The sequence below is a fragment of the Mustela putorius genome, unplaced genomic scaffold (genome assembly GCF_011764305.1).
Source record: "Mustela putorius furo isolate JIRA1106 unplaced genomic scaffold, ASM1176430v1.1 tig00000242_pilon_pilon_pilon, whole genome shotgun sequence".
NCBI lineage: Eukaryota > Metazoa > Chordata > Mammalia > Carnivora > Mustelidae > Mustela > Mustela putorius.
In genome coordinates this window covers 16,473,562-16,617,740 of record NW_025421325.1, presented here as the reverse complement: position 1 = coordinate 16,617,740, position 144,179 = coordinate 16,473,562, and the positions used below count along the sequence as shown (strand labels likewise).

The following is a 144,179-nucleotide window of genomic DNA, read 5'->3' as shown; positions in this document are numbered from 1 at the left end:
AACCAGAGCATTTATGTGAGCCAAATGAAGTAGTGAGGGAACTGCAGAGATTTCCTGCAGAGGAGACTAGCAGGATCTAGCCTTTGGCAAGACTCCCATGACTGCAAGGACCGTGTTAGCTTGCAGTTAGTTCCCCACATACCAACCTGCATTCTCACCTATAGTGAATGAGAGTCCCTGTTGCTCTACATCTTCGCCAGCATTCAATATTGTCATTACTCTGGATTTGGTTATTCTGATATATGTGTAGTGGTATCTTATTGTTCTTATTTATTTATTTTTAAGTAATCTCTACACCCAGTGTGGGGCTTGAACTTGCAACGTCAAGCACAAAAGTCACATGCTCCACCAACTGAGTCATCCAGACACTCCTCATTGTTTTTTTTTTTTTTAATTTATAATTCCTGAATGTCTTACGATGTTGAGTATCTTTCTACATACTTATTTTCCATTTGTATATCTTCTTTGATGAGGTGTCTGTTCAGATCTCATTTCGTATTCCTAATTGGGTTCTTGGTTTTCTTATTGTTGATTTTTAGTTTTTTTGATTATTTGGTATATTTTGGGTAAAAGTCCTTTATCAGATATCTTTTTAAAAATTAAAGTGTAGGGGTGCCTGCGTGGCTCAGTGGGTTAAGCCTCTGCCTTCTGCTCAGGTCATGATCTCAGGGTCCTGGGATCAAGCCCTGCATTGGGCTCTCTGCTTAGGAGGAAGCCCGCTTCCTTCTCTCTCTCTGCCTGCCTCTCTGCCTACTTGTGATCTCTGTCAAATAAATACATAGAATCTTAAAAAAAAATTGAAGTGTAATCAACATTCAATACCCTATTGGTTTCAGATGTAAACCATAGTAATTTGATATGTTTATACATTAGGAAATGATATTCATGACAAGTCTGGTTACCATCTGTCACCATAAAAAGTTGTTATATTATTTTCTATATTCTCCATGCTGTACAATTACATTTCCATAACTTATAAGTGCTAGTTTGTATTTCTTAATCCCCTTCACCTATTTTGATCATCTGTCTACCTCCCCCAACTCTGGTAACTAGCAGTTCATTTCTTGTATCTTTGAGATTGTTTCTGTTTTGCTTTTTTGTTTGTTTTGGTTTTTTAGTTTCCACATTTAAGTGCAATCATATGATATTTGTCTATGTCTGATTTCTTATTCATACCCTCTAGGTCCTTGAGGGTATTTGTTGTCCTAAATGGCAAGATTCCTTTTCGTTATGGCTGAATAATTTTCCATTGTTGGTGTGTATGTGTGTATATATAGATAAATATACATATATACACATACACCATGGCTTATCTATTCATCTATCAATGAATACTTACATTACTTCCATATTTTAGCCATTGTAAATAATGCTGCAATAAACATAGGTGTGCATGTATTTCTTTGAATTGGTGTTTTTGTTTTTTGCAAATAAATACCCAGAAGTTTCTGGATCATATGGTAGTTATTTATTTATTATTATTTGAGGAACACTCACATTGTTTCTCACTGTGGCTGTACCAATTTACATTCCCACCAATAGTGCATGAGAATTCCCCTCTTCCATGTTTTGCCAACACTAGTTATTTCTTATCTTTTAGGTACTAGCCATTCTCACAAGTATGAGGTGATCTCATTGTGGTTTTGATTTGGATTTCCCTGATTGTTAATGTCAAACATCTTTTCATGTGACTATTAGCCATAGGGAAGTCATCTTTGGGAAAATGTCTATTAAGTCCTCTATTTTTTAATTGGGTTGTTTAGTGTTTTTAATGGTAAGTTGTGTAAGTTCCTTATATATTTTGGATATTCACCCCTTATCAGATATATGATTTGCAAGTATTTCTCATTTAGTAGGTTGCCTTTTTTTGCTGATGGCTTTCTTCACTGCGAAAAACTCTAGTTTGATATAATCTCTCTCTGTCTCTTTTTCTAAAAAGATTTATTTATTTGTTTTTAGAGAGCGTGAAGGGCAGAAGGAGAGAGAGAGAGAGAATCTCAAGCCGTGCTGAGCAGAGAGCCTGACACAGGGCTCAATCACACTACCCTGAGATCATGACCTGAGCCCAAACAAGAGTCAGTCACTTAATGACTACACCACCTAAGTGCCCCTAATGTAATCTCTTTTCAAAAATCTTTTTAAACTTTTATTGCTCTTGGCCTGAGGAGACTGATCCAAAACAATGCTGTTAAGAGGATATTAAAGAGCTTTACTGCCTATATTTTCTTCTAGGAGTTTTATGGTTTCAGGTGTTACATTCCAGTTTTTTTTTTTTAAAGATTTTATTTATTTATTTGACAGAGAGAGATCACAAGTAGGCAGAGAGGCAGGCAGAGAGAGAGAGAGGAGGAAGCAGGCTCCCTGCTGAGCAGAGAGCCTGATGCGGGACTCGATCCCAGGACCCTGAGATCATGACCTGAGCCAAGGCAGCGGCTTAATCCACTGAGCTACCCAGGTGCCCCTACATTCAAGTTTTTAATCCATTTTGAATTTGTTTTTTACATGGTGCAAGATAATAGTCCAGTTTCATTCTTTGGCATGTAGCTGTCCAGTTTTCCCAACACCATATATTGAAAACACTGTCTTTTCCATGTTGTATATTCTTGCCACCTTTGTCATAGATTTCTTTCTGGGCTCTCTATTCTCTTCTATTGGTCTTTGTGTCAATTTATTTATATTCTAAAGGTTTATTTATTGAGAGAGAGCACAAGTGTGGGGGCACAGAGGGAGAGAGAATCTCAAATAGATTTCACACTGAGTGGAGAGCCCAGTGTGGGGCTTGATCCCATGACTCTGAGATCACAACCTGGGCCAAAACCAAGAATCAGATGCTTAACCAACTACACCACCTGGGCATCCCTGTCTGTGTGTCTGTTTGTGTACCAGTACCATATTATTTTGATCACTATAGTTTTGTAGAATAGTTTGCAATCTTGGAATGTGATACCTGTTGCTATGTTCTTCTGTCTCAAGACTTCTTGGGATGTTCAGAGTCTTTTGTGGTTTCCTATAATCTTAGCATTGTTAATTCTGTGAAAAGTACTACTAGTATTTTGATAGGGATTGCATTGAATCTGCAGATTGCTTTGTGTAGTATGGACATTTTAACAATATAAAATTTTCCAACCCATGAGTATGGAATGTCTTCACATTTATGTGCATCTTCTTCAATTTCTTTCCCCAGTGTCATAGCATTTTCAGAATATGGGTTTTTTGCCTACTTGTTTAAATTTATTCCTAGGTATTTTATCTTTTTTGGTGTGATTTTAAATGGGATTGTTTTCTTCTCCTCCTGATAGATCACTCTAAATGTATGGATACATAACCAATTTCTGTAGGTTAATTTTGTACTGAGTGACTTGACTGAATTCACTTATTCTAAATTTTTTTTGGTGGAGCCTTTAGGGTTTTCTATATATAGTATCATGTCATTTGCAAATAGTGACAATTTTACTTTTTCCTGTCAACTGGCATATGTTTCATTTTCTTGCCTAATTGCTATGGGTAAGACTTCCAATACGATATTGAATAAATGTGGTGAAATGGACATTCTTCCCTTGTTCCTGATGTTAGAAGAATGGCTTTCAGCTTTTTAGCATTACGATGTTGGCTGTGGGTTTGTCATATATGGTCTTGTCATATATATGTCATGTTGAGGTGTTCCCCATATCCACTTTGTTGAGAGTTTTTGTCATAAATTGATGTTGAATCTTGTCAAATACTTTTTTTTGCATTTACTGAGATGATCCTATGATTTTTATCCTTTATTTTGTAGTGTATCATGTTGGTTGATTTGTGGATGTTGAACAGTCCTTTCAATGTGTCGTTGAATTTGATTTGCTAATATTTTGTTCAGGACTTTTGTATCTATGTTGATCAAGGTTGTTGGCCTGTAATCCCTCCTCTTTTTTTCTGTGGTGTCCTTGTCTAGTTTTGTATCAGATAATGCTGGCCTCATAAAATGAGTTGGAATCATTTCTTCCTCCTCAACTTTTTTGGAACAACGTAAGAAGTAATTGAGTCACTCTTCTTTACATGTTTGGCAGAATTCACTTGTGAAGCTGTTTGGTCCTCGACTTCTGTTTTTTGAGAGATTTCAATTAACACTTCAGTTTCACTACTTGTAATTTGTTTAGATTTCCTATTTCTTCATGATTTATTCTTAGAAGATTGTGTGTATCTAAGAATTTATCCATTCTAAGTTTTCTAATTTGTTGACATATAATTGTTCATAGTAGTGTCTTATGATTTTTTGTATTTCTGTGATGTCTGTTTTAATATCTTTCATTTATTTGGCTCTCTCGATTCCTTAATGAATCTGTCTAGAGGTTTATCCATTCTGTTTATCTTTTCAAGGAAGCAGTTTTTAGTTTTACTGATCTTTTCTACTGTTTAGTCTCTATTTCATTTATTTTTGCTCTGGTCTTTATCATTTCCTTCCATCTATTACCTTTGCACTGTGTTTATTATCTGTTTGTAGTTTCTCTAGATGTAAGGAATATTTACATATTTCTTGCTTCTTGAGGTCGGCCTGAATTTTCCTCTTAGAACTACTATTGCTGTGTCCCAAAGGTTTTGGAAAGTTATGTTTCCATTTTCATTAGCTTCCTGGCATTTTTTTACTTCCTCCTTGATTTCTTCATTGGCCTATTGGTTCTTTAGTAGCATGTTGTTTAGTCTCCTTATGTTTGTGTTTTTATCCAGTTTTCTTCTTATAATTTATTTATAGTTTAATACCATTGTGATTGGAAAGGATGCTTTATATGATTTCAGTTGTCTTGACTTTACTGAAATTTGATTTGTGGGCTAACATGTGATCTATTTTGTAGAATGTTCTGTGTGCACTTAAAAAGAATGTATATTCTACGCTTTGGGGATGAAATGTTTTATAAGTATCTATTTAGTGTATCTGTCTGTTGTGTCATTTAAGACCAATATTGCCTTATTGATTTCCTGTCTGGGTGATTTATCCATTGAATATAAGTGGGATATTAAATTCACCTATTATGCTACTCCTATCACTGCCAATTTCTCCTTTTATGTATGTTAATATTTGCCTCATATATTTACGTGCTCCTACATTAAGTGCATAAATGTTTATGTAAGTTATATCGTCTTCTTGTGTTGACTATTTTTATAGAATTTTCTTCTTTCTCCATTACAGTAGTCTTTGTTTTAGGTTATTTTGTCTCATATGAGTATTGTTATTCCACCATTCCAGCTTTCTTTCTGTTCACATGAAATATCTTTTTCACTTTCAAGTTTGTGTGTCTTTGGATCAGAAGTGCTTCTTTTGTAGGTAGCATATAGAGGGATTTTTTTTTTTTTTAAATCCTTCAAGCCACACTGTGTCTTTTGGTTGGAATGTTTAGTCCATTTACACTTAAAGTAATTCTTGAAAGGTTTGTACTTCCATTTATGAATTATTTTTGGATTGTTTTGTAGTTTCCTGTTCCTTTCTTTTTCTCTTGATCTTTTCCCTTGTGGTTTGTTGATTTCCTTTAGTGTTATGTTTAGATTCCTTTCTCTTTATTTGTGTGTGTGTGTTTGTGTGTTTTGTAGATTTTGGTTTATGATTACCATGAAATTCATATATGCATATTTCTGTCTATTTTCAACTAATAGTCATTTAATTTTAGGATGCACTTGAATGCATCCTAATAACATTACATTTTTACCCCTCCCATGTTTTATATTTTTGACATAGTATTTTACATTTTTAATTTTGTGTATCCCTTAACTACTAGTGATAGTTGATTTTACTATTTTTGTCTTTTAACTTCTTTTTTTTTTTTAAAGATTTTATTTATTTATTTGACAGAGATCACAAGTAGGCAGAGAGGCAGGCAGAGAGAGAGGAAGGAAGCAGGCTCCCTGCTGAGCAGAGAGCCCGATGCGGGGCTCGATCCCAGGACCCTGAGATCATGTCCTGAGCCGAAGGCAGAGGCTTTAACCCACTGAGCCACCCAGGCGCCCCTGTCTTTTAACTTCTATACTAGCTTTCAAAGTGACTGTTCCACTGTCTTTACTATATATTTGCCTATGTATTTGCTTTACTGGTGAGATTTTTTTCTCTCAGATATTTTCATAATTCTTTATGGCTTTATCTTTTCTTTAAAGGAGATCCCTTAACATTCCTCATAATGCCAGTTTAGTGGTAATCATCTCCTCTAGCTTTTGATTGTCAAGGAGACTAACTCTCTTTCAGTTTTGAATGGTAATCTTGCTAGGTTGAGTAGTCTTGGTTGTAGTATTTCTCTTTCAGTATTTAACTATATCCTGCCACTCCTTGCTGGAGATTCAGCTGATAATCTTGTGGTTTTTCCCATGTATGAGACTATTTTTGCTATTGCTGCTTTTAAGATTTTATCTCTGTTTTTAAAAATTAAAGTGTCATTAACACACAGTATTATTAGTTTCAGGTTTGAAGCCTTGGGATTCAATACTTATATAGGTCATGAAATGATCACCATGGTAAATATAGCTACCATGTGTCACCAAATTTGTTATGTATTAACTGTATTCCCTATGCTTTAGACATGTATTTAGACGTGTATTTTCATGTCTCTATTATTTCAAAACTGGAAGTTTGTATCTTTTGAATAGCGTTTCCCTATTTTGCCCATCTCCCATCTCCTCCCCTCTGGCTACCACCAGATTTTTCTTTGTATCTAGGAGTCTTTTCTTGTTTTTGTTCATTTGTTTTAGATTACACATTTAAGTGAAATCATATGGTTTTTGTCTTTCTCTGACATATTTCACTTTGCATAATACCCTCTAAGTCCATCGTTGCCAAAAATAGCAAGATTTTATTTTTTAATGGCTGAATAATATTCCATTATACATATGTGTTTGTGTATATACACAGACACACACATGCACGCACACACACACACATACACACACACATCTACCACATCTTCTTTATTCAACCATTTTGGTTGTTTCCACATCTTGGCTATTGTAAATAATGATGTAATGAGCAGAGGGTGCATATGTCGTGTCAAAGGAGTGTTTTCATTTTCTTCAGATAAATACCCAGAGGAAAAATTACGGGATTGTATCATAGTTCTCTTTTTAATATTGTGAGGAATCTCCATGGTGGCTGTATCAATTTACATTTCTACCTGCAGTGTCTAAAGGTTCCCATTTTTTCCACATCTTCACCAACATTTCTTGTTTCTTATGTTTTTTATTTTAGCCATTCTGCCAGGTATGAGGTGATAGTTCACTGAGGTTTTGATTTGCATTTCCCTGATGATTAGTGATATTGAGCATCTTTTCATGTGTCTATTGACCATCTGTATATCTTCTTTGGAGATAGGTTTACTCAGGTTCTCGGTCCATTTTTTAATTAGATTATTAAGATCTTCTTTTTAAATTTTGCTATTTTAATTTCAATATGTCTTGGTTTGGATATCTAGATTCATCTGTTTTCTTCTCCAGATTAGTGACGTTTTCAGCTATTATTTCTTCAAATACGTTTTCTGCTTCTTTCTCTCTGTCTTCTCCTGGGACCTCTAAAATGCAAATGTCAGGATGCTTGATGTTGTCCTTAAAGTCCTTAAGTTATCCTCATTTGAAATTTTTTTTTTCTTCAGTTCTGATTGGGTAATATCCACTATTCTCTTGTCCAGATCAGTGATATGTTTTTTATCATCTAATCTGCTATTAATTCTCTCCAGTGTATTTTTCATTTCAGTTATTGTGTACTTCAGCTCTGATTGATTCTTATGTTTTGTTTTTGTTGAAGTTTCCATTTCTTATATTTAACTCTGTTGAAGTTCTCACTTTATTGCTCCATTCTTCTCTTGAGTTTGGTAAGCATATCTATGACTATTTGAACTGTTTGTCAGGTAAATTACTTATTACCATTTTAATAGAGATTCCCTCTGACTCCCACAGACTTATCTTGTTCTTTCATTTAGAGTATATTCCTCTGCCCCCTCACTTTGTTTGACTTTCTGTGTTTGATCTATATATTAGGCAGAACATCTATTTCTCCCAGTCTTGAAGGAATGACCTTGTGTAGAAGTATCACCTTTATGATTGCACCTGGTGGCTTTGACAGGTTAGCTGCAGGTGGAGCAGACATAGGCTGGGGGTCATGAGATGCTCTACATTGAGGTTGCCTTGGTGGGATGGCTGGAAGTGGAGCAGGTCTATATGCTGTGGGGATCCTGTGCTGGGGCCTTCTTAGCTGGACAGCTGGATTGGGTGCAGGCCAGATTTGTCTCAGGGCATATCATGCTAGGGCTATCTTGAGATGGCTGGAGCTGGAGCAGGTACAGGGTAGGGGGATCCTGGAGATGCTCCACTGATGCAGCCCTGATGGGACAGCTGGATCAGGCACAGGCTAGGAGTGTGGTACATGCTATGCCAGGGCTGCCTTGAGAGGAAGGCTGGAGCTCATGTAAACCAAGGGACTAGGGTTTGTTAGGTTAGCCCTAGCTGGCTATTGTGCATGGACACTGCTTCCTCATGAGCTGTCAAGGTGGAGGGAGAAATATAAAAAATGGGGCTCACCAGCACGTCGAACCCTGAGGAGAGTAGTATCACTCATTTAGTGGAGACTCTTGTGAACTCACCCCCTCAGTTGTGTCTTTTGCAAATATTTTCTCCCAGTCTGTGGCTTTATCTTCTCATTCTCTTGTTAGTGTCTTTCACAGAGCAGTTTTTAATTTCAGTGAATTCCAGCTTATCAAGTTTTTTTCATGGATAGTGTCTTTGGTGTCATATCTAAAACTTACTGCATACCCAAGGTCATCTAGGTTTTCTCCTGGTTATCTTCTAGGATTTTTGTAGTTTTGCGTTTTACATTTAGGTCTCTGATCCATTTTGAGTTAATTTGTGGGAAGGATATAAATTCTGTATCTAGATTCATTTTTTGTGTATGCAGATTGCTGGGTAATTTTTAGAAAAAAAATTGTTTTAAAGGAATGTTTTTTTACCCTTCAGTGTAGGCCTTTCAAAGCTACATCATTCAAATTATTCTTAAACAGTTTTCCCAAACAGAGAAAGATTTTCTCAGAGTTTCAGTCAGGGGCATGAACTTCTTGCTTATCATTTAGAAACAGCGTGGGCATCAGCCAAGCACAGATCAGTTCTCTTGCTGATCTGATTTTCTTTTCTTTTTCAGCCTGGCTAGTAGCCAGGCAAGGCAGGGCATTTATCAGTGACAACCAGTTTTAGGTAAACAATGAGGTGGGGGAAAGGTTACTGCTGATTTTTGTTTAGCCAGCAGCGGCAGCTGTTGTATGGGGCCAAAAGCACAGAAGCAGATCCTAAATTGTCTTTGGAAGGGAAAACACAAAGCAGAAGCTACTGAGCAGGGCAGGAGGGGGCATTGGTAATTCAGTGCTTTATGGCTCCTTTTTCTGTGAGTCATCACAGAAGCAATTTTCTCAAAGGAATGGTGAGGACTGTTTGAGGAATGGGGCCTGGTAAGCCAAGTCAAGCCCAGTTCTGCAAAGTGGAAAAATGACATTGAAGGTGGGTGAAGCTGGTGTTCCTTTTGCTCAAGAGATCAGGGTGGAGGAATGAGATCTTTGCAGAAAGTAATGTGGGGCCTCTCCAATGGTTCACCATCATGGCCCATCAATGTAGTGGTAGGTGGGATGGTAAGCAGCAGCAGCAATTGAAATCACCTGTCTACATCAGTCCTATTTTTCTTATGACTCTGATTCTTTCCTGGGTTTATCTTCCATCTTTCCTCCTCTCCTGACCCTCTCTTCCCACTCTGCTTCTCACTCAGCTTCCTCCCTTGATTTAGGTTGGAGTCTTCATTGATCCCCCAACTCAAATTAGATTGAATATCTGCTCTGAGCCCAGACACTGGACCGACCAGCTCTGAGCATTGGGGAAGATGGGAGCAGAGGTAAAGAAATTATACAGTAGCAGCCCTTAATGTGGAGAACAAAGGCAAAAGGAAATGTAGATAGAATTAAATTTTCTTACATCTTGCAGTCCATTGACAAATACTTGAGACAGGCAGAGTATGACATTCCTCCAGGAACTCCCAACTGTCTTAATGTTTTGCTAGAGGCAAAAAACAAAACAAAACAAAACCTTAGCTTGATAATAGCCAGGCCTCCAGGATCCTGTTAAGTCTTCTTTAATATATGAAAATCCTTTTGGAAATTTCCTTTGTTTCTACTCTGCCACCCCCAACTTAAAGGTGTATAACCAATTGCGCCTCACAATCCCAGGGCAGCTCTTCCTGCATGCTGAGTCCTATTCCTGTGCTTAGTAAAACCACCTTTTTTTTTTTTTTTAACATTAAAAATATCTCAAGAATTCTTTGACCATTCGCTCCCGGACCCCACATCACATCACACCACCTCACATCACCCCCCTATCCATGGATGAATAAGACACCTAGTGGATTCCTAAAACTGCAGATAGTACTGAACCCTCTATACACTATTTTCCCCTATGTATACACACCTATGATAAAGTTTAAAATGTATTTTTTTAGAGTTTATTTGTTTATTCGACAGACAGAGATCACAAATAGTCAGAGACGCAGGCAGAGAGTGAGAGGGTAGTAGGCTCCCTGCTGAGCAGACAGACTGATGTGATGCAGGGCTCTATCCCAGGACCCTGAGATCATGACCTGAGCTGAAGGCAGAGGCTTTAACCCATTGAGCCACCCAGGCACCCCCACAACTATGATAAAGTTTAATTTATAAATTGGCATGGTAGGAGCATAACAAAAATTATAGGAGCACACTGTAATAAAAACCATGTGACTCTCTCAAAATATTGTTCTGTACTCACCCTTCTTGTGATGATGTGAGATGATAAAATGTCTACATGATGAGATGAAATGAGGTGAATGACAGGCATTGTGATGTAGTGTTAGGTTACTATTGACCTGACAACACATGGAAAGGTGAATCCTCTGCTTCTGGAGCATGGTTGATTGAAACCATGGAATATAAAACTGCAGTTGATGGAGGACTACTTTAGAAGACATAGTACCTTTTGCAGAGATCTTGGAGTGGGGAGATGCATGGACATACCAATGTCACCATTTGACATCAGAGTCTTTCCTTAGAATTATGGTAAAAATGGCAAAATGGTACGCAGTATTAGATTTCTGGCGAAGATGGCAGAGTAGAAGGACTCTAAGCTCACTTGTCCCATGGATACAACCAGAAAACTCTCACTTCAATTTAAATAGCCCAGGAAATGACCCAAAGACTGCAGAACAAACTCCAAAATTCCATATAGAGAAGAGGCCACATGGAAGGACAGTAGGAAGGGGGAGAAGTGGTGGGTAGCTAAGTTCCATGGGTGTGGTCCCTGGAGGGAGGGAGCCACTGGCCCAGAGAGGGGGAGAAGAATAGACAGACTATCACCCTGGGGAGCCTGCATAGGGAAGGCAATTCCCCATAACATCTCGGCTTGAAAACCAGAAGGGTCAAATTTCATGAGTTCTTACAACCATCAGGACATAAAGCCAGGAACATGGTGGCTCAGCAGGTTAAAGCCTCTACCTTCGGCTCAGGTCATGATCCCAGGGTCCTGGGATCGAGCCCCACATTGGGCTCTCTGCTCAGCGGGGAGCCTGCTTCCTCCTCTCTCTCTCTCTGTCTGCCTCTGTGCCTCCTTGTGATCTCTCTCTCTGTCAAATAAATAAATAAAATCTTAAAAAAAAAAAAAAGAATTTCAGGCTCAGCCTTAGGAGAGCTGGGAGAATGAGAGGAAATAGAGTCCCTGCCCTTAAAGAGACAGCACAGAAAACAAGATAGTGGAGACAGAGCATAGGAGCAACAGTTTGAAAAATGTCTGAGGTACATGGGAGGGAGTTATTTGCTAATCTCTGAATTAGCTGAGGGACTTCTCTAGGGACAAAGGAGCTGCAGGTGCCATTTCCCTCCCCCAGCCCCAGCATAAACACACCTGTAGGAACGAGCAGTGTTCAGACACTCGCTACTTAAAACTTGCTTCCACTGTGTCCTGCCCCCTCCAGCCAGGCTCCCCTCATTCCTTAGGTTGCCCCCCAACCTCCACCCTGCCAGAAGACCAGTGGAAACCTTGCCAACATTGCATCTCCTGATTGCACACTTTGTGGGCCTTGATCCTGGTAGTGGCTGATCACCTCCTGTAAAGCAATGGTTCACCTTGTTAAAACCATGTTCCCCACCACAACATTGAAGGGCGTGAGATGCAGCTAAATTTCCTAACACAGAAAAACAGAGTTAGACAAAATGTGGAGACTCAGGAATATGTCCCAAATGAAAAAACAGAGCAAAAGTCACAGCAAGAGGCATCAGGGAAATGGAGATAACTGATATGACTGATAAAGAATTTAATGATCATGAAGATACTCATTGGACTTGAGAAAAGAGGGAGGACCTCATTGAGGCCCTTAACAAAGAGATAAAAAAAGAACAAATCAGGGATGAAGAATAAAATTATTGCAAGTAAAAATACACTTGATGGAAGAAAGAGCCAGCTAGAAGGAGCAAAAGAACAAATCAGTGACCAGTAAGATAGAGTAATGAAAAGTAATCAAGCTGAGCAGAGGAGAGAAAAAAATATATAAAATGAGAATAGACTTAGGGAACTCAGTGACTCCATCGAGTATGCAAATGTGCACATTATAGGCATCCCAGAAGAAGAGCGAAAAGGAGATAGAAATTTATTTGAAGAAATAATACTTAAAACTTCCTGAATTTGGGGAAGGAAATAGAAATTCAGATCCAGGAGGCACAGAGTTCCCCTAACAAAATCAACCCAAGGAGGTCCACATCAAGACACATAGTAATAAAAATGGCAGAAAGCAGTGATAAGTTTAAAAGCAGCAAGAGAAAATAAAACCATTACATACAAGGGAAACCTCACAAGGCTATCACCTGATTTTTTAGCAGAAACTTTGCAGGCCAGGAGAGCATGGCATAATAGACTCAAAGTGCCGAAAGGGAAAAATCTGCAGCTAAGAATATTTTATGCAGCAAAGCTGTCATTCAGAATAGAAGGAGAGAGGAAGAATTTTCCAAACAAAAGCTAAAGGAGTTCATCACCACCAAGCCAGCCCTAAAAGAAATGTTAAAGGGGACTCTTTGAGACAGAAAGACCATAAGTAGGAGTAAGGAAAGCAGGAAGCACAAAAGCAGTAAAATACATTAATAAAAATCAGTCAAGGAATTCACAACGTAAAAGGATGTAAAGTATGACCCCATGTGCCAAAACACGTGGAGGAGAGGAGTAAAGAATGGGTTCAAACTTAAGTGACCCTCAAGGTAATACAGACAGCTATATGCAGCAACAATGGGAACAACAAATCAAAAACCAGTAATAGATACACAGAAAGAGAGAAAGGAATTCAAGTGTATCGATAAAGAAAGCAAACCTATGGTGAGAGAAGAGAGCGAGGGAAGAAAGGAACAGAGAAGATCCACACAAGCACAAGCACAAAACAAATAACAAAATGGCAATAGATACCTATTAATAACTGAATTTAAATGGACTAAATGCTCCAAAAGACAGATTAATGGAATGGATCTAAAAAAAAAAACAAAAAAAAAAAAACAAGTCCCCATTATATGTTGTCTGAAATGAGTCTCCTATAGGCCTAAAGACACATGGAGATTGAAAGTGAGAGGGTAGAGAAACCTCTATCAGGCAGATGGGGGCGAAGAGAAAGCTGGGGAAGCAATATGTCCATCAGACAAATTTTGGATCTGTGGTTTCCTTTTTAATGTTAAAAAATGGTCAAGGCAAATGTAGATGAATTCTAGAGAAAGTTTGAGGAAAGAACTCCCAAACTGGCTACCTATGGGGGCAGGGGCAGTGGGGAGAGTCAAGGCAGAGAGTAAAGTCCACAGTGACGAAGACTTAGTCTGGGAGGTTGGGACAGTACTGAAGCCATTAACAGAAATGGAAGTCAGGCAGGGCAGCACTTTTATGGGGATGGATGGAGTCCAGGTTAATTTCAGATGACTTTGAGCTAACAGTGGGCCATTACAGTAGAAATGTCAAGTATGCAATTGGAAATGGGTGACTGGAGCTCACGAAGAGGGGACACGGTTGTCACTAATAGAGTCACATTGTACCTTAGACCAGAATGGATGCATTGTCTGTGTGGAAAGGGTGCGGGAGGAGGCGGAGGGGAGGGCACTGGGGAGGTTCAGTCATAAAATGTATAATGTCATATAAGCTTAAGAAAAGTGCAAAGGATCATCGTAATCCAGGACAAAGAGGCTCAGGAGGAAAAACAGGAGGAAAGGCCACTTGGAGTTCAAAGCAGGAGATCAGTGTTGACATTTGAAAGCATGGAAAACTTTTTCATAAAAGCACTTGGAGTAAAATCTCCCTGGCTTACTATGTTAAAAGCAAGCTATAAAATGTACAGCAGCTTTGGTTCATTCTGTGTTCAGGAAGACAACGCAAAAAGGATTTCAGAGAAACGACATCTTAATGGAGCATAATACCCTCGGCTTCTTTCTAGTGTCTCCCTAATTCTGCAGCAGAACAGAATGACTGTCATTCCTGGCATTTGTTTTTATTTTTATTTTTTTATTTTAAGATTTATTTTTTTTTTGTCCGAGAGAAAGAGTGTACAAGCAGAGGGAGCAGCAAGCAGGGGGAGGGGAGCAGGTTCCCCAGTGAGTTGATCTCCATCCCAGGACGCAGGATCATGACCTGAGCCTGTTAGGTCCATAATCAAGGGAGCGAGACTGATACAAAGTGAAGGTCAAGCAAAGCTTTATTTCGCTCCAAGCATTGAGAATCAAACCAGACGGCCAGGGCTGTCTTACTAAGAGGCGACCCCTCTCTGCCTTACAGACTAGCTTTTAAGGGCAAAGGCCATGTGGTTGGGCCTGGCCATACACAGGTGGCCAATGAGATTGTAACACAGAGAGAAAGCTGCACAGTCATTTTACGTCACACATAAGTGATCAACTGAATTATAATTTACCCTATAGTAGATATTTGAACTAGCCTATCACCTTGGTCAGAATTGGCACCCAAAAGGTGGGACCCACACTCCTTGGTAGCTAAGGAGACAGTATGCGCTCCCCACTGATTGGATGTCTCCACCTTGTCTGACCCGCCCTTGTATTCGGGCTTTGTTACTGGGACTGGTTATCCGGATTTGCTTTTAAGTTCCCTGAGTTGGGGGGGGGGCAGGGTAGTTTAAGTTTTACTGCATAAACAACAAAATCACTGTTTAACCAGATGGAATCGCTCTGGCTAAATAGGCCCTTACAGAGCCAAAGGCAGATGCTTAAGGGACTGAGCCACCCAGGCATTCCTGCACTTCTTCCACAAATACTTCCTAAGGCTTCTTGGGTGTCAGCTGGGTTCCGGGAATCCAAAGGTGTGGTCTTGGGCGCATAGCAGCTCGCAGCCTAGACGGCATCAGCAAGTGAGTCTCCAGGCCCTGCTTAGACAGGATTAAAAAACACTGGTGTCACTGAGCAGGAGTAAATTGGGGTTAAGGACACTGCATTTGCAGCTCTGTCTCCCTGCATGGCACCCCCTCCTCCACCCCTCCCATTCGGCTTTTTGTCCATTGGCTGCTTCATTTCGAGTTCTCAGATGCCTTCTCTCCTTCACCTTTGTTCAGCCTATTTTTGTCTAAAACCAGTCTTTTTTTTCACCCTCTTTCCAGCTCCAGCCACCTCTGGGGGACACATGCTGCTGGCTTGTGAGATGCCCTCAGCCTAGAATTCTCTCTGCATCCCTGCTTCCCAGGGCAAACTCTTGTTACCCTCATGGACCTTCCCATAGAAAGCTTTCCGGATTCTTCTCCTTGAGTGCACTCCCTCACGTTCTATAGACTTTCCGCTTCAGGAAGCTCTTGGTAATATACAAATGTGTCATCTGATCGCTAATGGACAGTTTGAGTGTTGGCTTTCCCGAGGTAGCTAAACTCGTTATATAATTTCTAGATGAAGGATAAGAGTATTAAGTGAGATCGTAGATTATGAGAAGTTGTTGTTTCCTATTGTTTCCTATTTGGTGTGCAGCTTAAGGATAAATATTCAAAGTCAGTCCTATTTTTAACTCAGTGAAATTTCCTTAAATGTTGTAATTCACAGTCCAACATTCATATAAATTCAGTAAACTTGATTTTGTTTGTATGCACTTCCAATGTCAGACTGGTCAGTTGATGACCTCAACAAGCAACACCTTCCCAGGCAATTAAAAAAAAAAATCTTCTAAATCAAATACCTAAAAATGTAAATGTACTCAACTTAAATATTCTAGGATTGTTTACAAATTAAGTCAAATTCTCTCACACAATCCAACTTAAAATCATGTCTAAAAACCAACTGCACATTTTAAATTGGAATCCCAAGCTAATCTGTCATATAATCCCAAGTGTCAAATTGTCTGAAAAATGACACTTTAAATACACAGACCATCTTTAACCCCAAAGTATTGATAGTAAGAACTTCATTCCATTATAAACTTTTCTGTTGTTAAAAAGGATTTCACAATACCTTCTGTGATCTCCGTCTCAGGGCTGAAGGCTGAATTCTGCAATTACAGAGCAATGTCAAATTGCACACCTGGCACCAACAGGGGTAATAAATTATTCAACCAAAAATGACCGTTAACTACCTGTTCTTCATTTTGCATTCAATTTTCAGTTTAAAGTGGAAATCTAGTGTTGTTCACGCCAGTCGAAGAGGCTGAGCAGATGGAGCGTGACCACAATGTCCCTGTTGTCTTGAAGGAGCTCAGCTGATGGAAGGTTCTCAGGGGATGCCCGTGACTTTCATGACCTCTCTTAGGTGCTGAACATCCTGTCTTTTCTTTGAGTCACTCAACACAGTCTTAGTTCAACAATTAGAATGTCCTGTTCCATGTAATATCCACACTTCAAAGGCTTGACCTCTGCCCTTTCCCCAGCGGGGACCTGCTGCCCTGGGGGGCAGTGCCTCCTTCTCATGCCCATTCCCTGCTGGATGAAGGCCTGGGTCTAGAGATAAGTCAGGTGTGAGGAAGGGTTTTAATAGGCTAGGCCAGTCCTGAGCTGCCTCTGTGTTCTCTGGGTCAGCAGAGGGTTAAGCCAACTTGACAGAAGGTCATGCATCTTATGCTGGTGGGCCACTTGCTGTTTCTCCAATCCTTGGAATCTGGGGGTGCTTTCAGTTTCTCCTGGCTAAGACATATTTGCCCTTCTGGGAAGCTCTAGACACCCCATGCTGGCTTCCTTTCCTGTGCGGCTTTCTCTGGTTACTGGGAATACTTGAACACGCATATCCAGACACATCCCAAGAGCACACATCCTTCCCTCATCTCTCTCTTTATTCCTGTTCCTCTCACTCTCCCTGGAGAGGCTGTCAGAACCTTCTGGATTTCCCTAGAGGGAGATACCATGCCCATGTAGGAGGGGGCACATAGCTAGATTTCAGAGGGTCTTGTTGAAGTTTTATTCAGGTGAGGGGCAAACCTCTACCTCTCTTCTTCGAGAAAAGGCATGGGTCTCTCCTTAAAAAATCCTTTTTAAAAAATCTCATTCTCCAGTCTGACTTTTTACATCCTTATCTAGATGAGAGATTTAAGATCAGTGTAAACATCTCCAACCATGTGAGGTAAGTATCTCATTTGGATAGCTCCCTTCTCAGGAACTCTACTGCAGCTTCCTTTATTTTATATATATATTTAAATTTTATATTTATATTTATATATATATTTAAATTTTATTTTATGTATATATTTTTTATACACACACACACTAAAATATATATGTGTATATATATATATATATTTTTTTAAACCCACCATTGCCTTTACATGGTTCCATTCAACTTCTTCCTTGTTCCTCCAAGATTTCTCAGATCCAGGGTTTTCCTCTTTTGGCTGTAAGAGCAGTCTCCTTTTGTACATGTTTAAAAAAAACCAGTCTAAGTAAGCAATGCACTGTAACACCCACTTCCAGACCTGTCCCCTCCTCTAGCTGTGAGGAAGGGGCCTAGATGTCTTCTCACTCTTGTTCTGTCTTTGTCTCACTCTGTCGCTCTCCGTACCTCTTCCTGCTGCAGGACCCTTAAAGGTGTGGGGAGGACAGGGGCCAGAGAGGAGGAGAGGTAAAGCAGTCTATGAAAGGAGGTGCTGCGATGACATCACCAGCATCTTTAACTCTAAATGCACGATATGCATTTCAGGGTTTTGGGAAGACTTTTGCAAGGACCTCTGTGCCACGGTCCTCCCTGTTATCTGGCAGGTTATCTCCTACCCTGATCTTACCACCTCCCTACCCCGGAATCTGTAGCTCTAGTTTCTGTTATGGTCTGAATGTCTGAGTCCCTCCAAAATATATATATTGGAATTCTAACCCTTCCTGTGATTGGTATCTGGAGATGGGACCTCTGGGATGTTTAGATCATGGGGGTGGAGCCCTCATGAGTGGGAATAGAGCCCCTATAAAAGAAACCCCAAAGAGATCCCTTCCCCTAACGATGGCCATCTGTGAATCAGCATGGGGGCTCTCATCAAACACCAAATTGGTCTGTGCCTGACCTTGGACTTCCCAGCTTCCAAAACAGTCTCCTCCCTCTGACTCCCTTTATTGCTGCCGACACTTCTCTTGGGAGGACTCTAACTTGGAGATGTGTCCAGCAGTCTGTGTTCCCTCAGTCTGTGGCTAGGACAGGTTCATCCGCACACTGGTAGTCACTGCTGTCCACTTTCCCCTGCTGTCCTGGCTGTCCCACTTGGCTCCCACTTGAGAATTCTCTTTCAGAGGCAGGCACCAGGCTTCATGCTCACATGTATCCAGTTTCTCCCCAAACCCTCTCTCACTATGTACATCCTGGGGGCAGCAAAGAAATTGGCCCGCAGGTTTCTACAGCTGAAGGGAGACACAAGGCTCCCCTTTCCAGGGGACCCCCATCTTGCCTCATAGTTCTCTCGGAGACCATTCAGTTGGCTTGTGGGAGGTCCCTGCCCCCCTCTTTTCCCATGAATTCCCTTCCAATAATTTTCCTTTTCTGTTTCAGTCTCCCCTTTTTTAGGCTGGGGGTGTCCAGGTAGGTTGGTTCTGTGGTTTATTAACCCCTCCAGTTTGTTGAATCTCTGTTTTCTGTAGTAGTAGAGGTCTTCATCACTCGCCTCCTCAGCTGAGGGACTTTGGCCAAAATTCTGCAACAACTGGAAGAACATCTTCACATCTTGCTTGAGGCACATACTTAACCATAGTTTTGGAAGTTGGTCTTTTTCTTAAATCCCTCATTTATGTTAATCCCTTGGGCCCTGTAGGCATTTGAAATTATCACCCCTGCTCTGTATTTTTACTTATTTTTTTTTTTTGAAGATTTTATTTATTTATTTATTTGACACATAGAGAGAGAACACAAGTAGGCATAGAGGCAGAGAGAGATGGGGAAGCAGGCTCCCTGCTGATCAGAGAGCCCGATTCGGAGCTCAATCCCAGGACCCTGGGATCATGGCCTGAACTGAAGGAAGAGGCTTAACCATCTGAGCCACCCAGGCGCCCCTATTTTTACTTATTTTAAAAAAAGATTGTTTGGTCTTGCTTTGACAAAGATGAATTTGTCTCCCATTGCTATTGTGTTTTGTCAGCTTTCCCTTGCAGGTATGGCTTTTTGTGCTTTTGTAAGAAAAGTTATTTGAAACTTGGAAAGAGGCAAAAGAGATTACTAGGTGTTCTTTCAGTGCAGTGCTGGGCTTGACTCTATTTGCTAGGTATTTTCTAAGTCTGGTAGGGCAGAAGTTAACTTCTAGATGGTTGTCAGGTAGAGCTGGAAATATGTTCTGTGCAGAGGAACAGATAACCCCAAAGGTTACAGTTTATGGCCCTGCTGGACATTAACTAGTTTTGCATCTAACCCATAACCTATTAAATTAACTGTATGTACATATCTAGCTTCTCACATGGTCTTTTGATTAGTTTTACAATTTTCTGGTTCTCTCATTAAATAGTTAAAGTCAATTTTTGACATGTGTTCTTCCTGTATTTTCTGAGAGTTCAGATTTTTACCTATTTGAAAACTACACTTTAACCATTTATTTACTTGGTACTTTTCTGTGGTACATAATAATTGATGTCAGTTATGACCTCATTGTGAAACATCAGCTCTATTGTGATGAAGCTTTCTTTTACGTGTTTAGTACTTTCTGTCTCAAATTCAGCTTTGTCTGATATTAACATCATACTGCTTCTGCTTTTGGTTGATGTTTAAGACATGGTGGGTTAAATAGACAGGTTAGACACTTGTTAATTCCCATCTTTCTGAGCCACTTGTTCTTAAATATCTCCTATTCAACATTTACTTGGGCTTTATTATTTGACCTAACGTGAATTTGTTCCATATACATGTTAAAATTAAAGTATGTGTTTGGTCTTAATGCTGTTATCTTTTTGCTTTGTTTTGCCTTCAATACTTCCTTGTGATTTTCTTTTGTTACTTTTTTAACAATTCTATTTTCCAAGTAAAATCATGCAAGGAATGATTGCATTCTCAGGTCTTCTGGCCTCCTCATCAGTCTTGCTTCCCAGAGGCTCGTGGTCTTTGCTGTACACCTTCTCTCCTGCCATTTCCCCTGCACACTGAAAGTTTATCAATTATTTTTAGTTCTTCTGTTAATGACCATTATAGCTTTGACCTCTGTTTCTTGATTTGCAAGGTAAAAAATGAAGCTGAATCTACCGATTCTTGTTATTAAATATGAGGAATTCAGTATACTCATTTATAGCTTTCTTTCCTTCATTTCTTCTACTTCCTGATTTTTCTTCATAGTAGACTAAGTCCATGAGGGTTATATTACAATTCTCTTACATTGTATAGTTTTTTCTTTTTAATCCATTTAAATAACTGGGAATATTATATTTTAGGGTATATGAAATATATACTGAGACTCGAGTGCGCATTCTAGCCTCAGGGTGCAGTTGCTGTGGGACGTTGAAGATGACGTTCTTCAACATGACTGTGTCTTGTCTTTTTTTTTTTTAAAGGAATTTAAAAAATTTTTTTAAAATATTTTATTTATTTATTTGCCAGAGAGAGGGACAGCAGGAGAGGGAATACAAGCAGGGGGAGTGGAAGAGGGAGGAAGCAGGCTCCCCACTGAGCAGGGAGCCGGATGTGGGGCTCCATCTCAGGACCATGGGATCATGACCCGAGTCGAAAGCAGACACCTAATGACTGAGCCACGCAGGCACCCCTTAAGGATTTTATTTTTAAGCAATCTCTACCCCTAATGTGGGGCTCAAACTTACAACCCCGAGATCAAGAGCTGCACACCTACTGAGCCAGCCAGACACCCCAACATGACTGTGTCTTGAGTCACCCCACTTCAGTTTGGATTTGTTCCTCTCTGTTCTGTGTACAACCATCATTCTGGGACCTCTACTTCACCATCACGTGGAAGATTTTCATCTCTGTTCTCATATGTTGGGTATCCTTTCACATGTCTGTAATGAAATCTTCTTTCTGGGGTTTACTCCTTTGCTTTCATAGTGCACATCCTCAGTAGCTTCTTGAGAAAGTCCATGGGAAGTAAATTTTTTGACACCTTAAATATCTGAAAGTGTCTTTATACTGTCCTTACATTTAATTGATAATCTGGCTGGAAATAGGATTTGGAAATCTTTCCCTTGGGAAAGTTGAGGCATTGCTTCCTTTCTGTCTTGCCTTCAGTGTCACTGCTGAGAAGTCCAAAGCCATTCTGATTTTTGATCCTTTGTATATATAACTTGTTATCTTAGTCCCATCAAAACCTGGTGGGTTGTCTTGTGCTCTCCACTATCTTGAAATTTCAGTCCTGTACTTTGGTATGCATCCGTTTTCAAACTATCAAATTTGAAAATCATAATTCCGTTTCAGTCTGAAAATTCATATCCTTCAGATTTGGGAAAACATTTTTAATGCTTTTGTTAGTCTCTTTTCTCTTTTTCTCTCTGTTCCGTCATTCTGCAACTCCTATTCAGGTGTTGGCCCTCATGAACTGGTCTTCCGATTTTCTGAGCTTTTCACTTTAGTTCCATACTTTTCTTTCCTAGTGTTTCTGTTTACCTCTGTGAATATGTATGTGAATACAGATATATATATTTGTATATATGATCATACCTACCATATATATATACTATATATATAAAACATATAACATATACCATATATACCATCTATATCTTGTTATTTTATGTACATATTGTCATCTGTCTCTCTTTGATGCTGTTAGTGATTTTTGAGTGTTTTCTCCAACTCATTTTTTCCTGTGGTTTTTTTGTTTGTTTCTTTTGTTTGTTTCTTACTTCCACTATAGAGGATTTTCTTCAGAAATCAAATAATTCTTGGTTGTCTGCTCATGATTAAGAGGAGAAGAGAAACTAAAAGTTGATAAGAAGCTCTGTGTGTATAGTGAGTGTCTTAATTTGCTTGGGGTGCTCTAACAGACTGAGTGGCTTAACAAAATAACAAAAATTATAAAATAACAAAGTTCTTTTCTCACAGTTCTGGAGGCTGGGAAATCAAAGATCAAAGTTTTGGCAAAGCTTGGCTCCTGATAAGAACTCCCTGGCTTGGAAGCCTGCCTCCTCCTCCTCTCTCTCTCTGCCTGCCTCTCTGCCTACTTGTGATCTGTCTGTCAAATAAATAAAAATCTTAAAAAAAAAAAAAAAAAAAAAAAAGAACTCCCTGGCTTACAGATGACTCACAAATCTCACTGTGTCCTCAACATGGTTGTGAGAGAGAGCAAGCAGGTTCTCTATCATCTCTTCTGCCCCTGTCCGTTTTATTGAGATATAACTGACATGTAGCTCTATAACATCTAAGGTGTGGTTTGCATCTACCGTGACACGACTTCCGCAATAAACTTAGTTAACATCCATCATCTCATAGAGATACAAAAATGAAAAAAAGAAAAAAAAATGTGTTTTTCCTTGTGGGAGAACTCTTGGGATTTACTCTAGCAACTTTCATGTCCACTGTCATACAGCAATGCTAGCTATAGCCACCATGTTATACACATATCCCTAGTCCTAATTTATACTGCACCTTTTGACTGGTTTTATCCAGTTACTCCTCCCATCTCCTGCTTTGGGTAATCATAAATTTGATCTCTTTTTCTATGACTTTGGTTTTTTCTTTCCTTTAAGAGTCCACATATAAATGAGATTATATAGTACTTGTCTTTCTCTGACTTATTTCACTTAGGATAATGCCCTTAAGATCCATTCACATTGTCACAAATGGCAGGATTTCCTTCTTTATTATGGATGAATAATACTGCATTGTGTACAGATATATACACACACACACATATATACAGACACCCCCCCCCCAACTTCTTTATTCATTCATCCATTGAAGGGAATTTAGGTTGTTTCCATGTCTTGGCTATGGTAAGTGATGCTGCTGTGAACATGGAGGTGGTGCAGATATCTTTTTGACGGAGCGCTTTCATTTCCTTAAGATATATTCCCATAAGTGGAATCACTGGAACATATGGCAGTTCTGTTTTTAATATTTGAGAAACCTCCATACTCCTTTTCATAGCGGCTGCAGCAATTTACATTCCCATCAACAGTGCACAAGGGTTCCTTTTTTTCCTACCCATATCCTTAGTAGCATTTGTTTTCTCTTGTTTTTTTTTTTTTTTAATTAATTTATTTGACACACAGCACAAACAGGGGGAGCAGCAGAGGGAGAGGGAGAAGCATGCTCCCTGCTGAGCAGGGAGCCTTATGTGGGGCTCCATCCCAGGATGCTAGCTAGGATCATGACCCAAGCTGAAGGCAGACACTTAATCAACTGAGCCACTCAGGTGCCCCTTCTCTTGTCTTTTTGATGATTCTAATAGGCACGAGGTAATATTTCATTGTGGTTTTGATTTGCATTTCTCTAATGATTAGCCATGCTGAGCATCTTTCTGTACCTGTTGGCCATTTGTGTATTTTCCTTGGAAAAACATCTACTTAGGTCTGTTGCCCATTTCTAAATTGGATTATTGTTTGCTTTTTACTATTGAGTTGTATGAGATCTTTATGTATTTTGGATATTAACCCCTTATCAGATATATCATTTGCAAATATTTCTTTCCCATTCCATAGGTTGTCTTTATTTTATTGATCATTTCTTTTGCTGTGCACAACTTTTTAGTTTGATATAGTCCCACTTGTTTATCTTTTATTTTGTCACTTGTGCATTAAGGTGTCATATCTCAAAAATCACTGCCTAGACCCAAGTCATAGAGCTATTATTCCCTATGTTTTCTTGTAGGAGTTTTCTGACTTCTGGTCTTACGTTTAAATCTTTAAGCCATTTCAAGTTATTTTTTGTGAGTGATGCAAGTTAAGGGTCTAGTTTTATTCTTTTACAAATGAATATCCAATTTTTCCAGCACCATCGAAGAGACTTTCTTTTTTGCATTGAGTGTTCTTGGCATCCTTGTCAAATATTACTTGACTATATGGTTTATTTCTGGACTTCTAATTCTGTTCCATTTGTCAATGTGTCTGTTTTTAATGCCAGAACCATACTGTTAAAGGCTTATAATATTGCTCAAAATCACAAAGTATGGTGACTCCCACTTGGTTTATCTTTCTTAGGATTGACAGGTATTTGTGGTCTTTTGCGATTGTTTTTTCTACTTTCATAAAAATGCCATTGGAATCTTGATAAGGATTGTATTGAATCTATAGGTGGCTTTAGATAACATGGACATTTTAATAATAATTCTTCTGATACATGAATATAAAATACCTTTCCTGTTTGTCTTTGATTTCTTTCATCAGTTTCTTATAGTTTTCAATCTGCAGATCTTTCACCCGCTTGGTTAAATTTATTCCTAAGTATTTTATTGCTTTTGATGCTATTGTAAATGTAAATTGTAAATGGAATGTTTTTTAAAGTTTCTTTTTCTGATGATATATTGTATATAGAAATGCTAATGATTTTATATGTTAATTTTGTAACCTGCAACTTTACTGAATTCATTGATCACAGCTAACTGTTTTTTGGAGTCTTTTTGGATTTTCTATATATAATCATGTCGCTAGAGATGATTTTACTTCTTTCTTTCCAGTTCTGTTGGCTTTTTTTTTCCATATCTGATTCACCATTGAATATGTATTTCTATATTCACCATTGAATATAATGTTGGCTGTGGAATTGTCATATATGGCCTTGTTGAGATATGTTCCTTTCATACCTAATTTGTTGGTTTTTTATTATGAATATTTTGTCAAAATATTTTTTTGCATCTATAGAGATGATCATACCACTTTTTTCTTTCATTTTATTGTTATGTATCACATTGGTTAAATTGTGTATGTTGTGCCATCCTTACATCCCTGGGATAAATCCTACTTGATCATGGTGAATAATCCTCTTAATGTGATGCTAAATTTGGTTTGCTTTAATATCTTATAGAGATTTTAAAATTTATATTCATCAGGGATATGGGCCTATAGTTTTCTTTCTGATAGGGTCCTTTTCTGACTTTTTTCTTGGGTAATTCTGGGACACATAAAATGCATTGCAGACTGTTCTCTTTTCTTCTTTTTTTGGAAAAGTTGGTGAAGGATTGGTGTTGATTTTTCTTTTTTTCTTTTTTTTTTTTTAAGATTTTATTTGTTTTTTTTTTTTTTAAAGATTTTATTTATTTATTTGACAGAGAGAGATCACAAGTAGGCAGAGAGGCAGGCAGAGAGAGAGAGAGAAGGAAGCAGACTCCCTGCTGAGCAGAGAGCCTGATGCGGGACTTGATCCCAGGACCCTGAGATCATGACCTGAGCCGAAGGCAGTGGCCTAACCCACTGAGCCACCCAGGTGCCCGGTGTTGATTTTTCTTTAAACGTTTGGTAAAATTCAATGAAACCATTTGGTCTTGGGATTTTCATGGCTGGGAAATTTTTGATTGATTACTGATTCAATCTTCTTACTAGTAATTGGTCTGTCCAGATTTTCTATTTCTTTCCACTTAGCTCTTGGTAGGTTGTATGTTTCTAAGAATTTTTCCATTTCTACTATATTGTTCAGTTTGCTGGCATACAGTTTTTCCTGGTAGTCTTGATGATGCTTTGTATTTTGTGATATCAGTTTTAAGTCGTCTTTTTCACTTACAATTTTATTTGGGTCCTCTTTCTTTTTTCCTTGGTTAGTCTAGCTCAAAGTTTGTCAATTTTGTTTATCTTTTCAAGGAACCAACCAACTTTAACTTTTAAGGAACCAAGTTTTGTTAATTTTATTATTGTTTTCCTGTTCTCCTTTCATTTATTTATGCTCTAATCTTTTAGTTTCTTTTGTTCTGCAAATTTGAGGCTCAGTTTTCTTTTCTTTTTCTAATTCTTTAAGACAGAGATTTAAGTTGTTTTTTTGAGAATTTTCTCATTTTTTAAGCTTTTCATTTTAACTACACCTAGTTAACATACAGTGTTATATTAGTTTCAAGTGTGCAATATGGTGATTCAGCAATTCCATACACCACCAGGTGCTCATCGCTGACAAGTGCACTCACTAATCCTATCATCTACTTAAGCTATGAGCCCACCCCGCTCTCTTCTGGTAACCATCAGTTTGTTCTCTATAATTAAGAGTCTGTTTCTGGGTTTGTCTCTCTCTCTCTCTCTTTTTCTCCCTTTATTCATTTGTTTTGTTTCTTAACTTCCACGTGTGAGTGAAATTATATGGTATTTATCCTTCTCTGAAAGACTTATTTTTGCTTACCATTATACTTTTTAGCTCCATCCATGTCTTTGGAAAAGGCAAGATTTCATTCCTTTTTATGGATGAATAGTATTCCATTGTATAGTTATATAGGATGTCTTCTTTACCCTTTCATCAACCAACGGACAAAGGCTGCACCCATATCTTATCATCAGAAATATTGGCCTATTCTCTTTTTCTATGGTTTTGGTATCAGGGTAATGCTGACCTCATGAAATGAATTTGGAAGTTTCCCTTTCTTTCCTGTTTTTTGGAATAGTTGGAAAAGAAGGATATTAACTCTTCTTTAAATGTTTGTTAGAATTCATCTGTGAAACCATCTGGTCCTGGACTTTTGTTTTTTGGGGAATGTTTTGATTACTGATTTAATTTCTTTGCTGGTTATCAGTCTGTTCAAACTTTCCATTTCTTCCTTTTTCAATTTTGGTGGGTCATATGTTTCTAGGAACTTATCCATTACTTCTAGGCTGTCCAATTTGTTAACATATAGTTTTTCACAGTATTTCTTATAATTTGTATTTCTGTGGTATTGGTTGTTATTTCTTCTCTCTGATTTGTGATTTTATTTATTTGAGCCCTCTTTTTTTTCTTGATTAAGTCCACTTAAAGGGTTCTCAATTTCATTGATTTTTTTTTAAGTACCAGCTCCTGGTTTCATTGATTTGTTTATTGTTTTGATTATATTTTGTTTTTTAGTTTCTATATAATTTATTTCTGCTGTAATCTTTATTATTTTATTCCTTCTACTGGTTTTATTTTGTTTGTCATTCTTTTTCTAGCTCCTTCAGTTGTAAGGTTTAGTTGTTTATTAGATTTTTCTTGCTTCTTGATGTAGGCTTGTATTATTATAAACTTCCCTCTTGGAACCACTTTTGCTGCTTCCCAAAGATTTTGGACTATTGTGTTTTCATTTTCATGTACTTAAAAAATTTGTTTTTTATTTAATTTTTGACCCATTTGTTGTTTAGTAGCATGCTATTTAACCTTCATGTATTTGTGGTCTTTCCAGATTTTTTTCTTATGGTTGATTTCTAGTTTCATGATGTTGTGGTAAGAAAAGCTGCATGACATGACTTCTATCATCTTGAGTTTGTTGAGGCTTGTTTTGTGACCAAATACAAGACTTATTCTGAACAGTGTTTTATGTGCCTCTAAAAATAATGTGTATTCTGCTATTTTAGGATGGAATGTTCTGCATGTATCTGTTAAATCCATCTGGTCCAGTTTGTCCTCCAAAGCCATTGTTTTCTTGTTGATTTTCTGTTTGAATGATCTGTCTATTGATGTAAGTGGGGTTTTAAAGTCTCTTACTATCATTGTATTATTATTGATTAGCTCCATTATGTTTATAATTAATTGTTTTATGTATTTGGGTGTTCCTTTGTTGGGTGCATAAATATTTACAAATGTATATTCTTGTTGGGTTGTCCCTTTTATTGTTACACAGTGTTCTTCTTTGTCTCTTGTTACAGTCTTTATTTTAAAGTTTATTTTGTCCAATAGAAATATTGCTATACAGATTAGATTTTCTTTTGATACCCATTTGTATGATAGATGTTTCTTTATCTCCTCACTTTCAATCTCCAGGTCTTTAGATCTAAAATGAGTCTCTTGTAGGTGGTGTATAGGTGGGTCTTGTTTTTTTTTTGTTGTTGTTGTTTATTTTATTTTTTTATCCATTCTGTCACCCCATGCCTTGTGATTGGAACAGTTAGTCCATTTACATTCAAAGTCATTATTTATAGATACATATTTATTGCCATTTTATTCCTTTTGTGGTTGTTTCTGGAGTTTTTCTCTGATGCTTTCTTGTCTTGCTTTCTTTCATGGTTTGCTGGTTTTCTTTTGTGATATATTGGGATTTCTTTCTTTTTATTCTTTGCATATTAGTGGTTTTTGATTTGTGGTTACCATTATGTTTGTATATAACATCTTCCTCATATAGTAGTCTATATTAACTTAATGGTCATGTAAGTTTCAACTCATTCTTTTCCCCTTTCTTCCCCATATTTTAGGTATATGGTGTCATTTTTTGCCTCCTTTTATTTTGTGGATTACTTGATTGTGGATTACCTGATGTTTTTAATACAAAAATATTCATTCATAACTGCTTTTGTGCTTCCTGTTTTCATACTGTCACTTTTGTTCTTTCCACTTAAAAAGTCCCCTCTAATATTTCTTGCAGGGCTGGTTTGGTGATCACAAACTCTTTTAGTTTTTGTCTGTCCAAGAAATGTTTTCTCTCTCTTCCCTTCTATTCTGAATAGTAAGCCTACTAGATAGAATAATCTTGACTGCAGATTTTCCCCATTCAGCACTTTGAATATATCATGCCGTTCTCTTCTGGCTTGGAAAGTTTCTGCTGAAAAACCTGCCAATAGTCTTTTGGGGTTACTCACATATTTTACTGTCCTCTGTTGTCTGGTTGAATTACAGTGTGTCTTGGTGTGACTCTACTTTTGATTTTGTTGGGGGTTCTCTATGCTTCCTGGATCTGGATATCCATTTCCTTACCCAGCTTAGGGAAGTTTTCAGCTAGTGTCTCTTCAAATAATTTTTCTGCCCCCTTTGTCTTTCTTCTTCTGGAATTCCTATAATAATAATGTCATTAAGTTTGATAGAGTCACGGTGTTCCCTATTCTAGTTTTGCATAATCCTGTTTTCTCTGTTTTGTTCAGCTTGATTATTTTTCATTACTCTATATTCTAGGTCATTAATTTATTCCTCTGCTTCTTTTTGCCTGCTGTTCTTTGCATCAGGGATGTTTCTAACGAAGTTCATTATACTCTTTGTTTCCAAATGGTTCTTTTTTATCTCTCTGTTAAGGGTTTCATGATGTCTTCCACTCTTTTCTCAAGTCCAGTGAATATCCTTATGACCATTGCTTTAAATACTCCATCAGGCTTGTTACTTATGACTGTTTTGTTAAGATATCTGGTTGTAACCTTGTCCTGTTCTTTCATTTGTAATAAATTTCTTTGTCTTCTTATTTTCTCTAAGTCTGTGTGCCTGTTTCTCTGTGTTATGAAAGTCAGCCATGTCTCTTGTTCCTGATAATGGCCTTATGAAGAAGAGTTCCTGTAGTGCCCTACAGTTTAGTATCCCCTATTCACCAGGGTCTGACACTTCTGTCAGTGTCTTCAGTATGTTCTTTGTGTGCTCTACTGTTGTGTTCTGGCCACTCAATCCTTCAGGTAAGAGGTCTGTAGAGCCCGTCTTTGTTGTGGGCAGCATGGTTATCCCTAGCCTCATTGTGGCATGTTTTAACTAGATCTCTGATCTAGGTAACTAGGTGCTCTGATCTGCTTGTGAAATGAGACCTGTCACCACCACTACCAGAACCGAGCATCCCCACTATTCATGGGTTGGGAAGAATGGTGTTTGCAGGGTTTGGGGCTGGTCTTCTGGGATGGAGCCAAGACTGAGGCAAGTGGGACTGGGCATGGCAGTTTCACTGGAATAGAGGGGGGCAGGGCTTTGTGTAAGCAAATGAGGTAGCAAGTGTGGGCACTGTGCTGGTTCCTGAAGGTGCCCTGTGCTTATGCTGAGGGACGTGATGGGAGGAGAAATGACTTTGGTCAGTTCCTTTGTTCCCATTGGGATTTCTCCATGAATGCTGGCCTCTCTGAGATGAAAAAATAACCTCCTTCAGATTGATGTCTTCATGCTGATTGTCCAGGGACTATTTGCCCTGCCTTCTCTTTAAGAGAAGCCCTAATGCTCCCCTGGCTCTATCCAAGCCATCTCTGCTAACCTTTAAGACTTCATGCTTTAAGACCTGCTGGTTGCAGTACTCCTGAAATTCACCCTCTCTTGCTTTTCAAGCCAATTGCTATGGGATTTGTTTTCCCTGTGTGCTAGTCTGTCTCTCACCCTTCTCTAGGACTGTGGCTCTCTCCCCACTGCAGCAGCTATAATCCATTTCTCTCCCAAACTGCATCTCCATACTTCCTACCTTCTTCAAGGCCACCTCTTCTCTATCTTTAGCTCTGGAGTTTGTTCTGCCAGTCTTAAGGTTTGTTTTGGGGGTATTTAGGATGATTTGATGGTTATCTAGTTGTATTTGTGGAATGAGGCGAGCCTAGGGTCCTCCTACCCTGCTGCCACCTTCCTCTCCATCCTTCTCATTTCTTAATGTGTTTTTTAGTAGAAGTTTCCCTCTTAGAACTGCATCTCATACATTTTGGTATGGTGTGTTTCCATTTTTGTTTGTCTCAAAGTACTTTTTAATTTCCTCTCTAATTCTCTATTTGATCCATTTGTTTAGAAAATTTTCTAATTTTTATCATTCATGTTTGCTTTCCAGTTTTCCTCCTGGTATTGATTTCTAGTCCCATACCATTTTTGTGAGAGAAGATATTTGGCATGATTTCAGTCTTCCTAAATTTGCTAAGATCTTTTTGTGTCCTAACTTATGGTCTATCCCAGAAAATATTCCATGTGTACTTAAGAAGAATGTGTATTCTGCTGTTGTCAGAATGTTCGGCATATGTCAGATCCATTGGGGTCTATAGTTTTGTTGCTTATTGTTTGGATGATTGCTGAGAGTGGGGTATAAATGTCCTCCATTATTATTACATTATTCTTTATCCTTTAGCTTTGTTAGTTTTTATTTTGTATAAATATAAATTTATATGTATGTGTGAAATATATACATCTATATACATATTTGCTTGATACATATTTTTCAATCCCTTCATTCTATGTGTGTCTTTGAGGCTAGACTGAGGCTATTCTGTGGAGCATACCCCTGGAAATTGTTTTTAAAATCCTTTAGCTCTTTTATGTCTTTTTATTGGAAAATTTAATCCATTTACATTTAAAGTAATTATAGATAAGGATACACTATTGTCATTTTATTGTGTACTGGATGTTTGGTAGACTTGTTCCTTGTTTTTAATCCTGTTGTGGTTTGTGTGTGTGTGTGTGTGTGTGTGTGTGTGTGTGTGTTTTTAATGTCTTTTGGTATTAATCTGCTTTTACTTCTTTATCATATTCTTGTATGTAATTACTACAGGTTTTTCCTTTGTGGTTACCATGAGGCTTACATAAAATATTTTGAAATTATAACAGCCTATTTTGAACAGACTACAAACTTCAACAGTATTCCCAAACCTTATAATTTTCTCCTCCCCTTCACATTTTATTTTATTGATGTTACAGTTTATATATCCTTATATTGTATAACCAATTATTATAGTTGTGGTTATTTTCACATTTGTCTTTTTTTAACTTTTAAACTATTTATAAGTGAATTATGCACCACCATTAGCATATTATAGAATCTAACTTATATTTACCATTACCAGTGAGTTTTATGCTACCATTTAATGTTTTTATGATGTTAATTAACATCATTTTACGTCAAGTTAGAGACCTCCCTTTAGCTTTTATTATAAGGCAAGACTAGCAGTGATGAACTCCCTCAGCTTTTGTTTGGGAAAGTCTTTATGTCCTCTTCATTTCTGAAGGATGGTTTTGCCAGGTGTTGAATTCTTAGCTAGCAGTTTTTGTCTTTCAATATTTTGAATATCTCATCCTATTCTTTTACTGGCCTGAAAAGTTTCTATTAAGAAATCTGCCAATAATCTTGGAGGGCTTCTGTTATACATAGCTTCTCTCTTTTCTCTTGCTGTTTTAAGAAACCTGTGTGTTTGGGGGCAACTGGGTGGCTCAGTGGATTAAGCCTCTGCCTTTGGCTCAGGTCATGATCCCAGGGTCCTGGGATCGAGCCCCACATCGGGCTCTCTGCATGGCGGGGAGCCTGCTTCCTCCTCTCTCTCTCCCTGCCTCTCTGTCTACTTGTGATCTCTCTCTCTGTCAAATAAATAAATAAAAATCTTAAAAAAAAAAAAAAAAGAAATCTGTGTGTTTGACTTTTGACAGTCAACTACAGTAATTGTTGTTGTAGCCCTATTCAGGTTCAACCTGTTTGTGGTCTTTTGAGTTTCATGGATTTGATGTCCATTTCTCTCTCCAGGTTTGGGAAGTTTTCGGCCATTATTGCTTTCAATTGCTTTGTCTCTTTCTTTTGATTGTGTACCATAAATCCCATAGGTTTTCTTCAGTCTTTTTCCATTCTTTTTTCCTTTTTCTCCTCTGTCTGGATAATTTCAAATGTCCTGTGTTCTAGGTCACTGATTCTTCTGCATGGCCAAATCTACTTTTGAAGCTGTCTATTGAATTCTTCACTTTAGTCATTGTATTTTTAGCTCTAGATTAAAAAAAAAAAATTTCTTTGATGGTTTCTACTTCTTTGCTGAACTTTCTTAAAAAATATTTTATTTATTTGAAAGAGAGTGAGCAAGCGAGAGAGAGTGAGCGAGCGAGAGAGCGCATGAGCAGGAGAAGGGGAGAGGCAGATTCCCCTTCTGAGCAGGGAGCCCAATTTGGCTCTTGGTCCCAGGATTCGGGGATCACAACCTGAGCTGAAATCACTTAACCAATGGAACCACCCAGGTGTCCCCTGTTGAACTTATTTTTAGTGCATTGCTCCCAAATTTAGTTGTGTGTTTTGGTAGTCAATAAGCTTAAGATAATTATTCTGAATTCTTTGACAGTTCATAGATCTCTTTTTTCTTAGGGTCAGTTATTGGAGATTTACTAGTTTCCTTTGGCTGTGTCATGTTTTCTTGTTTTTAAATAATTTTTGTTTACTTACATTTGTGTCTATACATTTGGGTAAGTGATCTTTTCCAGACTTTACAGGTTTCCTTTGGCAGAGATAGTTACTTACCAGTTAGCTCAGTTTGGGTTTCTGGGTGTGTGTGCTGGTAACTTTCTTGGGCAGGTGGAGCTTGCTAAACAGGGTTCTATTTTGGGGGGTGAGGCCAAAGCCTAACCTCTGAGGTTGGGGGATGTATCACTAGCTTAGAACATTTGGATAAGACTGCTGGCTTGGTTCCCTGCTCAAGCAGTACTGTAGGATGAGATCTGTGGCTGCCTGTGTTCTGTAGTAAGGCTCACTAGATGGTTCAGATTGGGTACTATAGTCAGAAGTAAGTAGAACTATGAATTTGCTTCCTTGCTCTGGCAGTGAAGCAGAGATATGCCCCAGAGCCCACATGGCTTACTGTGTAGCAAGACTATGTCCCGAATTTCCTTGCCAGCTAGGGCCACTGGTTTTGTTTCTGCAAATGGGGAAAGCCATAGGGTACTTTGTTGAAGTGTCTCTCTCAGCAGGGCCATTAGTGGGCAATGCAGCTTCCCAGATGCTCTGGTTAGGATCTTAAAGTGGGCTCAAGGCTGCACCTAACAATATGTGGAGATACAAATTAGTTTCCCTGTGCAGGCAGAGTAGCCAATCAGCTCCAAGACCAACAAGGCTCTTTGTCTGTTGCACTGGCCAACCTATGCCCCAAGTGTCCTGGCCAAATAGTGTCACTGGCTTTGCTCTGCAGATGATCAGTTCTGCGTGTTACACTCTCTGCTAGAGTGTTGCTGGGATACACAGCTTCCTGGTGTTTTTGTCAGGATTTCTGGTCAGGAGGGTCCAGAAGCTATACTCAGCAGTGAGCTGGGCTATGTCTCAGCTTCCCTGCCTGGACAAAGCCGAGGAACCCTCCAAGCCTGGCAAGACTCTTTGTGGTCTCAACTCAAACCAACCGGCTCCCCTAAGTTCTCTGGCCAAATGGTGTCACTGGCTTTGCTCTGCAGATCAGCTCTGCCTTCCATTCTCTCTGCTCATCTTCAGCATGTTGGGCCATGCAGCTTCCCAGTGTTCCTGATCTGACTTTCTGGTCAGGAGGGTCCAGGAGCTATACTCAGCAATGGATTGGGCTATAACTCAGCTTCCCTGTCTGGGTGAAGGCAGACCAGGCTCCAAGCCCAGCAAAACTCTGTTTGAGGACCCGAATTAGGTAGACCTAGAATGTGCCAAGTTCTCTGGCCAGACTATGCCATCTTGGCTCTGCAAATGAACAAAGCAGCTGCAGCATTGGTACTACTACTAGGGTGCTGCGATAGGAACTGGGTCACGATCCTATTGCTAGTTGTTGTGAGCTCCTCCCCCTTCTCCATCACAATCTGATTCTTAGTGGTTGAACCCCTCATTTTCCCCTGTAATCCCGATAGGGCTCCCAGGAAGCCGCCCACATTGCTGGGGGAGCTGGATGTCCACCATAGGCTTTCTTTTCTCACTGGAGGTACCATAGGCTCAGGGCAGACCTCTTGGTGCAGTGCTGTTCCAGCCTGGGTGAGGGGCAGTACAATCCACATGGGCCACTCCCTTCACCCTTCTAGTGCTGTCTGTCTTGGTCTCTTGTGGTTTGGGGGAATGCTTCAGCCTCATCCCCATGTTCTAGAATTCTCAGTGGTGTCTTGCCTATGAACAATTGTCAGCTGTTCTCCTTGTGAGGGGGAGCAAGTCAGAACAACCTACTTCACCATCTTGTTGATGTCACTCTCCCCTGTTTTCTCCTTATAAGGACACTAATACTATTGGGTCAAGGTTCCACCCTTGGGACCTCACTTTGCCATTATTACCTCTTTAAAAGTTTTATCTCCAGGGTGCCTGGGTGGCTCAGTGGGTTAAGCCGCTGACTTCGGCTCAGGCCATGATCTCAGGGTTCTGGGATCGAGTCCCGCATTGGGCTCTCTGCTCAGCAGGGGACCTGCTTCCTCCTCTCTCTCTCTGCTTGCCTCTCTGCCTACTTGTGATCTCTCTCTGTCAAATAAATAAATAAATAATCTTAAAAAAAAAAAAAAAAGAAAAGTTTTATCTCCAAATATTGTTACATTGGGATTTGAGGCTTCAATACATGAGTTGGTGGGGAGGGATACAAACATACAGTATGTGGCTCTGGGGCTTACTGATCTTGCTATCTGGGTTGTTTTTTTGAGGAACTCCAAATGACAGCCTTTTTGGTCTTTCCTCTGGGGTTTGTTAGAGTCTCCGGAAGAGCCTTTCAATTTCTGGCCTGCAGGGAAAATTTTAGCTGCCAAAATTCTGAAAATTGACTTGGGGAAGAGGACTGGAACTTTTAGTACTCACTATTTGGTGTGCGTGGGTTCCCTTAATCATCCTGTTTTCAATTACATTACACCAGCCTTCAACTTTGTCTACGGTTGGTTCTCTTTCAAAGATCCTGTTTGACCCTCTTCAGAAAATAACCCCCCAGGCTATTGCTGAGGTGGGAACAGAGCATCTGCTGAATGGAGGGAGCTGGCATAGGGACCCAAGGACCTACTTGCTGTCAGATGACTCCCACTATCAGTCCTCCTCACTTTGGCCTCTTCCCTTCCTCTCCAGTATTTGCTGCTGTCCGTTCTTGTGGCTTTTGGTTTCTGTGGTATGAGCTGTATTCGCTGTGAACTTTCTCCATTGCTCATTTCAACTGCTAAGTGAGTTACTATTTACCTTCCAAAATCTTACCACTTTTGTCTCTTCTACTCTTCCTGTGGTATGGATTTTTAAAAATCCCCTTTAGTCTGTGTTTGTGAGCTTTGGTGGGAACCAAACTAGATCTGTGTGCTCAGTCTTCCATTTTAACCCAGAAGCGTCCATTCTTTTCTGTAGCAGTAGCTTTCAGAGTTAGTTTCAGTTCTCTAATTAAATAGATTGATTACTTACTGCCGGTTCTTTCATTCCATATTGCCCCTTGTCCGAAGTTCTTTATTTGGATGTACTTTTTGGCTGCATTTCTTCATCAAGTTGTTTTTTAAGGAAGAGTTTACTGGCAGTTGTGCCAAGAGGTAGCTTGGGGTAGGTGGAGTGAAGGCAGACAGTGGCTGCTAGGCAAAGTAGCTTTAAAAAAAATCCTTTTCTAACCCAATTGCCAGCCCGAAGCCGCCGCCCTTTCTAAAGATTTATTTATTTGTTTTAGAGAGAGAGAGAGAGAGAGAGAGAAAGCATGGGGGTGGAGGAGGGGCAGAGGGAGAGAGAGAATCTCAAGCAGGCTCCCTGCCAATCATGGAGCCTGATGCTGGCCTCGGTCTCATGACCCTGATATCACAACCTGAGCTGAAATCAAGTCGGAAGCTCAACCGACTGAGCCAGCCAGGCACCCCTGAAGCCCTTTGTTTTAGAACTTCTAGAGCTACCACTCCTCCTAGGTTTTAGAGTCCTTAGATCTTTGCTGGTTTGTGAATGCCGAACTGTTGCCTTTATGTTCAGCTCTTCACTTCCTAGTTTTGTGGCCTTGGTTAACTCACTTCACTATTTGGGACCTTGGTTTCTAGTGTGTAAAATGGAGGCCATCATTCCTCAGAAGGTTGTTGGGAGAGGCAATACCAGGACTGTCTGTTCAACAGGTACTACTTTCCTTTCTCTGCCGCCCCCCACCAACCCCTGCTTTCCAAGCCTTCCTTCCTCAGATGGACATAAACCATCCTTTGCCTGTTGCCTTAGCACCCCAAAAACGTAGTGGTCTGAGACCCCGGTTCTTGGAAAACTTGACAACAGGTGGAAACGAGACTTGATCCCAGGCAGCTCAAAGCAGACTGGCTTTTCCTAGAGGTTCAGGTGTGGAGCCCTTCGCCACCTGCCCTGGCTGGGACTGCAGGAACTGTCATCTTCCTCATCTTGTAGCTGCTAGCCTCACAGATAAGATCATCCCTGAGACAAGAGGATAACCTTCACTGCAGTGCTTTAGCTGGCAAAAGCTCTGACTCAAAACAGTAATTTCCATCAGGGGAGAAAAGATAAGGTTTGGTCACTTCTAATCTCCACGAGAGGATGTTCACGCTCCAGTGTCTTTCTGCGAACAGGCTGCTTGACATTTCTCATCATGGGGCTTGCTCACAATCAGCTGTGCTGCTGCTTTCTGAGTGAAAAAGGGCGAGTGCGAGACAGGTTTGCTCCTTCCCCCTGCTTCTGTCAGATGGTTGTGAATGTGGGACTGAGGGACTTGGGGGCAGACAGGGAAGAGACCTGCCACGGATGGATGAATGAATGCTTGTAGAGAAAAGGCGTAAAGAAGCACATCTCAGTGTTGAATACACTTACGTGTGCTGCTCCCATGCTTCATTCAGGATTCTAGCTCTTGTGACAATGAGAATGTAAGACATGTAAGACAATATAAGATATGAAAGACTGGCTTAAACTGTGGCATCTGTGACAACAGAATAGAAGTTGTAGGTATATTAATTATAGGTAGTTATTAAAAAGGATTCAGCGGATCTATGTGTAGCGACACGGAAAGAGGTTTACTTTTGTTGCATTACAAAGTCATGTGCACAGCGCGAGCATTTTATGTGGGGCTGCTCATGTGTGTGCGGGAGACGGATGGAGGCTGTTTGTCGGTGTTTACCGTGGTTGTCTCTGACGGTGGGATCTCAGGGGACTTTGGGCTTTTCTGTTTCAATTAGTTACAGTGGACATATATAATTTTTAGAACCACAAGCTATGTTCACTTAAAGAAAAAGCCTCTCTGCTTTGCATTCTTTCTTGATGACCTCATTGACTTCTGTTATGTGCAGTTTTCGCAACTGGCACAATGACAGGATTTTCCTCACAGGTTGGTTGGTAGGAGGATGAAATAACATGAAAGCACAGCCTCGTTGCTCCGTTGAACCTGCTGACTGAAACAACTTTAAACACAGGTGGGCTGAAAGTTTTTTTCCCCTTACAACAGGAAACATGGTGGGTAGAAGAGGGCGAGAGAGGCCGAGTCACTGACTTGTGTTCGAACCCTCAATCCGTTGAGCCGCAGACCTGGGCTGCCATGCTGGGCGGTGTGGGCACTTTTCTTATTCCCTTGCGTGTGACCCAGACACTATGGGATGGCCACCGACTGGAGCTGCGCAGTGTGGTGGCCCGGCCTGGGACTGAAGGCCCAGAGGTGAGGACACCAGGCAGTGTGGTCCTTTGTCACGTGGGGGAGTGTGGCATTCCCCTTTGGGTGAGGACTGCCTCATCAGGCGTGGGAAGGGCCCAAGGCAGGGCCCAGCCCTGTGGGGCTCAGCAGATCCTAGCTCCTTCCCTTGAGGGAGTTTTCCAGATGGACCACGAGGGTATTCTAGGCTTGTGAAGAGATGCAAGAGCAATCATACATGTTCGGACATAAAAAAGCAGCCAGTTTGTTATTTCTAATGGGCATGAGTTTGACTGTCGATGTTAAAATCAGTTTCTTTGAAGAGTCTGTAAACTTAGTTCTTGAAACAGCCTGCCCAGAATGAAACACAAATGCATTGCTGGCATACACAGAAGTGTGGCACTATGCCGCTCCCCAACTCCCTCGGAGGGTCTCCCTGAACGCACAGCCACCAGCACACACGGGGGGACTGGAGGCCATACTGGTACTGGACAACATCCTGGGAAGCTCTCAGAATTACAGTGATATTTTAATTTTATATTTTTTGGAGATTTTATTTACTTATCTGAGAGAGAGTGTGAGAGAGCATGAGCAGAGTAGAGGGGCAGAGAGAAGGGAGAAGCAGTGTCCTGCTGAGCAGGGAACCAGATGTGGGGCTCCATCCCAGGACCCGGAGATCAGGACCTGAGCGGAAAGCAGAGGCTTAACCCACTGGCTTAACCCCCCAGGCGTCCCTACAGTGCTATTTTAAAATGCTTTTTTTGCTGCTCCAATCTCAGCTAGTCTCTTGTCCCTCCAGGCATGGATCTGAGAGTTTGCAACCCTAGATTTAGATGAATGAGCTAGAAGGACCAACTAGAGGATGGGACAAAAGGTCTCAGAGCACCAGAGGTATTATTTTCCTGACTGGCTTCTAGCGAAATTTAGAGATTCTAGCAAAAAGCCACATTTTATTGCCAACAGATATGAAACTCCCTTTTTAAAATGGGCCAAAGACTACACTTTGTTAGATGTAATAACGCCTAGTACTGGCAGTGTTTTATGTTGAACAGACCGTGTACTAAGAGCCTCACATACATGAGCTTATTTAATCCGCACAACTACCGCAGGAGGGAGTGACTGTCATCTTTGGGAACTTGCTGAGAAGCAGAGGAAGTTTACGTGCCCGAGGTCACGCTCCTGTCGAGAAGTCCATTCACTAGAGTAACAACTGTTTATATATGAGAATGTCATGGTTATGCGTTGTTTCTCCAGTATGACCACATCTGATCCTCGCACTTGCCCAAGGAGCTGGGTGTTTATCTCCCATTAGAACAGGGATCGTAGGGGTGCCTGGCTGGCCCAGTTAAGTGATTGACTCTTGATTTCGGCTCAGGTTGTGATCTCGTCATGAGATCGAGCCCCACACTGGGCTCTGTGCTTGGCACAGAGTCTGCTTAAAACTTGTTCTCCCTCTCCCCTGCCCCCAACACTCTCTCTCTCAAGTAAGTAAATAAATCTTTAAATGCAGCTCAAAAGGTGAAGGGGGCATCCCCAGAGCCTCAGGGTTTTCAGAATCAAGGTCTTGAGCTCTTTCTTAAACTCAGGGGTTTGTAAGTTCTTTATGAACAAATTGTGCTTTCGATTAGATGATAATCTCTAAAACAGGTATACCCACATACCTTTGGAAATAGAAATTTGCAATCTGAAGCTATTTTCCTAGAACAGGTTTTAGTTCTTAAGTTGTACTTTTAAGTTATTCCTTTGGGTCAGTAGAAATCTTTCCATTAAAGGGATCTGATCCATTCTCAACTTTAAGAAACCATATCTTTACCAGGCTCCTTCACTTGGTGATAACCTATTTTTAAAATCTATTTTCTACTCAGATTTCAGTCTGTTTTTGATATGGCTTAATACCCAGGGGAGTTAACAAGGGGAACTAAAAGCAGAGCTATTTGACTAGGCTTGAGGTGGTTACTAAGGTATGCTCAATATGGATCAGAAACACAAGCTTTAAACCTTCCGTGCTGAGGCTGGCAGGTCCTGCCCGGCTGACCCTTCTCAAGAAGCAGCCCGTGGGACCGAGGGGTACGTTTTTGAGAGGGCCAGGCTGGCCAGGCTGTGGAGGCGCCGAGCACCACACTCGCCAGGAAAAGCCTTGGGCAGTCAGAAGAGCAGCTGAAGCCTCTCCTGGCAGGAGAGGCCGCAAGAGTTCTGCCTGCTCTCCCTCTAACCCTCGTAGCTTTAAAAGTTCTGCAGCTTTTACACAAGCTTAGGAGACTCACTCCAAGGAAGGCTGAGGATGAGCTAGAAAGCAAGCTATTTTCCTGTGCCTGAGATGAAAACCCAGATGGGACACTGGCTGACAGCCACCAGAAATGGGCATGTTCTTAGGGAATTTCGTCTTAAAATCTTGCTCTGAGTTATTACTTTAAAATAAGCCTTTTTACAATTTTATAAGGGACCAGTTTGTACATTACACGTGTGGATCCCTTTAGGGCAGCAGGACACTGAGGACGAGCAACTGGAGGCACAGAAGCTCTTGTGGAAGCTGCGGCCACACTGCAGGCAGAGGCAAGGCTGGGCCAGCATGCTCTCCATTTCCTTGCCCCCCGTTACGTGTACTAACAGCTAGTGCAGTGTACGCACCGTGAGTTTAACAATTTCAATTTTGGAGGAAAAACAAGCAAAAGTGAGAAGTAGCTAGATTACACAGTGCGCCCCTGAGAACACCCAGGTTAAGCGCTGTGTGGCCGCCAAATGAAACAGTACGTGGCACCCAGAGGAAGTCAGCGGCGTCACGAATTCACAGCAAATGTCACTATGTGTGTAACAGGGAAAGGAGAAACACCTTGTATGATTCCTCTCTGTAGGCTGAAGATTTTATTTTTCGAACCTTTCAGGGGAATTAATTCCATTTACTAAACCTTTGTAAAATGCCACAGAAGCCAAGGGCAGAGGGGTAAGCCTCTGAAGAACTGGCCATCTCCAGGCAGAGTCTCCCTCAAAGATCACCTGGAAGTTACAAAGAGGCAGTTCTAGAATATGAACCTTTGAAAAAACCAGTCTTTTCCCTATTTTTAGATTTGGGCTTGTTTCCCACATTTTTGCTTTCAAGGGCATGTAACTCTTACCTTTCTTCTGTTAAAGCAAACCGAAACCCATCTTAAAGAATTATGGTGCAGGAAATGGCTTCTGTGGAAGCGCATCTGGACTCAGAGCCACTCCTGCCCAGGCAGGGCGGCTCAGACTCTCCCTGCTCAGGACAGACAACAGGGGAAGCCACTTCTGGGGAGAAGTGGTGCCCTCGCTGCTTTGTAGGGGTCAAGAGAGTACAGACAAGACAAATTGTGAAACAAAGGTTGTCTATAACGGCCCATTGCAGATGGCAGACTCCCAAGTGAGGAAGGCTGGTTTCAGGCTGGAAACACCAACTGACAACTTCAGTTCCTCTCTCCCCATCACACTGTTCTTTCAAATATCAGCACAGGAATCAGAGTGATTTCCATTAAAGCAAAAGCTCATTTTCTTGTGCCGGAATTTATATCAAATAAAAGGACAGAGATCAAAGTCAAACAGTTTTCCCATGTTCCAATCCTTCTGTCCCTACAGGACATAAATAACCTACTCCTAAGTTTATTCCTTGAATGACAATAGCTAGCTTTATTTCACGAATGCTGGTGTCCAAATGAGTTACTTTGCTTTCGTCACTGTGCATGAGTCAAGGCAGGTCAACTGGAGGCTTCATGCAGACTTTAGGAACTGGATATGTGACTTGAGAAGATGCAGAGGAGGGCGAACGGGAGCTCTGAGCACCGAAGCTCGGTGGGCTTGGTCAGCAGACACCCAGCCTGGCCCTGAGAGCAGATTCCAGTCTCCGCAGCTGTAGGATGAGGGAGAAGCTCCTTGCCAGGGAGACAGGCTGGGTCCATTTGTTTAGCTCAGCCTCTCTGCTGAGTATTCAAAATATCTTGAATTTTTATTTTCTGCCGGGAGGAGACTGCATCAAGGTGAGCTGGTGTGGCCATTCCTTTAGTGTCTTTACCATGTACGGACCTTGTAATCTGTAGCCAATCTTTCTGTAATAATTCCTGGTGCCGACCCCTGTGAAGCAGCAGAAAACTGAAGTTAAGAAAAGTCTACAAAGTCTAACTTTCGTAAAACCCTCAAAAGCCAGCAGACTCCCCCCTCACAGCTGCCCTCTTCCACTCATTCACAGACCAAATTCCAGTCCAGACTGAATCTTACCTTAACAAGTTTGGAACATTTTTATTATTTTGAATTCAAGCTGTATTAAAACACAGAAACTGTATTTCAGAGCCTCGCGTGTTGCAATCCTGCGGACACCTCCCTGTGAGAGGAGGTGGATCTGTGTGAGAAATGTCCACACTCTCAATGCAGCCAAACAGCAGTAGCGTTTCCAGGAAGCTGTGAGAAGGGTCGTGGGAAATGGGGTCTGCACGGAATGCCCGGAGGAAAAGGGCCCGGAAGGAAGAGCTGCGCTTTAGTGTCTGCGCCAGCCTCCGCAGCGTGAGTGACAATTTCAGCAAAATATTGGTCACATTAAATCAATGCTACTCAATTTGCACTTTACTAAAGTTTTGTTTGTCTTAACTGGCATATTTACTTTCATGTATGAGCAGTGTAAGTACGAGGAGTTCATACCAGTTTTAAGTTTGCACGCATTTAAACAACGTAGCTGATTTAAGTCAGTACTAAAGATCCAGGAACTTAGTTTCTTTAGAGAAACACTATCCTAAGTGGTGTTCCTAAAGTAAAAACAGTCTTACACATAAGACGCTGAGCTCCTAAGAGGATAGAGCACAGTAACTCAGGCAGTATCTCCAGGGGTGGTTAAGAGGATGGACTTTGGATCAGTCCGCTATGGGTCTGAGACCTAGACCTGTCATTGTATAGGTCTGTGGCCTGCGCCACTTACTTAACTTCCCTATTATTTGATCGTCTGTAATAACATACTTAAGTTTTAAGGGTGTCAAGTATTAAACGAGACTGTCTATGAAATGTGATTAGTTCAGAGTCTGAAAAAGGCCGATTCCTCAGAAACACTGGCTGCTGTTGTTACTCTTTTAAAAGTTTTTTATGAACTGGTAACTGCTTATATTTCTAGTTTCATCTCTTGCTACAACTCTCTCCCTAACATTATGCGCTTCAGCCTTGGTGAATCTAAAATTTTTCCAGGCTCTCTGCATGTCTGGCTCTTTCTCTTGCTTCCAGGTCTCTTTGCTTATGCTGTTCCCCCTACCAAATTAGTTGAACCTGAGGAGGGGGGTAATGCAAACTTCCATTTATAGGTCACACAGGTAACAAGCTGGACTTGCAATGGGCATCTGAAGTAAAGACATTCTTGCAGGCTTGAGCCCTTAGCCCGTGGGATCTGATGCTAACTCCAGGGAGACAGTGTTGGAATGGAGTTGAATTACAGCTGGTATTGCAGAATTGCTTGATGTGTGGAAAACTGCTGCCTCTGGTGTCGGTAATGTAAGTATTCACAGAGCACTGTGTGCAATGTGAGTGAAAACAACAACATGTGTCTTTATGGTGCTTTGCCGCCCACGGCTCTCCCCACCCCCCGGTTGACTATGTGCTGCTTGCCTCCCTGTGTGATGGAAGTTCTATTTACCTTGTTGATCAAGTGTATTTCTAATGCAGAGGCCTGTGCCTGGAATCAAATAATTGTTAGCTCTTTCAAGTCTAGCTTAGTTCTTTAGTCCAAACATTTGCTATTTAGAAATAGGCCTTCCCACCATGTTTTGTTTCCCATCCCCTTCAAAATTTTTCAAGTGTTTAGAAAATGGAACTAAAGCTGGCATGACAAAAGTCACAAAACTGACCTGTGAGAACAGGTCACTGGAGACTTTCCCCTTGAAATCAAGGATTACTAATACTCCATCTCGCATAATTGTACCGTGTCTCTGTTCTAATCATTACTTCTGTTCAACACTGTGACTTAGGGTAGAGCAAGGGGAAAACAAAAACACCGCACAGGTCAGGTGGCAGCTCAGACCCCCAGAGGTACACAACCTCTTCTAAAGTTCTGTATCTGTAAGCATATCCTATAACCTAGCAATTCTGCTCCTGAGTGAAAAGAGAAATGAATGCTTACATCCAACAAAAGATATAATTTATAATATCCAAACAGGAAATATCCCAAATATCTATCAACAGAATGGATAAACTGTATTTTCACATAACAGAATACTAAACAGCATTGAAAAAGGAACTTTCTCTGTAAGAACATGGATGAACCTCACAGACCTAATGTATATGAAAGAAACCAGATATAAAAGGTTAACATAAGTTCACCTGTTAACACAATGTTCAGACAGAGGCAAAACTAATTTTATCGTCCTAGAGGTCAGAGTACTGGTTTCATATGGAAGACAGTATGGACTGAATGAGGGAACAAAGTCTTTCTGGAGTGCTGAAAATGTTCTAAATCTAGTAGCTACATCGGAACATGTAGCTAAATGTAAAAATTAAGTGGTGTGCTTCCAGTCAGAATGGCTAAAATTAACAAGTCAGGAAATGACAGATGCTGGTGAGGATGCAGAAAAAGGGGAACCCTCCTACACTGTTGGTGGGAATGCAAGCTGGTGCAGCCACTCTAGAAAAGAGCATGGAGGTTCCTCAAAAAGCTGAAAACAGAGCTACCTTACAACCCAGAAATTGCACTACTGGGTATTTACCCTAAAAGATACAAATGTAGTGATCCAAAGGGGCATGTGCACCCGAATGTTTATAGCAGCAATGTCCACAATAGCCAAACTATGGAAAGAACCTAGATGTCCATCAACAGATGAATGGATAAAGAAGATGTGGTATATATATATACAATGGAATACTATGCAGCCATCAAAAGAAAGGAAATCTTGCCATTTGTGACGACATGGATGGAACTAGAGGGTATTATGCTTAGCGAAATAAGTCAATCGAAGAAAGACAACTATCATATGATCTCCCTGATATGAGAAAATGGAGATGCAATGTGGGGGATTTGGAGGGTAGGAAAAGAAAAAATGAAACAAGATGGGCTTGGGAGGGAGACAAACCATAAGAGACTCTTAATGTCACAAAACAAACTGAGAGTGGCCGGGGGGAGGGAGGTAGGAAGAGAGTGGTGGGGTTATGGACATTGGGGAGGGTATGTGCTATGGTGAGTGCTGTGAAGTGTGTAAACCTGGCGATTCATAGACCTGTACCCCTGGGGCTAATAATACATTATATGTTTATAAAAAAAAATAAAAAAAATTAAAATTAAAAAAATTAAGTGGTGTGCTTAACACGTATACGTATCTCAATTAAAAAAATAAAGCTTCAGAGGGACACTCCATTTAATAGATGTTTCAATGTATTTTTTTTTTTTAAGGATTTTTACTTATTTATTTGACAGATCACAAGTAGTCAGAGAGGCAGGCAGAGAGAGAGAGGAGGAAACAGACTCCCCGCTGTGGGGCTCGGTCCTAGGACCCTGAGACCATGACCTGAGCCGAAGGCAGAGGCTTTAACCCACTGAGCCACCCAGGCGCCCCTGTTTCAATGTATTTTGAGAGATCAATTTGTCTAGAGAATTCAGTAAAATAAGGTAGAAGGAATAGGATGAGCGGCCCACTTCACACTGAACCGCCCACTTGGACAAACCACCAGGAGACTCTTGCACATACATCCACTATCCACAAAGAAGCAAGAAATCATAGCCCCTCTTTCTATGCTAGCTTCATCCCTTCCTTACCGCCCTGTTGTTTTGGTAATCATGCTGTGCTTTATTTTACTTGCATGTCTAGCTCCCCTCCCAGAATGTAAGCTCTTTAAAGTCCATGACTTCCATCATTAGGGCTTAATAAGCGCCTGGCATATCATGAACATGCAATGAATGCTTACAGATATACTGTACTGTATTCACAGTTATTATGTGGTATACATACAGAGAACTGTGCTCCTGGGGGATGTCTTTAAAAAAAGAAAAAGAAAAAATTGCCACTGTGTTGTTAGGTGCCCAGTCAGTGGGAATGACTCAATGTAAAAGGCATTAAGGGCAGGACTTCTTCATCAAGTTACAAATTTTCCACCTTGTTATGTTAAAGATTAAGAGTCTGTTTTTCAATTTATAATATTATATCTAATAAAACTGCCCCCAATTTTTAAAGAAATATTTGTTTTTTTTATATATTCTAATTTCACAAAGCAGATGCCATTTTCCATGGACTTAATCCACTATGAAGAATTTCAGATATATAAAAGTAAAAATGATAGTATATTGAACCTCCACATACCCATTACCCAGCTCCTTCAACAATTATCAGTTCATCCGCCAGATTGTTAATGCTTCCAGCTTTCTACTCAGAGGAAGTCACATAATACATCTGTTTCCTTCCAGTTTTGCTCAGCTTAGTCACTGGAGACATAGTTTAATTGCCTTCTTTCAAATAAAGATGATGATATTTTCTTCACCATCAATTTCCAGACTGAAGATGTCCTGTTGATCAGTGGACTTTACTTCCTGAGACATGCTACAACCCGTATCTATCCACCACAACCAGCAGCAGAGGTGACACAGAAGCCGCTCCCAGACAGGACTAGCCAGGCCTCGGATAACTGCAAAAGTTCCTCACCTTGAGGGTGTCCAGATTTCCTAAGCACGTTGCTGAGAAGAACAGGTCTACAGGGGCACAATGAAGCCTTCCTCAGTCGTGACTCCCAGTGAGCATAGAGACTCCCTGAGCTCTCCCTTTCTGCCTGTATACAGGGCACACACCCTAGAAATCATTACCAGCTTGAGAAGACACATTTAGGCTTTGTGCTTTTTTGAAGGAAAGGTATACTTTCAAGCTCCTTTCTTTGTTTTCAGTAACATGCAGTAGCACTGAGATGGAAAATCTACTTCTGGAGGCTCTGAGAACTTTTAAGAATTTGGGGGAGAGAAGTCTGACCTCCACTGGGTATTAACCAACTAAGCAAAAATACTCCCCATTTGTATTTCTATGTGCCCCCCCCCCCTTCTACAATCTGCAGAACAGACTGCCAAAAGCATTAGTGCTCTTAGCCAGCTTGAAGGAGAACACACCATCACCCAGACTGGGTGCAGGTCACACCTGCTCCCATCCCCACTCCGTGCTGAGCAGGGCTCTAAACAGTCCTGTCACAGTAACTTTCCTCTTGTTATTCGGCCAACAACAAGCAATTACGTGTCACAACTGACGTCAGCCAGCCTCCCAGACTGACGTCGGCAGGCTGTGTCACAGGCCTCAGCGTTAAAGCTGCTCCTGCCCTTGAGGAGAGATGCAGTGGGCTGTGCATGTAACTGAGTTCTTGGGTCTGCAAAGCCTTGGGCTGGGGAACGAGCAGGACTTGCACAGACACACAGCAGCCCTCAGGGTGCCCTATGGCCAGTTGTCAGCAGAGCAGTCAGGATGGGGAGTAGTGGGGGTGGGCCAAATGCCTGCTTCCTTTCATCCTCCAAGTTCTGTAACCCACAACCAGAAGTTACGTAGATCTTGGGGGCCTCTTTCCTACTCTCAGAGGCTGGATAAATGTTCTATCTTCACCACTTTGCAGGCTCTGATGATGATGAGATATGGTGAAAGAAGAGTATCTTGAAATGTGTTGGAGTGATACTCTGTGATTCGGTTTCAGCGACCAGCCTCTATAGTTACCCTCCTGGCTTTCACCTGTGCCCCAGGATCTATAGCTCTTTTGGAGAAGAACATAAACCTGGTTACTTGTGTGCAGGAACTTTACACAGAACGCAGCCCCAGGACAGAGGTAAAGACCTGGGATGCCATGCACTCTGATGGGGTGACAGGAAGAGAGAGCTGGTCAGCACTATGTGGAAGTGCTCCTTACCCAACTGTGATCTCCAGCTAATTGCTCCAAGGCTGGCTGCCATGAGCTGCCTACCTCCTAGGACCCTATCACTTAGGAGAAACCAGGGGATAGAGTATTTCTCTGATCCTTTTTCTGTACCCAATACCTTCAAGCCTCAAACCCCTCACAGTGGGTGAAAATGCCTCCACTTTTCTGACCCCCTCTCCTTTCTTTCTTTGAAAAATGCATACCATTTAGCTTAAGTTTTGCATATTCTTAATACTGAGGAAAGAAAGGAAATCACGAAGTGTGTACCTACATGCCACTGCCTCAGCCACTGACTAAGGAGTAGCTTAATTACGGGTTGTTTAATGATCTTTAGTACAAGTGGGGGAATAAAAATCACAAAATCTTAAGATTAATAAAAGAGGAAAATGGAACAAATCTGTTAAATTCCACTCTGATTCTATTTTAGAAAACAAAGGCGGGGGGAAGAAGTAAGCAAAAGGAGTAAACTAGTCAGTGTGGTCCCTGAATTGGGTACAAAGTAGCTCTTTTCTTCGTATTACTGCAGCCCTTTCCTTCTAAAAGGATAAATCCTCCACCAAAGCAGAGGCTGAGAAAACTGAAAACACATATTCCCTTTAAGAGAGAAAGTAAGTCAGGAGCAGGAGATGAGCCTACACCCCACCTAACTCCATTTCAAAACAAAGGAAGCCCAACAACGTTACAGTATAAAGCGGGAGGAGGAATTTAGCATTTAGAAATGCCAGGCATTGCATCTAGATATCTGACCTACTAACTCAAACACCTAACAAAGGGGCACCTGGATGGCTCAGGTGGTTAAGCGTCTGACTCTTGGCTTCAGCTCAGGTCATGAAGTCAGGATCCTGGGATCAAGCCTCATGTCAGGCTCCCTGCTCAGCACAGAATCCACTTGAGATTTCTCCCTCTCCTTTTACCCCTCCCCGGCTCCCCAGCATGCTCTCGCTCTAAAGTAAATAAAATCTTAAACAACAGACTCCCCCCGCCCCCTGCCAACACACACACACACACACACACACACACAAAACCTAACAAGACTGGAATTACTATCTTATGAGGAATGTGAGTTCCAGAAAGGGCGCTAACAATAGGTCAGAGTTAGGAAACGGAACCATAATTCAGACCCAGGTCCCTTGTCTCCACAGCTCACAGTATTTCTGCTAAGCTATAGCTGGGGTAGCACTGGGTATTGTAGATAAGTGCCCCAGCCACCTCCCCCACTCTGGCTTTAAACGTCAAGTCTGCTCTAGTAGCTGCACAGAATGGACAACTAACTGGCTTGTCTTCATCAACTTACCTCTCATACCTGTATCTAGTTTGTCAATATAATTTTTGATAAATCACTAGATGAAATAAACACAGTGATCTTATTTTCACCTCACTAATAGGGCTCAGTAAGAAAAGTTACATAAAACTGTCTGATAACATAGGCAATAACAAACTTTGTAAGCAGATAAGGCTTACAAGTGTGAGACCTACTGTTACTTTTCAGTAACTACTTGATAAATTGTCACCCTTTCTAAAATGAAGAAAAATACCATAAGGAGTTTGGAGGGAAAACGTGTAGGGGGGGGAGCAACAAAGATGGAAAAATGATGGAACCGAGATCCCAGAGGAAGGGCAGTCAAGTCAGGAGGAGTATGAAACTTATAGAAAACAAGGTGACTTCAGGCTGGACTGTGGCACACTAAATGATTAAGATCAACTTGCCAGCTAAGAACAATCTAAAAATTTAGACAAATTCAAAAAACAAAACACCAAAGGTCTAATAGTTATTATCAGGCAGAGAATAAGGAGAAAAGGTGAGCTTTAAGAAGGGAGTAGACTTCTACCTTGGTGGTGGTTGCCAATCCAGGAAGGGCAGCTGAGATCTACAGAGAACAGATGGAGAAAAGTGGGACTGGGTAGGAGTCATGTGGCCACCAGAAGCAGAGAACTAGCTATAATACTGCTCATCTCACTCCTCTCCATGAAAGGTGCTCTGCACTGTGGGAGTAACTGAAAGCCAGAGTTGCTTCTAAGATTCAAGAAGATGAAGGAAAAGAAAAGAGTCTGAATCCAGAGCCTGGTAAAGGCACAGACTCCAGGGTAACAATTCCCTTTCTGGATTGTCTCTGAAAGGTTCAACTTTGAAGTGGAGAGAGGGACTGCTGGAGGCGGGGGGTGGGGGGGGGAGGTCATTCACATGACCTGGATAAACCTCAAGCCTTGTTCTTGGACAACTAGTGCTCTTAGATGCCCTGGCTAAAGGAAACAGAGATCCTACTTGGATGAAGCTAACATCATCTAGGTTTTGAAGTATTCTTGAAAGCAAATTCTCTCATAAAATGTTCTGCAAATAAGAAGTGATGAGATATACTTTTAAACAAGACAACAGGGTAACAAAAGGCTGCAGGTATTCCAGATCTGAGGTCCTCTGATGCAAATTGTAGAAGAACTATGCTTCCTACAGTTCACTGAGATAGAGACTGAATTTAAGACTATTTAAAAGCAACAAAAAACTAAAACATGATAGAACAGTTGAAAAAGATACTAGAATCAGAGAACTGAAAAATGAGGACTAAGGCATCAGTGAGTGAGTTTAGCAGTAGGTTATACCGAATTAGAAGAAACTATCAATGATGACACATGGAGAAACAAAGCAATGGGGGTAGGGAAAGAGGGTATGGGACACAATGGATATAATGAGTAGGTCTAATGTATGTTTACCAGCAGTTCCAGGAAGTGGGGAGAAAATAGGATAGAGACAATATGGGATAGAGGCTGAAAATTACTCATTTAAAAAAGAAAAAAATCAACTCCCCCATGAAAGAAACCCAAGCATAGAAAACCCATACCCAGGAACACCATAGTAAAACTACAGAAAACACACTCTGAACCAGACAATATTAAAAAACAAAATCATAAAAGCAGCCAGAGAGATATCCTGAAGACAGACCTGAGAGTTCTTAACTGTATCATTAAAAGCCAAAGACAGTGGAAAAAGTCTCAAGGTGCTGAAAGCCAAAAAATACAAACCCAGAATTCTTAGTGAAAACTGCATTCAAGAACAGAATCAGATAATGACACGTCATATAATCAAATTTAGTTCACTAAAGTAAATTCTTTAGGCATAAAGAAAATAGTATTTGCAAATTACCTGATTACCCATCAACAATAAAACAGATAAAATGTGATATATTCATATCATAGGATCCTATATAGCAATGAAAATAAAGAGCAAAGAAAGTAATAAATGTAACAGTAAGTCCAAATGAATATTAAATGTATATAACAATAATATTAGTAATAATGTCTTGTGGATTTTTTAAAAAGTATCACACATGGAGAAAGTTCAAAAAATATCTAAATGACCAATAAACATATGAAAAGGCAGTCAACTACATCAGTCATCAGGAAATATAGATTAAAACTACAGAAAATACCACCACATACATACTGAACAACTAAAACTCTTACATATTCCTCGTGGGAGTAAAAATTGGTAGCAGTATAGGAAACCACTTTGTAGATTCTTATAAACACCTGTAACTCTCTGTAATCCAACAAGCCACTCTTAGTGCACTGCCCACAAACATGTCTGCACATGGGCCCCACGATACATATATAAGAATATTCATGAGCCCAAACTGGAAGCTATACAAATATCCAGCAAGAATAAAAAAAAAAATGTGAGATATTTGCATAACGGAATCCTATATATCAATGAAAATGAGTGAAAATGAACACAGCCACACACAACGTGACTTCATCTCATTATATTGCACACAAGCAGCCAGAACAACAAATTTACTAAAATGATTTCATTTATCTAAAACTAACAACAAAACTACACTACAGTTTAGGGATTCATAGTTAGGTAATGGGAGTATAAAAAGAATACATGGAAGAAAATACCAAAAAAGCCAGGCTGCTGCTAGAAGGAAGAACGCAAGGAGGTGGAAGGAGAGGATGATGGAAGGGGTCAAGAGAGGGTACTTATTATATGGATGCTGCGTATGTTCTTGACCTAAGTAAGGACGACATAGGCATTGGTTAAACAATTTCTTGTTTAGCAGTTAATGAACTGTCCTATTTGTTACAGTTTACTGTCAACTTTTAAAAATGACAGATTAGTTAAGATTTGGTAATTTTAACTATTGTTTATTAAATAAGGAAATATATGCCTCATGTATGTGGAATATCAGAAAAACTTGGGTTTAGTGATTCCAACTGGACAAAGGAAGCACATGAAATTACTAATGTGATTTAATACAGGAAAAAATATTTAATATCATGTAATTATTGAGTATGTACTAGGAGCTAGAAATTAAGAGTTTTATCTGCTAGAATTCTTCAAGGAAAGAAAATTTCTGACCTAATAATTTAGAAGCTTTCATGTCTGAAGTAGGAAAATGAATTTGAAATCTGGAGCATTCCAGTTCTTTGACACTACCTCAGCTAAGACACAAGGCTGTCCCCTTCATCGCTAGTCATGTGTTGGACTGAATTAAAATTCAGCCTACATCACATTCCTAGAGCCAAACACGAAAAGAGAAAATATGCTAAATCTATCTTTTGAAACTTAAATCTGATTTTTCCAACTAGGCGCAAAAGACTGAGATGATGATTCATGATCATTTTTAAAAAATCATGGAATAAAAATAAAGAAACTGTTTTAATTAGTTTTGGGTTCAATTAATCAACTATTTATTGAGTGCTTGATATGTGCCTAGCAGCATTAATACAAGGCAAATGTATTCATTAGTTTCATTCATTTGCTATTGAAATGAGACTTTATTACATCTCATTGATCTCTTAGTTGGATGGCAATATTTCACTCTTCAATAATGCACACATATGAGAGTTGGGGAAAGGCTTTTATTCCTAACGTTTGAAAATGAACCAATAAACTCAATGACCTGAAATCTTTGAAAGAGGTTTTCTTCCCTTATTCTAAAAAAAAAAAAAAAAAAAATCTTATAAAGTTACCCACAGATAATCTTAGTTCTTGAAAGCAGTTGATTATTCCAAGTCAAAAATACAGCACATTAGTACCTTATTCTCTATGATCTTGGAAGATACAGAGACTACCTGAGTAGAGCTCTAAGACCCAACCTGCTACCAGGCGGCCTGAAAGTTCCTCTAGCCATTCTGAAATGGCTATACTAAGATAAGAACAAAGACAAATTGAACAAAAAATAAAAGTAGGTAACTTATAAAGCAGACACAGAGAATCTAAATAAAAGCTAAAAGCTACTATGTTAACTTAGGGTAGGCTGATGGTGGTTGGTTATCCTATAGCTCTTAGGTTTTTTTTTTTCCTTCATAGGGTGTTTGATATAGGAGAACCCACAATCTTCTAATTCAGAAATCAAGTGGCTCTGTTCATATCAGTGCAGAATATGTGTATGTCACAGATCATTCTCACTACTTTGTTCATGTCCCAAATCATTAGTGTCTCTACAGTAGTTAAAGACTGTGCCATTGGTAACCTGGTATAGGAAGTGGGATCCCTTCTATTTATAGTCTTTTAAAAAACAGACTTTAAAAGAGCAAATGGTGGAGTAGGAAACTGCAGAGATCAGTTGCTCCACTGAATCTACTACTAAACTGGAAAAAAACAGAACCAACTATTTTGGGACAATGGAACTTTATAGCATCCAGGGGGGTGCCTGAGGAAGGGGCTGCTCAACTATGACAGGAAAGCAGCAGATGCAAAGCACCTACTATTCCTGATTTCTATGTAGCTGGCTGCAGCCATGGTGGGCAATAAATCCTTTTCTCTAAGAATGTGAGGCTGTATGTTTTGTTTGGTTTGGAGGCTCTTGGGGGGACTAGTGTTTTTGTTCTGTTCCCTCCTTGCTGTGGCTTCCCTGGGGTATTTATTGTAAGATTTGAGGAGACATACACTACCCTCTCCTGCTTTTAAAGATCCAGACATTTAAGAACATCCCTGTTGGGTCACAAGCTGACTGCAGAGAGAACAAAAACTTCAGGGGCCACATGCAATGAAGAATCAACTTTACAAAAACAGTTTGGAAAAGTCACTACACAAATGGACGACTGTAGCCCTTAAAAGCAACCCTACAGAGGAGGACAGTCTGACCTGCATAATATTCAAATGTGCAGATCTTAACAACAATAGAAAATCCAGGAAAAAAAGAATTTGACAAAAGCTATGCTTAAGCCTAGACACTGGCATTACCAGGCAAAATCAACTGTATTAAATATGCTCAGAAGCTGAAGGAAACAATGGACAAAGAACCAAAGGAGCACAAACAACAAAAGCAAAAATAAGGGGGACTGCAATTAAGAAGCTTCTCTATAGCAAAAGAAATAATTAAAACAATGAAAAAACCTACAGAATGGGAAAAAATATATGCAATTCATATATGAATAAGGGGTTAATATCCATAATACTTAACCATACAACTGAGTAACAAAAAACAATGATTACAAATGGGCAGAGAGACTAAACTGACATTTCTCCAAAGAAAATATCCACGCAGCCAACAGGTACATGAAAAGGTGTTCAACATCACTATTCATCGGGGAAATGGAAATCAAAACCACAATGATATGACCTCGCACATGTTAGTATGGCCACCAGCAAGAAGACAAAAGAACAAGTGTTGGCAAGACTAAGACTGTGGAGAAAAGGGAGCCCTTGTGCATGCTGGTGGGAATATAAATTGGTGCTGCTCCTCTGGAAAACAGTATGGAGTCATCAGAAAATTAAAAACAGAATTACCAGGAAAAAAAAAAGGAATTATCACATGATCCAGTAATTCTTTTTCTGGGTATAAACATCCAAAAGTCATGAAAACAAGACACTGAAGAGATATATTTACTCCATGTTCACTGCAGCATTATTGACACTAGCCAAAATATGAAAACAACTTTTGTGTCTGTCAATGGGTGAATGGACCCATTGTGGTGTAGGGTATACAGTACATGCAACAGAGTATTATTCAGCCATGGGAAAGAAAAAAATCTTGCCATTTGCAACACGGATGGACCTTAAGGCCATTATGCTAGGTGATAAAATCAGACAAAGACAAATGGTATATGATATCACTTATATACAGAACCTTAAAAAATAGTTGAATGTTAGTTGCCAGGGGCTGGGAGGGTGGAGGAATAGGAGCTATACTGTACCAGGGTACAAACTTGCAACTTGTAGATAAATAATTCTTGAAGATCTAATGCACAGCATAGTGATTATAGACAGCAATATTATAAACATCAAACTTGCTAAAAGATTAGATCTTAATCCTACCACAAAAAAGAAATGATAATAATGTGGTATGTTAGAGGTGTTATTAATGCCATAATGTGAATCATATTACAATATATAAATTTATCAAATCAACATATTGTATGCTTTAAATTTATACAATGTTATATATACTTCAAAACAAGAACTAAAAGAAATCAAACACTATGTACAAAGGAGGAATGTCAATAAAGAGAAATTATAAAAAGAAACTGAACAGAAATATTAGAGCTGAAAAGTACAGTAGCAAAAATATTTAAAATTTAATAGAGGAGTTCAATTGCAGATCTGAGCAGACAGAAAACAGAATCAGTGAACTTAAAGATAATGTGATTGAATTTATCCAGTCTAAGGAGCAGAAAGAAAAAAGAACAAGGAACCTAAGAGACCTGTTGAAACACCATGAAGCATACTAACATACACATAATGGAAGTCTCAGAGGGAGATGAGACAGATAAAGGGTAGAAAAAAAAATTTAAGAAAAAAATGGCTAAAATTTCCCAAATTTGATGAAAGATATGAAACTACACTCCTAAGAAGCTCAAAAGTTTCAAGTAGGATAAACTCAAAAAGATCTATCAAGGCACATTACAGACAAATCATCAAAAGCCAAAGAATCTTGAAAGCAGGGAGGAGTGACTCATCAAATACAAGGGATCCTCAATAGTATCAACAGCTAATCTCAGAAACCATGGAGGTCAGAAGGCATGGGCTGACACATTTAAAGTAAAGAAAGCAAAAAACAAACCTGTCAACTAAGAATTTTATATACAGCAAAATTATCTCTCATGGATAAAGAAGAAATTAAGATATCTCCAAATAAACCAAAGCTAGGAAAGGTTGTACCACTAGACTTACCCTGCAAGAATCCTTCAGATCAAAACAGAAGGACATTAGACAGTAAGTCAAAGCCATGTGAAGGAAGGAAGGAGGGAAGAAGAACAAAGAATGAATGAGCACTGCTAAACATTAACTACATAGGTAAATACAAAAGCCAATATTATTGTACTGGTTTGTAACTCCTCTTTTCCCCTATATAATTTAAAATACAAATTCATAAAACAATAATTATAAATTTGTTAAGAGACTTATAGGTATAAAGATATTATATATATATATATATATATATATATATATAAAATTTATGACAGGAACAAGGCAAAACAGAAACCGATATGTATGGAGCAAAATGTTTGCATACTATGAAAACTAAATTCATATTATTCAAACTAGGTTGCTCTAAGTTTAAGATGTTAATTGTAATCCCTCAGGTAATCACTAAGAAAATAGCTAGTAACCAAAAGAGAGCTGAGGTGGATATACTACCAAAGAAAAGATATTTTTTTTTTCATTTTTTTAGAAAGCTAGTTTTTTTTTTTTTTAAAAGATTTTATTTATCCACCTGACAGACAGAGATCACAAGTAGGCAGAGAGGCAGGCAGGCAGAGAGAGAGAGGAGGAAGCAGGCCCCCCGCGGAGCGGAGGGCCCGATGCGGGGCTCGATCCCAGGACCCTGGGACCATGACCTGAGCCGAAGGCAGAGGCTTAACCCACTGAGCCACCCAGGCGCCCCTAGTTTTTTTTTTTTTTTTTAAAGATTTTATTCATTCATTTACAGAGAGAAAGATATTATAAGCAGGTGGATCAGCAGGCAGAAGGAGAAGGAAAAGCAGGCTTCCCACTGAGCAGGGAGTCCAATCGGGGGCTCGATCCCAGGGCCCTGGGATCATGACCTGAGCCAAAGGCAGATGCTTAACCGACTGAGCCACCCTGGTGCCCCAAAGAAAAGATATATTAAGCCAAAAAAATGTACAAGAGGTTAAGAAAAATGTTATGTATTGATAAAAAGTTCAATTCATCAAGGTTTAACAATTATAAACATATTTATACCTAACAACAGAGCCCCAAAATACATGAAGCAAAAATGGACAGAACTGAAGGGAGAAATAAATAGGTCTACATTAAGAACTGGACATCGCAATGCACATTTTTAATAATTTCTTGAAAAATAAGACAGAAGATCAGTAAGGAAATAGAAGACTTGAAAAACCCTTTAAACCAATTAGACCTACCAGACACATATAGAACACATCACTCAACAACAGCAGAATATACATTTTCCACAGTGGACATGAAGGGTCCTACAACTTGGATCATATTATCAGGTCATAAAACAAATCTTAATAAATTTATTAAGACTGAAATCTTACAAAGTATGGAAAAAAGTATAAAGAAAAAACCTGAAATCACTAAAATTAGAAATGAAAGAGATATTACTGGCTTTATAGAAATAAAAAGAATTATAAGAATACTATGACAACAACTTGGATGTGTGCATACACCAGTATACTGGATAATCCAGTTAAAATGGACAAATCCCAGAAACACAAACTACAAACACTGACTCAAGAAGAAAGAAAAGGTCTATATAGTCCTCTAACAAGTCAGGGAATCAAAATCCTCCAAACAAAGGAAAACCTAGGACTAGATGGCTTTACTGGTGATTTCTACTAAATGTTTATAGAATTAACACCAATCCTCAAACATTTCCAAAAAACTTAAAAGGAGGGACACTTCCTAACTTAGCATATGTGCCTAGCAACACCTTGATAATGAAGCTATACAAAGACAGTACAAAGAAAACTACAAACCTCTAACTTTATGAATGTATATGGAAGAAAATACTTGCAAATCACAGATCTTATAACAGTATCCAGAAAATATGAAGAATCCCTAAAATTCAACAACAGAAAGAGAACCCAATTAAGTAATAAGCAAAGGACTTGAACAGATGTTTTTCTAAAGAAGATACACAAATGACAAAAAAAAAAAAAAAAAAAAAGAAGATACACAAATGACAAGCACAAAAAAGACATTAAGGAAATCAAAGTTAAAACCCCAGTAAAACAACACTCCACACCTGCTAGGATGGTTATTTAAAAAAAGAAAAAAGGGAAAACAAGTGTTGGCAAGGATGCGGAGAAATGAGAACTCATGCATTGCTGATAGGGAACATAAAATGAGTGATGTGGCCATTGTAGAAAAGTTTGGTGATTCAGCAACTCTACTTTTTTTTTTTTTTTAAAGACTTATTTATCTGAGATAGAGGGAGAGTGAGCGAGCATGCATGAGCCGGTGGGGTGGGGGAGGAGAGAGGGAGAGGGAAAAACAGACTCTCAGGTCATGATGCCCGGGTCCTGGGATCGAGCCCCGCATCGGGATCTCTGCTCAGTGGGGAGCCTGCTTCCCTTCCTCTCTCTCTGCCTGCCTCTCTGCCTACTTGTGATCTCTGTCTGTCAAATAAATAAATAAAAATCTTTTTTAGAAAATGGTTATAATGGTAAATTTTGTCATATACAATTTACTACCTCCCCAAATTAAAAAAAAAGACTTTAAAGGTTCATTAACTATTTTCAGGTGTTTATGGGGGGGAAGGGGGTGTGGATAAGAGTGGGATATCTCTAAAGAGAAACCATGTACCCTCAGCCCAAAGATAATCTTCTATATTCCATAACCTAGAAGATATAAATGGCCAATATCATAGATCTAAAGGATCAGACAGGATTTAGATAGGCTTGTAAAGGGAAATACAGACATGTCCTCATGGAAGAAAGATGACAGACAAAAGGTCAGATGCAGGGGCAACTTGTGAGGAAGGCCCGCCAAAGTCTGCTTAGGACAGTGTTAGGTATAACTGTGCTGCCATAACTGTTTCTATGAAAATTTGATATTGGGTTTGGGATAAGAACCCTTGAACCTACGTTGGCCCAAAGAGAGTCTATCCTGGGAGAAGGCTAAATGAAGTTTCCTGTAGAAAGGGACTGTATGCCTGTTAATCTCAAGTTAATGAAAACATATTTAACTTAGTAGGCAAAAAAGAGCTGTCACCAGATCCTCTCTTTATAAGGGGATGTATTCTCTCACCCTTTAAATCCACGCTGGCCCAGTGATGCTGGGTAAGCAACAGAATGGGGCCTAAGGCAGGCAGTGTCTAAGACGACTTCCAGAGTCCCTGTCTACTGGTATTCAGTCTTATATAATCCCTTCCCCTTGAGAGTGGGCTGGACTTGACTCTTTCCTAAGACCAGGTACAAGGACTATGGCTTCCATCTTGAGGGGCTCTCTGTCTCTGTGATCGCTCTAAGGGGGGAAGCAAGCTGACATGTGATGAGCAGCTCTACAGAGAGGCCTGTGTGGCATGGTGAGAAACTGTGGCCCTAGACCAACAGCCTGTGAGGAACTGAAGCCTGCCAAAACCACACAGTAAAACTGGCAGTGCATCTTTCAACCCCAATTGAATCCTGAAATAATTACATCCCCAGCTGATACCTTAACTGCAGCTTTGTGAGACACTGTGGGCCAGAGGTACCGGGCTAAGTTGCTTCTAGATTTCTGACCTACAGAAACTGTGTGGTAACTGCTTGTTTTCAGCCACTAAGTTTTGTGGTTATTTATTACACAGAGACAGATATGAATATAAGATTTCTGGGACTTCTAAGCCCAAGTCTTTGTTTCCTTCCTCTTCGAGCCCAGCCTTTCAAGCCATGGGACATGCAAGTCATCTGGAAAGGAACCAAGGTGCTCATGTTAATAGCCTCCACTGTGCACCTGCTACCGGCTAGAACTGAGACTCCAGACAAGCCAACCTAGTCAGTTAACAGCCATTTAAGCCACCCCAGCTAAGGCTCTAGACATCATGAAACAGAAATGAGCCATCCTTTCTATTCCCTGCTGAATTTCTGACCTACAGAATCACTAAGAAAATGAAATGCTTGTTCTGTTAAGCCACCAAATTTTGGTGTGGTGTGTTAGACAAAACAATCACTAATTAGTAGGATTTGCAGTAAGAGGTTACAGAGCACACAGGGTCTAGATCTGAGGCTTAGATACACCAAACATCCATGATTCATTCATACATAGTGGAAAAACTGAACAACTGGATGCTCAGAGTGGGAGAAAATGGTGGTGGTGGTGGTTGGTGGGGGATATAAGGAAACATATCCCACGGCCACTATCTAAAACCCTAAATCTACCAGTTAATGTCTTGGAAATGTGAGCTATTAGAGACAACAGTTTAAGCCAGGCTGACCAAAAAATAAAAAGTCCCCTGTATTATACCCTGTTGGAATGAGAAATGTTTAAACTAAAAGACTCCATAAAAGCAGTATCTCAGTTGCCAAAGAAGGCAGCAAATGTTTTCCAGCATTATTTAGTGATCTGCTCACCCAAAAGGCAAGAAGCTGCCAAATCCTTGCCTCTAATAGATCTGAAAGAGGAAAGTTTTATCAAACTGAAGGGATTATAGCAATGTCATATATTTACAGAAAAGAACCATACTAATTATATGAAAGTTACACTGATAAGGAGTTAACATGGTAACAAACTAAAAACTGACTTTGTGACAGAGAGCATATGATAAGTAGTCCAGACTAGACCACTTTGGAGAAGGCCTTCTTCCTCAGAAAAAAGCCTGTGAAGTGTCTAACTTTACAATAAAAGCAGTCATTTCTATCCAAGCTCCCAGACCTCTTGGGAATATTATTAGAGGCCACGTGACATAACACTATTCCTCCTCCCAAGCAGATGCACACAGTCGTAATTCCCAATACCCCAAAACTAAGAGGAATAAGAATGGGGAGAAAAAGTATACAAATGTGTGTCAACATTAGCAAGGCTGTCCTCTGGGATGCTCATGTGCACATTTCTGAGATGCAAGGAGACTTGCTAGCAAGGACCTGGGAAGAGCAACAGCACTTGCCAGAGATTGTTCCTCAAAAGCCAACAAGCTAGTACCTACCTGGATCACTAGCTTTGGCTTAGGAAATCTCATCATAAATTCAGTTGCCGACAAGATCCAAACAGCGGAAACTCACTAGTGGCTTATTCAGGAATACTTGAAAAACATGCCTTAATAAATATAGTCATGAATACCAAGAGAGGGATGAGTATAATGCACTTGGTATGCAAAGTACTACAATCTGGTACCTGATTCATCTACACACTGAATAAATATCAAGTCAGGAATAATGGCCCTGAGAGGAGCTGGGCAACAGTGCAATACAGACACCAATTAGCAAACATTTAGCTAATTTCTTATCCAGCAAAGTAGTATATCATCAATGCTAGTTAATAATGATGCTAAAATTAAGAAAATCCTGGTTGCACAGCAATATTTTATGTTCTATCTATTGACTTTAAAAAGGAAGATACTAGGGACACCTGGGTGGCTCAGTTGGTTAAGCGGCTGCCTTCGGCTTAGGTCATGATCCCCAGCATCCTGAGATCGAGTCCTACATCGGGCTCCTTGCTCAGCGGGGAGCCTGCTTCTCCCTCTGCCTCTGCTGCGACTCTGCCTGCCTGTGCTCGCTCTCTCTCTCTCTGGCAAATAAATAAATAAAATCTTAAAAAAAAAAAAGAGGAAGATACTAGCCACCATCATGATAAAATCCTGTGGGAACATGGAACAAAAAAGAAGTATGTATAATTGTTAGAACACCAAAATGGGAGAAATAGAGGAATATACAGAACCCTAACAGTGTGCATTTCATTAGAGGATAATTTATTAAAGAGAAATTATGAAAGAGATGAGACAGAAAGAAGAGCGAACCATCTCCTCCCTTCCTTACTGAGAAGTGCTAGGCACACATGCACGTGCAGCACAGACTGGTTTGCCTTTGGCAGGCTTCCTGTGCCCATCAGCAAACAGATAAGCCAAAACAAGGAAGGTTTTTCTAGGCATTTTGGTTAGGATTATGATTCCACTACCAGACAGAACCAGTTACAAATACATGCTTCTTTTCACCTAGATTTTCATGCAAAGAATAAAGTAAAGCTACCTTCACCTTAAATTAAGAGAGATGGTTGCTGCTTGGAATACAGGTGAAGTTTCTGGGGTCCCATAAGTAAACCTAAGCCATTTGTAGTTTAATGAAACCAAATGACTGTTATTTTCTGCCCACATATCATTAAACACTGGCTCTGGGGTACCAGACCATTAATTTCGGTCCTAGGAAACCATACTGGGTTACGTAAGGCACAGGCATGTTGATGTTTTTTCACTGGTAGGAGTTGTAGATATAGTTTTAGATCATATTCTGAGCATCATGATTTAGAATGATCTCATCTCCACAGGGACTTGTTTACTCATTCTATATTTAAGGTTTAAGTTTTATTCACCCTGTATATTTACCTTCTCCCCTTCCCTCTTCTGTGCCTGTTTAATGGGTTTAAGCAAAATGGCTAACAGTCTCTGACTTCAGTGATTTCTGTCATCAACCATTCAGACATTTTCCTCATTTCTCACCACCACTGTGTGATCTATCAGCCTGGTACAATTCTTGGCCAATGGCCATATTAATTTTCTACTTGAAAGAACACAAATAGAATAGTGCTTATGACGAAGGTACTAGGGGGAGCTTGGGGAATAGCTGTTCGTCTTGATGCATAGCAATTAGCCTGGCAAACAGAAACGGTAACATGACTGGATCTGATACCTAGCCAAAATTGCCAAAAGGGAAAAAAAAAAGTCATTCTGTTGGGGGTATTAAGTGGCTTTTTAAATAGTAGCTATCATCAGTTATATTTGCCCTTTTGGAAAGGGTATGGGCAGTATAACATCAGAGATCTCCAGTTTCCATGGTGATTATTAGTAATGGCATTTCAAATGTTGTAGTTAGATTCTACAGTATAATCACTTCACTTTATACCATAAGACAGGGCAGAGAAAAAACTGCTTTATCTTAACACATTAAAGAATGTTCATCATCCACTTAAACATCACAGCTTTTCAAGTAGACAGAATGTGTTAATCTTAAACAGATGTATGTTGACAGAACCTACATGAGTAAGTTGGGGAGAGATCCTAAAGCACTTGGATATAATGGGGACTAATTAATTGCTTAGATATTTAGCAGTAATTAACTGCCTACACATTATTTTGTAAATTGGTTGTTCTTATCCTATTGATTTACTCATTTTTGTATGCAGAAAAAAATTATTTTCCTATTCTGAGGCAATTAGTCATGAACTGAGATGTAATGTAAGTAGAGAGAAAAATCTATCTTCTTCTGCAGTTAAAGATAATCCACGTGGTGAGGACTGAGTTAGCTGTGCGGCTTAATAGAAACATCCCTCAAACATAGGGTAGCACTTTGTACTCCTCTGCCCTCTCAGTGCTGGTTCCTTGAACTTGGGGGAAGCCAAACATTTCATTTTTGCTTTAATACTCACATTTGGAGTTGATGGTTAATTTAAAAACACAGTTTACTTCCCAAGACAAATACGTGTGCTTTAAAAAATAGAAAGAATTATTTTTAAAAGTCTAAGAAAGTGCTTCATTTGACTCCAATAAACCAAGAAAATTTGTAATTTTCTCATGTAGCTATAAAGTTAATCTTTTAAAAAAAAGATCAATCAGCTGTAAAATATTCAGCATATACCCTCTAGAAACAAAATATATTAAGGTAACAAAGATAAAATGGCCGATTGGTTTAAGATAAAAAAACGATTTGTTTTTAATAGAGAAAAATAGAGCACATGGAATCCTTCTGACTAGTGTTTCAAATCAGATCTACTGTGCAGTTAATCATATTGTCTGAGACAGAATCAAAGATCATAAATCCAAGTAACAGAAAATCTGCTGGCAAGTTGAGGGGAAGTAATAATGAATCAGAATGTAATTAAAAAAAACCTCTACATAAGTGCATTACTCTTATAGTCACAGTAACCAGAATGATAAATGACCTGTCTCTTCCTTGCTCAAGCTACTAGTTATGGCAGAACAGAATATCTAGGCCACCACTGTGTACAAAAGCCTACAGACAGAACAAGGATGGATTTACAAATTAAGGACAAGGTCATAAAAAAAAGTATCACCAAATTGTGACTGAAGTCAATATGCATCCACAAATCATGGATAGGATAACCTACCTATGGGAAGCTGTGTTAATTTTCACCATCAAATACCCAATGTACAAGGAGATGGAACTCAAATACTAATGAAACCGAAGGGCTTCCTAACATGGTTTCAGAAAAGAATCTACTTTAGACGTAATCAGTAAAACATAACTGGTTACTCTGAGCACTACAACAGATTAAGACACTGAAGGGCCGAATTCTAGATTCTATAACTGTAAAAGATAACCTACCTCCATTGTTTTTAGTAAGGAAAGAAAGGTCCATGGCGATCAAGTAAAATTATCCAAGATCACAAGGAATGCTACAATCAACAAAGGAATGGAATCCAACCACCCCCCAAACGTCTCCTCTTATACAGCCCAACTAATGAAACACTGTGAAAAAGCACAGTGCACAAACACTAATGTGATCACAGAGTTTTTCATTCTAAGGATTGATTTATGGAGAACAACTGCCTGACTTTTTACAAAAACAAATTAAAACACACACATGTACTTGCATCAGCAGCATATATACTAAAATTGGAATGATACAGAGAAGATTAGCATGGCCCCTGTGCAAAGATGACACGCAAATTCGTGAAGCATTCCATATTCTTAAACCACAGTGAGATACACCTTACACCAATCAGAATGGCTAAAATTAACCAGCTAGGTGTTGGTGAGGATGTGGAGAAAGGGGAAACTCCTACTCTCTTGGTGGGAATGCAAGCTGGTGCAGCCACTCTGGAAAACAGTATGGAGGTTCCTCAAAAAGTTGAAAATAGAGCTACCTTATGACCCAGCAATCACACTACTGGGTATTTACCCTACAGATACAAATGTAGTGATCTGAAGAGGCACACGCACCCCAATGTTTATAGCAGCAATGTCCACAATAGCCCAACTATGGAAAGAGCCTAGATGTCCATCAATGGATGAAAGGATAAAGAAGATGGGGTGTGTATATATATATATATATATATATACAATGGAATACTATGCAGCCATCAAAAGAAATGAAATCTTGCCATTTGCAACAACATGGCTGGAACAAGAGGGTAATAAGAGAACTAGAACTGAGCAAAATAAGTCAATCAGAGAAAGACAATTAGCCTATGATCTTACTGATATGAGGAATTTGAGAAACAAGACAGGATCATAGGGGAAGGAAGAGAAAAATGAAACAAGATGAAACCAGAAACCAGAAAGGGAGATAAATCATAAGAGACTCTTAATCTTAGGGAACATACTGAGGGTTGCTGGTGGTCGAGGGGAGGGATAGGGTGGCTGGGTGATGGACACTGAGGACAGTATGTGCTATGGTGAGTACTGTGAATTGTTTAAGACTGATGAATCACAGACCTGTACCCCTAAAACAAATAGTACATTATATGTTAATAAAACACACACACACTATAAAGTAAAGTAAAGAATGAACAAACATGGAAGGACAAAAGCAACATAAAAGATAGGTGATGATAATACATTAAATCTGCACTGCTCAAAGTTCTGAATAATGGACATCTCAGGTATCTAATTCACAAGCCTAACTGAAATAGTAAAGTAAATACTAAATTACAGCAATAAAATGCATACAAAGAGCAAATGTTCTTGGCTTTTTGATCAGATGTTGAGTCAAAGAGAAAGTTAAGGCCTTGTGTGCTTTCCTCAGTAGAAAGCAATGGTCTAGTATATAGACTAGAGTGACCCGAAGTAACGCTTCCTTCCTCCCACAGAACTCTGGTTTCAAAAAGACAATCCAGGACTACAGAAACCCACTGGCCAAAAGAAATCTCCTATACAGAAATCTAGTGGTCCTACTGTAGTGCTGATAAGCAGAAAGGTTCTTCCCTGCTTTCAGTAAGTCTCTTCTTATTAATTTAAAAATCCTACAGGCAGACGATCTGAAATTGAGCTTTTAGATTATGATAAAAAGCCAGAAAAAGGACAGGTGCTGATTTCCACTTAGACACCCTGCTCATAAAAAACAATAACTGAGGCTCTTACGTGCAACTGAATAGAACCTCAGGCCAGTCAGGGGCCCTCTGTGCATGTAACATTTCTCAAAAGAAAGATATTAGGAAGGCTAATGAAATAATGTGGAGAAGTGATAGATTACCAATGTTCTTCCGTTTTAAAATTGAAGATGTTCCCACAGATATGAGAAAACCATGTGACTGCAAAGCAGACTGTGGGAGTGTAGGCACTGCCAGGGTCACGGAGAGTATCCAGACCTTAATGATTTGGAAGAGAATATGAGAACCTTGCTACTCGAAGTGTGGTCTGAAGGTATCACCTTGGCAGAGGTATCACTGAGAACTGGTTAGAAATGCAGGTTCTCAAGCCCCATCCCAGACTGAAACAGAATCTTCATTCTAACAATATCTCCATGTGAACCACAAGCACATTTAAAGCTTGAGAAGTACTGTGCTGAAAACACTGACAGCGTCTAGCAAAAGGGACCACTGAAATTTCAGGTGCTTTCAATCCTTCACAGATGTGTGTAGAAGGAGTCCTGAGTCAGGTGGCCCTTTCCTGGTACTGGGAAATGTTAACTTCTGAACCACCACAGGTTAAACAGTTGAAAGGTAAACATTTCTTATTACAAATATCAGTATCAATCAGATGAGCCTCATTAAGTCCCTCTTTAGTGAAATTAAAGATAACAGAGGAAAATATATAAAGCCATGTTGAGAAATGTTTTACTTATCTGTCTGGATAATGCCAAGAAAACCACAACCACACTAAGCGATTAAGTAAGCCTGTGTCATTATATTTTCATAATTATAATTGTTAAAACCCAGGTAAGGTTATTGATTTATTGATTAGCAGCAACTTATTGATTAAAAAACCTTTCAGAAAAGATTATTTAAAAGATCTTCAAAGAAAATAATCTGCCTCTAAGAGAAAATATTTTCTAATGGAAAAACAAATTCTGGAGGGAAAACAACCTATATTCTGATCATAGCTTTCCCCCATGCAAGCTTCTTACTGGGAACAGCAATTTTTGTAAGGATATACTACTAAAGTGTAGGAATGAAAGGGTATACATAAGGTTGTTTTTGCTCCATTCATACTAGAATTTCCTTTTCGTGCCCACTTCCTCAATTACCTAGACAAAGTACGGGGAAACTTCCAAACAAGGGAAAGCTATTTCCCACAAGCAAAGTCACTGAGGGCAATACTTAAGGAGCAAAAAACACTACCTTTAAACATCTTGTACTGGCACCTGAGATCCATTTTAAGTTTCTGAACAACAATATTGATAATGGCCACACTGGTTTACTTTTTCTTGGATTTTTTTTTTTTAAAGATTTTATTTTTATTTTTATTTTTTTTAAAGATTTTATTTGTTTATTTGACAGAGATTACAAGTAGACAGAGAGGCAGGCAGAGAGAGAGAGAGAGAGAGAGGGAAGCAGGCTCCCTGCTGAGCAGAGAGCCCGATGCGGGACTCGATCCCAGGACCCTGGGATCATGACCTGAGCCGAAGGCAGCGGCTTAACCCACTGAGCCACCCAGGCGCCCCTTTTTCTTGGATCTTTATCACCAAATTTCATCTTCCCAGACAGAGTGGGCACAAAGCACAAGAGAGGAAATGACCATGACAACTAGTGGGACAGACAGATGACTGGTGTGACAGACAGCAAGGAAGGCAGGATCCAGATTACTGGTCTTGCCACTCAGAGATGGAGTGCTTCTGAAACTATGCCACCAAACTGTTTGCAGTAATTCTGTGTCTGACCACGAGTCTTTCACTATTATACTCTGTCCAATTGTGAATAATCATAAATGGGGGCAAGAGAGGCCTGAGATCATTTTAATTGTGATACCAAGTTAAAAACGTGAATGAATCATGAACTCTGTCTTCCTCCAGTTACCTGATATAACAGCTATTTTCCCAGATCCATGTTCTTCTCTAGCTATTCTTTCTGCCTCCTCCATCAGCAGCATGCCAAATCCCTGGAAAGAGCAAAAGAGGGGTTAGGGAATTAAGAAGGAAGGAAGTCACTATGAGGATATGTAAAACAAAAGGGATAATATTCAGTAGTTGCTAAAATCTGTTAAAATAAGAGTGACCAAAAAAAATTATGGGGATAAGAATACAGAAACCATTCAATTATACCAAAAATACACTATAGCAGACTAGTAAAAAAAGGCAATAATTTTGCAACAAAAGCCATCAAAAGGTAATCTATGGATCATGTAATCTCATTACAGGCTGGTGGTAATTGCCTCTCAACTTCTGTCTCTTTTAATTTTTTTTAAAGGTTTTATTTATTTATTTATTTGACAGGCAGAGGTCACAAGGAGGCAGAGAGGCAGGCAGAGAGAGAGGGAAGCAGGCTCCCTGCTGAGCAGAGAACCCAATGTGGGACTCGATCCCAGGACCCTGAGATCATGACCTGAGCCGAAGGCAGCGGCTTAACCCACTGAGCCACCCAGGCTCCCCTGTCTCTTTTTAAATAAGCTCTAGGCAATCTCCAGGTGATGAAGTCTGGGGCATCCAATCTTTAATCTATTAGTCACCCCTCCAATTTCTAAAAGGTTTTGAAACCAGGCAATATTCTTAAATCACCAAGTCTGGGGTTTACGCTATATCCACCATTAGTGGTTTTAAGCTATTTTGTGGAAATTTGAAAAAGGTGAGTTATTTATTTAGGTTGTTCGTGGGGAGCGGAATAGCATTCCACTATATATCAGATAGAGCTTGCGTCTATGAAGAGCTTTAATATTTCACAAGTGCTTTACATTATCATCTGCTTTGATTTCATAATACGTAGTTGAACCATAAGAAATTGCTGGTATTAAACCACTTCTGACTTTCAAAAATAGAAATTTCATGTGGTTTAACCTAATACTGTATCCTACTTGAGTCTCAAATTTGTCACTCACTCCTTCCCTCTCACACCCAAAAGGATACAAGTCAGAGAGAAAACATCCCTGAACATCAACTATTAGTTCCTCCATTTCTGTATTTGCCTTTCCCCTTCCGCTTCCCTCTTTCACTGTCTCTTCCTCCAGCCCTTCCCGCTACCCACTCTTTTTCACTTTTCCTCCCTTGGGCAATTTCTTTCTCCTTCCTTTGTTCCTTCCTCTCCTTCCTTCCTAATCTATTTTTGAGAGAGAGAGTGTGTGTGTGCATGTTCCCCAGAGAGGGAGCAGGGTAAGGGGGCGGGGTGGAGGGAGGGTCTGAGGAGGAGAGAGAATCTCACAAAGCTCCTAGATCAGCACAGAACCCAATGCTGGGCTTGATCTCATGACTCTGAGATCATGACCTGAACCAAAATCAAGAGTCAGACGCTTAACTGACCGAGCCACCCAAGTGCCCCTGGGCAATTTAATTATAGTCAAAGAGAGATGGAATACAGGATACCTGATGCTGAAATTTAGTAGGATCTCGACTGCTCACAGGGACGACACTTCCATACACATGCAGCTCTCGAACTATGGAAACACCTCCAACCAATTCAAAACGGAACGTTTCTTCTGAACACTTTCGTAATCGCAGGAGGCCAATCAATATGTCTTGATCTGGGTCTTCATATGATAAGAATGTTTCCCAGCCACCATTTGCAACATAATCTCTCCTCACCAATTCAACCTGTTGAATAAAAATAAAAACTTCTTTTAAGTTAGACAAAAAACAAACAAACAAACCCTTAATCAGGGAATAGAATTCATTTTTATAAGTATTTACTTATTTAGGCTAATATACCCAATTAAGGATAAAGAATGAATAATCATGAATTATGTTCCTTCTTGTCTACTCTCACATATCATTGATTAAATAAGAGTTCAGGCCTTATTCAAGGAATATTATAAAAGGAAAACACATTTGAACTTCATTAACCTTGAAATTCTTGCAGAAATCTGGCTCAGTAAAGGCTTCAATGTACTTATATCTTTGGATTCTCCAATTAGAGTCTCTAATAAAATTATATATTATATCACATGTGTAGCTCTTGGGAGCACCACTGAGCCCCTAACAGTCAGGTGGCGCAACAGTTTCATTTCCTAGCCTTTATCTCTTCTATGAAAACCTGCTTTTGGGGGAAAAATGTGCTATTGGTCACTTGTTTCTTGATGGGATTTTAAGAAAGTATGGAATCCCTTTAAAGGGATAAGCCTTTAAAATATTATACCTAGTTAGTGATAAGATTAGAACATCAAAGAAATTCAAGCACCGGAAAGTAGCTTTTGGGGGAAGCTCCTGTTGTAGCAATCTACATAGGCTTTTCACTCTTCAACTCATTGTTCAAGTGCCCCTTGACCTTTGCATTTATATAAGCAATATTTAACAGTATGCACAGAAAAACCTACATATGTGGACAAGGTCACATCCAGACACTTTCCAAAAATGGGTGGATTATGACTGTAGTGAGTGAACTGTAGTGAGTGAACAATTCAGAATGATGGTTATGTTTCTTTCTTCTCAAACTTAATGTTTGCTAACTAACTGGACTGCAAAGGAATGTGGAAAAATGATTAACTTTGTTTGGATTGACTTTTTTCCTCAAGAGGTCCCAATTGTTAAAAATATCAATGCAGGTATCATCTAGTCTTTCTCAAATGGGGTTCTACAAGAGAGTTAACTCATAGGAAATATGGCACATAGCTAGGCATTATACGTAAATAGGAGAGAAGTTAACTCGTTATAAACAATGAACCTTTTGGGGCATTAGGCTTAAGTTTTGTGGAACCCCTGTTGATAAAGGCCTATCCATTTGATTATCACCAATAGAGTAGAATTTAATAGCTGTATACACAGAAATAAACATCTCATTTAGCTCTTCCTGAAGGTAGCCACTAGCTGCATGTGGCTATTTATATTTGAATTAAAACAAATAAAATTAAAAACTCAGTTCCTTAGCTGTACTAGTCACATGTCACATGTGACTGGTGGCTGACACTATACTGGATGGTGCAAATTACAGAACATTTTCAACCCTGCAGAAAGTTCTGGTGGATTGTGCTGATCCAGAATGAAGCTCAGGGTTGTATTTCCTAGCCTGGCTCTTCTACAATTCACCCACCCTCATATTTGCCTCTCCTGTCTTGTCATCTCTATCTGATCCTCAATTACTTTGCTTAGTTTACTTACTAACTTCTAGGGATCAGTCCTGTTGGTTAGAAAGTATGGATCCAGGCTTGCCAAAGATTAATGATCAGGGCCCACTCTCTCTATAAAATGAAGAAACTAACCTGGTATGGCCGTACTTTGTGATGAATTTCTTGAATTCCAACCTCTCTGGTTCTTACATCTCGACACTGCCCAAAAAAAAAATTAAAAATTAAAAAAAGGTGGAGGAGAGGGGCAAGTATAAAACTGGTAACTAAATTTTTATTCACACCTTTCCATCAAATCCTGGGCTCAAAATTAAGTTTGGACACAATTTACAAGGAGATTAAAAAGAATTAAATTTCAAAATAAAACCATCTTTACTAAGTCTGAGGATAGGGGGAAATGGTAGTGCTTTAAAAACAAGCTTAGAATTCTGAGAGCAGGGATGCCTGGGTGGCTCAGTTGGTTGGACGACTGCCTTCGGCTCAGGTCATGATCCCGGAGTCCCGGGATCGAATCCCACATCGGGCTCCCGGCTCCATGGGGAGTCTGCTTCTCCCTCTGACCTTCTCCTCGCTCATGCTCTCTCTCACTGTCTCTCTCTCTCAAATAAATAAATAAAATCTTAAAAAAAAAAAAAGAATTCTGAGAGCAATATGTAATACTCAAAGTAAATAATGTATGTTCTAAAATCTGACAACAGTTTTACCCAGGGGATATAACTAAACCTGAAAGTATAATCCAAAACTATGTATATAGAAGAATAAGAAGAAAATTCCTCATTTTTTAAAACCTTCACCATTTTATGGCAGTTAAAATTTTTAGCATCATCATGTTTCTGTCATTTTACAATGTCAAAAAGAAGGATGCTGGAAGACTGCCGTGTTTTGTTTTTGTTTTTTTGCATTGTGGAAGAAAGGCTGGGAGAAAGGAAGAGGTTAAAAAGGAAGAAAAGAAGGAACCCAGAGCTATTTATTATACAGTCCAAACCATAGTCATGAGATCATCACTAGGAGGCACAGAGCTGCCTGCACATGATACACATGCAATGCCTGGTCTCTGCAAGGCCAAGCTCATGTGATACAACTCTCACTCTTATTCCACAACCCAGTGTGTACACTATATAGCCGGACATTTATAATTACAAAATCCTCACAGTATTACATTATATGTAATATAGTATTTTTCCCCTTCAGAATAAATTATAAAAATTACTGTCAGGACTCTAACATTTTCTTTTTTTTTTTTTTTAAAGATTTTATTTATTTATTTGAAAGACAGAGATCACAAGTAGGCAGAGAGGCAGGCAGAGAGAGGAAGGGAAGCAGGCTCCCTGCTGAGCAGAGAGCCCGATGCAGGGCTCCATCCCAGGACCCTGGGATCATGACCTGAGACGAATGCAGAGGCTTTAACCCACTGAGCCACACAGCCGCCCGGAGGATTCTAACATTTTCTACCAGTCAGAAAAGATCATCCTAGGAAACGTGATGATGTCATGCAAGTTCTATTACTAAAATAGCATATTTATGAAGTACTGTTACATACGTATAGAATTCCATGAGAAAATCTCATTATTCAGTTCTGTAAAAGCAAACCTATTTCGATGTCCCAGGAACTAGCCCCAGATAATAGTGCTTTGTTAATGTGGTTTCTATGAACTCAAAAATTATATAGCAAACAAAGATCAGAAGTCTCTGTAATTACAAATCTATTAAATTTAGATGTTGTCTTTTAACTACAGCAGATCTATATAGTAGTTTGCATGTGAACGCACCATAGTTATATGCTCTTAATGAACACCTGCATTCCTCCAGGAGGGGGGCTATGAGATAATGCTTTGGGGGGGAGCGCAGAGGGAGAGAGTGAGAGAGAATCCCAAAGTGGCTCCATGCCCAGTGTACAAGCCTGGTGTGGGGCCCAATCCCAAAACCCTGAGATCACAGGCCAAGCCAAAATCAAGATCAGAAACCTAACTGACTGAGCCACCAAGCTGCCCAGAGAAAGCTTTTTAAAAAAGCAGAGACTGGTGTGTACTTATTTTCTGGTAAAGACATTGCCTATGTGAACTAGGTGTCTTTGGGCTTTCACTGAATTTTAGTCTTTCCAGTTTAAGAGAGGCTATTACGGTTTAAAAGGGATACTAGGTTAGAGATGATAGCTAGATGATGAGATTATCAGGCTAACCAGGCCAGGTCAATCACTTTGGCTGTGGTATACTCAGAGGGGAGAGGGGTTGGAAGAAGGACAGCTGGAAAACGGGAAGCAGAACAGGCATATAGTTTCATTTGGTACTATTAATTACTATAGATAATAAATTTGCCCTTTTTCTAGAACTTAAAATTGTTTTTGTTTTTGTTTTTTAAAAAGAATAAGCCAATCATGTTCACAAACTCTTCTTTGGACAAACAATGGACTAAAAGAATAAAATGTCTTGGGCAAGTCCACAAACATGATATGCAGTCCTTGAAATGGTATCTCTCAAAGTGTGGTCCATGTCTGGATTGTGCATGAGAACATCCCATGGCTCTATCCCAAACCTGGTGAATCCAAATGCTGAAAGCGGAGCCCAGGAATTAATGCTCACCCCTTGAGCCCACTCCTGGCTTTTTTCCTTTAGCAGATCTATTAAGAAGTTTCTAGGGGGCTGTGAATTTATGTCATAATCATCTTCTGTATTTAAGAGTCATCTGCAGAGACTGTCACAGATTCTGGGTTCTTTAGTACTTCAGGGTCAGAAGAAAGATGTTTAGTAAATATCTGCAGAAGAAGTAAGTACCTGAACAGACAAAGGGATGGAGTGGGGCAAGGGACACTGGAATATGTGGGCAACAACACTGTTGGGTAATCATTTTACACATGTAATCCTTATTTCTTCAAATGTATATGCATATTGTCTACCACCGCTAGTCAAGAATTGAACACCCAATACTCTAAAAGAAAGAAAAAAAGAAATATTTCAAAATTTAAAAGGGAGAGTTGAGCACATAGTTGGCATCTGAGTAGGTGAAAAAGCAACCCTTAAATCAGCAAACCTGCCCTTTTAGAAGAAAGCAGACGGGTGTAAGGGACAAGATGCAGCCTTTGTAACCACTAGTTTCAACTTCATGTTACAGAGTACAATACCTTCAGTATGTGAAACTTTTTGACCAAACTTGTGAGTCTGTAAGTATGTATCAAAGTGTTTTGTGTTTCAGATTACTTTGATCTTAACAGTTCTAGTCAAACTCTTACCTGTATTCCAAGGTCTTTCATTCTTGCAAATGCCAGCTCTCTCAAATTACCATGCTCTACCCCTGAACTGACTAAGGGCATTGGAATATCTCTGCAAAAGAAAGACGTCAGCTGTTGTAAAATACAAATCATTCTCTACAGCAGTAAGGCAGGGATATATAAAAAAGGAAACAAACAAAAACCTACAAAGCAGATCAGAAAAGCAGAATTATTCTAAACAGGAAGCAAGGTTCAGGGCTTCTCTGTTTGTTTTCCCATCCATGAAATCGTGATTTTCACCTACCACTCAGGGTTTTTTTGATGAAACACCCAATGAAAATAACTTTATAAGATTACAAAGTATAAAATAAATGTCTGATAGCCATCAGTAATGATTTTTGGCTGAAGAGATAAATTTGCACTAAGCAAAACAAGAAATACAACTGTCTTTTTAAGTAAAATCCAATTTGTTTAAAGAGGAGAAATAGCAATTGTTAATGTACTTCTTTATTAATAGCTTAAAAACACTTGCCCATACAGTTGCTGAATGACAAGTAACCAGGAAGCTCAAAAGCCTAGCTCAGCCAACAAATGGACTCAAAGAATACTCCCCCGCGTCTCCCTGTTTCCTAGAAATCTAAATTAGAAGTGACTCTGCATTAGAAGATTAACAGCTTGCCTAAAGATAAGAGGAGATAAATTTTATTTCCTGGCATCAATACAGCATAAAGTGCCAGGCATAAAGGAGATTTCAATCAAAAGCTAAAGTTATGAGCTCTATTTTAGAAGCCCCAACATCCTCTTCTAGACAAAAATCAGCATCTGATGATAAAAGTTAAAAAAAAAAATCTGAAGAATATGCTTAGCACATCTACTTCCTATTCAAAGGCAAGTCCTCAATTTGTTTTGTCTAATATTTGATTCATTAGGAGAAAGATATGAAGAATATATCTTTTCTTCTCATTTGTTTTTGAATCAACTTGAATTTTTTTCTTCTTTTTACTTATCCCTCCAAATGTTAAATATATACAATTAGCTAATTCACCCATTTGATTCTAGTAAGATATTTCTCACTCAAAAATATCAACAGCCAATCAATTATCATTAAAAGATATACACAGTAAATCTATTAGGCTCTGGAAGCCAGCAGAGTTTCCATGAAACATTACATAAAGCAATGATCAGCCAAAATTCTTTAAGACAATGACACATCAGTGAGTTCAGTGTAAGAGTGATATTAAAGAATATATTTTAGAGGGATTAGTTAATATATATGGTATACTTAAAGTTCTTAGCAAAAAAAATTAACTTTCTATTTTGAAACTATAATTTCTTAAAATCAAGTACATTTTAAATCAGTTGCAGGGGCGCCTGGGTGGTATAGCCAATTAAGTGGCCGTCTCTTGGTTTCAGCTCAGGTCATGATCTCAGGGTTGAGATGGAGCCCTGCATAGGGCTCTGTGTTCAGCAAGCAGTCTGATTGTGACCTTCTCTTCCTCTCGCTCTGCCCCTCCCTGTCATGTGCTCTCTCTCTCTCTCTCTCTCAAAAACAAACAAACAAATTAATAATCACATAAAACTAAATGAAGGTTACTGAAGCAAAATAAATAAATAAATATATCTATATCTATATGAGATTTATTTTGGCCAGGAATGTGCAAATATACTGTTTTAAATATTTTACTGTTTCATATTATATAAGCCAAAGATCAAGTCTTCTAAGTGCCCTTTTTTACCCTGAAACATTTTTTAAGGTTTTATTTGAGTATGCACGTGCATGTGCATGTGCACATGCACAAGCGGGAGGAGGGGCAGTGGCAAAGGGAGCAAATTCCCCACTCCGTGGAGCCTGATGTGGGCCTCTGGGGCTCGAACTCAGAACCCTGAGATCATGACCTGAGCTGAAGTCAGATGCTTAACCAACCGAGTCACCCAGGCGCCCCATTTACCCTGAAACATTTTATAAACAACTCAGAAATACATGTACTTCCATGTCTTACAGGTAAAATTTAAAATCCTGTTATACATGATATTAATCTGATAAAATCACTGGCAATCACTATTAGTACTCATTGAATGGCAGATACATTTGATTCTCGTTATTCACTAGGCATAAATTCTATAAAGGTGCCCTGAGTACTGTATTCGCAATTACTCAAACACTGTTCCTACAGAAAACACAGGGTTAGGTTTCTGTGAGCCTCACTTACATTTTCTTCAACTGATCGATACATAACCCTCTTTTATTTTATTTCTATGTAAAAATACTTTATTTAACATGTATCTGACTCATTAACCTAACACTTGTGGCTAACAGCAGTTAAATTTATGCCTTAATGAAGCTCATCTAATATTTATTTTCTTCAGAAGGTTTATTACAGCTTGTGCTTAGGAATGCTATACAGCAATTCTGCACTATGCTTGGGGCCCTTTTAAAATGCAAAAATCAACACAAAGCACAAAAATGTGAAAAATGGATTATTTAGTAAGATTGTGAAAAGGACACCTGTTTGCACAGTATCAGAACAGTATCTTGTTCCTCAACAACCCTCCAAACACTAGTCTAACATGCACCGATGACTCCTGTTTCACCATCCCTATTATGACTGTCAAACTGGTGATTATCAATCATCCCTCCTACATTTATTAGTTGGGCTTGTATTACAAGGAAGAGCTTTCTTTTCTCCATTTATTTATTCATTTATGAACTCATGGATTCCTTTTTTATTCGAAGAGTTGTAACCTGATGCTAATGTTATTTATTTTGTTGCTTAAATTAGATTTGGCCTGTGGGTATGTATTCAGGCTGGTTTCTGGGTCCTTTTGACATGTTCACCTTCTTTGAATATTTCCTTACTTTCTGAAACAACAATATGTTCCAGGTTTATTTTGTATGTTTGCTGCTCCAACCCTGTAATTGGCCAATGTTCCAAGCAGCCCTGATTCCTTTTAGTGGGGAATGGTATTTAGAAATCAAGATCTAAGCATTCATTCACTGTGCTCATTACTACTGAGGTATCATTGCCTCCAAACACAGTGTAAATAACTAAGAAATTTATGTATATACGTACATACTTGTATGTGCATATAGGCACTCATATATGAATATACATAAATGTACATTTATAACTATTTCTGTATGTAAATTTAAAAAGTTCATGAGTTCATGCTGATAATTACAATTCTAGTCCAGTGTTCAACTTTCCACCTTTCAAATCAGATGATGAGAAATCTGGCTCTCTTATCTTTAGTATATTGACTTATTTGCTAAGTCAAATAGTTTATCTGCTAATCTCCTAACTGCTCAAGCTGCCACCACTGCACTCTCTACCCTTCTCCATTTCTTCAGATGACAGATATGAGCGGTAAATGCCTCCATGGCATTGCCTCCATAGGTGATGGGATGGAGAGATGGGAAGGGAAAGAAAGATGAGCTCTGTACAAATATTTTAATAATAAAGCAGTACTTTTAAAAGACACTAAAAATTTCAAAGGAAGTAAACTCTCTAAGGGATTGGTTTTATCATATAGTGTCGTTAAGCAGAATTATATGACAGAAATAATTACCAAGAGAGCTGGCTAATAATTTGTGGGGCCTAGTACAATGACAATAGCCTCTTGTTAAGAAATTATTAATAATTTCACGATGGTGAAAGCAAAGCATTAAGCCAAGTTCAAGGAGCTATGAGACTACACAGCTTACATTTCCCAGAAGCTAGCTCTGATTACCACGAAGCACAAACCAGAGAGGACCTAGTAATAGAGAGCTTTTTAATGATGTGAACAATTCATAAATATTGTTAAATTTATGTCTATCAATATAAAAATTCAACATTTTTCTTTTTAAAGATTTTATTTAGGGGTGCCTGGGTGGCTCAGTGGGTTAAAGCCTCTGCCTTCAGCTCAGGTCATGATCCCAGGGTCCAGGGATCAAGCCCCACATCGGGCTCTCTGCTCACTGGGAAGCCTGCTTCCCCCTCACCCCTCTGCCGCTCTGCCTGCATGTGATGTCTATCAAGTAAATAAATAAGATTTTATTTATTCATTTGAGAGAGAGAAAGAACGCACACACAAGTGAGCATGAGCTGGGGGGAAGGGCAGACGGAGTGGGAGAAGCAGACGCCCTGCTGAACAGGGAGCCCTGACAATGTGGGGCAACCCTGAGATCATGATCTGAGAGGAAGGCAGATATTTAACTGACTGAGCCACCCAGAAGCTCTGCAACATGGTTTTAGTAGTCTTTGGCAGTGATGTGCTTGGCGTGTATCAGATGTGAGTTCTTCCTCATTAAGGAATAGAAATGTGGCACTCTCCACTTTTAGCGAAAGTATCTCTTTCAACGAAAGCAAAGGTTTCTTTCAGTGAAAACAAAGGGACAGAATTCTATGTATCCTGAGCACCTTTTATGTGCAAAGGAGTGTATTAAGCAATCTGGAATATATAAAGAGAGACAAATACTGTTACAGTTTTTCTAGGAGTTCAAAGCCCAGGTGAGATTACTGACCATCTGAACTCCATCTAGGTAGGAGTTAAAATTATTTTTAGGTTTTCTCAATTTGTTTCAATCAAGTTTCACTTTCTAGACTTGAAAAGAGATTATAACTCAAGAATATTTATTCACTTTCCTATTTCAGTAGGTAACATTTTAAGCTTAGAGGTGCTAATATTTGCAATTTGCTCATCAGAAACCTTTCAAAGTGATGTCTAGAGCTTTTTTGGTCTGAAGGTTCTCAAGCTTCAGAAGCATGTTTTGGTTGCAAATTGGTATTCCTCTTCTAATGGTTCACAGTGACTTAAATATCACACTGAGGCAGACAGCTGTCAAAGAGCCCGCAGGCGGCAGCACTTTAATGTGGCTCCATCATGTGTCTGGACAGAATTTTACATTCAATCATTCACTGCATCCTTCAGGGGCACAACACAGAATCATCTATTAGAATACTGCTTCATAAAAATAAGTAAGATGTTACTTGAATCAGATGTTACTGATTCAAGTGTCATAAAATTAAAAGTGTAAATTATAAATTAGTTAAGAAAAGAAAAGGTGGGGGAAATGTCTAATTAAAAAATACCAACTAATCTATTAGTAAAATACAGCATTTAAAAAAAAGGCCAAGTATAAAACATTGTATTTTCACTTGAAACACCTTCTCTCCTACTTTCCTTCTTCTCTCCCCTTCTAACACCTATCTGAAAAACAATTCCTAAAATCTCCCTGTATGTTTAGATTCACCAGTCAGTGCTAAGTTTATTATCTGTAATTGGTAGAAGTTATCACTAGGGGACCCTACATAGAAATAGCCAGATATCCTAAATGCACAGAACACAAAGACATAATCACATAAAACTAAATGAAGGTTACTGAAGCAAAATATTTGCCTTTACTATGGTTTAAAACAAAAATAAACTATAATTATTAAATTACCTAGATTCAACACTCTGGGAGGGACTTTTTTCCCTTGCCAATGGTTTATCAGTTTTCTACATTCTCAGAGTTGCTCTAAAAGTTTAAAACTGAAGCTGGAAGGAACATTGTGGAGTCAAAACCATATGATTCCCTTTGCACAAATCAGGTTTCTCAGTTACTTATTAACACTCTCTAAAGACCCAGCCTTTTCTTGTACCCATCTGTATATAATGTTTCAGTTACCCACTAAAACTTTCTTTAGCACCTCTATTTCAAAATTTTACTTTCCAGTTACCAATACAAATTTCCTTCTAGAGGTCCAGATACACCAAATTTGAGCTATAATCAAATATAAAATGAATAAAATATAAAATATTAAGCTGAGACATGAAGCTTTTACCAGAAAACAGCTATCAGACTGTTATTAAGTGTTAAATGTACTATGTGAATATGGCTTTTTATCTCCCTAGTCTTTGTCTTTGTCTAGAAGAATGAAGATAATTCAAAAGGCCTCTGAAAGGTAAAACTGAGATTTTCTCTGAGTTATCTCAAGAAAAAGCACCATCTCCTTTATTCCCAAATTCCATGACTGGCAACTTATATATAAACAGACAACTGACTGAAGAAGAAGCAGAAATAATAATCAGTTATAGGAAAAAAGTGTTAATCTTCACTAATAACTACAGAAATGCAAATTAAAACCCCTAGATAAATAAAAAATATAAGCATCTGATTCTATAGAGATTGTGATTAAGCCAATAACTGCTTATTACTCTAAATTGGTAGCTTATCCTAATTCCTTTGGAAAACTTTATTACTATACATAGCAATAACCACAAAATTCATTTATACTCCCCTTGTTCCATAAAGTATATTCATCACCTTCTTACTTGGTTCCTTTATCATGAGTGATCCTTCTCCTAGATTATACTACCCTAATAGAAGGCTTCATCAAAACTAAAAATAGATTTTTCTATCTACATGGATTTTAGTTGTCATGAAGGTTAGGATAATGATTTAAAAAAAAAAAAAGTTAGAAGCAACCTAAATGTCCAACATTAGGGAACAGACTAAATGAGACAGAATGAAATGCTAAACTACGGTGCTGCCATTAAAATTATAACTATGAAGATTATTCTAAGTCTTTAATGAGAAATGGAACACAAAAATGCAAACAAAATATTTGCCAGTGTATAAAATGTATTGCTATGTAGAGATGCATCCCAAACATACAAGGAAATTTTTGGGAAAATAAAATAAGCCCATTATTAATACATATTTTGAAAGTGCTTTTAAAGTAGCTTTATAGAGAAGTTATTTTGTTCATGTAAATACAGTGCTTTATGGCTGGAACTTAAGTAGAAAATACGAGTTCTGGATAGCTAGTAATATCCTACGAACTCTGTTGGAAAAAAATCATAAAATCACATGCTCCAAAAGAAATGCATTGTGATCAGTGAACTGTGGTACATAGAAACACTCTACCTCAGCACTGTAAAGTCTAGGCTAGAATTTCAGTGATTATTGATAACAAAAAACAAGTCAATATAAAATAAATTTGAATAATTTTTTATGCAGTATACACAAAGAAAGTATGCAAATAAAAATGGGCAAAAAGCAAGTAGCAAAACATAAATCTGAATGAATTCTTATGCAGGCAGCCATAGTAATAGTTCACTAATGTTCAACGCAAAAAATAAACTAATTTGAAGGAATTCTGTCCAGGCTTATTCGGAAACAAATGCTTTAAATTAGTGCATGGTACATTAAAAAAATAAAGAATTCTAACAGAAACTTGTTTAACAATAGCATTGTTATACTGGAAACAAAAAATAAAATAGAAAGTATCATAAAGATTTTAATCTTTATTCTAAAAAACTTAGAAATAATCACATTCGAAATTAAGTAAATTATCAGTCCCAAAGCATGCAAATCTGACATCACAGGTAGACTGCATGACTCTCTCCACCAAAGGCATTTGCTATGTTAGGAACTGAGTCATCATGATTTTGAAATAAATTGAGTGTGTCTGAGGATATTACTAATTCCATGTTTTAAAAGAGATTGTACCTCTTGTTTTACAGCATTCTGTTAAGTTTTAATTCACCCACACATTGTAAAGTAAAAAAAGAGTGTCACTTCAAAATCTCAAGCCTACACCCACCTGTACCATTTGTCCTGCATAAATCTTTTAAGTGATGTATTGATAGAGAAATAGAACTGACAGTTTGGCTTCTTGGAATTAGAGCTGGGGGACACTTTTATTGCCAGATTCTCCAGAGAGAGCTCTACTGGGGTCATGACAGGAGAACTGAGAACAGATTTTCTCTCCTCAGCCTCATGTTGGTTACCCATAATATGCCCTTCTCACACACAACCTTTGGAAGTATTAACACACATGTTCTTAATTCTTCTGGTCATGATGCCCTTACAATTTTCCTATAGAGATTATTTTGCTGCTCTTATTTTCTCAAAGTCTTTATTTTCTTAGTTGGTGGTAGGCCAGGATAATGTCCCATGGTGATATTTCATAGTCTATAAACTTAAGCTTTTAATGTGATAGCAATGTCTCTGTTGGTTTTGAATCACTGGTTACAGCAGTAAGAAATTTAAAACTGAAAGTGAAGGGGGAGAATGCAAATTCTTCACCTGATTGTGTGAGCTATGCCTTGTTACTTATGGTAAGAAAACTATGGTGTCTATGGCTGTGACATTTCTATCTACTCTGTGATATCTGCTGCCATTCGCTGCTGCTGGGAAGTATTATTTTCTGGCTGCCCTGCAGTGTAAGTGCCTGACATTAAGCTTTCTGTAGCATGAGTGCTTGACATTAAGTTTTTGATTGTTGAGGCATCCATTTCAAAAGACATCTATCCTGAGTAAACATATTGCTAGCTGTGTGACACAGCTACTAGCAAAATGACCAGATAAGGATTTAGACAGTCCCTTCCCCCCATGAAGTTCTCTCTTAGAGAAAGCCGTTGGTAACCTACATAACTGACCCTCAGAGTGGCCCCATTTTCTTCCTTATCACACCTTAATTCCCATTTTTTTTCTTTAAATTAACCAGTGAATGAACCCACAAAACCCTAGACACTCTACCCTTGGATCCTAATAAAGGCAGGTTCATGCCTTTCCCGCCTTCCCCCTCAAGTTCACTGTGTACCTATTGGGTTTGCTGGCGACCTTCCAGGACACTTGAGTCTTGTTTCTCTAAGTCCCCTGATGGTTTTTGCTGAAGTGTGTCTTGCAGTTATAATAAGCAGCATAGGGGCTAGTCCAGCAACACTGGCCCCCATGGGGGAAATATGTGTTGGGGCCCAATATGAGTAATAAGGGTCAGGTGAGTATCTCAGGTACTCAGAGCTGATAAGATCACCATCATTAAGTTGACGTCAACACAACAGATTTGCTTTTTCATACTCAGCTGCTGGGAAGTAGTATCTTCACTTTTATCTCGTTGCTCAAGTCAGTTAAATGCAAATAATCTTTATCTTTTGTTTTTGTTAATACTACTTATTGCATCTTTGTTTTCTATTGTATTAGTTTACATTTTTTGAAACAATCTCAAAGTTACAGAAAAAGTCCCAAGTGCAGTACAAATAACTATTTTCCTAAATTATTTGATGGCAAATTGGGAACAAGATGTTCCAACACCCTCAGAATACTGGAAGTATTTCCAGTATATAACAGGGATATTCTCTTATACAACCATAATACAACCACCAAAATCAGGAAGTTAACAACAGTACTTTACTACTGTCTAATCCTGGACTCCACTGCAGGCTCACCAGTGTCTAAACAATGTCCTTTATGGCAAAAGGGTCCAGTCAGAACCCTGTGTTGTATTTAGGTGTCATGACTTTTTAGTCTCCTTCAAAATGAAACTCTTTCCTTAATTCTTATAATTCTGAAGATTTCACATTATTTTTTAGAGTACCTCTCAATTTGGGATTGTCTGTTGTTTCCTCATAATTAAATTCAGATTATGGAGTTTTGGCTGAGTAACACAGAAGTGATACCGTCATACTATCATGTGACACATTAAATGACTTGTACGATTACTGATGGTATTCACTTTCACCAGCTGCCAGTCTTCTCCACAGTCAAGTTACTTATTTCTGCTCTGTAATTAATAAGCATGTTATAGGGAGGGATTCTGAAACAATGTACAGTCAATATGCATTATTCTCAGTAACTATATTCTACAAAGTTTCCACGAATGCTGAGTTAGTGAATATTAAAATATTGCTCCTAGGGGAAATACAGGGCTAGGTTCCTGTGAGCCTCTAGTCACAACATTTTCATTTAATAATCAACATATAACCTTGCTTCACATGTGTTTAAGAACACCATATATATATATAAAATTGTTGATACAACACTGAACTCCCGGCCAACAGTGCTATACTCAAGGCCAAATGAAGCTTATATAACACATGTCATTTCTCCATAAGGCATGTCATAGCCTTCTTGCACTTAGGAACAGTACACAACATTTCAGTACCACCTTTAAGGGTCATTTTAAATAGTGAAATGACCAAAAAATAGCACAAAAATGCAAAATACCATTGCATTAAAGACTGTGAAAAAGACACACACACTATATTTATTATTTATTATACTATTTATAATTATTTCTGTATCTACCCATATGCTGAAAACCATGAGTTCACACCAGTATCTCCTATTCTAAAACATCATGGGGTACATTCCAATTTTCTCCTTTTTCACATTTCTAATTCCCATTCCAGATAACACAAAGCCTAGCTCCCATTATCCTTAATATTATCTACTTCCTAGATCAACCTTCTACAAGTAACCAATCTTCCACTGCTGTTCTCTTCTCTGCACCCCATTCCCCACCTACTCCAGGACGTGTCCTCACCCTGCTCAGTACTGACATCCTGCGCCAGACCAGAACTCACCAAGAATGCCCTCACTACCACATCCAGGCTGCCAGAGACCACACAATAGCACTGCCTCCTCCACAACAGCGACCTCCATGCACTGTGGCTCCCTACTTCTGGGCGGATGGCTGCATTGTGAGCACCTTCTAATGTCTTTTGAACTGAGTTGTTTGAGAAGGGTTGGAAAAAGAAGGGGAAGGACAACACAAACAGTTTTGGCAGCTTAGTTTTCTTCAGTATTAAAAGAAAAAAACCAGATCATACAGGCAATTTAGATCCTTACATTGGGCCAATAATTTAAAAAATTTAAGAAATCACTAGTGTAAATATCCTTCAACTTTTAAGCAAATCCATTACTTTATATTCTTGATAATTGTCCTTTAGTTGGTCATTCTGCTTATTTTCAGTACTCACTGTTTTATATTATTAGGAACACAATTTTTATGCTCAGTGGAGTTAATAGTCACAGCAACTGATTGTACACACATTCACTAGTCACCTTTCCCCCTTTTGTTTGTACTAGAATCTAGGCAGCTTTTGGCAAGGTGGTGGAAATGTGCCTTCCTCACCAGCAAATACAGGCATGGCTCTGTCAGGATTGTAGGTAGATCTGTAACTTTATGGCTCCTAAAATTTTTCTTCAGTGTTATGTTTCTTATAAAATAAATAAATAAGTAAAGGTCATGAATGCAAATGACATCTTAGTTTTTCTCTCCTCTAGGAAAAAAGCAGTTGAAATGATTTCCTTCATGTCATCAGGAATAAATAGTTCACTCTTTCTCCACATTTACATTAATATCTGTGAAGAATGGTTATTACTACTCTTTCTTTTTTCCTTTAGAGGCTCTACAACAGGGATAACAGATATATGCCTACACTTCCTTCCTCTGTACTCACTACTGTATCCAGACTGAAGTAGGCCTGGAAAAGGAAATTCTGGAACCAACATCATGCATATGTACCATCGTAATTTCATCTACCTGGCACGTGAATCAATGGAGAGATGAATACATGAATAAATAAGATACTGGCAAAGTGGCTTGGACATGCTGTCCTTTCATTTCCATCTCTATGTATAGACAGAATTCCAGGTCTCATTTCTAATTAAAAAAAAAAAAAAAAAGATTCAAACTCCTCAATATTAATTTGGACTGTTCTCATTAGAAATTAAATAGACTCATTTTTATTATTGATTATTATTTCCAGCATAAAAGGTAACACACTACCTCTGCACTCGGTACACTCGAGTCCATGGAGGCACGAGGGCAAGGATCCGAGCCACCAATTCAATCAGGTCGCTAGGAGAATAACTCTTATATCTTCCTGATTTCCAGAGCTCATAAAGCCCAGTTCCACGAATCACCAGGGTAGGGTAGAGTTTCAAACCATCAGGACGAAAAGCAGGGTTCTCAAAAAATTCCTGTGAATGGAGAAGAGAAAATTACCACTCCATCAGTTATGCAGAGATTGATGAAGTTTTCCATGGTCAAGTTTCAGTCCTGGGCCAGCTTCTTGCACATACCTACCAAGTCCTTAGACTGCCTTTCCTTTCCTTCAAGGGAGGGGATGCAGATAAAACAGCAACTCATTGTTCTTACAATCTCCCTGGAACAAAATGTGTGTGTGCTGGTTTACAAAGCCCCTGTTTAATCCAGTAGACCTTGCCTTTCTGCCTTTTGCAAAGGCAATTTCCTCTGTCTGGAAAGTACATCAATTTTACTTCATCTAGCTAATCTCTAGGTCTCGGCATGAATGCCAATTCTTCAGAGAGGCCTTCCTGACCTTCAAATACAAGTTGCCTCACTTAAAAAAAAATTCATATTGAATTCTATAATACTGCTTTCTTAATATCACACTGGTAATTTATTCGATGCCTGCCTCTAGACTGCATCCTACTTTCATATAGAATATACTTAGTTTAAACTTCTAAAAAAGTCGTGACAGAGATCATCACTTGCCTACAAAACCTAAAATGTTTACTATACAGCCCTTAGCAGGAAGAGTATGCCAGTCCCTGGATATGCCTATTTTGTCTTCAGGCCAGCTGGCACCATTCCTAACCTGGGATACACACTATTTGTTATCTAGACACTGAGAAATACATCTAATTTATCTACTTTGACACAGTCATTTCCTGTACTCTATCATCCCAGCTGGCTTTATTTGGGATAAAGCATGGAGACACCAGGCATTATCCTTTCCATGACTTTGCACTGCTCATTTGCTCTTAATTTAGCACACTGTGTAATAGAGGAATGAAGGTGGACTCAGTTTCCTCTCACTCCACCCCGGCATTGGTATCTATAGAGCTAGCTGTACTGTATCTTGTGACTATAACAATGCTTTTTATCTCGTGCTACATTATTCTTGCAGAGCTTTCCACTGCTTAACTTGCTTTTCAAAGAAATGTAACTCTCTCTCACTAATTTTTCAATCTCTCTCACTAATTTTTGTCATATTCTTAAGTGCTGTATTCTTTGTGCATCATTTGGTTTTAGAGATATTCTTCTGTAATTGCATGTAATTTTCTGTGTACCATTTATATATTAACAATTCATTAAGCCTTTATAAGTAGTCTATAGCCACCCAAAAGAACATGCATGCAAGTCATTCTATACCTAGTTTGAATGCATGTTGGAATACAGGATTTCAGAGAAGTAGTTCAAGTGCTTCTATGATAAATTTAGAAGATAGATGGGCTAATAAGAATGATGATAGATGAAATTGGTTCTGGACTTCTGGTTAAGCAAGAATTAAAACATGTGCTTCCTTCCTTTCCCTCCAAAATCATAGTAATAATAAGAGATGAACTTTTATAAAAGTATAAACCCAGAAGAACAAAAAGAACATCAGAGGAGATGCGGATTGGGGGTTTGAGTACAGGACCAGTGATAGTAATAAATTTTTGAAAGACAGAAGATGAATGAAGATTGGCAAATGACTTTGCAGGTAAATAGAGCTATAAGCAAAGTATCTGCAAAAGTGAATACCAATGAAGGTCCAGCTCAGTCACATTAGAGTCCCAGAAAGGCTCATGGGTCAAATGTACCATTAACCAGGCAGGACGGAAGAAATCATGGGATCAAAGTCTGAAGATGGAGGGATTTATCCCTTATTCTTTTGCCCTGCCTACAAGGCACTTGTTCTGCCCTGCCCATTTGTTCCTGGAGAAACTCCTGAATGCTGTGATTCCAGGTACAAAGGAAGGCCTAGGTGAGGATAAAGGCTGAAAACAGAGAGATTAAGTGAAAGCCAGCACATTGGTGAATTCCCTGCCTTGCTTCCTGGATGCCAGCAGTCAATTTTGTGATCTACTCATACCAGCCACTTCCAAGCAGGAAGTTGGAGAGTTCATCTCTGGATTCAGCAAACAGCCCTAAATAAGAGTTCAAGATACTGACATTTGAGAATCCCCTAAAGAAAAGGAGAGCTGGGGCATGGATGGCTGGCTCAGTCAGTAGAGCATGTGACTCTTGATTTTGGGGTTGTGAGTTCGAGGCCCATGTTGGTGTAGATTACTGAAAAATAAAAATCTTAAAAAATATAAACAAAATAAAACCTTAAAACAAGAAAAGGAAAGCTTATTACATGATTATCTTTCAATGAGGTATACCAGTAGCTAGCCACCCAGAACTTGCAGTCTTTCAGTCCCTTACTTTTTTAATTTTAATTTTATTTATTTTTTCTAAGAGAGGGGAAAAAGAGGGTAATGGAGCAGAGGGAGAGGGAGAGAGAGAATCTTAAGCAGGCTCCACGCCCAGCAAGGAGCCTGACATGGGGCTCAATCTCACAACCCAGAGGTGAAATTAAGAGTTGGATGCTTAACAGACTAAGCTACCCAGGTCCCCCTGGTCACCTACTTTTAAAGTATGACCATCTGGCTAAGGATCACCAGAAATTTGGAGGAAGCCTAGAAAATAAAGGGCAAAACAAAACAAAAAGAAGAAAAAAAAAAAGGAATGTGGAGGAAAGATGCATTGTATAAAGGAAAATAAAACTTAAAAAACAAACCCTGTAATTCCCTCAGAGAGAGAAGATCTATTACATCCATTATACAAGAACAGGATGGTAGGGAAAAATCACACAACCAGAAGGTAAGAAAGAACTCCTGAAAATCAAAGCAAGCTATAACAAAAATAAAAACATCTAACTGAAAAGTTGAAAGATAAATATAAGAGTAGAAGAAAGTAGAAAAAAAAGGAAAAAATAGGTAAAAATAGGAAAAAATAGGTAAAAAATATTTGATGAATATGGGAGATCCAACATTTGCCTAAGAGGAGTTTAAAAAAGAGAACATAGAAAATGAAAGGGGAAAATTAACCAGTTGTACAAGGAAATTTCCCAGATGACAGATTCTTCAAAAATCTAGTACAATTAGTTAAAAAAAACTCTTGCCAAGATACAGCACTGTGAAATTTCACAATACATGGGATAAAGACAATTTCTTAAACAGAGTTAACAAAACAAAACACCCAGGTTACATAGATCACAGGATTAAAGAATAAGGAATACAGGATTAGGAATAAAAACACATTATGCTCCTTAACAACAATGCTAAAAGCTACAAGGCAATGGTGCAATGCCTTAAAAAAAAGTCTTTACACAAGTCTGTAAGTGCGAAGGTTGCATAGAGCCATTTTTTGAGTACACCAAAGGCTTACTTTCTATGAGGAACCTTTCCTAAGGAACCTGGTAGAAAATGTGCTTTAGTAAAGTCAAGGAATAAACAAATAAAAAGGGTTAACTTGGAATCCAGAAAACAAAGAATCCAATCCAGGAGATTGGTGAAGAGAAGACCTCCAAGAGGACAGTTATGAACCAGGCACAGAGAACTGCCAGTTTGGAGTTGGAAGATAAGACGTCCACAAGACTCACCACTGACTTGACTGGTTACTTAAACTCATCAGGCCCACTTCCTTACCTGAAGAGACTACATCAGGTGGTCTTTCCTGACAGAAATGCTACAGTGACTTGTATCCTATGCCACTATCTTCAGTAACAAGCCTTTATATTAAAAACCAAGTAACAACAAATACCACTAGCCATCCCTGCCACATAGTAATTCAATCAGATTGGCTCAGTGGGGAAAAAAAAAGAACTTGTGTCAGATGTTAATGGACTTTGAAAGACTTCCGCTAACTGACAGATTTGGAAGAGAAACATATTCTTCAAGCATTTTCAGCAATCTTAAGATTGGATATTCAAGAGCAGTCTAATTATTAAAGGAATAAAACACCAAAACAGATAAAGGTTACTTTGAGTAATAAATAAGTTCTATCTGAGGATAGGTGGAAAGGGCAAAGCTAATGCTTTTAGGATAAATTCCTGAATTTCCACCACAACAAGGACTTCTAGCTTTATAAAAAAAAAAAAGAAAACTTCATTTCTGAGTTCCTGGAAAATAGAAGCAAATGCTATTTATCATGCACAGCTACAAGCTCTGCACCTACCACTAGGTAAGAGTGTGAATGTGTCATGAACAGATGCGTAAACAGATACTAAGAGTAGTGACCCAGAGCTGACCTAAACAACAAAGCATGAGATCTAAGCCAATTTATAAGTAGCTCACTGCAGGCATATAACCCAAGATATAGCTGTGATACCTCAGCAGGCTAGGTAGTAGATTTATGGATCTATGCCAGGCAAGGCTATCACGTCCTCTATAAAGGTAACATTTGCTACACTTCTGTAATTATACAAGCAGTCTCCCGATTTAGCAACCCTTCCGGCGGAACAAAACACATTAATTAAGGAAAAAATACCTGTGGGTTGCTAATGGTGGAACAGTAAAATAAAGTAGGGAAAAAAGTTTTTGAAGTATAAAACAGGGGTGCCTGGGTGGCTCTGTCGGGTCAGAATCTGCCTTTGGCGCAGGTCATGTTCTCAGTGTCCTGGGATTGGGCCGTCCATGGGGTTCCCTGCTCAGTGGGGAGTCTGCTCCCTCTTCCTCTGCTAGTCCTACTAATTCAGGAAAGCTTGTGAATTCCAAATGGGCCCAACAATATTTCCTAAAAAAAAAATTAGTTTAAGAAGTTTTTGTGCAAACTTTTACCGGAGTGTATCTTAGATAGAAAAAAGTACACAAACTCTAAGTGTGTATCTTGAAAGATTTTTACATATCTCATAACCAGCACCCGGACGTTCAAATTAAGAAAAAGAATATCAAAATCTTAGAAGTCCACCTCATGCGTGTTTCCAGTTACAATTCCACCCAAAGTTTTTGGACTTCGTATTAACAGAATTGTATATTAGGTAGTCTTTTGGATCTGGTTTCCTTTGCTCAATTTTATGTTGAAAAAAATCAGCCATGTTGTTTCATGAGGTTGTAATTAATTTATTATTTTTCATAATATTTCACTGTATGACTACATCACAATTTACTTATGCATTCTATTGTTGATGGACACTTGTTGCCGCTCTGATATTACCAACAATAACTTGTGACTGTGACTTTTGGTAAATATGTGTAGGTATTTCTGTTGAGTAGACATCTAGGAGTATAATTGCTGGGTCTTGGGGTATGCATATATATTCGCCCTTAGCAGTACAATTGCTGGGTCTTGGGGTATGCATATATATTCACCCTTAGTAGATAATGTCCAACATGATGTACCAATGTACTAGCAGGAAATGAAGAATTCCAGTTGCTCAATCCTCTTATCAACACCTGGTTTTGTCTTTTTTCATTTTAGCTATTCTTAGCTTTTCTGGTGAGTATATAGTAGGAATGCATCATAGTTTTAAATTTCATTTCTTTGAAGATTAATGACTTTGAGAACTTTTAAGTACGTTTATTGGCTGTTTGAATATCCTATTTGTGAAGTGTTTGTTCAAGTATTTTTGCCCATTCTCCTACTGGGCTGTCTGCTTTTTTCTTACTGATTTGTAGAAATTCTTTATTTTAGGGCAATTTAATTTTGCTCAAGAGAGAAATGTTAGCTCTATTTTGTCACTCATTTATTTGTTGGGATGCAGTCAGAAGAGGCATACAGTCCATTCATATTCCCTTTTGAGTTTTTCTGAAAAGATTACAAACAAGATCTGTTAACGTGAAGAATTGTCTTTGCAATATTATCACTGAACTGTTCTTTATTCTGAGGATACTAAGGAAAATGAATAGTAAGACTCAGCTATTTGGTATTATTTGAAACGTGCCGTATTTTCTTCTAAGGATACCTAAAGTAATGAATTCTGATTACTGGTACACCTAGGAGCTGTGTTAAAGAAAAGTGTTTCAGGGGACTTTAAGGCTTCGAGTCTAGATACCTCGCTATTAACTACTGAGGAGAGGCCATTAGACTCAAAATCTACACAGCTAACACAGGGGAATTAGTAATAGGGACATTTATGAATTAGTACTATATTATAAACAGGCCTTCAGTTGTAATTCACTGGCCTAAAAATTGTAAAGATAAACTTTTGGTAAGCAAAGAATGAATTATTAACTATGTTCCAAATGAGGCCAGGTGAATTCCATTTTTCTAAATAGAAAAATTAAGTATTTCTGTGAATGAAATAATTTTATAAATACTTTCACTCTCTTCTCTAAAAGAATATCCCAAAGGCACTTTCTCTAGCTAAGAATTTGAAGGAGAAAAAAAAAAAGAGTTCTGATCAATCTCATTTCCTAAGACAACAGGAACACAGATCAAGCAAACATGTGATAGAGTAACAAAAAACACTCCCAAAATAGGGGCGCCTGGGTGGCTCAGTGGGTTAGAGCCTCTGCCTTCAGCTCAGGTCATGATCCCAGGGTTCTGGGATGGAAGCCCCGCAGTGGTCTCTCTGTTCAGCAGGGAGCCTGCTTCCCCCTCTCTCTCTGCCTGCCTCTCTGCCTACTTGTGATCTCTGTCTGTCAAATAAATAAATAAAATCTTAAAAAAAAAAACAAACCCAAAACAAAAAAACAAATAACAAAACCCAAAACCAACCAACCCAGAGTAGGTATTCAAATTTAAAGAACAGGAAACCTAGAAAAAAACCAAGTATTTTCTTTCACTATTTAATGAAATCCTGGAAGAGAAAAGCAGCTCTCAGTTCAGAAGCATTTGAAGAAATCATAAAGGATGGATCTAACAACAGATACAAAAATGAAAAGCCCAAGATAGAGTGGGCAAAAGTATTTGTAACAACTATTTAAAAAAAAAAAAAATCAATGAGGGACGCCTATGTGCCTCGGTTGGTTAAACTTCTGCTCTTGGCTTAGGCCATGATTTTAGAGTTCTGGGGTCAAGCCCCACATCAGCCTCCGGGCTCAGCAGGGAATCTGCTGCTGCCTCTCCCCTGCCTCTCCCCCCTGCTCATGCATTTGCTTGCTCTCTCTGATGAATAAAATCTTTAAAAAACAAAAAACCCAAATGAATCCAGAATGTCCTTACCTAGAAAGTTCATCTAAATTAACATAAAAAATGTTTATATCCAACAGAGTAATTGGTCAGAGAACAAAAACATACTATTCCAAAAAGATGAAAGAATTATTATTACATGCAAAACTGAAAAATGTATTACCGTAATTACAAAATACAAATTGAAATGGCACTTTAATCCACCAAGTCAGCAAAGAGAGAAACACTGTATCTGTGTGTGTGCAAATGCATAAATAGGAGAGAATTATTTGGGGAAAAAGATAACGCTGCTAAAATGACTGTAAATTGTTATAACCTCTGAAAAGCAACTAAGTAATATGGTGGGATTCTTGAAGTGTTTATACCTTTACCTGATAATTCTACCGCATGGAATTTATCCTAAAGAAATAATCCTAAGAACTATAAAAAGTTATAGGCATAAAACTGTTCACCTGCAGTGCCATTTACAATATTAACAACTGGCAATACCTTCAATTTAAAAAAATTTGGAAGGAATTAAGCAAAGTATGGAATATTTATTCCATGGAAATTAAGTACAAATTTAAATACGTTAACATTTTAACAGAGACCGGCTACATAACAGATAAATGCTTGCATAACATTAAGTGAAAAGGCCATTAAAATTACTTATCATATATATGTAAGCATGTGTGTCTCTCTGTGTGTATATGTTTAAACCACCTCAACCCTCCAAATAGCCTAAGCATAAAAAAAATTCCTAGAAGGAAACATATTAAAATGTTAGGGTTTTATTTGGTGTTGGGGCTGTGAATGACTTTTCTTTCACTATAGTGTTTCTACTATTCTATAATGAGGACATATTGCTTAAATAATGAGGGGGAAATTAGCAGTAAATAATCAAAAAGAACAGAGAGGATAGATAGAGCAACATGCAGAGGCACTTGAAATTAGCCTTTTTAAGGCAACACTTACTATAAACTGTTCGATGTCTCTCTCTAGTCCCACATTTGGCAGATCAGGCATCATATGAGCCACAACTTTGAAACCAGAATCCTTGGCCAGGTGAAATGACTCACACACTGCCTTCACAGTGTGGCCCCTGAGGAAAGAAAATTCACTCCTGTTATACAAATAAATGGGCAAGAAGGTTAACACAAGGAACAGAGGGAAAACAATCTTGGAGACATGTAATGGTAGTTTTATAATGAAGAATAATATGGCTGGGGAATAAGAATCTCAGAAAATCATTTTTATATTTCTGGCTGTGAAAAGGCCTGGAAATAAATCAGTTCACTTCTGAGATATTTCTCAGAAATTCCCCAGGTACCTAACTCACGGCTGTGACAGTAAATGAATGGGTTAACCAGAGTTAATGCACACAAAAATTATTTGGACTATAAAAAAAATTATTTGGTTTAGCATCATCAGCTGGAGTAAGCTTACTAATATAAATATTTAAGTTAAAAACAAAAATAATGAGCTCAAAACCATGCAGAAGCAGCCTCTTATTATGCTCTTTCCTTTAAAATTTTTCTGAAATTATTTGGAGAGAGAGGGAGATGAAGAATGTCACCTACATACAAAATAGATTTCATTCTGGTGGTCTCCAATGTCTTTTAAAAAGTGAGAAGAGTGAATGATTTACTGACAAGGCAGAATCATCTGGGGCCAGCTGGGTAAATCATTTTAACATTCTAGCACCACATCTAATAGGAAGCAAGCCCTAATAACAGTTTGGGGCTACTGTAAACCAAAGCCCTATGCCAATCCTTTTACCTCCAGGACATTCCCATTCACCACCACCACAAATAAATGAATAAACAACAAAAACCACACACAAAATATTCCTAGAAACATGGACTTCATCCCACTCTGGATATTACCATGCATTTCCATTAATCCATTTCCAATCTCTTTTTGCTAACCACTTCCCGATATATATGACTAGGTGAGGCCTCTCTCCTGATACTCCATCCAAATATCCAGTACTCGAAAGTTCTACTGTACAACACCACGATCCCTAGGCACATGTAGTTACTCAGTTTATACTTCAATTAATTAAAATGAACAATTCAGTTCCTCAGTTGCACTATCATATTGGACAATGCAGATGTAGACTACTTCAATCACTGTACAAGGTTCTGGACAGCTCTGCTCTAAAGCAAACCCTCAAATTGTTGTTCTACAAGTATCTAGAATTGAGTACATCCAACAATGAAACTCACCTTCCCTCCACGACTCCTCTACTTCCCATTCTCTCCTACCCCCATGTCCATCTACTCACCAAACACTGTCATTTGCTTCTTTTTAAGACATCATTTCTTGTTTAAATGAGTACAATAGCCTCTTAACTGATCTTCCTTCTCCACCTGCAAACTGTGATCCTTCCAAAGGGATCTAAAATGCAGATATGCTCCTATCACAACTTATCTTACAGCCTGTCCTCAGACTAAAGCCGAAACTCCCTGGGCTGACTTCTAAGGTTCCTCATTATTTGGCCACCACGGCTAACCTCTTCTGCCTCACCTCTTACCACTATCCTACCTCGTGCTCTACACTCTTAACCAAGCTAACCTGCTCCAAGTCCCCTAAATTTGCCAAGTGCTCTCATCGTTAGGCATTTGCTTGTATGTTTCTTTCTGCCTGAAATAATCTTCTTCTTCCCCATCTGAGTCATACTCTTCCTCTAAGTCTCAGGTCTGATGCCATTCTTTTCAGAAAGCTTCTCTGACCTTCAAGAGACTCTTCCCATCTCCACAGGTACAACACGTGATCACTGCAGCAGGCCAACCAGTGTTTCCGGTTTAAGACTCACCCTACAAGGGTACATTTTATTCATGTTAATCTTTCTTAAGCCTGATATCTGTGTAATTCTTCCCTGTGATCAAAACTATCCAACAGATCTCTAGTACCTAAAGGAAAGATTCCTCTCTCCTTAGCCTGGCATTCTTCTGGTGGTTTCTAAGATGCTGACCAGTGTAAGCCTTTTACTTCCTAGTTGCCTTCCTTCTCCTACCACAACCCCCAATCACGTCTGCCTCTCCTGGTAAAGTAGCCTTTAAAGTCCAACTGATCATATACCAACTCCCTGAAACCTGACTTTACATCCTCAATCAATGATCTCTGCTGCCTAACAGACTCCTGAAATCTTTTGTTTTTCTCTAATTTATCAATTAATCATAAAGTTCCTTATACAGCTAATCTTTCATGTGTACGTTTCTCTTCAACTCAGTGATCTATTTCTAGAGTTCTTCAAGAGAACTTTATATGGCTCTGTCAACCCCTATTTCTATTCTTTCTTAACTTCCTAAATTTCTCAAAGTTTACACCCATTGCTCAACAACCCTTCTCTCACTACTCTATTAATTGGCATCCATGTCACAAAAACCAATCTTTTAAATAGCACCCTGATTTCCTTCTTGTCCAAACCCTTCTCTTTGTTTCCATGCTCCTGGCCTTCTCTTCTGCTTTAGATGACTGACCTTGAAGCCCTGCCTTCCCCTTTCCATATGGAAAAGGCTGTTTATGACAAGAACAGGAAGAGAAAAGAGCACATTTACAAGCTACTGGAAAAGAGCCAGTAAAGACAAGAAAAATGGAAAGGGGGTGGAAATTAAGAGCAGAGACAGAAGAATGACTCTGAGAAGAAGGAATACCTATACCTCTTTCTCTGATATTGGTAGGAAGGAGAAGAGGATGAGTATAAATATAGATATAATCAGGGGGAGTTAGAAGGAAGCTTGTGTGAAATCATTTGTCTTCATTTTACCTGTTGGTATCTCTGGCCACATCTTCGTAGACACTCTGTACCCCAATCTCCAGCCTTGTGCAGCCATAGGTCAACATGTCACTTAAATGCCGCTTCATGCAGTAATCTGGTCTGGTCTCAATTGTAATTCCAATACACTTTGTGAGGCTTCTTTCAGAATACCTGCAGAGCAAATCTAAAAGTAAGCAACCTTCCACAGCTTTAGGACATTTGCTCCCATTTGAACGACTGTTTTCGCTTAGTCCTGTAAGACAGTGGTTAAGAGCGTGGCCTACTTCAAATCCTGGCTCTGCTACTTCTTAACTATGCGCACAGAAATGTTATTAACCTCTCTGTGCTTCGGTTTCATTATGTGCAGAATGAGCCTAATAGAAGCCATACCTCATAGGACTGACATGACTGAACTAGCACACAGTACTGTTACTACCATCATTATCATTCTTATCCCCCTACAGGACGCTAGTAACCATAATCTCCTTGAAACAGCGAATGCAACTGTGGAAACTCTAGTAACCACTTTTCATATAAGTGAAAAGTATCTGCCTTATTTATTTCCTACTCCATATTTTATGCCATGTTAAATAAAAGAAAAAAAAAAGAAGGGCAAGGGAAGTATGTATAATGATCATAGGAATAATTTAGATAAAATGTCTTCTATATACACACACAAGTCATTCTGCCAAGCCTATTAATCTTAGCAATAATTTACAAAATTAGGCATCATTCTTCTCTTTCACTAACACTAGGTATCAAAGTAGTGAGTAATACTTCAGACTCAAGCTGTTTGAGTTAATGGCTTTACTGCTGGCTGAGAATCCAGGGAAGTAAAAGGGACCTACCGAGGGGGCTGCTAATGTGAGCAGAGGACCTAACATTTCCGGGGGCCACTGCACCAAGTACTATGTTAGATACTCTGTACATATATGGAATGCTCCATCAGCTCAATGAAGCATGTCTTCTTATCTCCATTTCACAGAAGAAACTGAGGTTCAAAGAGATGAATACCATGTCTAAGGACACAGAGCTCATAATATCCAAGTCAGGATTTGAAATTGGGTCTATCAGACTTCTAAATTCTTATTCTTCACTTCACTTTATAGCACTGCTTAGACAATTCAGCAAGGAACATCAGATTTCTCTTTTCAGCTTCTCTAACATCCTAGAACCCAGTGATTCTTCTTGGTGCACCCTTCTACAACTTTCTCAATTCCCTGGGAGGGTAAGGGAAACCTCTTTTCTCCCCCACCCTGCCCCCTATTTGATTTTCTTCCTTTCAAAGAAGTTCAAAGTCCTTTCTTCAAGTATAAAAATAATCAAGTTTCCAAAATTTTAAAACTATTCCTTTAGTTTCACTTCTTCATTAACTGTCAATAAAAGCTGACTTAATTTTAATAACAGTTATTAACAAAGTTAATCACTGAACTGGAACACTGATTCTGAAATTTTTCATTCTTGATATTCCAACTCTTTTGCACTGTTTATTACCTATAAAGTTTTATATGGAATTACCAGAGGCAACAGACGTAAAAAGTAAATAAGTGGTCCACAGTTACTGAAAACTGAATCACGAGAGATAAAGTGCTCAGATATTTATCAAATCTTGCCTAAGACAGGATATAAATCACTATACATCTTTGAAATAAATCAGAAAGTCCCATGCCTCTCAAATAGGTGGGTACTAAGACCTGCACTAACAGAAAGAAGTATATAATGCCATGGTTAAATATAATTTTCCTTAAATATCAATTATTGTGTTTGGGGAAAACCATATTTAAAAAATTAAAATACTCATATTATGGAGAAAAAAAATCACATGAAGATTGATTTAAAAAGAAAGGAAAGCAAGAAACTCTAAATTTGTGTATTTAAGAAAGTAAAGAAGAACATAATAGAATCAGGCATTCTAAAACTGTACCATATATCTCCCTATTAACTGACTGTTTCAAAGCTTCCAGTTTTTCTTAAAAGAAAGCTCAGCAGCACAAGAGTACCTTGGATCACTGGGAAAAAACTAGAGGATGGGCAACTGTGCAAGTGGGAATCTGTCCACAGGAAAGAGAAAATCACCAGCAAATCTTTCTCTTGTCCAGATCACGAAAGGCATGCAGACACAGATCACGAAAGGCATGCTGCAAGGACTGTAAGAAATCTCTTTCTTAGTAATTGGAATATAGTATAAGGAGAGAGACAAGCCTTATTCTCAAACAATAATTTAACTCCATTTCAAAAATGTCTTTCCTCTTAAGGGAAATGTCATTACCTTTTGCAGGGTAAGAAATGGAAAAATTAAAAAGTAAGTTTTAAAAAGCTAACATTTTGTATTTACAAAAAGCTTTTACCACTACCTTCTTTTCAGAATTGTATTTTCATTTGCAAAGCAATTTAGCAGAAACTCTTAATCCGAATGACAAATTAATGGGGTATTTTCCTAAAAGAACAGAGTTTAAGGCCATCCTTCCTATAGGATAACTGTATTTTTATTGGGATTTTTGTTAATGCTACATTTAGTCCTACAGTCACTGAATGTACCTCTTCATTGAACAGCAGTGTAAAGATATTAATGATTGTTCTTTAATATGCAAATATTTGCATGAAAGCTTTCAACTAGTCCAAGCAACTTCGGGGCAATTTTTAGGGCCTGCCATAACTCTCATATCATTTTAGGTAGCCATCCAATAGGGTGCCTCTCTGTTAGTACCCACTTCAACTCCCATATCTTCTGGGGACCACAAAATTCTTAAGTTCTTGGGCACCCAGGAAATGCACTACACATTTTCCAACCCTGATCATAAACTTCTAAAGGCCAAGTTAGGACTCATACCCAGGTCTTCTAATTCCGACTCCACTGCTCTTTTTATGCCATTACAGGGTCATCTTAAGTAAGTCTGGACCCTACTGTGCAGGGCTATACTGAATCCTACACATTTCTGTATGCCACAGTAGTGGCACCAACTACAAAAGATGCTAGCTAATATGCTCTGAAAGCCAACTATAATTGAAGCCAATAACTTATGCTGACTTTTTCTTTTTTTTAAGAAGGTTGGGCGGGTGCAAGTGGGGTGGGACAATACCTTCAGAGTTTGAAAGTACACAAAAACTATATGTTAGCTGGTCTTCAAAACATAGCTCAAATATATTTCTCCTCCCACAACATCTTCCCAGAACCTCTCATCACTTTGTGCTACCATTCCCAGAGCCACCTTGCCCATAATATGAATACGGTTTGCCTTGTTATTGGTGGATGTTTGTCTGTGCATCTAGACAGGAGGCACCTTGAAGGCAGTAGGCTCGAATATGTTTGGCGGTAACTGCTTAAAGTCTTCAGCATCAAAAACTCTACTTCAGTATAAAAAAATACAACTACAAAGAATGAATAAATAATCAAGCGTAACTAAAGACAGGTCTTTCTTTACCTTCCCACAGCAGCCTCTAGGTAATTCTGCTGGTTATCTTTCCTCTTGCAAAGAATCAACCCTAGAGGATGCCTCAAACTAGACCAGGGATTCTATAGAAAGAAATAATACACTAGTTCTTGTCCCAGAGATGCTTAACAATCTAGCTCTAAGAAAAAGACACAGATGAAATCAAGAACCACTTAAGAACAAACACCTAAAAGGGGCAGAAATATGAACACATATTATTTCTTGGTTCTATTTATAGAAGGAAAAAAGTAAACTATAAAAGTGGTATCCATTATTACTAACTCCTTGCCTGAAGGGCCCCAACAAAGGGGACACTGAAGGAAGACAGCAAACCAATGTTAAAGTCTTCTGGAAACTGTTTATATGATTCACTCCAGGAAGATTATAGCATCAAAGAACGCTTTTCATTGCTATCAGTTTGTTGCAGTCCTCTTTTAAAACCTCTGTCAATGGTGCCTGGGTGGCTCAGTCATTAAGTGTCCACCTTCAGCTCAGGTCATAATCCCAGGGTCCTGGGATCAAGTCTCACATCAGGCTCTCTGCTCAGCGGGAAGCCTCTTTCTCCCTCTCTCAGTTCCCCTACTTATGTTCCTTCTCTTGCTGTATCTCTCTCTGAGAAATAAATAAAATCTTAAAAACAAAAACAACTTTTAAAACCTCTGTCATTAATAACGTCAATGTGTCTTAGTCTACTCCTGTGTGAAATCTTACTAGAGCTCAAGGCCCAAATTCCTGAAAATCCTACAGAACCTCAACCTGCTCAAACCAAATGGCAAAGTAAATAAAAATGGTACACAGAAGAAATGTTAATTTTGATTAGTCATAATGTGAAACTCTCTTCCATATCTACAACCCCAAACTTGGCTAATTAGAATTTACAAAATTCTTGGAAAGCCAAAAATTTGCTTGAAACGCCAAATAACATCAGGGGTTCATGATGCAATTTCTCTGGAGTAGCACCACAGACCAAATTCTTTTTTTGCTATTGTCATATCTGGAAAATATATTTCAATAAAATTTTATGCTCTGTACAATGCTGTGCTGGTGATATTCTAGACTTAAAAATGACTGAGTTGGGTGTTTGATGATTTAAAAGTAACAATTTATTTTCCCCTTTTGAGACAGTGGTCAAGTTTGCTTCCTGGACATTGGTTGTTATGTCAATGAGGTCTATAAAACAAAGTTCTGCCTGACACAAACCAAGGAAACAGAAACAAAGAGAATTCTGATTTTTAAATGAGCACAACCAATGAAAAACTAACCTGGTGACCTTGTAAGTTTAGAGACTAATAAGGGATCTTTGCTCCCTATCATGCTAGTTGATAAGGTATAAGACAGTAAGATATATATAGACAAAACAACCCATAACATTTTGGTTTTTGATTCTTTCAACAGCTGACAAGAATGCTATCAGACAGCTGAAGAACCAATTGCAATGCATTATTAATAGAAAAGAAAAAAAAAGAGTTATTACATATTCTTTTAACACTGCATTCATATTCTACTTTAAGGACTACATATAAGGACTATAAATGCATTATAGAAAAGTCATTGTCAGAAAGTGACTGCCAGATTAAAAGTAACTTCCAAATACATCTTCTAGATAAACATTCTCATTCCAACAGAAATCTTCAAACTACAGAATGTCGGAGAAAGTAGTAATTTCAGAGATAATCTAGTCCCACCTCATTTTTATAGATGAGTAAACATAAGCACAGAACACATAACTGGTTTAAATCACGTAATAATGTAAGATAATCACAGAATTAAGTGTGGAAACTAAGTCTTCTGATTCTTCATGCACAGTTCTTTCCACTGGGTTCATTTAATAACACTTACTTAGTACTCTCTATCCATAAAACATTATGCTAGATATAAGGGACTTTTTCTCTTAAGAAGGTTAATTTCCTATTTAGGAAGGGGTGCCTAGGTGGCTCACAGTTAAGTATCCAAATCCCAATTTCAGCTCAGGTCATGATCTCAGGGTCGTGAGACTGAGCCCCACATGAGGCTCCTCATCCACTGTGGAGTCTGCTTCAGATTCTCTCTTTCCTCTTCCTCAGCCCCTACCATGCCCTCTCTCTCTCTCTCTCTCTCTCTCTCCCTTAAATAAATAAATAAATATCTTTTTAAAAAAATCTCCCCCCAAAACAAAAACAGAACCCATACAGAATAGCTTCTCTCTGACCAAAATGGCATTAAATTAGAAACTGACAACAATGAGATACCAAAAAAACCTCTGTTTTTGGAAATCTGGAAATCAAACAACCCATTTCTATATAATCCATGGGTCCAAATATAAAGGATTTAAAAAATACTTTAAGAGAATAATAATTATAATACCACATATCAAAGTTCATGGGATTCTGCCAAAGCAATGCTTAGAGGAAAACTTAAAGGTTTAAATACTTACATCAGAAAAGAAAAAAGGTCTATAATAATGGCCAAGCCTCTATACCTTACTAAGTCATAGAAAAAGAACCATGAAGCATGCCAAAGAAAGGAGAAGACAACAATAAAAAAGTAAAACAAAAATTAATGAAGTAGAGGACATAAAGTCAAGTCAGTTCTTTGAAAGGAACAACAAAATTGATAAACCCCTAAGTAGACAAATCAAGAAAAAAAAGAGAGAACACAGATTATCAGTATCAGGATTGAAAGAGGGGTGATCACTAACATCCTACAGATATTAAAAGCATAAGGGAATATTATGAACAACTTAATGCCAAAAAAGTTCAACAACCTGGATGAAGTAGACAAATTCCCTGAAAAATATAACTTACCAAAATGGATACAGATAAAACAGAAAATCTGAATATCCTTAGTTAGGAACTGACTTAATTATCTAAAACCCTTCCTTAGTTAGGAACTGACTTAATTATCTAAAACCCTTCCATAAGGAAAACTTCAGCCTTGGATCATTCTACTGGTGAGTTTTAGTAAACACTTAAGGAAGAAAAAACACTGATTTTACATGAACTTTCAGAAAACAGAGGAGGACACACTTCCTAACATGTTTAATGGGGCCAGCATAATAACACTAATACCGAAACCTAACAAAAAAATTACAAAAAAGGAGATTACAAACCACCCCTGTTCAAGAACATATATATACAAATCCTTTCCAAAGTATTAACAAGATGATATATAAAAAGGATTAACACATTATGATCAAATAGGGTTTATCCTACAAATGTAAGGTAGGTTTAAAATTTTTAAAAAAAGTAATCTAAGCTTATCTAAAGATTGCAAACACCTGAAAATCCATCGGCAGATGGAAGAGAAGAAGAACAGCAATTCTGGAAACAGAAAAACAACCACTTTCTGAAAGGTAGGACCGGCGGAGAAGTGAATCCAAAGCGACGGGAAGATAGACCCCGGGGGGAGGGGCCGGCTCCCGGCAAGCGGCGGAGAAACGGCGCACAAAATCAGGACTTTTAAAAGTCTGTTCCGCTGAGGGACATCGCTCCAGAGGCTAAACCGGGGCGAAGCCCACGCGGGGTCAGCGTGGCCTCAGGTCCCGCAGGGTCACAGAAGGATCGGGGGTGTCTTGAGTGTCGCAGAGCTTGCGGGTATTGGAACGGGAAAGCCGGCTACAGAGACAGCCGACAGTAAGCTCACAGCTCAGTGTTACCTTGAACCGGTCGCAGGCTCGGTGAGCTCGGAGCGCGGCCGGAGGTCAGGCAGACGGGAGTAACTGGGCGCTGTTCTCTGAGGGCGCACTGAGGAGTGGGGCCCTGGGCTCTCAGCTCCTCTGGGCCGGAGACCAGGAGGCCGCCATTTGTATTCCCCATCCTCCAGAACTCTACGGAAAGCTCAGGGAACAAAAGCTCCTGAAAGCAAACCCTAGGGGATTACTCACCCCAGCCCCTGATAAGGGCGGTGCAATTCCGCCTGGGGCAAAGACATTTGAGATCACTACAACAGGCCCCTCCCCCAGAAGATCAATAAGAAATCCAGCCTAGACCAAGTTCACCTACCAAGGAGTGCGGTTTCAATACCAAGGAGAGCAGCAGAATTCCAGAGGAGGAGAAAGCAAAGCAGGAACTCAGGGCTTTTTCCCTGTGATTTTTTTTAGTCTTGCAGTTAATTTGATTTTTTTCTTTTTCATTTTTTGTTTTTTTTTTTTTTCTCACCTTCTGGTAAATTTTTTTTTTAACTTTTACCTTTTTCTTTTTTAACGTTTTTTAACTAGTTTATCCAATATATATATTTTTCTTTTTTATATTTTTCTTATTTGTTTTCTTTTTTAAAATTCTTTTCTTTTCTTTTTTTTTTCTTTTTTCTTTTTTTTTTCTTACTTCCTTTGTGAACCTCTTTTTATCCCCGTTCTACCCCCTCACGATTTGGGATCTCTTCTAATTTGGTTAAAGCATATTTTCCTGGGGTTGTTGCCACCCTTTTAGTATTTTACTTGCTCCTTCATATACTCTTATCTGGACAAAATGACAAGACGGAAAAATTCAACACAAAAAAAAGAACAAGAGGCAGTACTGAAGGCTAGGGACCTAATCAATACAGACATGGGTAATATGTCAGATCCAGAGTTCAGAATGACAATTCTCAAGGTTCTAGCCGGGCTCGAAAAAGGAATGGAAGATATTAGAGAAACCTTCTCGAGAGATCTAAAAGCCCTTTCTGGAGAAATAAAAGAACTAAAATCTAACCAAGTTGAAATCAAAAAAGCTATTAATGAGGTGCAATCAAAAATGGAGGCTCTCACTGCTAGGATAAATGAGGCAGAAGAAAGAATTAGTGATATAGAAGACCAAATGACAGAGAATAAAGAAGCTGAGCAAAAGAGGGACAAACAGCTACTGGACCATGAGGGGAGAATTCGAGAGATAAGTGACACCATAAGATGAAACAACATTAGAATAATTGGAATTCCAGAAGAAGAAGAAAGAGAGAGGGGAGCAGAAGGTATACTGGAGAGAATTATTGGGGAGAATTTCCCCAATATGGCAAAGGGAATGAGCATCAAAATTCAGGAGGTTGAGAGAACGCCCCTCAAAATCAATAAGAATAGGCCCACACCCCGTCACCTAATAGTAAAATTTACAAGTCTCAGTGACAAAGAGAAAATCCTGAAAGCAGCCCGGGAAAAGAAGTCTGTAACATACAATGGTAAAAATATTAGATTGGCAGCTGACTTATCCACAGAGACCTGGCAGGCCCGAAGGAGCTGGCATGATATTTTCAGAGCACTAAACGAGAAAAACATGCAGCCAAGAATACTATATCCAGCTAGGCTATCATTGAAAATAGAAGGAGAGATTAAAAGCTTCCAGGACAAACAAAAACTGAAAGAATTTGCCAACACCAAACCAGCTCTACAGGAAATATTGAAAGGGGTCCTCTAAGCAAAGAGAGAGCCTACAAGTGGTAGATCAAAAAGGAACAGAGACCATATACAGTAACAGTCACCTTACAGGCAATACAATGGCACTAAATTCATATCTCTCAATAGTTACCCTGAATGTTAATGGGCTAAATGTCCCTGTCAAAAGACACAGGGCATCAGAATGGATAAAAAAACAAAACCCATCTATATGTTGCCTCCAAGAAACTCATTTTAAGCCCGAAGACACCTCCAGATTTAAAGTGAGGGGGTGGAAAAGAATTTACCATGCTAATGGACATCAGAAGAAAGCAGGAGTGGCAATCCTTATATCAGATCAATTAGATTTTAAGCCAAAAACTATAATAAGAGATGAGGAAGGACACTATATCATACTCAAAGGGTCTGTCCACCAAGAAGATTTAACAATTTTAAATATCTATTCCCCCAACGTGGGAGCAGCCAACTATATAAACCAATTAATAACAAAATCAAAGAAACACATCAACAATAATACAATAATAGTACGGGACTTTAACACTCCCCTGACTGAAATGGACAGATCATCCAAGCAAAAGATCAGCAAGGAAATAAAGGCCTTAAACGACACACTGGACCAGATGGACATCACAGATATATTCAGAACATTTCATCCCAAAGCAACAGAATACACATTCTTCTCTAGTGCACATGGAACATTCTCCAGAATAGATCACATCCTCGGTTCTAAATCAGGACTCAATCGGTATCAAAAGATTGGGATCATTCCCTGCATATTTTCAGACCACAATGCTCTACAGCTAGAACTCAACCACAAAAGGAAGTTTGAAAAGAACCCAAATACATGGAGACTAAACAGCATCCTTCTAAAGAATGAATGGGTCAACCGGGAAATTAAAGAAGAATTGAAAAAAATCATGGAAACAAATGATAATGAAAATACAACGGTTCAAAATCTGTGGGACACAACAAAGGCAGTCCTGAGAGGAAAATACATAGCGGTACAAGCCTTTCTCAAGACATAAGAAAGGTCTCAGGTACACAACCTAACCCTACACCTAAAGGAGCTGGAGAAAGAACAAGAAAGAAACCCTAAGCCCAGCAGGAGAAGAGAAATCATAAAGATCAGAGCAGAAATCAATGAAATAGAAACCAAAAAGACAATAGAGCAAATCAACGAAACTAGGAGCTGGTTCTTTGAAAGAATTAATAAAATTGATAAACCCCTGGCCAGACTTATCAAAAAGAAAAGAGAAAGGACCCAAATAAATAAAATCATGAATGAAAGAGGAGAGATCACAACTAACACCAAAGAAATACAAACTATTATAAGAACATACTATGAGCATCTCTACGCCAACAAATTTGACAATCTGGAAGAAATGGATGCATTCCTAGAAACATATAAACTACCACAACTGAACCAGGAAGAAATAGAAAGCCTGAACAGACCCATAACCAGTAAGGAGATTGAAACAGTCATTAAAAATCTCCAAACAAACAAAAGCCCAGGGCCAGACGGCTTCCCGGGGGAATTCTACCAAACATTTAAAGAAGAACTAATTCCTATTCTCCTGAAACTGTTCCAAAAAATAGAAATGGAAGGAAAACTTCCAAACTCATTTTATGAGGCCAGCATCACCTTGATCCCCAAACCAGACAAGGACCCCAACAAAAAAGAGAGCTATAGACCAATATCCTTGATGAACACAGATGCGAAAATACTCAACAAAATACTAGCCAATAGGATTCAACAGTACATTAAAAGGATTATTCACCACGACCAAGTGGGATTTATTCCAGGGCTGCAAGGTTGGTTCAACATCCACAAATCAGTCAATGTGATACAACACATCAATAAAAGAAAGAACAAGAACCATATGATACTCTCAATAGATGCTGAAAAAGCATTTGACAAAGTACAGCATCCCTTCCTGATCAAAACTCTTCAAAGTGTAGGGATAGAGGGCACATACCTCAATATCATCAAAGCCATCTATGAAAAACCCACCGCAAATATCATTCTCAATGGAGAAAAACTGAAAGCTTTTCCGCTAAGGTCAGGAACACGGCAGGGATGTCCATTATCACCACTGCTATTCAACATCGTACTAGAGGTCCTAGCCTCAGCAATCAGACAACAAAAGGAAATTAAAGGCATCCAAATCGGCAAAGAAGAAGTCAAATTATCACTCTTTGCAGATGATATTATACTATATGTGGAAAACCCAAAAGACTCCACTCCAAAACTGTAGAACTTATACAGGAATTCAGTAAAGTGTCAGGATATAAAATCAATGCACAGAAATCAGTTGCATTTCTCTACACCAACAGCAAGACAGAAGAAAGAGAAATTAAGGAGTCCATCCCATTTACAATTGCACCCAAAACCACAAGATACCTAGGAATAAACCTAACCAAAGAGGCACAGAATCTATACTCAGAAAACTATACAGTACTCATGAAAGAAATTGAGGAAGACACAAAGAAATGGAAAAATGTTCCATGCTCCTGGATTGGAAGAATAAATATTGTGAAAATGTCTATGCTACCTAAAGCAATCTACACATTTAATGCAATTCCTATCAAAGTACCATCCATCTTTTTCAAAGAAATGGAACAAATAATTCTAAAATTTATATGGAACCAGAAAAGACCTCGAATAGCCAAAGGGATATTGAAAAAGAAAGCCAACGTTGGTGGCATCACAATTCCGGACTTCAAGCTCTATTACAAAGGTGTCATCATCAAGACAGCATGGTACTGACACAAAAACAGACACATAGATCAATGGAACAGAATAGAGAGCCCAGAAATAGACCCTCAACTCTACAGTCAACTAATCTTCGACAAAGCAGGAAAGAATGTCCAATGGAAAAAAGGCAGCCTCTTCAATAAATGGTGCTGGGAAAATTGGACAGCCACATGCAGAAAAATGAAATTGGACCATTTCCTTACACCACACACAAAAATAGACTCAAAATGGATGAAGGACCTCAATGTGCGAAAGGAATCCATCAAAATCCTTGAGGAGAACACAGGCAGCAACCTCTTCGACCTCAGCTGCAGCAACATCTTCCTAGGAACAACACCAAAGGCAAGGGAAGCAAGGGCAAAAATGAACTATTGGGATTTCATCAAGATCAAAAGCTTTTGCACAGCAAAGGAAACAGTTAACAAAATCAAAAGACAACTGACAGAATGGGAGAAGAGATTTGTAAACGACATATCAGATAAAGGACTAGTGTCCAGAATCTATAAAGAACTTAGCAAACTCAACACCCAAAGAACAAATAATCCAATCAAGAAATGGGCAGAGGACATGAACAGACATTTCTGCAAAGAAGACATCCAGATGGCCAACAGACACATGAAAAAGTGCTCCATATCACTTGGCATCAGGGAAATACAAATCAAAACCACAATGAGATATCACCTCACACCAGTTAGAATGGCTAAAATAAACAAGTCAGGAAATGACAGATGCTGGCGAGGATGCAGAGAAAGGGGAACCCTCCTACACTGTTGGTGGGAATGCAAGCTGGTGCAGCCATTCTGGAAAACAGCATGGAGGTTCCTCAAAATGTTGAAAATAGAACTGCCCTATGACCCAGCAATTGCACTATTGGGTATTTACCCTAAAGATACAAACGTAGTGATCCAAAGGGGCACGTGCACCCGAATGTTTATAGCAGCAATGTCCACAATAGCCAAACTATGGAAAGAACCTAGATGTCCATCAACAGATGAATGGATCAAGAAGATGTGGTATATATACACAATGGAATACTATGCAGCCATCAAAAGAAATGAAATCTTGCCATTTGCGACAACATGGATGGAACTAGAGCGTATCATGCTTAGTGAAATAAGTCAAGCAGAGAAAGACAACTATCATATGATCTCCCTGATATGAGGAAGTGGTGATGCAACATGGGGGCTTAAGTGGGTAGGAGAAGAATCAATGAAACAAGATGGGATTGGGAGGGAGACAAAACATAAGTGACTCTTAATCTCACAAAACAAACTGAGGGTTGCTGGGGGGAGGGGGTTTGGGAGAAAGGGGTGGGATTATGGACATTGGGGAGGGTATGTGCTTTGGTGAGTGCTGTGAAGTGTGTAAACCTGGTGATTCACAGACCTGTACCCCTGGGGATAAAAATATATGTTTATAAAAAATTAAAAAAAAAAAGTAGGTAAAAGTAGGTAAAAACAAAACAAAAAAAAAGTAATCTGATAAAAATAAAGTAGGAGAAATATGTGATCATCTGAACAGATATAGAGAAGTCATTAGACAAATGAATTAATGATAAAACCTCTCAGCAAACTTCTTCAATCTAATAAAAGTGCCTACAAAAAACCCCTCAAGATAAGATAAGAAAACAAAGTCCACTTATATTTAACACTGTCTTAATGTCCTTGCCATTACAACAAAGCACGATAAAGGATGCAAATCCAAAAAGAAAATTAAAGCCTACTGCATTTGCAAATTAAGTGATTGCTTATGAAAAAAATCTTAGCAAATTTACAAAAAGAGCTTTTAGAACTAAGTAGTGAATTTATTAAGGTAATATGATACTAGGTTAATATACAAAAACCAATGATATATCTATATACTATCTGTAAAAAATCTGAAAATGAAATTTTTAAGAAGTTCAATTTCTTTTTTTTTAATTTTCTTTTTTATTTTTTATAAACATATAATATATTTTTATCCCCAGGGGTAAGAAGTTCAATTTCTGTAGCATGAACAGACACAAAAATATTTTGGAGTAAATTTAACAAAAGGCTAATAAGAGCTCTACACTGGAGACTTCTACAAGGAATTAAAAAAGATCTAAGTAAATGAAGAGATAGACTATGTTCATTGATCAGAAGACTCAATATCATTGTCAATTTTCTCCAAATTGTTTTATAGTTTTAACACGATCCCAATCCCAACACACTTTTTAGTAGAAATTGATAAGCTGATTCTAAACTTTAAGTAAAAATGCAAAGGATCTAGAATATGCAAGACAATCCTGAAAAACAATGACAAAGATGACTCAAACTACTTGTCTTCAAGATATACTATGAAGCTACCATGATCAGACAGTATGTTACTGGCATAAGAACTAAAAAATGGATCAATGGGACAGAACAGAGCCCAGTTCCACATTTATAGTCCATCAATTTTTGACAAAGCCACCAATATAATCTAAATGGGAGAGTTTTTATGGGAAAAATGGGGAAGTTTTTAAAAAAGTAATGTTGAAACAAAAAAATGGGGACATTTTTAAAGAAGTAATGTTGAAACAATTAGATGCCTACCTATAAGGGAAAAAAGAAACTTTGACTTACTTCACACTACATATAAAAATTAATTCAAGATGGATCACAAGCCTGAACAGGCAAGCTAAATATAAAAACCTAAAACGAGAACTAGAAGAAAACACAGGAGAGTATCTTCTTGTCTTGGGAGTAAGCCCAGGTTTAATAGAGACAATACAAAAGCAGTAACTATTAAAGCAAAAAACTGCTAAATTAGACTTCATCAAAATAAAAACTTCAGCTTAAAGTTAATCTTAATATAATAATACTCAAGCCACAGACTGGGTTTTCGTATTTGTAAAATACAGATCTAGCAAAGGACTGGTATCCAGGATTTATAACAGTCCAATAAAAAATAGGCAAAACATTTTAACAAACACTTCACGAAGGAGTATACACAGAAAGCATAAGCACATGATAAAGTGCTCATCATCATTAGTCATCAGGAAAATGCAAATTAAAGCCACAATGAGAAACCATTACACACCTACTAGAATGGCTAAAATTAAAAAGACTGACACCACCATGTTGGTGAGGATGTGGAAAAACCAAATACTCATACATCACAGGTCAGAGTACAAATGATACAACTACTTTGGAAAAATGTCTGGCAGTTTCTTAAAAAATTAAACATAGATGTAGCAATTCTACTTCTGGCTTACCCAACAAAAATAAATGCAGTATTCACACTAAGACTTGTATGAGTATGTTCACTGAAGTTTTATCACAATAACTGCAAACTGGAAATAGCCCAGGTGTCCACTGATAGAATGGATAAGCTGTGGTCATGCATACAATGGAATACTGCTCAGCGCAACCACTGAAATACCCAACAACACTGATGAATCTCCAAATATTAAGCTCAATGAAGAAACCTTATACAAAACAGTATATGGCTGTATGGAAGGGGGAAAAAGGGGAATAATGGTTGCCTTTGGGAGATACAGTTGAGAATTTACTGGGAAGGGGCATGAGGAAGATTTTTGGGATGACGGTTATGTTCTATATCATGACAGCGTTTTGATGCACAGGTATATATGTTTATTAGAACTCATCAAATGATACACTTAAGATCTTTGCACTTCATTGTATGTAAATGTACTTCAAAAGAAAACACAGTGGACTATATATGGAAAGAAATGTACTGAAGCCTGCAACATTTTGAAATACATTAAAAATAAAAGAGGGATCCATGGATGGGTAGAAAAAGGGATAGTTGGATAAGTATGTGATAAAGGAAGTACTGCAGAATCCAGGTGAAAAGCATGTAGTGCTCACTGAAAAATTCTGTATGTTGGAAGAAATACAGCAGCTAATATGACTGAGATCATATTTTAGGTTGGACTGCCAAAGTTAAGGATCCTGGTCACCATCCATGAAAATCTGGTTGATCAAGGGAGGAAGCAAAAGAGGTCAGTATATAAAGTGAGGGGTGAGGAATATATTAAAGCCAAAGACCAGAAATGCATGAAGTCTGAAGTGTGCCAGAAAATAAAGCCCAGGGCAGCAAGGAAGAAAATAATCACTTTCAAGCCCTCTGAGGTTGCTTTTGCTTTCTTCCTAACTTCTGCAAATCTACGAAACTGTCTTGTAGGCCTGGTACCCAGCATTATCTAGCACACCAGCTTTTCCAAGACACATAAGGACACAGCTGGAGGATTTAAAGTCATTGATGAGGGGCAAAAAGAGGAAGAAACGGAAATGAATTAAAAATTCCACTGGGAGAAGGTATGACTCACCCACTTCTTGATGGGTAACCACCCTTTGAAATTGCATCTTTTAAAAACAGCCAAAAAGCATTAAAGATTGAATGTAAAACTGCTACTGGGCAGGACTGATTAAAAAGGAATAAAACTATTTTAAAAGGTTATTCTGAGTTATTTGGCAATATTTGCATTCCAGTGAATGGGTGACTCAGATCCTACTGCCAGTCCTTTTCATCTCCAAGCTATGATTTTTAGAGGACAACAGTCACCAGAAGTTGTTGCTCTCTGGAGACAACTGGAGTTTTAGTCTAGCTGATAGAAATGAGTGATTATCACTTTGCTTGATTTAATGCACCTTGACAGAAACCACACCTGCTTTGTCCTTGAACTCTTTTACTCAGTTTTCCAATTTTTCTATTTGCAAGGATAGATCATACTTTTTGCTACTAACTTGCTGTAAATAGAAACCAGGTTCACTCTGGGGGGGCTTTTCCTTACCTTAACTTTTGATCTTTTAAGTAAAAGCAAAATTTTGATCAGGCTTAAACATGGCTTAAACTTTGATCAGGTTAGACACTGAATAACAAAGGAGGGTAACATGAGGTAACTGCAATTTGAATGAAGACTTTTAACCTTAAACATTATTACGGACTCATCTGTCACGATGTAATTTTTAACTTAATTTGAAATTAAGCTTTTAAATTAAAACCTCTGCTGTGCTAACTAAAATCAGTATTGCATATTTGTACTCAGCAATAATAAACTAACAGCAACGAACATTAAAATAAACATGAAGCTCATTACTTAACGTCTGGGAAAGTTCAGCCACACTGGGTAACCCAGCCAGTCTTCACAAATACCCTTAGTGCAAGAGAACATAGAAAACAGAGAGGTAAAGAGCTCATCCAAAAATTTTTGAAGAAAACACATTATGTTCAAAACACATCATCTCTGGGCTGCTCTTTATTTCACAAAATGTTAACATTTGAGAATCGTCTTCTAGGTCTCTAGTTCTATAGCACAATCCAGACTGCTATTTCTTTAAACTATATAACATTTTCTGAAAAACTAAATGCCATCTTTAAGTATGGTAGCAAAAATGTAGTAGTAGCAAAAAATTTACCTCAAACAAAATAAGATACCACAAATCAGCTTTTTCCAGATTATCTCATAAAAGTATAGAGACCAAGAGAAAGAACAAAACATGTCAAATGTAGGTTGCCATGATTCGGTGTAACATTCATGGATGGTTTTATGGCTCCCAGATTGTACTTTTATTACTTCCCAAGAGCTGTTCATGAGATTTGTTGCAATGAAGACTCAAATCATATATAAATTTTCATCTGGAAGTAAAGTGTTTGTTGCCCTCTTGAGGCAAATTCAAGAACAGAAATAAAACAACGCTGGCTTGGCCTAGTCCATTATAGAAAGAGGCTTCCTTCTCCAAAGGGCTTTTTCTACAAACCTATCATGCTCTGAAACTGGAGAGTTTTAATATAAACTCTATTTTCACAGACAACTTATAAAAGGCACTAGAATATTTCTGCAAAAATAAAGCTAAAACTTCATACTAAGAATAAAGCAAAATTTTAAAGTTTCAACTGATAAAAATGTCAAACTAGCTGCATCCTAAAAATTAATTATACAGATCTTCAGTCAACTTAGCTTATATGGCCCAGGGGACTCCAACTATACACTGCGAAAAGTTTTGTGACAAACTTTTATGAAGGTTGGGAGGGTGGGGCAAGTCCAAGACGGTCTACTCCGTTATACTTAGCAAATAAGGTCTTCAACACGAGAAGGGCTGCACTGAGAAAAGAGTGTGTAATATCTAAGTGTGGGTAGAAAAATTCAATGGTCTTGACAGATTATCCTGTTACAGAATTCTCAGATTTAAATGAATTTTAGTAATTCTGAAGTACAGTTGCCATTTCAATGTCATGGGGCTTTGAACAAATTAATGTTGTTTCCTCTTAAATTACATTTTATTTTAAGCTATCACCTGATTTTCAGCATTAAGAAGAATGGGTTGGACTACATTATTCCTCTAAAGTTTCAAAGATTTCAGTGTTTTACTAAGCATGACTTATATTCATGAATGATCAAGATTTCAAATAAGCAGTAAAAATATGGTCATCATCTCATCTTCCTACTAAAGGTCCTACAGGAGGAAGAGATCACACTAGCCAGCTGTTATTAAAAGTCTAGATTCATGGACATAGAATTAACCCATCACATTCTCTAGAACCAATCAAACAAAGTAGGTTCCTCACACACTCTCCCAGTTGCTGAACTCTATACAGATGTCTCAAGATACCCTTGATAGCTAAGGGGACAGGGAAAGTAGAAAGAAGACAAAAAGTGTCCCTAATCTAAGAGGTTGCCCTACCTGTTGTTAGCTGTCAGTATTTCACCTACAGACTGATCATTCATTCAAAATGTATTCACACATATATTTATGGCTACTATGTGCCAAGAACCATTTTATTTATAATACCTTAGGTTCATTCGAACTTTGGCTGCACTTACGACTCTACAAAAAATTCTCTAAGAGGGGCACTATTTGAACAACTTTGTCCTTACCTATGTGACCCTCCCTCCACAATATAAAAGAGAAGCCAGAAAAAAGCCTGAACACAGGAAGAGGAGTATTAAAAAAAACTCCAGAGATCCTATTTCTTCCAATATTTTGAAGTTCTAATGATGTACACACATGTGTGCTCATATACACATAGACACACAAACTTTCATACATTTTTTGTATCTAGCACAGTTTCTTGCATTAGAGCAAAGCTCAGGCTCTGAAAGCAAAGCTGACTGGTTTCACAGCCTCACTTGGCCACCAACTACCTGTGTAATTTTGACAAGTTGCTTAATCTCTGTACCTTAGTTTCCTTATCTGTAAAACAGGGGTAGTTTACATACTTAACTCAGGATGCCTGGGTGGCTCAGTTGGTTAAGTGCCTGCCTTTAACTCACGTCATGATCCATGGGTCCTGGCATCTGGCTCCCTGAGCAGGGAGCCTGCTTCTCTCACTCCCTCTGCCCCACCCCCTGCTTGTGCTCTCTCGTGCTCTCTCTCTCTCAAATAGGTAAATAAAATCTTTAAAAACAAATAAATACTTAATTCAAAGGTTTACTGTAAGTTTTAAAAAAATGAATACTTACCACAATGCCCAGCACATGATATACAAACATGAATGTCCTCCTTTATCCCCATCTGCCATGTCTCTTCCTCCTCAGCTCTAATGCCCGTAATAACCATCATCACTCTACTATCTCTTCCATGCATTTACATTTTCTAAGCATTTACACATATGTCCCTGCATTTACATTTATGTGCAGGTACACAAAACTGACGGGATCCATACTGTAAGAACTGGCTCTAAAAATTGCTTTTTCACATAGTATATATACCTCAGAGACTGATAACTTTATCATATTAGGTGATCTTATCTGTCTGCATGGCTACAAAGGCCATGTATAGGTTGATAACCCCCAATTTTGCACTGCCAGCCCAGATGTCTCTTGTACAATCTACCCAAATCTCCACTTGAATGTGCCTTAGATATTTCAAATTTAACATATCCAAAGTAAAATTATTGGTTTTCTCCTATATACCTGCTCTTCTGTCTTTTTCATCTCAGCATATGGCCCCACCCATTAACCATTTCCTATAACCAAAAGTTGGGTATCGTGCTTGATTCTTTCCTCTTTCTTACCCCCAACCCAACCCAAAGTCCTGTCATTTGCAGCAATAAAACAGAGTTCTAATCCATCCTCTCTTCTCCATCATCACTGCCACCACCCTCAAGTGAGCTATGATGGACATAATAGTCTTCTATCTGGCTTCTCACTTTTACTCTTGTAATCCTCCAACCCATTACCCAGACAACAGACAGAATGACCTCATCAACCTGAATGTGTCACTCTCCTGCTTAAAACCATCTACTTTCTACTGCATTTCAAATAAAATTTTGGCTCCTCAAAAGCATTATATTTTCTGGCCCATACGTATTTAACTTTGCAAGCTCACCTCATAATTATTCTCTCCTTTGTTTACTGGAGTCTAGTCACAGTGGCCTCCTCTCTGTTCCTAGAAGACCCCAAGATCTTCCCCATTTCAGTGATTTTTGTCTTGTTTTTTCTGCTCTTGGCCTAATTATTCCTTATACATTGGGTCTCAGCTTAAATACTACCATGTTGTCCAGAGAATAATCTTGTTCTTTATCATAGTAGTCTATTTCTACTATAGTATTCCTGTTTATTTGTTGAACTAGTAGAAATAAGCACCTCAAGAGTGAGGACAACATCCTTATTCCTAGTGCTGAACACAGCACACAACACCTAGTGGGCCCTCCATAAACACTGAGTAAATAAGAGGGAATAGCATACAGTAATTAACTAGGTTTTCCTGAAACTTCTGAAAACAAAACCTACTTTCAAACCTACTTTTTAAATAACTATATATAAAACTTCTTCTTCCTGCTTAAAAACTGAGATATGAGATATCAAAAGAATGTGTAATTCTCTTTTGCTTTATCAACTACAATGAATAAGTCATCTCATTCATGAATAGAAATTATTTAGTAGTTAATAATAAATTATTAAATAATAATCACTTGTTTCATTGATTTCATGGCAGCCAGATGTTTTACATAAAGTGTACCCTCAGTGCTCTTTTTGAGTGGTTTAAAGACTCAACTAGTTTAGTTTTAGTTTAGTGGTTTAGACCAGCCTATGGTTGAAAAACCTTCAGTGATTTTATGAATCGTTCTTTCTCAGAGGATACTAATGTCAGTGAACCATATGCACTTATTTAAAAAAATAATTTTTTCAATGAAAACAGTCCTTTACCACAAACAGACATAACTATGAGAACTAGGAATGCGTAAGGTGATGGATGCTAATTAAGCTGACTGTGGTGGCCATCTCACAATATATGTAAGTCTTTATTCTGTACACCATAAATTTTACAATGCTGTACATCAATTATATCTCAATAAACTAGAAAAATGTATTTTAATTATAACCCATCAAAAATATGCAAATAAAATGAACAAAATCTACCACCGCCCCCGCCCCCCTGCCCCACCAAAAAAGAACTAGGAACATAGATGTAGAGCAGAAGGAATTCTCAAAGGCTGCGGCTAGGAGGATAAGCTGATAACCATTCTGAAGAATATGGTAAAATAAGGATTTCTTACTTGACTGCCTCGTAAATATTGTTGGAGGTATGTCCTGATAAGGCATCATGTAAATTTCGAATAAAATAATCTCTGTATTCTTCTGGAAGGGCCATAAATGTTCCACCCATCACAATAAACTCCACTTTATCCACACTGTGACCAAGTTGTTTTAACTGAAATACATATAAATTCATCAGCATTAGACATAGTCAACTACCCTAAGGAGGCACTGCGAATTTCTAATTTTATTTTGGAGCATTTTCATCAGTATAGTTTAAAAATGAAAAGCAATTGAACATATTTAGCAAATTCTGTGGATTAAAAAAATAGACTCCAGAGTCTGAAAGGAAAAAAAATTCTAGCTCATGGAGGGAAAGGGAGAATTATAAAGAATCAGAAAGAAGCATAACATCAATACATATGTGGGAATTTAAAAACATGGAGAATATAAACTAGAAAGCAGGAAAGGCAAATATAATAATACAATACAATATGCAATATAATAAATATTTATTTCAGAACTTGCGGTAAGCTTTGGGGACAAAAAAGATGACTATATGCAACATAATCAAGACTTGATGCCAATGGAAGAAAAAGAACACTACATTACAAAGAAAAATTAAGAAGGCAATTTTAAATCAAAACTTAGAAGTTTTAAATCAGTTGTGAAGATTAGGAGCACAGGTAGCACTGCTCTCTGGAGGAAAAAAGGAAAATAAAAGTCTGATAAAATATGAAATAGTATCTCTCTCTAGGGGAGAGAATAAAACAGATTTTTCATTTTGTCAGCCATAACAAGCCAAGATTCTAAATTTTAAAAAACGGGTATTTAAATTTCTTAGGTTCCTCAAAAAATTAAAAATAGAAAATCAGTATGAGCAATCCCACTACTAGGTAGGTACCCAAAGAAAAACAAAAACACAAATTCGGAAAGATATATGCACTCCTCTATTTACTACAGCATTTTTACAATAGCCAAGATGAAAGCAATCCAAGTGTCCACTGATAGACAAAGGGATGAAGATGTGGTATATATATATACAATGGAATATAAATCAGCCATAAAAAAGAATGAGCTCTTGTCATTTACAAAAACATGGAGGGAACTAGAGGGTATTGTGCTAAGTCAGATAGAGGAAAAACAAATGCCATATGATTTCATTTATATGTGAAATCTGAAAAACAAAAACGGATAAACAAAAAGCAGAAAGAGCCATAAATGCAGAGAACACACTAACAGTTGCCAGAGAGTAAGTGGTGAAGGGATGGAAAAAATGGCTGAAAGGCAGTAGGAGATAACCGGCTTCCAGTTACAGAATGAATGAGTCACGGGGATAAAAAGTACAGCATAGAAAATATAGTCAATGATATTGTAACAGCACTATAGGGTGAGCATAACAAATAGACATGTTGAACCACTAGGCTGGATGCCTGAAACTAATGTAATATTGTGTGCCAACTACACTTCAATTAAAAAAAATTTCTTGCCATATTTTAGGCTTGAGAAAAACTGGGTCAAGGGGACTACCAAATTATGAACTCAAATTAATGCACTGTGTAAAGGATGTCTACACTTAATATGGACAAAAAGGCACCTTTTAAAATGTTTGTTTCTCAGAATGGCAGATAACAATTTATGCATATGTATATCTTTATGTATGTTAATATTCATATATACATACACATGCACACACAAATATGTATTTGATAAAATGTGTATGTAAGTGTGTATACACACACACACACACACATAAAGCAAGCTTTCTATCTGGGAATACACAACAAAATCATTCTGGTAGCTTTTTCAAAATATCTTGCCAGAACCGTAAACGTATAAATTGAACTCTAAAGGTGAAATGCTGGCATATGTTTTGGAAAAGATACTCAGGTGATTCAAGTGCATTTACAGTTAAGAAAAGAATCATTGCTTACAGTAGTTTCTTTTCCTTTTTTTTTTAATTTTATTTTTTTCCAGTGTTCCAAAATTCATTGTTTATGTTCTACAGTAGTTTCCAAATCTTTTAAAACCCATTCCCTTTCCAGTAAACATAAAAATTTCATATGCTATTGAAACATTTTAAATGAATTAAATGCCACAGTTAAAAAAGAAACTGAAGCAACGGTCAGCTTAGAAGATGCTTTTCTAAACTATGTAGGTTCTACCCAGGCAGGGGTCCTTTCCTACAGCTGACAATCGTGATGAACATGTGCTTGGGTGACAGTGAAGTGAAAAATCTGAACTGGCTGGCATTCACTAATACTAGTTAAACAAACACAGAAATGACTTAAGGACATGAATGTATTACTTTCCATTGGAGGTTTCGTAGTTGCCCTATCAGATATCACTGTAAAAATTAATGGTCACACTTTTTTAAGTTGGATAAGTTCAAAATAGAATTATAAAAGAGAAAAACTATATTAACATTTGGATTTCCCAAACAGAGCAAGGCTGTTGACATAGGACTTGTTTTTAATTGGTTATATTGAAGTATAATTTTCATAAAATAAAATCAATTATTTTTTAAGTGTACAACCAGATGAGTTTGGTTACGTGTTTAGAGAACTTGTTTAGGGTTGTGTAATTACCACCACAGTCAATTTCACAACTCTCAGAAGTTCCTCATACCCTTTTGCAGTCAATTCTCTATTCCCACCCTGGCCAACCAGGCATGGTACTTTTTATGTGGCATATGGAAGCAAATATTCAATCCATCCACCTACTATCTAAGGACTTCCACATATCTACATCTGTAAATTTCGTCTGGTAAATGAGTGTGTACAATTTGAAAGAAACTTAGAGAATATAAAACCTTAAAGCAATAATAGAGTCACGAAAGGAAGTAGCGTTTCTGACCTTGCTGGGTATTGCAAACGAGTCTCCCTCCTTCAGATGGATATTTAAACTTACAAGGGGAAAGACACTCTTTTAGTTATTTCAGGTTCAACTCAAATCAAACAATAATACCTTCAGTGTACAAAAACTGAATTTAAAAATGCTTTTTAAAAACTTACCTGTTCTATTCGGTGTCTTGTCTGTAGATAAGGGTCATATCTAGCGCGGATAGCTCGCATGGAGGTTGGCTAAGAAAAAAAGAGAAAAATCTCCTGCTGGGCCCACATTCAATAAAAATAATAAGTAGTTTCAAAAGGACTGTATTAAAAATAAACTTCTTTTGTGCTCCTTCCTTTTTCAGTCTTGTTAGGGATCAAACTAATGTTCTGAATAGCATCTGGCTAGCTCCTACCCAACTGTCTTAAGTATCTGACCAGCAGGGCATCTCCTTGAATCATATTTATCTTTGTGTAAACACTTATGAAACCTCCAGGGTCACTTTCTGCTAGAGCAGAAAGGGGTGGCTAGGGGACAGAAATGAGAGGGAGCTTTTTTACTGAATAATTCCTTTTGTATTTTTAACAATTTGAACAATGGAAAACAAGTATAAAGTGAAATCCCATATATAAGAAAACGTCCAGTGGTTTGCTGGCTGCTGACCTCTTCTGCAGAGGCTCACTGCTTCAAAAGCCTGCTTGCTGTTCTCCTGCTTGCACCCTGTCCTTACTCTAATCCTTACCCACACAGCATCAAATGATCTTTTTAAAACCCTACACTGGAACAGACCATCCCTCTGCCTTCAACCATAATGGCTTCTCATGACACCTGTAATAAAATCCAAACTCTCCGAGCAGCTTACAAACTCCCTCTGTCATCTGTCTTTCCAATCTCATTCTTCCCCTTACCCATAAGTCCTGGTATACCTGGTATACCCCACTGTCATTCCTGCTACAGCTCCTTGTTCTAGATATCCTCCCCGCTGGGAACGTTCTCTCCTGATATTCCTGCATGGCTCCTTCATGTCATTCAGGAATTCAGTCCAAATATCATCTCCTAGACAGTCACTTGCCAGCCACCAAGGCTAAAGTACCTACTCAGCTTCTACAAATCTAACTCTATTTTACTTCTTGGCTTAGCATTTACTAGTACCTGATATTTTCTTCTTTCTTCTCTATCTCCATTAGAACGTAAATTCTGTAAGATCACGGACCTTGTCCATTTTTCACTGCTGTAGAGGCAGTATAATGTGGTGGTAAGGAACAAAGAATTCAAAACCTGGCTCTGTCACACTTAGCAGTGTGTCTCTGGGCCTGATGTTTAGGACTTCTAAGCCTATTTCCTTATTCATAAAACCAGGATAATAACAGTATCTACCTTTAAGATGCTGCTATATGGTTTAAAGTTGTAAAGCACTTGGAATAGTTGACATATATAACAAATGCTTATATAAGTATTTTTCTAGTGACCAGAGCAGTATATGTAGATAGTCAGCAAATATTTGATGAATGAACAACTTCTATCTTCAGGAGAAAAATATAAAATTAAAAAATTTAAGAAAGCCAGTACTTCTACAAGCACACTATAGGTCAAAGTACAATGTTACACTTCCTCAGGATGACTTCACATCACTTTACCTCATATCCAGTATAAGACTGGGTTGAATATTCAAAATCTGAATCTGGTCCACCAGGGCAGTATCTGCCAATACAACCAAAGAAGGATGTCAGATACAAAACTCAGTCCAACAGTCTAGATCAAGTATCTGCAGTCTCCATAAAATCCCGAGAGCAAACAAGCTTCATTTTCCAATCCTAATAGAAGGGTCTATCTTTGCAGTATCTACAACTAATTTATTTTCTATGAACAAGTAAACACAGGAAACATATAAGGAACATTATATGTCTACATTATTGTAGTCGTTTTCAGAATGTTGCAGTCACTGCTATTTTAGAGGTTTAAGCTTTTAGGGACAAGTAAGAGGATTTAAGTTTTCCTAGGTTTGGAATGATACAGTGCTCTCGGTAACTACACTTAGGAAAACCTTTCTCTCATTTAATCTTCCTACCTAGAATCATGCATATTCTTCTGCCTATTTTTCCAATTATCTAAAATTAAATGTTTAAAGGTTATTTATAGTTTATATATAGTTTATATATTTATAGTTTATTATAACTTTGTAATGATACTTTTCTGATCCAAAGTCATTTTAAATTTCTGACATTTAGAATTTAGGCAGCTCATATTTCCATGTTTCATTTATGAAGTTGACAGACGGTCACTCTTGAGTTCTATAACTTAAGTATTTTTTTGTTTACTGCAACAGATTAAAATCTTTATATGTTTCATTTTTAAAGCAGTGAAACATCCTATCAATGGCTGTTTGTTTCAAAGAACTAACTTATGAATCTATTGAACCAAAGTTTTAAATATTAACCAGCATACACTGATTAAGATTCTAGGGGGTTAACTAATTCATTTAAAGTACACATGCACACAACTTATGAAAAGCATCCACACTTACACACATATATTTCCTGTAAAACTGATGTGTGGGCATCTGTGGGGTTTGCACATCACAGCCACAACAGCAATCTACAAAAAAAAATTAATAAAAAAGTTATCATGGAATAATGAATATAAAATCCTGGAGAGTGATTGTCTCACAGAAGGAGGGAAATGAATGCAATCAGGAAATGGTACATAAGGAAAGATACAAAAAAAGAAAATGGCTCAAAAGGGGCTTCAGTGTATCTGTAATGCTGTATTTCTTAAGCTGAGCAGTAGGTGTAAGGGTGACCTCTTTTGAGTGTTTTAAATCTCTAAAATACACAAATGCACTTATATACTAGCTTGGATTATATTTTACCTATAAATTAAGTGAAAAATAAGGAATTAATACTTTTCAAAGTCAAAGTGATTCCATTCTCTCACTCTCTTTATTTTACTAAAATAGCCTACAAGAAAAAATTACTTTGTGCATTAAAGATACAAAATTGTATCTAAGCCTAATCTTTGTAACTCAACCTCCTCATGGAAATATTGGACCTCAATATTTAGAGCACAGTATTAAGCTAGGAGCTATACTTCAGAGTGTGCAAAATATTCTCAGAGGGGTCTGTCAGAGCCTTCCTGATCTGAGGACAGTATGTGCCTCAGAAAGGAGGTGATGACAGAGATAGAAGTATGGTTACATACGTGGGGAATTGGCCAAATAAGGGTATAGACTAAGGTGAATGCAAGCCAGGTTTCTTAGTATTGGAGAAGGAAGTTATAAATATGAAAAGGGAGAGAACTTGGATGTGATAGAAGGTATTGCTGTGAACTCACAGTTTTCAATAAGTATACTCATATACAAATAAATATAAACGTTAAATGTGTTAGTATATGTGTATCCACATACATATGTATGTATACATACATATTTCCTAGCTTGGCTCACGGACATGGGCTAGGAGCAGCAACACCCTAATATCAACGAGTGTATTAGCACTCAGATCTTGGTTTCTAAATACCTTTCTCCACTGAAAAAAAAACCAGCGGTCTGTGGAGAAACAGCTGATTCCAGACATGGAGCAAAGAAAGGACAAAATGAACCTGGAACATTTTATTAGAACAGAAAGCTAGAAACTGCTCGAAAAATGATGGGGACATTTTAGAAAGACACAGAAACCAGCCTAAAGGCTCTCACTGGTCAAATCAGGAATCATCTGTAGTCAAAATAAATAATGATAGTAACAGATTATAACCATCAAACTGGAAATCATTAAACCATTCATACAAATAAATGAATGAGTAAACTGAAAATGTGATAAGGAATTCAAAGTACTTCACCGCACAAAGCTTTTTTTTTCTTTTCCTTTTTTTTAAAGATTTTATTTATTTGACAGAGAGAGAGAGAGAGAGATCACAAGTAGACAGAGAGGCAGGCAGAGAGAGATGGGGAAGCAGGCTTCCCGCTGAGCAGAGAGCCCGAGGCGGGGCTCGATCCCAAGATCCTGGGATCATGACCTGAGCCGAAGGCAGAGGCTTTAACCCACTGAGCCACCTAGGTGCCCCCTGCACAAAGCTTCTTAATTACAAAATGGAAAAGATTAACTTTACAGAGGAGAAGCCTAGGAGATGCTAACTTGCTCAAAGTGGACAATATTGGAAAGAAGAATAAAGACGAAGGTATCATGCTCCCTGATTTCAAATTGTACTACACAATATGATACTGGCATAAAAACAGACAAATAGATCAACAGAACAGAAAGTCCAGAAATAAACCCCTCATATATGATCAGTTAATTTACAACAAAGGAACCAAGAATATACAAGTGGGGAAAGGACAGTCTTCTCAATAAATGGTGCTGGGAAAACAGTACACCCACATGCAAAACGACAAAACTAGACCACTATCTTATATAATACGCAAAAAATTAACTCAAGATAGATTAAAGACTTGAATGCTAAGACCCGAAACCATAAAAACTCCTAGGAAAAAAACACAGGCGGAAGTTCCCTGACATTGGTCTGGGTGCTGAAGTTTTGGAACTGACTCCAAAAGCAAAAATAAGTAAGTGGTACTACATCAAACTACAAAGGTTCTGCATAGCCAAGTAAACCATCAACAAAAGGAAAAAGCAACCTACTGACTGGGAGAAATCATTTGTAAATCATATATTCAATAAGGGTTTAATATCCAAAATACACTACAAACTCAGCTCAATAGCAAAACTACATATGATTAAATAATGAGCAGAGGACTTGAACATTTTCCCAAAGACATACAGATGACCAGCAGACACATGAAAAGATGTTCAATATCAATAATTATCAGGGAAATGCACATTAAAACCATGAGATATTACCTGTTAGAATAGCAAACTGAAACGAAATACTACCACCCACCTATCCGAATGGCCAAAACCCAGAACATGGACAATACCAAATGCTAGCAAGCATGCGGAGCAACAGGAATTCTCACTTTTGGTGAGAATACAAAATGGCACAGCCACTTGGATGACAGTTTGGCAATTTCACAAAGGTTTAGTTTTATGGATTATGATATAATCCAGCAACCATGCTCCTAGGTATTCACCCAAATGAGTTGAAAACTTAGATGTACACAAAACCCTTCAAACAATGTTTATAGCAGTCCTGTTCATAATTGCCAAAAACTGGAAGCAACCCAGATGCCCTTCAATAGGTGAAGGGATAAACTGTGGTACATTCAGACAATGGAATATTATTCAGTTCTAAAAACAAATGAGCTGCACCAAGCCACTAAAAAGACGTGGCGAACCTTAAACGCATATTGCTAAGTGAAAGAAGCCAATCTGAAAAGGCTACCTACTGTTTGATTCCAACTACATCTTTCTGAAAAAGGTAAAACTACAGAGACAGTAAATAGATCAGTTTGCCAGAAGTTTGGAGCAAAAGAAAGGATGAATAGAGGAGTTTTAGGGAAGGGAAACTAATCCTCATGATCTTGAAATGGTGGACACATGACATTATGCATTGGTAAAACCCACAATACAGGGGCGCCTGGGTGGCTCAGTGGGTTAAAGCCTCTGCCTTCGGCTCAGGTCATGATCCCAGGGTTCTGGGATTGAGCCCTGCATCAGGCTCTCTGCTCCGCGGGGAGCCTGCTTCCCCCTCTCTCTTTGCCTGCCTCTCTGCCTACTTGTAATCTCTGTCTGTCAAATAAATAAATAAAATCTTTAAAAAAACACACACACAAAAAAACCCCACAATACACACTACTGTGAGTGACCCCAATATAAACTATAAGCTTCACTTAATAATAATGTAGCAATATTGGTTCATCAATTTTAACAAATGTGCAAACCAATGCCAAGGGCAACCTGGGCAGGAAGGAAAGGAAGTATAGGGGAACCCTGCATACTTTCTGCTAAATTTTTAGGTAAACCTAAAACTGCTCTGTTAAAAACAGGAAAAAAAAACACACACACACACATAACAACAAAGCAGGGTAACATCAGGAATAAAAGCACGAAGATGGGGTGCCTGGCTGACTCGGTGGATTATAAACGTCTGCCTTTGGCTCAGATTGATCCCAAGGTCCTGGAATTGAGTCCTTCAACAGGGAGCCTGCTTTTCCTAATGCCTCTGTTTCTCTCTGTCTCTCATGAATACATAATCAAAATCTTTAAAAAAAAAAAAAAAAAAGGCATGAAGATCAGGATGCATAGCAGATAGGGAATAACAATCACCTGTGTATGTACTTCTGGTATTTTTGTATTTTTAATTTTTCTTTTTTTTTTTTTTAAAGATTTTTATTTATTTGACAGAGATCACAATTGGCAGAGAAGCAGGCAGAGAGAGAGGAAGGGAAGCAGGCTCCCCGCTGAGCAGAAAGCCCAACATGGGGCTCTATCCCAGGACCTTGAGACCATGACCCGAGCCGAAGGCAGAGGCTTTCACCCACTGAGCCACCCAGGCGCCCCTGTATTTTTAATTTTTTGAAAGTTTTTATTTTGATTCCAGTTAGTTAACATTCAGCATTGTATTACACGTTTCAGGTGTACAGCACAGTGATTCAACAATTCCATATATCACCTGGTGCTCATCACAACAAATGCATTCCTTAATCTGATTACCTATTTAACCCATCCCACTAAACCCCTCTCCTCTGGTAACCCTCAGTTTGTACTATATACTTCATGGCAGTTTCCTAATTTCTCTTTCTTTTTTTCCCTTTGCTCATTTATTTTGTTTCTCAAATTCCACACGAGAAGAATCATATAGTATTTGTCTTCTTCTGACTGCCTCATTTCACTTAGCCTACCTCTAACTCCATATATCTATGTCATTGCAAATGGCAAGATTTCCTTCTTTTTAATGACTGAATAATATTCCATCATATGTCTGTATCTATATATCTCACAACTCCTTTATCCATCCATGAATTGATGGATAATTCATCAATATTATCCATAATTTGGCTATTGCTTCCATAATTTGGCTATTATAAATAATTCCACAATAAATATAGGGGTGCATGTTCCCCTCTGAGTTACCGTTTTTGTATTCTTTGGGTAAATACCTGGTAGTGTGATTACTGGTTTGTAGCGTCGTTCTACTTTTAAATTTTTGAGGAACCTCCATACTATTTTCCAGTGGCTACACCAGTTTGCATTCCCACCAGCAGTACAAGAGGGTTCCTTTTTCTCCACATCCTTGTCAACACCTGCTATAACTTGTGCTGCCGCTTTTAGCCATTCTGACAAATGTGAGGAGATAAATCATTGTGGTTTTAATTTGCCTATCTCTGATGGTAAGTCATTATGAGCACCTTTTCATGTCTTTCGGCCATCTAGATATCTTCCTTGAAGAAATGTCTGCTTATGTTTTCTGCCCATTTTTTATCCATTTTCTGCCCATTTTTATTCCATTTTAATTGGGTGGACATTGAGTTGTATCAGTTCTTTATATCAGATATGTTGTTTGCAAATATCTTCTCCCACTCAGTAGCTTCTTGTTTCCTTTGATGTGCAGAAACTTTTTATTTTGATGTAGCCACAATATCCCCATAATAGAAGATATATCTAGAAAGAAGTTGCTATGGCTGATGTCAAAGAAGTTATAGCCTGTGTTTTCTTCTGGGATTTTTATGGTTTCAAGTCTCACATTTAGGTCTTTAATCCATTTTGAATTTATTTTTGTGTATGGTGGAAAAAAGTGGTCCAGTTTTCTTTTGGCTGCCTGTTGCCGCCCAGTTTTCCAATACCTGGTTTGTTGAAGAGACGGTCTTTTCCCCGGTGGATATTCTTTCCTGCTTTGTCAAACATTAATTGACCATACAGCTGGACGTTTATTTCTGGGCTTTCCATTATGTTTCACTGATCTTTGTGTCTATTTTTGTGACAGTATCATGCTGTTTCGATTACTACAGCTTTGTAATAGAACTTTAAGTCTGGAATGGTGATCCCTCCAGCTTTGCTCCCCACTCCCCAACCAAGGTTGTTTTGGCTATTTGGAGTCTTAGTGATTCCATATGAATTTTAGGATTGCTTGTTCCAGTCCTAAGAAAAATGCTATTGGCATTTTGATAGGGATTGAATTAAATGTGTAGATTTTGGATAGGATGGAGATTTTAACAATATTTGTTCTTCTAATCAATGAGCATGGGATGTCTTTACATTTCTTTGTGTCCTCTTTAATTTCTTGCTTTAGTGTTTTGCAGTTGCCAGAGTTCAGGTCTTTCACCCCTTTGGTTAGGTTTATTCTTAGGTATCTTACTATTTTTGGTGTCATTGTAGATGGGACTGGTTTCTTAATTTTATTTTCCTTAGATTTTATTTCTTTGAGAGAGAGAGAAAGAACAGGGACTGGGGGAGGGTATGGTAGGGACAGAGGGAGAAAAAAAATCTCAAGCAGATTCCATGCCGAGCATGGAGCCTGACATGGGGCTTGATCTCATGACCCTGCGATCATGACCTGAGCTATAATCAAGAGTCAGATGCTTAACTGACAGCCACCTAGGCACCCCTTAATTTTGCTCTCTGATGTTTCATTATTGGTGTATAAAGGTGCAATAGAGAGAGAGCACTTGGGTGGCTCAGTCGGTTAAGCGTCTGCCTTCGGCTCAGGTACTGATCCCAGGATCCTGGAGTCAAGCCGAGCCCTGGATCAGGCTCCCTGCTCAGCTGGAAGCCTGCTTCTCCCTCTCCCACCCTCCCTGCTTGTGTTCCCTATCGCACTGTGTCTCTCTCTGTCAAATAATAAATTAAATCTTTAAAAAAAAAAAATTGGGTAGAATTTGCCTGTGAAACCATCCAGTCCGGGGCTTTTGTTTGTTGAGAGTTTTTTTCTTAACTGATTCAATTTCTTCGTTGGTGATCAGTCTCTTGAGATTTTTCATTTCTTCCTGTTTCAGTTTTGGTAGTTTACATGTTTCTAGGAATTTATTTCTTGTACACTGTCTAATCTGTTGGCATATAGTTTTTCATAATATTTTCTTGTATTTCTATGATGTTGGTTATTTCTCCTGATTTGTGATTTTGAGTCCTTTCTCTTGTTTTCTTCTTGATAAGTCTGGTTAGAGGCTTATCAATTTTATTGATTTTTTTCAAAGAACCAGCTCCTGGTTTCATTGATCTGTTCTATTATTTGCTTAGTTTCTGTATCATTTATTTCTGCTCTAATCTTTATTATTTCCTTCCTTCTGCTACTTTTAGGTTTCATTTGTTCTTTTTCTAGCTCCTCTGGGTGTAAGAGTAGGTTGTTAATTTGAGATTTTTCTTGCTTCCTGAGGTAGGTCTGTATTGTTACTTCCCCGTTAGAACTGCTTTTGGTGCATCCCAAGGTTTTGGAATATTGTGTCTTCATTTTTATTTATCTCCATGTACTTTTAAATTTTTTATTTCCTGATTAATCCATTCATTGTTCAGTAGCATGTTATTTAGCCTCCATGTATTTGTAGCCTTTCCAGATCTTTTCTTGTGGTTGACTTCTAGGTTCATAGTGTTAGGGTCAGGAAAGATGCATGGTATGATATTCTTGAATTTGCTGAGGCTTTTTGGTGGCCTAATATGTGATCTTTTCTGGAAAATGTGTATTCTGCTATCTTAGGATAGAATGTTCTGAATATATCTGTTAAACCCATCTAGTCCAATGTGTCATTGAAAGCTACTATTTCCTTGTTTCTGGTTGGATGATATGCCCATCAATTTAAGGGGGCTGGAAAAGCCCTGTGTTATTATTGTTATTATTGCATTACTATGGTTTGTCATTTATGTTTGTCATCAACTGTTTAATGTATCTGGATGCTCCCATGTTGGGTGCATAAATATTTACAATTGTTTTATCTTCTGTTGGATTGTCCCCTTTATTATTATATAGTGTCCTTCTTTGTCTCGTATTACTGTCTTTGTTTTAAAGTCTATTTTTTTTAAAGGATTTTATTTATTTATTTGACAGAGAGATCACAAGTAGGCAGAGAGGTAGGCAGAGAGAGAGGAGGGAGCAGGCTCCCTGCTGAGCAGAGAGCCCGACTTGGGACTCGATCCCAGGACCCTAAGATCATGACCTGAGCCGAAGGTAGAGGCTTAACCCACTGAGCTACCCAGGCGCCCTTAAAAAGTCTATTTTGTCCAATATAAGTATCACTACTCCAGATTTCTTTTGATACACATTTGCATGAGAGATATTCCTCCATCCCCTCACGTTCAGTCTGCAGGTGTCAGTTGGTCTAGAATGAGTTTCCTGTAAGCAGCATATAGGTGGGTCTTGTTTTTTAACTCATTTTGTCACCCTGCGTCTTTTGGAGAATTTAGTCCATTTATATTCAAAGTCATTATTGATAGATACGTATTTATTGCCACTTTATTCCTTGTTTTGTGGTTGTTTCTGATGTTTTTTCTGGTCCTTTCTTCTCTTTTTCTATTTCATGGTTTGCTAGTCTTCTTTAGTGATATATATGGATTCCTTTCTTTTTATTCTTGGCATACCTATTATTTTTTGATTTGTGGATACCATTAGGTTTGCATGCATATAGCCATCTATATTAAGTTGATGGCTGTTTGAGTTTGAACCCATTCTTTACTCCTCTCCTCCCTATGTTTTAGCTATATGGTGTTATATTTTATATCCTTTTATTTTGTGATTTTCTACATAACCAAATTTTTTACATAAATATTCACTTTTACGGCTTTTGTTGTTTTCTACCTTCATATTGTCACTTTTGATCTTCCTTTCCACTCCAAGAGTCCTCTTTTTTTTTTTTTTTTTTTTGGTTAAGATTTTATTTATTTGAGAAAGACAGAGTAAGAGACAGTATGAGAAAGGGTCAGAGAAGCAGACTCCCCACTGATCAGGGAGCCCAAAGCAGGACTTGATCCACGGACTCCAGGATCATGACCTAAGTCGAAGGCAGTCTTAACCAACTGAGCCACCTGGGCACCCCTATCTGGGAAACTCTTTATCTCCTCTTTTATTTTGAATGATAGCCTTACTGGATAGAGTATTCTTGACTGAAGATTTTTTCCATTCAGCACTTTGGATATATCATGCCACTCTCTTCTGCCTTGCAAGTCTTCTGCAGAAAAATCCACTGATAGCCTTATAGAGGGTTTCCCCTTGTTTGAACTGTCTTCTTATCCTCTGCTGCTTTTAAGATATATATATATATTTTTAATCACTACTTTTTGCCATTTTAATTACATTACATCTTGGGGTGGATCTGCTTTTGTTGCTTTTATTGGATGTTCACATTGCTCCTTGATGTGGATATCTGTTTCCTTCCCCAAATTAGATAAGTTTTCAGCTATGACTTCCTCAAATAAATTCTCCACCCCCCTTGATCTCTCTTCCTCTTCTGGGACACCTATAATATGAAGGTTATTATATTTGATGGAGCCACTGAGTTCCACTGAGTTCCCTAACTCTACTCCAATTTTTCATAATTCTTTTTTCTCTCTTTTGTTCAGCTTGATTATTTTCCATTACTTTATCTTATAGGTCATTAATTCAGTCCTCACATGTTACTTATATCTGCTTCACTTAGATCTCTGGCTGTAACCTTATCTTTTTCCTTTCTTTCCTTTTCTGTCCTATTCTTTCTAAATCTCTGTGCCTGTTTCTGTGTGTTAGGAAAGTCAGCTATATCTCCTGTTGAGGGTTATGGCCTTATAAAAAAGTCCTGTACTGCACTACTGTGTACTGTACTCAGCTCCGCAGGGCCTGGCGCTTCTGGGAATGTCACCAATGTGTGGTGCACATGCTTGCTGTTTTATCCTAGCTGATCTACCCTTTAGGCAAGTCATCTTCAAAGGCTCTCTTTGCCTTTTGTGAGTAGTGCTTGGCCCTGACCTGAATATAGTACATTTTAACTACGTGTGCTCTGGTCAGCTTGTGAATGAGACCTGTCACCACTGCTATCTGAACAGGGGCTCCACAAAACTTCTGAGTCAGGAGACACAGTGTAAGCAGGACTTTGGATCTGTCTTCTGGGGAGGGGACTGGCCAAGTTGGGACTGAGGCAAGCATGACAGAGAAAAGCAGTTCCATAGGAGAAAAGGCACTTGAAGTAAGGTTGGTATAAGCAAGTTAGGTAGCAAGTGTGGGCGCTACACTGATTCCCACAGTGGCCGTGTGCTCATATGAGGGATGCAGGAGGGAAATGGTGCCTGTTAGTTCCTTGTTCATGGAAGGGTCTCTCCTTGAACTCTACTTCTCTGGGATGTGTTCTTGAGATGAGCAAATAACCTCTGCACTGTGTGTTCCAGGTGCTCTTCAGATTACTGTTTATACACTGTATGTCATAGGTTGTTTGCCTAACTTATAAGAGCAGTGCAATGCCCTCTGGGCTCTATCGTAGCCAAGCCCACTGACCTTTAAAATTCCAGACTTTATGTCCGCTGGTAGCAAGAACCCCCAAATTCAGCCCCTCTAACTTGCCAAGCCAATTGCTATGGGGATTCATTTTCCCTGTGTCTTCCTTGGTATGACAGTGTTAGTCTGTCTCTCACCCTTCTCTGCCACTGCGGCTCACTCTCAACCACAGTGGCATGATATCTTTCTCTCCCAAACTGTATCTCTACACTTACTACCTTCTTCAGCGTGGCCTCTTCTCTACCTTTAGTTGTGTAGTTTGTTCTGCAATTATTCAGGTCAATTTCTGGAGTATTTAGGATGATCTGATAGTTACCTAGTTATATTTGTGGGATGAGGTGAGCCTAGGTTCCTCCTACTCTGTCATCTTCTAACCTCTCCCTGTACTTCTGATATTTTTAATAATTCACTCTGTGACGCTGTCAAAGATGGATTTGGTGCAGGTAAGAAAAAGCAGACTAGTTAGGAAAAGACCAAAATAATCTAAACAAGAAATAATGAAGGCCAAAATATTGCTACCATTGGTGGTAGGAATGAACAATGCATTTCACATCTTTTGGAAACTGAATGGACAGAGGCACCATGGACTAGGATGGAGACAAAAGATGCATGAGCAAGTTTGAGGTTAGTTTTGGTTATGTTATACTTGAGGGTATACAGGCAGTCAAAAGAGAGATGTTTAACAGGCACTTCGATAAATGCCTGAAGCTTGAGGAGTGGTCAGAGCTAGAAGTCAGCATATAACAATACTTAGAAATGTCAATGGGTAATCACCAAAGAAGGCATGTATGGTACTAAGAACAGTGGACCCTGGATCACAGAAAACAACAATTTTTAGAAGCAAGCAGAACAAGAATAGACCTTAAAGAAAGCAAAGTAATCAGAGGTAGGAGTAAAAGAAGAGAGAGAATGGTGTCATGGAAGCCAGGCTTATTAGGTTGAAAGTTTGATAAGGTTTTGTCTTCCATAGTGGCAAGCTCATACATAATGCTGAAAAACGAAACATCAAGGCTTATCTACAGAGTGTGTTATCTGGGGATATGGAAGCAGACACCAAGAAATCAGCTAAGAGTTAAAAGTGCTTGCCCTGAGGGGAAAAATGGGAGGTAAGGGGTTTGAAAATATAGTTGACCTTTGAACAAGCAGGAGTTGAGGGATGACAACCACTCAACTCAGTTGAGTATCTACATATAACTTTTGACTACCCAGAAACTTAATTACTTTCATAGCTTACTGTTGATCAGAAGCTTTACTGGTAACAGAAACCATCAATTAATACATACTTTGCATGCTATAGGTATTATACACTGTATTCTTACAATAAAGTAAGCTACACAAAAAGGAAGTTTCAGGAAAATCATAAAGAAAATACATCTGTAGGGGCACCTGGGTGGCTCAGTGGGTTAAGCCTCTGCCTTCAGCTCAGGTCATGGTCTCAGGGTCCTGGGATCGAGCCCCACATTGGGCTCTCTGCTCAGCGGGGAGCCTACTTCCCCTCCTCTCTCTGCCTACTTGTGATCTCTCTCTCTGTCAAATAAATAAATAAAAACTTTAAAAAAAAAAAAAAGAAAGAAAATACATCTGTAGTACTGTACCTATGGGAAAAAAATCTGCCTGTAAGTGGACCCATGCAGTTCAAACCCATGTTGTTCAACGGTATTAATTTCTCTTAAAGAAACCTTTACACTAGATACAAATAAATAAAAAAAAACCACTTAAGTACAGGGAGAAGAGACCAGGATTGGTGATACATTGTATATGAAAGTTTTAGGGTTTAATTAACCACAAACGCAATATGATCCAGGAGATAAGACTACCAAACAAGTCAACATAAACTGTTATTACCAAGTATAATACTCCTATCCAAATAACAGATTGAATTTCTATGATCATACCACACACACACAATTTAATTCTGGATATCATGTTTTAAGAGGGTCCAAATCCTATCTTTCACACTCATCTTTTTTATCCTAAAGCCCCTACCCTAATTCTAGCTCTTAACCTTATTCCTTGATCAAGCCAAGAGTATCCTAACTGGTCTTTTTGGCAGCAAGCTACTCATTCCCAAACTAACTCTTTACCCTAATGTTCTACTGCTTTCTCAAATCAATTATCAACCCCAGTCAATCTGAGATACTAACTGTTCCCTGCACACATCATACTCTTTTTTTTTTTTTTTTAAGATTTTATTATTTATTTATTTGACAGAGAGAGATGACAAGCAGGCAGAGAGGCAGGCAGAGAGAGAGGAGGAAGCAGGCTCCCCGCCGAGCAGAGAGCCTGTTGCGGGGCTCCATCCCAGGACTCTGGGATGGGATCATGATCCGAGCAGAAGGCAGAGGCTTTAACCTACTGAGCCACCCAGGCGCCCCACACATCATACTCTTATAACACCTCTTAGTGCCTTAGTTCCTTGTGCCTTTGGTCCCATTATTTTTCAAGCCTACTCTTCTCAGCTTATATGTCAAGTGAGTGCCATGCTTTCTCTTGGGCTTTCCCTAGTCTCTTTTACTTCAGGGACATCTTTGTCCTCTGGACTTCCATAATGCTTCCCACGATGTCAGTCACTTCACAAATACCATATACAGAATGCCTTTGTACTATTAATTACCTTTCAAAAGTACAAGGGGTGACTGGGTGGCTCAGTCTGTTGAGAGTCCTACTCGTGATTTCAGCTCAGGTCGTGACTGTGAGATTGGGCCCAGTATCGGGCTCTGCACGCAGCACAGAGTCTGCCCGATTCTCTCCTTCTCCCTCTACCTCTTCCCTTGCTCATGTGCTCTCTCTCCGTCTCTCTCAAACAAACAAAATCTTTTAAAAATAAAAGTACCTTTTATAAGTATCAATTGTATCGAAAGCCATGAGCTTAAAATGGCCAACAATATTTATCATATTGAGATAGTCACCATGTCTCAATTTATACCTTTATGGCCTTCAGAATATCATCTACTCCTTTAAGCATGAGTGTTTTTCCTCACCATGACCTCATAACATTCTGCACGTGTTTCTACTGCAGCACAAATCATAATACATGGATTTTATTAAACTGAATCTAGGATGTTACATGGAGGCAAGGATTTCTGGCAGAAGAGATACACAATCAATATTTCATGAACCAAACTACTCACCCCACTGGCAGTTCTGATGGGTTTTGCCTTTAATTTGGGGACTAAGACCTTTCGATACTGAGGTGGGACAGCAGCGATGATATCCACCAGGCGGGGCTGTGCTGAAAGGCCATATTTGGCAGCTGTCCTGGTTTTCACCCTGGAAGTAAAGCACCTAGCATTATCAAAATCATAATATTTCAAGGCATAAACTTGAAACTACCAAAAGAATGACCTACAGATGACATCATCAACTCCTGTCACCCTAGGCGATGACAACAGTGGCTTTAACATTTGTGAGTATCAGAAAAATAGAAGAAAATCAGGAAATCATATCAACGACTTCTTCTCTTAGCCTGGAGTACCAGAAAGAAAACAAGATGACTAAAGGGAAGGGTGGCAGGACAGTGACACAAGGTAGGCCTCATTCAACAAAGTGCTCTGGCTTTCAAGGGTTCCACCCTTTCCTCAACCTCAACACTACAGCATCTGGGATTAATTCTGATGTAAGGGACTGTTTATTACACTGTAGGATTTTTGGCAGCTTCATCAGCCTCTACCCACTAGCACCCTACTTTCCATTGTTAACAACTAAAAATGTCTCCTGACATTGTGAAACATCTCCTGGGTGGGTGGGAGGGTGGGTATCATGACTGGTTATGAGCCATGGTCTTAGACCAGACAAACAAAAAATAATTTAAAGGAGAGGTGAGCAGAACTGAATAGTAAATAAAGTACATATATTCTTAGTGTTTTAAAATTTTTTCTAATATAAAGTAGTGTATACATAAAAAACAGAACATAAAACATATAAACATTCTTTAACATTTATGAAGCAAACACTTATGTTACTGCACTCCAAGGAACAGAATATGATCAGCACTTCAGAAGACTATACCCTTTCCCGATTATAACTTTATCCCTAATTCCTAGAAATAACCTTCAGCCCAGCCAATAATTCCTTGCTTTTCTCTATTATTTTATTGGTTTCTTGTTTCTTTGCTGCTAGCAAACCCTAAAATTTCTCATTTTAATCCATCTAAAATTATTGTGAAGTACTTGCATCATTTTCAAACGATGTTAATTTAGTACATGATTCATAAAAAGTACCTAAGTACTTGGTATGCCAAAAGGTATAAGGCATAGTTGTTTCACGCTCTATGTTTGTATGTTTGCATGTTTTCAGATGGGCATTCACAAAGCTAAATGTGCAAGTGATAAAAATATATGTGATAAAACACACATACAATAATAAATGTGTCCAGAGTTCAAGAGAGGAACTCACTGTGTGCTGGGGAGACAGTCATGGAAAACAGGTGAAGAACTGGCTTTAGACAGGCAGTGAAGACATGGAGATGCCACTGAGAGCAAACAAGCTGATTTATGTGAAGACACAAAAACAGGAATGCACATATTTTAAGATATATGGTAGACTTGATAGAAAGCAGGACATTTTCAATATAAAGCTACAGAAGTTTAAAAAGTAGGGTAAGTTGAAGCCAGACCAACAAGGTTTACATAATAGGCTGAGTAATATGCATTTAATTTCATAAATGTTGGGGACATACTGAAAACTGCTGTACAGTTAAAAGTTAAAAGATAAGAATTAACCCAGCAAGAGATAGAGGATGAAAGCATAAGCCACTGCAGTAGTCCAGAATTAAGTTCAAAATGGGATGGATTATTAGTAGTGGGAATGAAAGTGAGAGTCATAAAGAAGAAGAGAGTAAGCAAAATTTAAATACTAATTGGATCTAACAAAAACAATTTGAAGAGGACACTAGAGTTTCAAGCCTGGGTAAAGGTTAACACAATTAAGCAAAGAGGACATCTGCAGAGAGGCTGGTTTTCAAGAAGATGTTAACATAAACTATAGATATACTAAATTAAAGAGACTGACAAAAATATACAAGAGGTAGAAATGTTCTCTAGAAATAAAAGACTTTTGTATAATTAGCGGTATAGCCAACAATGAGAGAAAAGTAACTTCTAAGGACAGGATAGAAAAATCAGTAACATATAACTCCACAGTCAAGAAAGGATAGTTAAGGGGCACCTGGGTGGCTTAGTGGGTTAAGCATCTGCCTTTGGCTCAGGTCATGATCCCAGGACCCTGGGACTGAGCCTTGCTTGGGGCTCTCTGCTCAGCAGGAAGCCTGCTTCTCCCTCTCCCACTCCTCCTGCTTGTATTCCCCCTCTTGCTGTCTCTCTCTCTGCCAAATAAATAAGTAAAATCTTTAAAAAAAAAAAAAAAGGAAAAAAAAGACAGTTAAGTAACTTATTTATTCTTTTAGCAAAAATTTATTAAGTGCAATATTCCAAGAAGTGATAAAACATTGCAGTATCTCACACAACAGGAAACAGTCTTGAAAACCCTTTCATTATAGCAGATCTACATAGTGAATATCTAATGAAAACAAAAGATATAGAGATGAAAGACTACTCTTAACTGAGAATGTAGCAAAGTCAAAACTACAGATGAACAGGTCATAGAGGCTATAAAGTAGGAAAGGGTTGTATTAGATCAAGGATATCCCAAAGGCAGGGTCTTCTTGAGAGAGTTAATGCTTCTTCTGAGATAGTAGGAAGGGAACAAGGATGTGAAGTGATGTAGCACAGAAGATAACATGGGCTCTAAGACGAACAGACGATCTAATTCCAAATCCCAGTTCTGCCAATTACTAGTTCTTTACTCTTAGGCAAATTATTTAACCTTCCTCTGTCTCAGATTATCCAACTGTCAAATGACAGTTACGTAAGTACCTAACTCCCACAGTTTTTGAGAGGACCAACTGAACTAATATAATAAACTACTAACAGTGATTGGGACATAGTAAGTGCCCAATGAATATTAGAAGCTATTTGTGTTATTAGGCTATGAGAGAATTTTGCCATAAATGAGAGACAGGGCAGAGAAGAAAGCTAAGTTCTTATTTAAATTTAAAATGTGAGAAAGAAAACAAGTAGTATTTATAATTTCAATAAAAATATCTACCACCTAAGAACAGGATCGCCTTCTTTGTTTTATAAATCAACTTACTTATTCAGATCGATGTCTTTCCCCTGTTCATGGGCTTCAATTAGTTGTTTAATAACGTCTCCTATAGTCAGCATCATCAGCTCAGCAGGGCTGAGATCTCCTAGAAAAATAATATTTAACAATATAAAAATTCATTTTACCCAGTAAAGTTTTTTGTATTTATTTTTTCCTCCCAAAATAATTCCAACCATCCCAGATGAACAGCTCAAATTTACAAAAAAACCACCAAACTTCCACTGTTTACAGTTTGATGTATCTTTTGTAACTTTAATTAGAACAAACTTGCTTCACCTATACATGGGAAGAACTCACTTTAGAAGCACAAACATTGTAAGAACGATAAATACAGGGAAGAAGAGAGACAAACTTGCGGAGAAAGAACCTAATTGCACAAGAAAGCACCAAAGTGGTTAAAATAGCTTCCCTTTATCTCCAGAATTGTAATGACATTTAGATGCATTCTTTCACCTAACTCTCAGAATGCAGTAGATAGAACAGGAATATTTGCTTTTCCATTAAAAATGCCACCAAGTGGCAAGGCTGAAACTCAAATCCAGGTATCCACAGAAATAATATTACAAAGCAATGCAATGCTACCTTGTAATACAAAGGATGTTGGTTCTGTACTTGCTTAAGGATCTTAATGCATCTCTAAAATATAATCTATTCACCATCATGACCTTCTGGCAACTGAGGCTGACGAGACAAGCAGAAGCCGACACGTTCTTACATGACCCCATTCCAATTACAGTAGATTGGTTCAAGGATGGGCACCTACCCAAGTCAGGCCAAGCGGAGCTCTTTCTTCAAGACAAAAAAATGCCAGTTTCCCACCACTGATAAAAGCCATGAGACTACGGCTTGGGAACTGCCACCAAACATAATGCCGGCCTGTAGAGAAAGCTAGTGAGCAGAGACGATGGAATCATCAGAGAGAAGTATAGACGAGAAAGCTCTGGCAGTTATGGAGCCCCTTCATTTACTTTATCTCATTCGAAACCTCACAACACTGTAAAGTAGATGTTGTTAGCCCCTTTTACAGATGTTAAAAATTAAAGTAAGTTAAGATGCCATTGTAAATGGCATAGTTAAGACTCAAATCCAGGTTTTTCTCCACAACTTCCACCCTTTTATCACTAAACTAGGCTGCTTCTTACTTAATGAAACAAAGTTAACACATACAATGTTGAGAGAAAAAAAAGTCCATCTATAATCAGAGGCTAAATGCTTTCGAAACCATGTAATTCAGCCCTCCAGGGTTCCAAAAAGGCGCTTCAAGAACAATATAACAGAGATAGGATTGGTGGTGGTGCCAGAAGAGGAAAAGGGAGGAAAGGAAAGAAAAGGAGGGTCTCTTTCTTCATTAAACCAAAGCAGCTCAGCTTTTGCATCTTTAATATACTGAAGCGAGGAAAAGAGGATTCAGGTGATAAAAATAAAGATTTGAAAACCACAAATGTATAGCTCTTGAGTATATAAAAAATTAACTAGAGAAGCAAATTAGTAAGAAAAGGCTTCATGGCGGAAATGGCACAGGGGTCTTTAAAGAAAGGAAAGGAGGGGACAAGCAAAACAGAGGGGAATTCAGAAGGAACAATGTCAGGTGTAGGAATTACCTATCTTTGTGTGAAGAAGTGTCGCCTGACAAGAATATAGGCTTTCTGATAAGGTTCAATAAAAAACAGATTACAGGGTAGATTGACTACTGGAAAAAGGCATTTAAATGGAGTGGAGAATTATATATTTTCAGGTTTGGGAGTAAAAAGATGAAAGTAGTGTTTTTAAAAAGTATATAAAGAAAATGATATAAAAATAATTCAGAAGGTGAAGAGAATACATATAATTTGATACTAAATAAAAGGCCCTTGAAAGGCAACAATGTAAAAAAAAAACCCACAAGATTTTAAGTAAAAAAACCTCGGACATTAGGCTCCCATCCCTAGATCCCAACCAACCCTTACTGGCTGTGTGATAATGGGAAGATCAAAGACTTCTGTACGCCCATTTCCCTGCCTGCCAAATTGGGATAAAACATACTCACTTGACAAGACTATTGCAAGAACCAAATGAAATAACACATAGGAAAGCCAAAGTATGTTCAAATATTAGTTATTGATGAAGGTGGTTTAGGAGGATGGTGGCCTAAATGATGAATAATAAACTGTGTCAAGAGGCAGGGCTTAGTGATAGATTAAGGGAAGAGTGTGAAGCTGTCTGGCCTGACAGTGTGAGGAAGAGCAGAGCAGAGGAAGAAGATGACTAACTGGGGGCATGTAATTTGATGCCATAAGACACCTGAAAATAACCTGGGCAACTGGAGCTGTTGTTCCAAGAAATGGTAGTGGATGCCCAGAGGCACAGTGATCAAAGACAGATTTAAAAGAAAAAATTGTGGTTTTTTGGGTGCACACACACAGTCTGACCATCAGTTCTACTTCCTATGGGATATAGATGGGATGCGATGGGAAAGTTACTTAATTCTTCAAATCTCCCGTGGGAATGATTCTACTTTCCATCACAGTGGAAATGATATCAACTTCAAAAATTATTAGCAAAGGCTCAATAACTAGTAGCTATTATTATCAATAGCCATCGATCATGATCAGACCGACTGCTCAGATGAGTGTACAGAGATAAGTTTAGAACTTGTGAGAAAAGACTTGAAAATTTGACTCCATCCTGTTGAAAACGAAAGATGGAACTTCTCCAGGGTAACTGAGGAGGTAGTATAAACGAAAAAAACTACATAGCTGACCCACAAAAAACTCAAGAACTCAGACTCTTCCTTTTTTTTTTTTCAAACCCAGATCTTAAAAAAAAGAAAAAAAAACCTGAAAAAAATATATGAAATGTATCCTAAAACAAATTTTAGCAAATTAAGAGACCCGAGAGCACGTTAAATCCACCGACCACGTTAACTCCTTGGAGGACACACCTTGGAATACAGCTTTTCCTGCCACCGGTGCAAAAGACACCAAATGACTACCAAAAAGGAAGACGGTAAGGGTAGGCTGGGTTTAAAAGGCGCAACAGGTAAAACGAGAAGGCAAGAGGCTGGAGCCGACACAGGGACTGACCCTAGGGTGGCAGGGCGACTGGCTCAGGCGGACGATTTCCGCGGGAAAAACAGCGTTCAGCACCTGACCGCCTAGGTGTTCGCCCCTTCCCTATCACCCTGCTTGCCTCTACTTCCTCTCCCTCCCTTCGGTACCTTTCCGCTTCTGTTTCATTTCTCCGCCGCGGCAGTAACCGCCGTCACACGCTGGGTAGCTACCAACTCGGACCTCGGGGAAAGTTGACAGCCACAAAGCAACCCCAGCCTGTCGTAAAATGACGGTCAACGTATCGTAAAGCTGTTCCCCGAAGAGAGCCCGCGCCAAGGCCCGCCCCGCCCCTCAGCGGCGGCTCCCGAAGTTGCAGGAGGCGGGGAAAATGTGCTCGCCTGGGAGGTTTCTGCTGGGGTTTAAGGGCGGTACAGGGGATGGGCTGAAGGTAAAGGACAGCTGGGGCTTGGGCGTTGGAAAGCTCGACCTGAATAACAGAGCGGCCGGACAATGCTTATGAATAGGAGCTGCGCTAGCAGGCATAGATGGGAGTGTGAATGTAGGTGGTCTCTAAAGAGGAGCCCTGGACGCGCCACGTCCAAGGAGGCGGGGCTGAAAGGCGAGTGGGAGATCGATCGTCTGAGGCTAACCACCTAGTGTGTTGGAAACTAAATCAGAGCCTGGAAGAGACCATACAGGAATCGAGTATCAGTCTGAGGGGCAGGCTTTGACACCAGTTAATCACCTTAGTCTCAGATGAATGGCACAAATTATCGATAAACATCATGAAAGCAATGAAGATAACTCCAGAAAAACTAGCACACGCACGAAGTTTTGCAGAGTTTGGAGACAGGACTTGGGAAGACGCTTTCCTGAAAGCCATCCGTGATCTTTGTTCATGGGCCAGAAACATAGAACTCCTTTCATTAACATAAAGACAGGAACAGGTGCTGCTTCCAGTCCCTTTCTTCCCACTAGAACTGAGGTAACCCCAGGTCTTTGACCCCACCGTGACAATGAAACAGTCTTGGCCAAGTTTTGTGACTTCCCATCAAACCAAATTCACTAGTATTTGTCCTTATTGTCATGCTGGTACCAAAGAACATGTTAGCTTCCTTGAAAGTCTTTCATGACCGGACCCTCCACACACTTGGTTTTTCTTCTATTTTTTTTCCCATCTCTTTGGTGGATTCCTCCTCTACCTCACCTCACCTCAAAATATTGGTGTAGCACAGGCTTCACTTCTCATCCTTGTCTCTTCCCAAGGTGATCCCAAGAGTATCAAAGCTTTAAGTACCATCTATCCAGGGCCGCCTGGGTGGCTCAGTGGGTTAAAGCCTCTGCCTTCAGCTCAGGTTATGATCCCAGAGTCCTGGGATGGAGCTCGGCATCGGGCTCTCTGCTCAGCAGGGAGCCTGCTTCCTCCTCTCTCTCTGCCTACTTCTCTGCCTACTTGCGATCTCTGTCAAATAAAAATCTTTAAAAATAAATAAATACCATCTATCTGCCTCCACTTTTATAGGCCAGCTTCCCCATTTGACCTCTGGTTAGATCTTGGTATCTAGTTTTGGGCATCTCAAACAACTCTATTTTTATTCCATATCTTCTTTATCTGAAGTCATGGTCATTCACCTTATCACTCTTTTGATTCACACAAGAGAATAAGTGAGGTAGAAGTACAGTGGTAAATTTTAAAACATGGTTAGGGTAGGCCTTATTGAGAATATGTTATTTGAGCTAATGTTTGATAT

At 38.6% G+C, this 144,179-nt stretch overlaps 1 protein-coding gene, 1 long non-coding RNA gene and 1 other non-coding gene across 10 annotated transcripts; 2 read left to right on the top strand and 1 right to left on the bottom strand.

Annotated features, from left to right (window-relative positions):
• Nucleotides 1-35,840: 35,840 nt before the first annotated feature.
• On the top strand, nucleotides 35,841-48,635 carry LOC106003964. Of its 6 annotated transcripts, none has more exons than XR_006606261.1 (7): nucleotides 35,841-35,996; nucleotides 36,834-36,905; nucleotides 38,111-38,195; nucleotides 42,705-42,916; nucleotides 43,699-43,885; nucleotides 46,869-47,220; nucleotides 47,960-48,635. It is a non-coding gene; the product is annotated as an uncharacterized LOC106003964 (long non-coding RNA). The 6 variants fall into 6 exon arrangements; XR_006606262.1 differs by having other exon boundaries at nucleotides 35,842-35,996; nucleotides 46,869-47,104; XR_006606257.1 differs by having other exon boundaries at nucleotides 35,847-35,996; nucleotides 46,869-48,635.
• On the bottom strand, nucleotides 41,242-142,699 carry ELP3 (elongator acetyltransferase complex subunit 3). 3 transcript variants are annotated; one of them, XM_045078372.1, is made up of 16 exons: nucleotides 142,596-142,665; nucleotides 140,163-140,287; nucleotides 139,385-139,484; nucleotides 136,366-136,504; nucleotides 123,420-123,490; nucleotides 122,533-122,596; nucleotides 121,078-121,146; nucleotides 118,084-118,238; nucleotides 97,098-97,259; nucleotides 94,301-94,427; nucleotides 86,228-86,421; nucleotides 74,706-74,796; nucleotides 71,615-71,680; nucleotides 69,786-70,013; nucleotides 68,290-68,371; nucleotides 41,242-42,490 (listed from the first exon to the last, which is right to left on the bottom strand). In XM_045078372.1, the coding sequence occupies exons 3-16, from the start codon at nucleotides 139,459-139,461 to the stop codon at nucleotides 42,366-42,368; spliced, it is 1,650 nt and encodes a 549-aa protein (XP_044934307.1). In that variant the 5' UTR covers nucleotides 139,462-139,484; nucleotides 140,163-140,287; nucleotides 142,596-142,665; the 3' UTR covers nucleotides 41,242-42,365. The 3 variants fall into 3 exon arrangements, with proteins under 3 accessions (XP_044934307.1, XP_044934306.1, XP_004775189.1); XM_045078371.1 differs by having other exon boundaries at nucleotides 140,163-140,275; nucleotides 142,596-142,658; XM_004775132.3 differs by lacking the exon at nucleotides 140,163-140,287 and having other exon boundaries at nucleotides 142,596-142,699.
• On the top strand, nucleotides 64,919-65,025 carry LOC123391578. The gene has a single exon (XR_006606269.1). It is a non-coding gene; the product is annotated as a U6 spliceosomal RNA (small nuclear RNA).
• Nucleotides 142,700-144,179: the final 1,480 nt, after the last annotated feature.

What these genes read in the sequence shown, in the direction of transcription:
- ELP3 (XM_004775132.3), bottom strand. An exon ending in CAAGACACCGAATAGAACAG is followed by an intron (nt 118,239 to 121,077) that starts GTAAGTTTTTAA and finishes TATGTATTTCAG; the next exon opens with TTAAAACAACTTGGTCACAG. An exon ending in GTGGCCAGAGATACCAACAG is followed by an intron (nt 94,428 to 97,097) that starts GTAAAATGAAGA and finishes TTCTTTCCTCAG; the next exon opens with GGGCCACACTGTGAAGGCAG.